Source organism: Fistularia commersonii, chromosome 18, assembly GCF_037954325.1.
Source record: "Fistularia commersonii isolate RoL2024-O1a breed Wild chromosome 18, RoL_Fcom_v1.0, whole genome shotgun sequence".
NCBI lineage: Eukaryota > Metazoa > Chordata > Actinopteri > Syngnathiformes > Fistulariidae > Fistularia > Fistularia commersonii.
The window spans coordinates 13,044,314-13,180,408 of record NC_141301.1 but is presented as its reverse complement, the minus strand read 5'-3'; the positions used below and the strand labels follow the sequence as shown (position 1 = coordinate 13,180,408).

General features: G+C 44.1%; 9 protein-coding genes and 1 long non-coding RNA gene across 12 annotated transcripts; 5 read left to right on the top strand and 5 right to left on the bottom strand.

The window, feature by feature from the left end:
• Positions 1-2,531: 2,531 nt before the first annotated feature.
• Positions 2,532-10,195, bottom strand: bmp16 (bone morphogenetic protein 16). Its single transcript, XM_086164682.1, has 3 exons — positions 9,935-10,195; positions 5,526-5,881; positions 2,532-5,082 (listed from the first exon to the last, which is right to left on the bottom strand). Exons 2-3 carry the CDS (start codon positions 5,872-5,874, stop codon positions 4,016-4,018), a joined length of 1,416 nt encoding a protein of 471 aa, XP_086020808.1. The 5' UTR covers positions 5,875-5,881; positions 9,935-10,195; the 3' UTR covers positions 2,532-4,015.
• Positions 10,196-37,230: 27,035 nt separating this feature from the next.
• gemin7 (gem (nuclear organelle) associated protein 7) lies at positions 37,231-39,270 on the bottom strand. The gene is made up of 2 exons (XM_086164647.1): positions 39,197-39,270; positions 37,231-38,317 (listed from the first exon to the last, which is right to left on the bottom strand). Exon 2 carries the CDS (start codon positions 38,303-38,305, stop codon positions 37,919-37,921), a length of 387 nt encoding a protein of 128 aa, XP_086020773.1. The 5' UTR covers positions 38,306-38,317; positions 39,197-39,270; the 3' UTR covers positions 37,231-37,918.
• Positions 39,271-40,385: 1,115 nt separating this feature from the next.
• kcnk20 (potassium channel, subfamily K, member 20) lies at positions 40,386-42,464 on the top strand. Its single transcript, XM_086164996.1, has 2 exons — positions 40,386-40,728; positions 41,638-42,464. Exons 1-2 carry the CDS (start codon positions 40,386-40,388, stop codon positions 42,462-42,464), a joined length of 1,170 nt encoding a protein of 389 aa, XP_086021122.1.
• A 3,721-nt stretch (positions 42,465-46,185) lies between these two features.
• Positions 46,186-55,168, top strand: calm3a (calmodulin 3a (phosphorylase kinase, delta)). Its single transcript, XM_086164681.1, has 6 exons — positions 46,186-46,365; positions 49,975-50,005; positions 51,209-51,352; positions 51,971-52,077; positions 53,048-53,183; positions 53,392-55,168. The coding sequence occupies exons 1-6, from the start codon at positions 46,363-46,365 to the stop codon at positions 53,418-53,420; spliced, it is 450 nt and encodes a 149-aa protein (XP_086020807.1). The 5' UTR covers positions 46,186-46,362; the 3' UTR covers positions 53,421-55,168.
• Positions 55,169-60,911: 5,743 nt separating this feature from the next.
• Positions 60,912-83,539, top strand: ptgir (prostaglandin I2 receptor). Of its 2 annotated transcripts, none has more exons than XM_086164768.1 (3): positions 60,912-61,187; positions 66,641-67,677; positions 82,214-83,539. In XM_086164768.1, exons 2-3 carry the CDS (start codon positions 66,835-66,837, stop codon positions 82,499-82,501), a joined length of 1,131 nt encoding a protein of 376 aa, XP_086020894.1. In that variant the 5' UTR covers positions 60,912-61,187; positions 66,641-66,834; the 3' UTR covers positions 82,502-83,539. The 2 variants fall into 2 exon arrangements, with proteins under 2 accessions (XP_086020894.1, XP_086020893.1); XM_086164767.1 differs by lacking the exon at positions 60,912-61,187 and adding an exon at positions 65,560-65,698.
• Positions 83,540-84,756: 1,217 nt separating this feature from the next.
• On the bottom strand, positions 84,757-89,657 carry LOC147224446 (amino acid transporter heavy chain SLC3A2). 2 transcript variants are annotated; one of them, XM_086164765.1, is made up of 10 exons: positions 89,469-89,657; positions 87,924-88,302; positions 87,248-87,400; positions 87,071-87,165; positions 86,911-86,988; positions 86,782-86,837; positions 86,513-86,705; positions 86,298-86,405; positions 86,151-86,204; positions 84,757-86,033 (listed from the first exon to the last, which is right to left on the bottom strand). In XM_086164765.1, exons 2-10 carry the CDS (start codon positions 88,291-88,293, stop codon positions 85,644-85,646), a joined length of 1,497 nt encoding a protein of 498 aa, XP_086020891.1. In that variant the 5' UTR covers positions 88,294-88,302; positions 89,469-89,657; the 3' UTR covers positions 84,757-85,643. The 2 variants fall into 2 exon arrangements, with proteins under 2 accessions (XP_086020891.1, XP_086020892.1); XM_086164766.1 differs by lacking the exon at positions 89,469-89,657 and adding an exon at positions 88,400-88,450.
• A 980-nt stretch (positions 89,658-90,637) lies between these two features.
• ppm1na (protein phosphatase, Mg2+/Mn2+ dependent, 1Na (putative)) lies at positions 90,638-96,561 on the bottom strand. The gene is made up of 6 exons (XM_086164827.1): positions 96,019-96,561; positions 94,233-94,804; positions 92,883-93,000; positions 92,687-92,801; positions 91,746-91,809; positions 90,638-91,394 (listed from the first exon to the last, which is right to left on the bottom strand). Exons 1-6 carry the CDS (start codon positions 96,422-96,424, stop codon positions 91,362-91,364), a joined length of 1,308 nt encoding a protein of 435 aa, XP_086020953.1. The 5' UTR covers positions 96,425-96,561; the 3' UTR covers positions 90,638-91,361.
• Positions 96,562-97,047: 486 nt separating this feature from the next.
• Positions 97,048-99,711, bottom strand: LOC147224444 (uncharacterized). The gene is made up of 2 exons (XR_015107453.1): positions 97,390-99,711; positions 97,048-97,235 (listed from the first exon to the last, which is right to left on the bottom strand). It is a non-coding gene; the product is annotated as an uncharacterized LOC147224444 (long non-coding RNA).
• Positions 99,712-100,013: 302 nt separating this feature from the next.
• rtn2a (reticulon 2a) lies at positions 100,014-116,363 on the top strand. Its single transcript, XM_086164995.1, has 11 exons — positions 100,014-100,059; positions 100,801-100,854; positions 101,283-101,855; positions 103,504-103,726; positions 105,440-105,633; positions 109,046-109,253; positions 111,031-111,169; positions 113,494-113,563; positions 113,646-113,692; positions 113,773-113,831; positions 115,607-116,363. The coding sequence occupies exons 1-11, from the start codon at positions 100,029-100,031 to the stop codon at positions 115,680-115,682; spliced, it is 1,674 nt and encodes a 557-aa protein (XP_086021121.1). The 5' UTR covers positions 100,014-100,028; the 3' UTR covers positions 115,683-116,363.
• Positions 116,364-118,827: 2,464 nt separating this feature from the next.
• rhoub (ras homolog family member Ub) lies at positions 118,828-126,686 on the top strand. The gene is made up of 3 exons (XM_086164897.1): positions 118,828-119,168; positions 120,709-120,767; positions 124,710-126,686. Exons 1-3 carry the CDS (start codon positions 118,967-118,969, stop codon positions 125,163-125,165), a joined length of 717 nt encoding a protein of 238 aa, XP_086021023.1. The 5' UTR covers positions 118,828-118,966; the 3' UTR covers positions 125,166-126,686.
• The last annotated feature ends 9,409 nt before the right edge of the window (positions 126,687-136,095 follow it).

Sequence of the window (136,095 nt, the reverse complement as noted above, 5' to 3'; positions counted from 1 at the left end):
CCTGTCAATCACAAAGCCACATTTTGATAGATATAGCCTCCTGCATGTTTCTGGAGCGCTGCTGGAAACCAGAGAACTCAGAGGAAACCCAAGCAGACACGAGGGAGAACATGGCGGAACTGAACCTACGACCCTTTTCGCTGTGAGCCGGAAGCTGGAAATCGCCCGAAAAACGGAAAAATCGTGCATGGCTGATATTTTACAAACTACTAACCACATCCCGGGTTATCAATAATCTCCCCGCCTCTCTCCTCACCTGCTAGCAATTCTTCTAACCTGCTTCTAATCACGGGCTTTGAGCCGGAATGAGGAGAAAATGCTCTGAAAATGAAGAACTGAGGGCCAGAAGAACAGGTGAGTGATAGAAAGCCTCAGATGAAAGCAGGGGAGGAGGCGCTCCGAAGGATGGGAGGAATGGATGAGACAGGAAAGAGAGAACAAAAGATGAGCGGAGGTCACGGAGGGCGGAGGTTATCAGTCAGGCACTAAGTGAACCGAGATGTGTGACGGCCCAGGAGATGAAATGTACTGGCAGCAACCCAGGACCTTTTCTGCAAAGCGGTGTGGAGCAGAAGAGCAGATACCATCTGTGAACATGATATCATATGTCACATCCTGCAGGAGAATCTCTGTATTGTCTCTTGGTTTCACCCGGCGCGTCTGTCGTCACAAACGTCATGGATCACACTCTTTCACATGCGGTTTGATTTTTTTTTTTTTTTCACCCGCCAGGAAATAACATTAAAAGGCTCTTTTGACATTTTTTTTTTTTTTTTTGGTATTATTGCTGGAATTATTACCTGCTTGCATTATGATTTTCATCGTGGCCAAAAATGGAAGAAACAATAAAAACATACAGTGCGGGGGTCTCGTGGCCCTCGGAACAATAATTGTGGGCTCCTGCCTGATATCAAATCTTTGTGTTTGCGTGTTTTTTCTCTCATGCATCTGGTGGTTTTATACAAAAAAAAAAAAAAAAAAATATGGGCAAGGAAAAAATAAAAAAGTAACTTTGCAATGTACTTTTTTTGCTTCAAAATTTGAAAACAAAATGATTTTTTGATGGAAAAAAAAAACGTCTAGTGACATTGTTAAAATTATTTTTTCTTTTCTTATTTCTATAAAAAAACAAACAATAGCAAAAAAAAAAAATGGGCAAAATTAAAAAGATTGATTTAATAACCAGACTTGTAAACATCATAAAAAAAAATGCTACCAATTTTCTTATAAATTTTCCCACAGTGACAGTATTTTCTCTTTTAACTCAACACTTATTTTGGGGTGTAATTTCATCCATTTTTTTTTCTTAATATTAATTTGTCATGTATTTTGTAGAGGAAGAAAAATTACATATAAAGATTTTTATAATCTACCTGTTTACCTCCTTTACACTAAAACAAAGGAAACATTTTGGACTTACTTAGGTAATGATTTTACCGGTCCGGCCCTCTCGACATCAAATTAGGCCCCTGATATGGTGGATGGTAAAAAAGGTCTAACATTGTGATGATGATTATTATTGTGCTGTTATTGTGCTGGACGGGCGTCACGGCGGCGCAGTTGGTTGGATTCCACCCGGTGTGGAATCTCCACGTTCTCCCCGTGTCTGCGTGGGGTTCCTCCAGGTTCCTCCCACGGCCCAAAATCATGCTGGGGATTCACTGGAGACCCCAAATTCTCCCGACAAATGAACAAAATGTATGTCATTTGTCTCTTAGTGATGTGCAAATGTGACTGTTTGCATGTCTGTGCATGACTTACGTCTCTCTCACACACACACACACACAAACACACACTGCGCCCCTGGCTGCAGGGTAAGCCGTGCAGGTAATAAATGAATGGATTGATGAATTCATCATTCATCAATTTTTAACCTTTTTTGCGATCACAGAATTAATTAAGTTCGGGCTTCCCGTTGGATTCATTTATTTTTGTAATTACCGCAGACAGTTCAAAGTGTGTCTGTGTCGACCTCTAACCTGCACTCAGCTTTTAGTTGATTACCTTGTCCGCAGCGAGAGTGTAAAAGATGGAAAGATCTTTAATTCTGCGTGACGGCCGTGGAGTGGACCGAAGCTCCGCCGCCGAGACGCTCCGCTCCTCGTTCCTCCGGCGACGCGGGTAAAGACGCGGCCACCCGGTCCCAAACCCCTAAAATGCCACAGAATGAAGAGGCCGGTTGGTTTGACATTTGCGACTTTACCTCCATTTCTTCTATTTATGTCTTCTCGTGTTACCGCGAATGCGGCAGAAGACAAAACTCACCGTATTCTTCACAAGGGTGGGGAGCGAGATCCTCTGCTTCCCTGGTATTTACAATGGGGATACCAGCGCTGGGACGCCGCAGCGGTGTTGGATGTACATCCCTAGCAACAGCATACACACATCAACTCCGAGGCTATCGGCTTGTTTGATATTGCAACACATGACAATAAGTCCACTGGCCTTGAAGAGAGCGGACGCTGAATCACCGCCGACGAGAGAAAAAAACCAAAACGGTTGATGTAAAAGAAAAAGTCACGCAGCGGCTGTGCTGTTTGCTCTGTTTATTAGAGGCACATCCTCAAACATTTCACAAGCTGTTGCCTAAATGTTTCCATTTGGAGAGAAAAATGCAACATTGAAAAACAAGAAGCGCAGCAGGAAAACACGTAAGCCCCTGTTTGAAAGGCACTAAAGTCCCAGTCTTAATATCCCTCCTCTCGACACATGCAGACACAACTAGCAGAGACACTTGTTGTCGCGCACGTCAGCAGCTACAACGCGCGGAGCTTTCGGTCGACTTGTTAGTTGAGCCTGGCGACACCTACGCGGAAACGTCTGCGATGGTTAAGTTGGCATTTAGCTATACGGACTGCTCATTCGATACACTTAAACATTTGTACAGATGTAAAGCTATAGCTTACTTCATGTTAGAGGCGGGATTTCATTTCGCTTAATGTCCCCTCGAGTGCAGGTATCTTAAATATTTCCAAGATTAAATACACTATATTGTTGCTATTTAAATACATAATGTGTCTTTTTAAGTTAGAATCACGAGTCAGTGGAATTATGCATAATCACAAGACGCTGGGATTTTTCGTTACGTCCGCAAAAGAAATGTACAAAAAGTCTCTTTTTAAATAATATCGACACGGTCAACCACATTCAAATAATAGCAGAATAATTCCTCAGCATTATTGTTGTGGTTTTTTTTTTTTTTTAAATAGCTTGTGATGTAAGGGTGCTTGTCAGGGACAGTCCGTCATTATAATAACAAAGGCAAACCCAGAGAAAACGTGAAATAGCCGCGACCTTTCGACACCGCGATTTTAAAAGGGCGGGGGAGGATAAATCTAATCTAGATTTTTTTAAATGCTTTTTAAAAGTTAAGTTAATTCGAGGAAAAAGTCGCGATTTCAAAACAAAAACATCATCTGCAGAGTTGGCCGTTTCCGAGCGGTCGTCATCATGCCGCTATCGCCGAATGCAGTGTGAAGAATCTCTGGTGATTTCATGTTTTTCCTGTCAGATCAGTTCGTCTTGGCCATCCTTTAAAAAAAAAAAAAAAAAAAAAAAACAACGAAAAAAACAAAACAGTTGCGGCCGAACCTTTAGCTAGTTTTCTGCGGGTGCTGCCGTGACAACGCGGCCCCCGCAGAGTTCGGTGCCATTGTCGTATTGCAAATGCTATCCGCCACGCGGATCGATTTTTCACTTTTTACGCTAAAGCACCGGCTTCTCGAGAAGGAACGAGAGGCCTGCGTCTTTCTCGCACCGGACCCTTCGCTTTGCCTGATAATGAAGCTCCAGCCACGGTCTCCGCCCCCCCCCCCCCCCCTTCTTGTCCTCTTCCCTCTCGACCCGTCGTTCTTCCGCCGCTACCTTCGTTCCCGTCGCTCTGAAAGTCTGTTTACGGTTAGCGGTCTCCTGCCTTCTCTTTCTACCATCTGCCTTTCATATGACCGTCTATCTCCTGTTTTCCAGATGATTCTCCTTCCATCCGACTTTCTCGCGATCTCCGCTCTCCGGCGCGCTACTGGCAGCCGCAGCCCTCCACCACCATGTCCTGGTAATTCTTGAGCACCACTCGGTCTTGAGGGTCCAGGTAGAGCAGGGCGATGGGGCTGAGGGAGGTCGGGACGCAGCAGGCCCGGGGCACGGCTCCGTTCACAGAGTTCACCAGAGTTTGCACCATGGCGTGGCTGGAGGAGTTCATGTGGTCGGCCAGGGGGAATCGACACTCTCCCAGGCAAAAGTAAGCGTCGTAGCCGCTGGGCGCGATGATCCACTTGTGCCATCCCACGTCGTTGAAATCTACGTACAGGGGGTGACGGCGGCACCTGCTACGGGAGAGGCGCTTCAGCTTCGCGGCCCGGCCGCCGTTTCTCTTCACCCTCCCGCCTTCGCTCCAACGGACCCCGCCTTTATAACCTTCCCGGCCCGGCGCCGCGTATCCCGTATTTTTGGCCCCGGCCCATTTTTGGTCCCTATAACGCCCCTTGCCGCTGCTGGTCCTGGCCCTCTCCTTCGTCCCTTTCCTCCCCCTCATCCTCTGGCCGCCCGGCGGGTTCCTCCTGCCATGTTTGACCAAAGGCTCCCCGCGCCCGTCGTGACTGTAAGTCACCAAGAGCGGCCTCTCCTGAGCCCAGCTGTGCTCATCCTGCCCGACGGACCTGCAAACCCTCAGGTGTCCCGCCTTGCGTCCCGCTCCCCCGTCCTCGCCCGGGTCGGAGAACGGCCGTCGGTCTTTGGGCCAGGCGGTGCCGTTCTCCAGTCTGACCTCCAGGAGGAAGCCCAGGCGGCCGGCTCCGGCCAGGGCCCGATGCAGGAGGTCCGCGCTCAAACTGAAGGCTTCCCATAGGTTGGCCGCTTTCTGACCGTCGGGGCCGGCGTCGAATAGTCTCGTCTCCAGCAGGGCGGGCTCGGGGTCCTCGCGGTGTTCGGACAGGTACAGGTTTAGCCGGTGGAGCCCGCGGGCCGGGGAGGCCCTGGCGCTGCGGAGGAGCCGGAGCTCGGCGGAGACGACCCGCTCATCTTCTGGGATGGAGGAGATATTGAAAGAGATGTGGACCCGCTTCCGGTCCTGTGTCGCGAGGGGCTCTGAGAGGACGAGGAACGAAATCGTTAAAAAAAGCAAATCAGAATCAAATCACGCTATCAACCTTCAAAACGCCGAAGGGGTCTTTTTGGAGGCGAATTCGCTGAAATGGACGCTACGGTTTTATTTGGTCGACATTCAAGCGATAGATCCTTGTTTGGATCGCCCGCGCTGACTCCTAAAGCGCGAAGAGATTGCGTCGGTGACGTGATCACTCAGCCGAAATTCCGCTTATCTTATTAACTGTTTGCATGGTTGCACGACGAGTGACGACCGACATCTGCCTCTGTGCTACAGTGAAGACTTCTGCATCAACAATGGCTGATAAGAGCAAATCTCCAAACAGCCTCCTCGGGAGTAGACGTCGTCTAAAGGTCTTTTCTTACTCTCGGTCCGTCCGTCCCGATGCTAAGCGGGGAAAGGAAGAGTCATTCGATGTGCTTACCGGAGTGGTGGAAGCTGCGTACGGTGTTGGCCTGTTGGATATGGTGGCTGGGGAAGCTGAAGGAAGGATCCTCCAGGAGATGGTACTGCTGCTGGTGAAAGCGGTAAAGATCCAAGAGGTATCGGGGGACCGGAACTCCGGGCTCGGGGTCGGGCTGCGACCGCAGGCCCAGCCGGCTCAGGAGGAGACTCTGGATGGTCTGAGCCAGGCCGGGATCCAGAGGCGCCGAGAGGGAAGCGGCGGGGGACGCCCTACCGCGGATGACCTCGCCGGAGACTCCTCCCTGGCGACCGGACGAGGCTTGAGGTAGCAGCAGGACCATGAGGAGCAGGAGGTTAGCAGGGAGCATGGTGGACCTGAGGAGGGAGAGCGGCGGAGGAAAGGAAGAGATCAATCTACACGTGGAGGGGCCAACATTTTTTTTTTTTTCCCATGAAATAGACGCCAAATGTTGCTTGAGAAATACGACAAAGAGACAGCGCCAGCAGGAGGACTCCAGAAAAGCCGTCTGCTGTTCCGCAGGCGCACACACATCTCCGAAACATCTCAACCACTAACCGACCCGCACGTTCATATACATCGGAACGGCTGAAAAAAAACATCTTTTTTCGTTTATAAAAGACCGAACGTCTCCTCTCACACTGAGGCGCCGGTTATTAAACCGTTTCTTATTGTAATGCTTGTTGTAATGTAATGTAACGCGAGGAAGGCGGCGCTGTGAACGGAAGACGCAAACCATTAACCCGATTCTTCGGATGGCACGTGTTTGACGCTGTACGCTCAAACATTTAACGTCCCGCTGTCTTTAACCGTCTCGACCTGAACGAGCCAAAAAGCCAGAAATACGTTTCGCCTCTCAGAAATCGTGTCGTTGCCTTCGCAAACCACTGAGATCAGACCTCCTCTTGCGATTGTGCGTTTTCTTTTTTTCGACACGATAAACTTCTCTCAGACGTGCGTCGGATACATCCGACCGTAAACAAATGATTTTACGCACGAGTCTTACTTGTCTAACTCGTGTACACGCGACTCAATGTGTAAAATTGAGAGGGATATTCCACGGGGGGAGCGCTTAGCATGTCTTCTGGAAGCAAGGATAAAGTTCACTTTATCACAAAAATCAAAAATCGTACAAGCTGTGTTGTTCTTCTGAGAGTCCGGCCTCCTCCGAGACGGAAATCGACGTCTTCTCTCCCGCGCCGCGCGGGAACGTGACCGAGGTCAAGGGTCACGAAATTACACCCGCGACCCGGCTAACGCCCCGTACCTCTGTAATTCAGCTGTTAATAACCGAGCCGGTAATTAGACCCCGGCCAAGTAATGGCCCCGCCGACCCCGCGAGGTGTAAAAAGGTCACGGTAAAGGTGTTGAAAGCAGTCGATCAGAGGCGGCGGGGCGAAGACGACGCTCCTCCTCGGTTCGGCTTCTGTCATTTCCCCCTCTTTTTGTTTATTTCAAAAAGAAACTTGTTTCTCGATCTCTCAAAGCACTCAACCCAACACGGCGCTACTTATCTCTTTTTCCCGTCCGAGCCCGCGATATCTCTCCTTCTCTATCTCTTTATCTCACCTCTGGAAGACACAGAGAATCAATTAAGGCCTTCACACGGAGATAACCGCCGAGTTTACGGCCCGGCGAACACATAATGACGCTGTAATGACCGCTAATCTCACCGACGCAAGAGGAAAAGGTGAGATTGAGGGTACAGGTGTGACGTTATCTACGGACGCTTTAATACATCGGTGTGATTGTGCGGATTGCGGTTCAAAGTGTAGGCCTGGGAAAATAAGTCACCTCCGAGCGTGGGATCGTCGCTAGCTATCCATTAAACCCGCGCGGCCCCACCCAGGGCTGTTTCACCTGAGGCGATGAAGCAGAGGACAATTACAGCTCAGACACCCTGATGGACCTCTCCCATATATTGTGGAGGCTTGTAAAGCAGATTAAGCACAACGTCGCCTCTCTCCTGTACTTTCCTCGCTTACAAAACCACCCGGGCGACTCCAAGGTTCAAGTGTTCACACAACAGGGCGTGTACGGCGCTTGTGCAAGTCAGAAATAACGCCGGCGAACGGCGAGGGCCCGGTGGGTCCCGCCATAAAAATCCGTGTGTGTTGTGACCGGTTAGGTGTATTTTAATCCAGGTTTCTTTCCTGAAAAATCGCCGTTTTACACGAACCCCCTATTTGGGAGGCTTGTTGAGATGAGGTTAACGTTCCCGCGCAGGTGGAACGACGGGTCGCCGTCCGGCGGTTCCTTCTCGTACCTTGTCTCCGCGTGCGCGAGCGAGGACGCGCCGGAGATTTATCGGACGTGACCCGACCTCCCGGGCGGACGGCGCGGCGACCCCGGCGCGAGGCGGACGAGCGCGGTCGCCAGCCGGCCCCGTGTCTTTCTGACCTCGCTGATTAAAAACCTCCGACCGCAGACGTGCGTCTCCGACGCCGGCGCTTTTCTCTCCGCCTTTCTTTAGACCTGTTTATTTCAAACCCGGCCGAATTTCCTTTTCCTTCCTCTGTGGATTCCTTGAACTTTGTCCTTTTTGCGCTTTACGGTTAATAATGTTTCTCCGTGTAATCTCGCCGCGGGTTCTGCTTTCTGACGTCGTGTTTTTGTTCCTCTCTGGACGGCCGGCTCAGAAGCCTATCTCCCATTAATGTTGCTCTTTTCCCCCCCCGACCCTTAAATGAATGGTGTTTTTGCGGAAGAGCGCGGCGGACCGAGGGCCGAAGTGTCACTGCGGCCAGCTGATTTATCCACCGCTGCTGTCTTCATGTTACGCCTGGTCCCTCAACTTTCCCTTCCTGTTGTTCTTCCCGTGTTTCTTTTCCAAAATTCCTCCTCGCTCCCTGATTTCTCAACCCCCCTCTCTCTCTCTTTTTTTTTCTCTGCTGCCTCTTTGGAGGATATGATATGTGCTAGACATGCCACGGAGTTCGGGATTTTCTAACGGCGGCCCGGAGAGCCCGTCGCGATGTACGGTGCGCTCGACTCTGAGGATACATCTGTGTCCACCACGTCTCCTTTTCCACACTGACCTTTACTCTCATCTACACACAAGAATGCGTGCGTTGGACCGCAGCTTTGACTGGAAGGTCACAACTGCGCCGTGTCCTCTAGGATCGGCTCATTCGGGCAGGTGATTAGCGAATGTCAACGTTATCCATTATCCTTTTTTAGACGGCCCACGTAGGCTCACTGCGGTTCTATCCGATTAGTTGATGATGCAGGTGTCATAGAGAAGAAGAAAGTTGGTTTAAAAGCAGAGAAAAGCGAAATGTAAAGACCCCGGTCCGTTCCGGATACATTGGAACTCGTGTGTGTGTGTGTGTGTGTTTGCGTGAAATATACCGCTCCAAAAAAAAAAAAATCAAGGAAACACTTCAGAGTCAATCACACTTTTGTCGTATCAAACTGTCCGCTTAGGAAGCGACAAGGATTCATTTTGACTTGTTTTAAGGACGTCGTATTAAAGTCGGATCGGCCTGGAGTGTGTTTTTACACTTTCATTTGGAGTGTGACTCCGAATCCAGACCCCTATGGGTTCGTACATTTGATTTCCATTGATCATTTTGGCGCGATTTTGTTGTCAGCACATTCAACGATGTAAAAACAAAGTATTTAACAAGAATATTTCATTCATTCAGATCTAGGATGTGTTATTTTAGTGATCCCTTTATTTTTTTGAGCGATATATATATATATGAACACACACCTGCCTGTGCGCTCAAACCCCCATCACGCCCGCCGCCCGTCAGCCTCCGCAACACCGCTTCACCCTGCAGCGCCGACTATCACATCCAAGCACAACTTTTCAGATTTTTGTTGTTTTTTTTTTGTTGTTTTTTTTCCATTTTCAACAGCAGGCTCGGTTTTCGTAACGCCTTTATCCCTTCATTTTCACTCTTACTCACACTCGCGGGTCTGGGATGCGGCGCGGAGGCCCCCGCTGAGGCACGGCGGCGCAGCAGCATCAGTGGAAACACTGAAACATCTATCCAGTGACGACTGAAAAAGTCAGAGGCTCCACATGTTGCGCGTCTGACAGCCGAACCGATGTGAAATACAGAACAAAAACACACCTCTGCTTTTCACATTAGCGCCGCCGAGCGCGAACACTGAGGCCCGATTCATACTGCGTCCGCGTTGCGGCGGCGGCGGCGGTGGTGAATTACGTGATGCTCTTTGAACTCATAATGGGCATATTATTCTGGGAGAAGTTGCTTACCGGACAAGATTTTGATTGAGCAACACTGTGTGCCTGCAGTGTATGCATGTGGATGAGTGTGTGTGTGTGTGTTTTCCCCAGAGTGACTAATGGTTTCAGCAGCGCAGTTCCTGTGGCCTGTAGCTTGACAGACGTCTGTGCATGTGTGTGTGTGTGTGTGAGAGAGGGATGTTGTACTCACGTCCAGGTGTGGTGGGATGTATGCAGAGTCCATGGTTTATCCTTGAGCTCCAGTGTTACGATCCCCCGGCTCTCGCTCTCACTTCTTAGGACAGATTGGACAGAGCGGATATTTATCTCTTTCTCTCTGACACTGTCCTCTTTCTTTTCACCTCTGCTAAGGCAGCCATCGCCTATCTGTCAAACGTCTCCCATGTAAATGCACTGTGGGTAATGCTTTCCTCATGTTTGTGCCTGACTTGTTTTTTTTTTTTTTCTTTTTATCCCCTCTCCGCTCCCTCGTTTCTCATCCTGTTGTTGTCAGTGTCAGATAAGCAAACTTAAAAAAAAAAAAAAAAAAAAAAAAGGAAAAAAAAAAAAAGAAAGAAAAAGAACATCCACCGGTTTCGCCTCTTCCTATCTGACCCCCGCTAAGTAGGCGACTCCCTCTCACCGTCGCCTGCATTTGTTTCAAACACACCGGTGCCACCGGGCAAGGAAGCTGCGAAAGGAAAACAAGTTTTATCTGTCTGCCTGTGTGAGCTGCTGGCAACAACTCCCTCTTGTTCTCAACCTTCTTACTATGTCCCTCTCCTGTCCTTTCCACTCACTTACTCCCTTTTGTATCTCCTCCCCTTTTCCTCTCTCTCTCTCTCTCTCTCTCTCTCTCTCTCTCTCTCACCCTTGGTAACACACACATCCAAACTCACTCTTTTGTTGCCTCCCTGTGTGCTATTCAACTGGTAGAGACCCAGTTCGACTCTAATTGACTTTCCCCGCCATTAAGATCCAAAGTGATATCACTCGGCCATTGTTGCGTCTGTCACACACACACACACACACACACTCATCAAATTAAACTTGAGTTCACAAAGAATCAGAGCCAAACATGAGCATATGTAATGACAGCCACACACACTCGTATGTAATTCAAGCGTGTTCCAGGCGGAGCCGTCGTCGATAGAATTACAATCCCGATTATTTCGTCCCTTCCAACAAACTCACCTGCCGCTTTCGGTTGGCGCCATTTTACCTCGGCCAACGCGCCGGCGGACGAGCCCGCCTTCATTTTAAATACACGGCTCCCCGACACGGAATAAGAGCAAACAGATTGGGTTACGGCACAAAAGTATGAATGGATGACTCATAACTGCTGTCATGAAGTCACCACGGTTTAGTTTAGTGATTGGATGGAAGTGGACGTGGAGGGATGAAGAAAAAAAAAGAAAAAGAAAAAAGCAGCCTGTACTTCCCCGCTATGGACGGAAGGCAAGGTGCATCCGTCCTTCCGGCGCGGTCCAATTTGTATTCATAGGGTGGACCCATGAGCAAACGTCTCTTTAGGATGCATGGTCTCACATATTAGATCTCATCTGGAGAATCACTCGCCTCGCCACCTCCCTCTGCGCCTCCTCGCCGTCCCCTCCGCTCGCTCGCTCGCTCGCTCGCTCGCTCGCTCCTCCCGGACGCTCCTGTGCAAACACACCAAAACTCATCCGCAGACCTCATTCATCCCCAAGCGGAGCGATTGTCCCGGCGCAAAGCCACTTTACACACAAACCCAGCCTCGTTATCGTCGCTTGATTTTATTTTTTTTAAAACGGCTCCTTTATTTTTTGGTTTGATTTCAGACTGAGAGGATTTCATCAGATATTGGGGGGCGTTTGCGAATTGAAAGAGACGTAATGTGAAGCACCGAAGTTTGTAAATACTAACGTTCGGACGTCTTGCCCTTCGATCCCGATGAGAATCCCGTCTCCCGGGCTAACCCTTGACCTTTGACCTCCTCATGATGCCGCTATTGTTGTATTGTTTACTGCTTTTTAAGTTTTTTTTTGCGTCTGTTTTTCAACCGGAGAGCTGCTATCTCTAGATTTCGTTGCGCTCTGTGGAATGACGATAAATGAATCCTTGAATGAAGGTGAAAACACCCTTGTAATCTGTTGACGGGACTCTCCATATTTCACGTCTAATTTGTGTCACCGGTCCATTCATGACGTTTCTAATGTAGTTTCGTGCTCGATTTTGAATCCTTCAATAGAAAACACAAGATTTTTTTTTTTTTAATTTCATTCATTTCACGTTATTGAATGACAGAGCTGAAGTCTTCTTTGGTCGTTACGCTTCACGTTTTTATCTCCACCGCTTCCTGTTTTATTTCAAAGTTGTTTTTTCTTTTAATATATTTTCCCGCTCCACCCCTCCCTCTTCTCAGACGTGTCGCGTGACTGGTGATGGTTTGACGCGGTATTCTTCCCCGAGCCTTTGTAGTAATAAAGAGACACATCTTAGATGTCAGGACTTGCAGAGCTGTCAATGAAAACATTGGGTGGCGTTTCTCCTGCACGTGCATGGCATGCAATACACCTGCGTTACATAAAATAAAAACAACCCATGTTCTCCAGACGCAGGCCCGAGGAGACAGTAAATCAATTATGATTTGTTTTCTAGCTCATTTCCTGACAGGCCTTGGCAAACGGGGTGAGCAGGAATCACCTGTATGTGTGTGTGTGTGTGTGTTGTGAGATGACTTTTAAGACCCAATTAGAATTTTAGCATGATACAGAAACAATGTCTAACAGCCCTAACTGTCCCAGATAAGTAGAAATAACAATAAAAGCCGTGAGTCTGGATGGATCTGCGGGTTTCACTGTCGTGCGTTCGCCTCTCGGGTCGTGTAAAAACCCCTGCGCGTAGAAAACCTGGCACACGGAGGCGGCGAAAAGAGGATGTGCGTTTGCCGCCGCAGATTCAAGGGTTTCTTATGGAGCGTCGAATCGCATCACCAGGGCGTCTGCGGCTGGATCGCCATAACAGGCCGAAAGGAATAATTCAAATGGCGAGTGGGCTTCTAGCGACAGCTGCCTGAATCCCAACAACCTGGGTCACTAGGTTTATTGTCAGTAGTTATAAAGAAATTTTGGTTTCTTATTTGGTCCCATCGGTCACGACGGATTCATGCTTCGCTGCCGGCTTTGAATGAACCCGCCGACGTTTGAATTTTTGTGGGTTTTAAGGAACGAAAACATTTACGGGGACGGTAATTGACGGAAATGTGCCGAAAATCAGAAACGCCAGTGTTCCTATTTGCATCTTAAATGGCATCGAAGCCATGACTTTTCGGAGGAAAAAGGGAGAACGGGCGTGAGAGTCGCCTCTCGAGTTAACGGCGTTTTTTTTTTCCTCCGATGAACGTTTGAGCTCGGCTCCGTGAGGGCCGTTTGCGCGTGAACTTGTGCGTCCTCATCGTCCCCGTGAAAAGGTCGATTTGTTACATGGCAAATGTGGAAAACTGAAGCGTCGACGTGACAATCGCCGATTCTTGGCTTCGGAAGAAGCGGGAAGCGTCTTCTGTCCTGCCGCCGAGCTCATGGAATACCAATATTCTCGTACAGATCGGTGGGATTTTAAACGTCGACGTCACTTCGAGGGTTTTGACGGTGCGATTCCTTCCCGTGGAAACATGTCAGCGACACGTGGAAGCAGTTCTTGGAGCTCTTCTCCGTGCCCCGCTGGACTCGCGGAGTGGACCTTTAAGGAGTTGAGCACAGTTGAGCTACGGCTTCACTAACTTCCAAATGAGAGGCAATTCCAACCTCCAGGTTTCCCATCCTCTGGAAAAGCCGTCTGCTCCCTGTCCCACTGACTTCCGACGGGGGTGGAGAGAAACCTTTCAAGTAATACCTCACCGCCCTCTTAACAAGCCATCCATCCGTCCTGCATCCCGGAGTCACCACCTCCATACGGCTCCATCCCTCCATGGACACCGAGAATATTTGGACCTCAGGATGTCTTCCCCCCTTGAACCGCCCGAGTCTTTCCATTCCTCTCTCGGCAAAAAAGTCGCGGATAATGACTTACTCAGTCATCCAGTGGAGGTGAGAAGGACGGCGGTAAACCAGAATAGAAAAAGGACACTCGGGCAGGTTGGAAACTGCTAAACACACATCCAAGTGTGTGTGTGTGTTTATGCGTGAGGCAAATATGTCCAAGGTGATAGTACGGGAATTTATGAGCTTCTTTATCAGTTCGGATTATGAGCAACAATCCAAACGATCTGAACTCAGATACGCCCTGAAGCGGTGTGTGTTGTGTTCACACACACAATGCAGACGCTTCAAAATAACCCCTTTTAGTTAAACGCCTGAGGATCATGTCAGTCAGTGTCAACAAGACCGACCATCGCGTGGATTATCTTGCATTAGGGAAAGTTTGGGGTGAAAAAAATAAGAACTAAAAAAAAAAAAAAAAAAAAAAAGGGAAATAAAAATAAGAAAAAAAATAAAAGGTGAAAAGCAAAATAAAAAAAAGAATAGAATGTATGAATAAAAAAAATAAAAACAAAAACAAAATCAAAATTAGAATTAAAAATAAAATCTTTGATTTCTCTTGTGCTTTTTGGCCACTGAACAATGCTTCACAGTGTAACAGAAATAAACAGATTAGATAAAATAAAATAGAATAAAATGGAAAGTGGAAAAGCCATTGTGAACAGGCAGGTTGTGATTGGTGTTTTAAACGCGTGAGATTCCGGCAGGGAATCCCGGAGGTCGAGGGGGCGATGGGGGTCGGAGCAGATCGGAGATGTCGGGGCAGAAGGTTATAGAGGGCTTTGTAGGTGAGAAAGAGGAGGAGCTGTTGGAGGATGGGGGTTTGAGGTGCTTTCTGGGGGTGAGTTTTGTTTTTTTGGGTCTGCAGAGCGAAGGTGACTACTGTTACAGTCGCAGCGTGTGGAGGTCGTGAAGCTGTGAATGAGAGTTTGATGGCTCAGGAGAGGGAGTTGCAAAGAAAGAAGTCCTGTGGATGCTACTCAACGTCCACTAATGCATTCATTTTATTTCAGTTTCTTGTCGAGATGAGCGGAGAGCGCTTTAGCATTTGAGCCGTCACATTTGCGGATCTTTGCAGCGACAGAAAAGCGTCAGTGAAGATGACGGCGAGGCCGCGATGGACGGAGATCCGGGATGAGCGCGAAAGGAACGCCGACCGTCCGCTTTCCAACCTTTAGTGCAACAGTTTTTGGCCCGGTTGCTCAGCCTTGGATGGCCGGTGCTTGAAAATCTGCCAGACAAGCCTTTCCCTCCCGCGTGCACAAAGTGCAAACGACTGTTGCGTGAATTCAAAAATCTCACTGTGCATTTGGTTCCATAATTTCATTCTATTTTCCTGAATGCTGTGGCTTTAAATCACTGACCAATAACCTTGTTTCCTTATCATAACTTGTCATTTTTTTTGGACTTTCTCAGACTTTTTCTTCAACATTCACACCAAACGGGTGTTCGACTGTCGGTGTGGGCGCCAACGAAAGAGCCGTCCAAAAGATGGATTCTGAAATGAGCTGTTCTCTGTGTTTTTTTCTCTCGGGAATGGATTTTGAGCTTTTTCTGGATTTCCTCGCCCACGCCTCGCAGGCTTCATTGGCTTCGGTTACAGACGTCAACCACGCTGCACGCTCTGGATTTTTGCCTCGGCCTCGTTTGAGCTGTTTGCCAATCCTGCTTGTTACTTCGGTACCATCATCACCTGCCGGAACGCAGTTTTTGACTGCGCCATGAAGTCACGCCGTACGATCGACATGATGAAAAGCGCCGTTTACGCGGCTTATTGAAACAAGCGAGCTCGATTCATTTGTATTCCTCACAAATCTAATTCGCCGCGGACGAAAGCGGGGTGAGTCATGAGAGAAAAGCGGCGCGACCACAACAAAAATAAGCAAAGATTGATGCCGAAGCGCGGAACGGAGCGGGCGCCTCGCAGACCGACAAAGCGGGCGGAGGCGCCGGCGTCGTTCCCGTGACCGGAGTACAAAGAGGCGGCATCTTTCAAAAGTAAAACCCGACTTCGACGTGACTTTAGGAACGGGATTCGGGTTTGTCCGTCACAGACGCATCACCGGCGCCGCGAGCAGGAATGGCAGGATTTACCATCCGGGCGCCATAAATCAAGCGAGCCGGCTTGAACGCGCCATCTGTTTGTGTACTCAGCTGTGTGAAATTGTGTCACTACAACTGTAAAAGTTAATGTTTCACAGTTTCCCATCAACTATTTCATTGCTTCTAAGTAACCTGTATTTACATGCACTTTAGACTGGCAGTTCCTATTTCCTTTCTTCCTGGTACCCCTATGTAGTATTAAATTAAAAGAAAACATTTCTATCTTCATTCCTCTTCTGACTCATGGAAAGAAAAAAAAAAAGATCTTCGTAAACAGGAAACACGACGTTCTGAGCCATTTAATAGGAAAAACAGATATTTTAGTCATTTAAGTGGTAATGGAAGCCATTTGATTTTCTTTTTCTTCTTGTTTTTTCCCCCCGTCGGGACAACGCTGATATGGATAATATTTGTCTTGGGAAAGGCCGATCCAGACATCGAAAGCCCACGGCTGTTTTGCCGCTAAATGGAACTCGCTGATTATTATCCCGCCACTAATAATGACCAGACAAGTTAGCTCCTTTCAGACGAGGGGGAGCGAGAGAGAGAGAGAGAGAGAGAGAGAGAGAGAGAGAGAGAGAGAGAGATAACCCCGCTGAAACAAAGGCCTCGGGAAAACAAACACATCACGCCGTCGCTGCCAAACACAAGTACTGAAATTTGGAGGGCGGAATTCTGACGCCGCGACGAGGAGAGGCGTTTGAGACGTTTGTTTTCTTTTACCTCGATGCCTTCGGCCGGGTCAGACGACGCGGCGAGGTTTTTCGGGAGGCAGTGACACTGCAGAAAAACGCGGGGGGATGATTTGCGACGGAGCCGAGAAGGACGAGTAGATGTCAGAAAGCGAGGGAGCGGCGGGGGAAGGGAGACAAAGGCAAAATTTTATTACAGCTCCTGATGAAGGAATCCATTTGACGGGAGCAGACACACACCCTGCACGAATGTAAACAGCGAGTAGGGGGGAGGTTTACGCGCACACACACACACACACACACGCACACACACACAAACACAGTGCCAGCTTGTACACACAGGGAATGATGGTTTTTATTCACCGGCGAGGAATTCCAAAGTGAGTTTTTGTAATGATAAGATTTCGTTCCTTCATCCTGAGGTCAGTGTTTATGGACGGCGAGGTTTGGGAGAGTATATACAGTATATGTATACGTGTGTGTGTGTGTGTTTATGTGCATGAACACACACGTTCATTTACCGACTCCACTCCCGCCATTGATCCAGTTTCAGTAAAAAAAAATTGATACAAAATATGCATTTAGTCAAGCATGAATGGATTATTCATGTATTCATGCATTTATTCTGAGCCAAATATAGAGAAAAAACATTAATTCTCTCACTCACACACCTGTCGGATGAACCTCCTGCATGTTCTCGGACTGTGGGAGGAAAATAACATGGAGACTCAACACAGAAAAACAACGGTTGGAATTGAACCATGGACACAAACCACTGCAAATGTTGCTCTTTTTTTTTCGGGATTACAAATAGTAGACAGGTATGACCTTGCAGATAATTATATATTTTAATACTAAGGGGGTTGCTTTGCAACCTGAGGCTCTGATTTTTCCACATTTTCTCCTTTTTTTTTCCTAAATTTTCTACTTTTTTTTAATTCTATTTACTTTTTCCTAAATGTTCTACTTTTCTTTTATTCTATTTACTTCTTTTTGCTTTAGTAACAATTTAGTTAAGTTTTTTTTTCAACAATTTCCTTCAAGATAAATAAAGTTATTCTTATTCTTATGAACACGTGTACTAAACAACCCTTGGTCCGTCCATCATATCAATATTACGCTCTTGAAAACATGAAAATGGAGGATAAACGCTGCAAAAAAAAACCCAAAACGGATGTTTCAATTGAGCAGACGGGTGGAAGTCTCCTTCCACCGCCCCGCCACTGATATGTTCACAGATAAAGGCAAGGTCCTTCAAGAGGCAACCACACTGCCTGTGTATGTTTGCATCTGTGCGTGTGTGAGTGTGTGTGTGTGTGTGTGTGTGTGTGTGTAGCAGAGAGCGACCGATAAGCTGGTGTGCATTTATTATCTCGCCCAAGGACGGGGATGAAGTCTTCTTTCATTCACAGAGCTGCTGGAACTCACCAGACACACAATTTTATCCACCCATCCACACACACAAACACACACACACACACACACACAAATAGAAACAGAGAGATGCTCCTGGACTATAAACCCTCCAAGTAGAACTGAATCATCTCCCGCCCTTGTAAACTCAATTCAAACACCATCCCATTACCCCTGAGCCGCACCGCGACGAAAACTCAAGTTTAATTTTTGGTGGGTGTGTATCTTGTTACACTTAACAAGATGAATCACATCAAACAAATGTGACGGTTAAAGTGTTTTCAAGAGGATATTAGTTTTTTTTTTTGTTTCAAGGGTCGTAAACTGTTGTCGCAGCGGTTCCTTTTTGACTCCGCTTGCAGGTTAACGACCAATCATATTCTGTTGATGTGATGCGGTTTCCGGTCTGTCAGCGTGCCGAGTATCGGCACACAGACTGTGGCTGCGACGGCGGGGATTTCAGATTTAGCTGATGGTGCTGATATAAAATGCGGCGTTATATTAAATGTTCATTCATTCATTATCTGTACGGTTCTCCCTCTGGGTCGTGGGGGAGCTTTCATTGGACAAGAGGCAGGGTTTTCCCCGGACCGGCGCCTGTCAGTCAAAGGTCTTCAACAAAATTATTTCCAAATCAGGGTCTGTTAAAGTGAAGAGAATATAGTTGTATAGGCAATTGGATATGTCAGTAAAAAGAAACAATTTTAAGGCCCATGCACGGAAAAATGTTACACAAATGAATATTTTATGGATCTAATTTGCACTCGTTTCCTGCAGATCCACTGACCCGGTAATGCAGTTTGGTTCAGTGTGTGTTATCCTTAAACAAGAAGTGACTTAAATCACCAGATATTCATTTATTTTTCATCCATACTGCTTATCCTGCAGTCGGTAACTTATTTTTACTCTTTTTCTAATTCTTATTCTTGATCTGATTTGCTGGAGCCTATCTGATTCATCTTGACGATATACATTTTAGTTGTGAATTTTAATAATAATACATTTCTAATGCTGCTGATTACAACAAGAACAATTACTATTATTATTTTATATAATATATTAACATTATTATTATTATCATTGTTATTATTATTATTATTGTTTTCATATTATTATTGTTGTCATTATTGTTATTATTCTTGTATTATCATTACTATTGTTGTCATTATTATTATCGGTATTATCGGATTAACATTATTATTGTTCTCATTATTATTATTATTGGATTAACATTATTATTATTGTCATTATTGTTATTATTGGATTAACTTTATTATTGTTTTCATTATTATTATTATTATTATTGGATTAACATTATTATTGTTGTCATTATTGTTATAATTGGATTAACTTTATTATTATTTTCAATGTTATTATTATTATTGCATTAACATTATTATTGTTGTCATTATTGTTATCATTGGATTAACTTTATTATTGTTGTCATTATTATTATTATTATTATTATTATTGGATTAACATTATTATTGTTGTCATTATTGTTATTATTGGATTAACTTTATTATTGTTTTCAATGTTATTATTATTATTGCATTAACATTATTATTGTTGTCATTATTGTTATCATTGGATTAACTTTATTATTGTTGTCATTATTGTTATAATTATCAGTGGGGGATGGAGCCCCTGGCTGTCATTGGGCGAGAGGCAGGGTTCATCCTTTACAGGTTGTCAATCAATCAAAGGTCCTCATGTCGAACAACCGTTCACCCCGTCATTCATACATCCAAGAGTTTTCAGACTGTCTTTGGGAACCCGTGGACCTCAAGGAAAACCATGCAGACAAAGGAAGAATGTGGAGACTCCAACCGGGGACCTTCTTGCAGCGAGGCAGAACCGACGTGTCAACCGACGTGCCGCTCAACCGCCCTGAAAATCGAATACGGACCAACGTCGGCTTCCGAATGCCCCTGATCACCGACAAACCGGACGTTTTCCATCAAATTTTGAATCATGCTGCAAACACGCTCCGGTCCATGACACACAAATAAAGACACACACGGGCTTCCGTGTTGTGTTCACCGTTTATGATCCTTTTCTACTGATGAAGTTATGGTGCTCAAAGAAATTAAAAGTGGTGTTAGGAAGAATTACTTCGATCTGAAGGAGGAAATAAAATCTCACTATGAGAGCGGATTTCTTGTTCGTCTCTCCAAGCACTACGACATGGCCAAGTCAACCATCTGTACTCTGGTTCAAACTGTTTTTGTGCATTTCTCAGAAAGTTAGCCCTCATGGCTCATAAAAAAGTTAAAAGTGCCTGTGCTAGGGGGTATAAGAAGTTAAGAATTAGCCGATCTGAAGAAGGAAATAAAAGCTAGATGTGAGAACGTGTTCCTGTTACTGATCACGACAACCGTCTGCACAATCCTGAAGAACAAAGATGCGCTAAAGACGGCTGATGTGGCTAAACTGGTGAAAATATTAACAAAGCAAAGGTTTCAGGTCTTAGGAGAAGGGGAAAAGTTATTGTTAGTTTGGAAAAAAGATGGAAAATATGCAAGAAGGCTTCACTTTTGCTGATTTCGTGAAGGAAATGCAAAATAGAAGTGCTGGCAAGAACAGACCGAACACCAGAAACACATTACTAATTAAGATCATCTGTAATTCCTTTCTGTATTTTTGCCCCAAATAAAACCATAATAAAGTTTCAAAAGAGTGCAGAATGTTTTCGGGGCTGGAGAACAAATCAGTCGGATTTACCTCGATTCGGTTCGCAAACATTTCGTTTCGCGAAATGGACTCAAATAACGAATTAAATCCGTAAGCCAGGGTCCTACTGTATACGTTTCAAAATCGCACCGCTATAAATGTTTGCTAATGTCAGTTTTCACACATGTTCCTCCGTCAGACGCATTAAGTTACGATTTAATAGAATAAAATGTCCCAAGTAAAATGTCCCTGGCGGTTGGACGTCCTCCCACTTGCCAACAATCTGCTAACATCTCTGTCTCCGTATTAAAACGTCAAAGGGGCGAGCTGGACGAACACAGGCCGTGTTGTGTGTCGCAAACACGGAACGAGCGTCCAAGTACTTGGTTTGTGTAAAAGTGGCGTGACCTGCCGAGTGTTTACAAATGATGTCAGTGGAGCAGAGCGGCCATTAAGGAAAACACTGGATTAGGGCACCGTATTTATAATTTCGGAGCTATATTCTCCTCGGAAAAAACACGTGAAAACCAAAGCGTGGCGTCTGCCAAAGGTCGTATCATTTCCAGCTGTCAAAATACAATCTCGGTTGAAATAAAGGAGGGCGACCGCAGAATCACCAGTTTAAGTGACATTTAGCGTTGGCGTATGTTCGGAAAAGGTTGACGAGTTGATTAATACGTGATTAACAATAGTAACAAACACAATACATTTCATCCAAAATATTTCTCAACACTCAACAACTGGAGTTTTTCAAGCCCCCCGACACAATGAGAGCACAGAAATGGTCTTATGTCAAATGTTAAACACACTGGGAAATGAAATTGCGGACTGTGAAATACTAGAGGACGTCTTTTATGGAGATTTTATAGGGGAAAACACATCAGAATATTTGAATATGAATAAAAAATGACTTTTATGTGGACTGCAAATGGATTTTGTAGAAATATAATGATGGAAAAGGCACCCAGACGTCTTATTTCTTAAAATAATAATAATATTATTTTACAAATGCAGGGTGAGATCTCAGTCCGCTGCTCGAAATGTCACCAGTCAGATTTAATTCTACTGAACTATGTGATGAAACAATTTCCAAATCAGGGTCTGTTAAAGTGAAAAGAATATAGTCGTACAGGCAATTGGATATGTCAGTAAAAAAAAAACATTTTAAGGCCCATGCAGGCAGAAATAATGTTACACAAATAAATTCTTTATGGATCTAATTTGCACTCGTTTCCTGCAGATCCACAGGCATGGTAATACGTTTTGGTTCAGTCTGTGCTATCCTTAAAAAAAAAAGTGACTTAAACCACCAGAGATATTTATCCATTTATTATCTACACTCCTTATCCTGCGGTCGGGGTCTTTTACTTATACTTATTCTTACTCTTTTTCTAATTCTTATTCTTGATCTTATTTGCTGAAGCCTATCCGAGTTACCCATACGATATACATTTTAGTTGGGAATTTCAGTGCATTATTATTAGATTCAAGATTCAAAGCATTTATTATCACATGCAAGAAGTAGAAACATGTTTCCCTGTCCAGTGAAATTCCTACTTTGCTGTACATTTGGAGATGTATTGATAAGAAATAATGATAGCAAACATTATATATACAAACAGTGTTGGCGGTGCAATAAGTTATTTGAGTGCATTATTTATAATTACTGTTGTCAATAATAATAATGATAATCACAAAAAAAATAAATAATTTTATTAGCATATTTTTATATTGACATTAAAATTATGATGATGATTATTATTATTATTATTATTACTTTTGTTGTTTTCACTGGGGTGCAGACCTGCCCTATAATAACAACAACAACAACAACAACAACAACAACAACAACATATATAAAATAATAATAATAACAATAACAATAATAATAGTAATCACAGCAAAATAATAACAATAATAATAATTTTATTGCCATCATTTTTATATTAACATTAAAATGATTATGATTATGATTACTATTATTGTTGTTTTCAGCGGGGAGTGGACCTTGCCAGGTTGTCAGTCGATCACAGGGTCACATCTAGAGACACACAACCATTCACTCTCATTTACATCTGGGAGATTTCTCCTCTCTCTGGAGAACCTGGAGGAGACCCAGGTGGAGACGGGGAAGCAGGGAGACTCCACTCAGAGAGGCCCCCTTGTCAGAACCTAACTAAGGATTTCTTGCTGTGTTCTTGAAAAATGACAGCAATCCGTGACCCTTAACCACAAGCTGCAGCTAAATCCTGTGTACGCTGTAATTTAGGTTTAAAAACAGCTCTAGGACTACCTTTGGCTCCCCGGGTGTGCTGAGCAGCTTTTTCCAGAGCTCCTCTCCCGGCTGATACAACGTCCAGACTTTAAAGTCTGGACGGCCAGGTGCCAGCTTTTGGTCTCTGCCGACACTCATGCAGCTTTGAAAGTCTCCGAAAATTAGAATACTGTGATAAAGTTGCGATAAAGGCTTGCAATATTTCCAGTTGATGAATCCAGAATGCGTGACATTTTTGTTTTTCCAATTGCATTACAGATGATAAAGAACTTTATCACGATATTCTAATTTTCTGAGTCCTGTATATTCTCTCGCTCTTTGATTGTCATGAATCGAGAGAAAATCTTCAATGTTCCTCTCGGCATCACGTCCGCAAATCTGCCGGGGACGTCCCAGAGAGCGCGGTGCACGTCGAGTCTTACTGTAAACCTGACACAGCAGGGTTATAAACTACCGCCTCGTACCAATGTGTCGTCATACGTGGCCGAACGCTGATTATTTACCGCGGGGAATGTGTTTGCAGAACGCTTACGAATTTGGGTTATATTCAGACGTGTGTGTGTGTGTGTGGTCAGTAATAACAGGAAGCCGGGCCTCCGTGTTGAAACGACCCGGACTTGCTGATTGGTCATTTGAAATAAATAAAGAGACGGGTGGACCCCGCTGTACGCCCCCTCCAACCATAAGTTTCAGAGTTCTAAGACTAAACACGAGGAAGTCTGAAGGCTGCGTGCCTTCAACCCCGACAGGAACACCTGCAGCTCTGCCCTGCCAAACAGTTTACAGCGGGATAAGCACTGAGACGGTATTAAAAAAAAAAAAGATGATTTTAAAAGAAAAGAGACGGTTTTGAAATCAGTAGGAAAGATGGAACCTTCATCGGCCAACATCGGAGTAAGACGACGCCGGGACGCTCGGCGAACAGCTGATACTAGGCTGTACGTGTATTTGGACAACTCCCTCTTTAAAAGTAAATAAATAGGCCCGGTGGTGAACAGATGGAGCGGTGATGAGGGTCAGAGAAGGAAATGCAGAACCTCCCAATGTTCCTTCTACAGCGACGTCGACCCGTTCTGCGATCCACTGGCAGCTCGAGGGAAAACTTCCTATAACTGTGTCTGAGCTCCAAGATACGCCAGACTTGATGGTGTTTGCAATGTTAAACTGATTTTCACCTATAATGCTGAAGAAGACGTGAAGCTGTCATTCCACGCGATCTCATAGGTGCTCTTCTGGATGGAGACCCGGTGACGGTTGAGGCCATTTTAGTTCCTCGTCGAACACTTCCAGAAACCAAGATGGATTTATGCTCTCCTGTTGTTAGGTCCAGCATATCTGAGCGAAACGATAAGACCTTACGCTCACGGCAGAGAGCTGCGTTCCTCTAATACAAACCTACTAGCAGTACCTTTTGCTCGCTCCAAGCGATCTCAGGCAAAACTGTTCTCAGTTCTACTGCCTCAGTGGTGGAACAAACTTCCGGAAGCAACAAGACTAGCATCATCTATCTCAAGAAACAGGTAAAAAATTTTCTCTTTCAGGACTTTTTACTGCGCTGATGCCCCAGATCAGGTTAGGCACCAAGTTAGGCTATGCAGTGTGTGTGTGTACGTTTGTGTATGTCTTTGTCAAAAAAAAACAAACAAAAAAACCTCACTGACCCAAGCTTACTGTTCTGTATATTTCCTGTGCATCGTGTATTTGCAAGTGTACTTGCAGTCCCTATGTCCTCTATTGTAAGTCGCTTTGGATAAAAGCGTCTGCCAAATGCAATGTAATGTAATGTAATGTTTGGAGCAAATCCTGACTTCTCCATTGGGAGACAAGCCTCATGGGTCCAGGTAATGTTTTCCAGGTGAATTGTAGCCCGAGCATCTCGTCCGTGGCTGACAGGAGCCTATCTACTCCCAGGTCTGACACTGTGGAAAGTGTTTTTTTTTGTAATGTTACAGTGGCTGTTCCATCATCTTGAACCGGTCTGGCTGTTTTTCTCTGACCTTTGGCATCAGCAAGGCATTTTTCATCCACAGACCTGCCACTTTCTTCACCTCCAACCCCAAGAATATCCAACGTATTTTTCCCTACATGTAGGTTAACGTTAATCTTTCTCTTTTCCTTTGGGCTGCTCCCCTCAGGGTCACCACAGCCAATCATCTGCCTCCATCTCACACTCTCCTCTGCCTCCTCTTCTCTCACACCGACTAACTTCATGTCCTTTTTCCCTCCGTCCATAAATCTCTCCTCTCTGGTCTTCCTCCAGGCCTCAGTTCCGACCTCAGCATCCTTCTACCCTGATCTTCACCGTCTCTCCTCAGTCCAAACCATCTCGCTATTCTGGATTCTTTCAGGGTTCTGACACATATTTGCAAATAATCTCTAATTATTTGCAGTTTGTGCGCTATGTACAAAAATGCAAAGCGCACCTGGTTACACTTTGTGCCTGCATCTGGTCTGCACGCACTTTTATTTATGAACATATTTGCATTCATTGTCCTTTATTGCCTAACACCCCCGACCGCCTCTACAAACACAAACACATATGCATCGCTCACAAAAATTACCGGCCGACAAACCAAAGCGGAGCCGCACAGCACACGCAACGAAACGCAAGGGTCACGGCCCCAGACGTCCCCCGAGCACGCTCTGATCCCCGCTCCCTCTCCCTAAACAGCAGCAGGTGCTTTTATTTTCCCCTCTATTTGACAGTTTTCATAATTCTGCCTGATGTAAGGCTTTCCATGAGAAAACAATTTAGCAATTCAGAGATTAGCATTTAGCATCGACGCAATCGGGACGGTGTTTTGTCCGGCGTTGATGACTTTGTACCCGTGGGGTGAACCCGAGGGAGGCCGGGGGCTTAAATTTGGGATGCCTTCTGGGAGGTTAAAATGCCCCTCGAACAGCTGGAACACCTGCTCATATTTCTCTCAGACAGTTTGATAACACACACACACACACACACACACATACACAGAGTTCTTCCCTCATACATAAAGTAAAAAAAAGCTGGCTCACAACTCATGATATGGCAGCATGGACCAGCTGCGTCTGGTGTGTGTGTTACATGATTTACCATTCATTTTGTTTTATGTGAACAGTGTTTTTGTGCTCTGCTGTAGAAGTGCATGCCTGTTGTGTGTCTCCCATGAAGAGCTCACTGCATATGTGCTTGTGTTATTTATATATCTGCTCGCTGTCTCAGATGTGTCGGCTCCAGATGTGCTTGGGTCAGAGAAGGACCTTCCTGGTCCGGAGATGTTCGGCTGTAGCTTGCCGTGTCACGCCATACAGGGCCAGACCCTCACTTAAACCCAGAAATAGATCTTTAGAGCACGTGAGGATTACAAATGGGCAGATAACGAGTCAAAAATCGGACTTTTCGAGGGGTTCATTTAGCGGCTCTGTGAATTTCAGCGCCGATTTGGACCAAAATGAATGAAAACCAGTAGGATTTAGTTTCTTGCTGTTACTATCTTTGGCAGGATGTGACCGTCTATCCAGTCTGGACAGCTGTGTCCGCTGATATCTCCAGCAAGGAGCACCGGAGCGAGCCTAAGGACAGAGATCTGGCACTTTTACAACAGGAAAAGGGCACTCAAGTCTTACATTCTTAGGGAAGGGAGTGAGAGAAAGATTGAAACAGAAACAGATAGAGGTATCGGAATGTGGGAGTTTGGTTTTCGCGGTATGGATTCGGCATCGCCGTCCCCGCGGAAGGAGAGAGGAGACGAGTACGTGATGCACTCGCTCTCCGGTGTCATCGTCTCGTCAGAGTCCCGCTCGCGGATAACATCAGCAAATAAGAGGTAAACATTCTGTTGGACGGAGGGTTAGCAGACGGCTCGCACCGCTCACGTACACAAACACACACCCGGCGTACCAATGCTGCACTTGCCTGACTATATATTTATCTTGATGGAAAAATATCTTTAGACCTCCTGAGTGATACAACTTTCTCGACCTGGGACGGACCAGAGCTCAAGCCAGGCACTTGATGATCGCATTTTTTCTTAAACTCCTCCGTGTGACAGTATTTTTTGCCCGACGATGAGTTGATTTTTCATCGGGTGATGCGCCAGAAGGTCACTCGAAGCCCCCCCCCCCAAAAAAAACGCTCAAAACAGCAACATGAAGGACGGCGCAGCGTTGACGCGCTCCATCAATGAGCCACCGTGAAGGAGGAATGTCAACACTATGTTCAAGATTAATCATCGATTCAAGGGCTTGTGTGGGACGGAGTGAGATTTCTTTTTCTCCTTCTTCTGGAATAACCAGCGGGACTTTTAAGCTTTTAATCACTATTTCGTTAAATAAACATGCTTGTGTTCTCCGCTGATCTTCTCATCACCATCATCAGGAGGAAGCGCTTGAGGGATCTACGCCCATGTTCACCCACGTTCTGTCACTCTGATCTGGGAGAAGCCTCCTGAGCTTAGACCGCTTAAATTCAATTTCATTCATCCTCCACTATTAACCAGGGTTGCTATTGACTTTATTAGTCTTATTTACGTTCGATGCCAGACGTGATCTGTGAATTTTACATCCAAGCGATAACATCCACCGCATTTATGGCATTTTTTTTTTTTTTTTTTTTTTACAATAGCATTAACAGCTCGCGCCAAAACTGCAAGTTTAACGTCTGATATATAGGATGCATTTAATAAGACTGTAACATTGGCAGAATGGCGCAACAAGACCAAACGAGCCTTTACTACCCCAACCCCCCCCCTTCTCGTTTTGTTCTCGTTCTGATTTTCTTTATTTTTCCCTTCGTGAGTCAGAGTGATGTGACAGTAGAGAGCAGACAATGTCGGGTTACCCTGGTAATATGGCAAGGAGGACGGAAGTATCCTGGGCGGGCGGCGTCCCTCCTCGCGGCGCGGTGCAACCCCCCCTGATGATTCACCAGCCTGCGTGATAAAGGTTGCCGACCCCAATTTGAGTAAGACAGGAGGAGGAGGAGTTCTCGGAGAAGGCTGATGAGGAAGAAGGATAATAAGGAGGAGGGGGGCGTGATGCCTACGTCAGTGGCACTTCCTAATAGGTAGATGTCCTTGTCCCTGACACGAGTAAATCATCATGTCTCGTCGGGAGGAGGAATAAAAGACCGAGAGGAGGAGAAGAATGGCGAGATGACTTCGACGTAGATTGGGATTTCTATCTGGGAGAAGCGAGGCTTGGACGTCGGTGTGCGGCGGTTGAAATTCTACGTTGATGATGGGAAAAACAGAAACCGACACGATCGGACGGCGTCCTCCCAGACCGCTAGCGGAGCGGTCTGAGTAAGGGAAATGTTATCCGAAAAGATGGGATGGGAAAAAAAAAAAAAAGATGGTGATGGATAAAAGTGGACCGCAAGTGGTCGAAGAGGAGGGCGGGAGCCGGGGTCAAACTTAGAAATAAAAGTTCGATGTGGGAGAAGCCGTACCGTCGGAAATACCCCGAATGAATAAGACGAATCAAACGCCACAGACACAAAGACGATGCGGTTAAAGGAAGCACTACGACATGTTTTCCCACGCAACATGACCCCGTGTGAGAGTGGGCACGCAGCAGACGGCCAACAGGGCCTGTGGCTACAACCGCTCTCCAAATACCACACCAATACTTCCTATTCCCGCGTCTAAATAAAGGTTCGTCGCAGTGAAATGGAAACCGCTTCGGTGGCAACATCTGGCCGATCTGCTATTCCAATCACGTCCGAGAGGTGAAGGAGTGATTTAGTGTTGAAAGCTACAAAATGGGAAGTGGGCTTTTTTTTATTGAGACTGATTTAACAGCGGACATGAGATGAATTGAGATGAAATTATAGCCGTCCGTCTGCAGAAGTCAGTCAGTTTCAGTGGCGGGAGAGACAATCTGAAGAGTTGAGGTCCAAACTCAAAGTGGAAAAGGTCGAGTGTGTGTTGTACTTGCCAAAGTCTATATGCAGTGGACCTCGCCTACTTTCGCGGTTCGGCTTTTGCGCTCTCGCGACTTTAGATTTTTTTTTCCAGTAGATTCTCGCTATTTATCGGTCTTTAGCGTTTTTTGCAGAATTTGAATTTTTTTTGGTGATGAAATAGCCATAAACTAGCCCAGGAGTGTCAAACTCACTTCTAATCGCGGGCCACATACGGCCTGGGTAGACGTCAAGTGGGCCGAACCATAAAAATAATAGCATACTCAGAAATAAATAACCAAAATATCATGTCTGTCCTCTGTTTTGGTGTAAAGAAGTACAAGGACATATAATTAAAAAAATTAAATCCTTGCCTTTTATGCATTTTTTTACTTTTAAATTATCCTGGGGGCCTGATCGGACCTCCTTGCGGGCCGGTTCCGGCCCACGGGCCGTATGTTTGACACCCCTGATCTAGCCTAAGAAAAAAAAAAAAAAAAAAAGTTGAAAAATACAGTAAAATTAAACTAAAATTCATTTTATAAAACATCTCCTTTACCGGCACGCATTCTTGGAGGAGATGGCTTCTTCGACACGACTCATGACGACATCAATAGACTGCCATTAGAATCCGTTGACAGACGAGGACGTCACCGAGATGATAACGTCTGCCAGCGAGGAAGAAGAAGAGGAGCGACAAGAAGAGGAAGAAATCCAAGAGAATCGGTCTCACACTCGAAAGACTTGCAGCGATGACAAACGCCGCAAAAGCCCAAAAGATTGGGACGAGGATATGGTTCGGTCGGTCCACTTTTGTAACTTGATCGACGTGTCCATGGCAGATAATAAAACCATTTTCAACCTGAACACAAAGCAGAGGCAACCGCTAAATAACAATGTTTCCGAAAAAAAAAAAAAAAAAACGGCAGTCAAGTATGAGGTTCGTAAAAGGTCGATTGAGATCCATTGAGGGTTAAAGTATCTGTAAACAACATCAAAATGACCACGAAATTCACTTTTTGCGGAGAGAACATAACTCCCACGATAAGTGAGGGTACACTGGATTATTTATCTCCACATGCATGTTTGCAGATGGTCTGTAGAGCGAGCAGAGAGCAGGTGAAGGAACATCTAGAGAACTTTTGGAGTGGGGTTTAGCAGTGGCGAGTGAGGCTACAGGGGGTGGAGATGACGAAGATGGAGGATTTTAAGAAGAAGCATGCGCAGGCAGGTCGGGACGAGTGGAGAAAAGTGTCAGGGGTGATAAAAGAGTATCAGGCAGGATGAAAGGAAAAGGTGACGGAGGTGAAGAGCAGCCACGGGGTCTGATTAGAGGGTCGGAGGAGAAGAAACGAGGCAGCAGAGGTGAAGATGTGGAGGCTCTTCTTTGGGAATGAGGAGGACGGAGGCGATCAGAGGGACAGCAGATGGTAAACCTGCTGGAGATCAAGTCAGAGATGGTTCGGACGTATTCTGAGGAGGGATGGTGAAGATCTGGGTAGGATGATGTTGGGGTTGGAGGTCTGAGAGGAGCTTTATGGACGGAGGGGAAGACGGAAGCAGATGATTGGCGGTGACGACCCCTGAAGAAGCAGCTCAGGGGAAAAGATGATTTACCTCCATGTGTGAGTATGACACGGAAATCTCAAATCAATGAGTCCGTTGAGGTTACTTTCCCTGGAGCTCCTTTCCTGAGCAATCTCAGATGATCGAAACGACGAGACCGAGGACAAAGCTCTCGATTCCCAGGTTAGACACGAGTCAAACACTGAGATGCCACTGGAGATCGACCGGAATTGATAATTATTTACCGTATGAGAGGTTTTGCGTGGTCATTTTAAGTCTAAAACAGGGTTACTAGAGGAAATCATTACCAACGGGATGCTTATTAGTCGGGGGGGAAAGCATTCAAATGGAGTATAAAAAGGATAAAAAAAAAAAAAAAAATGATTTAATCCACTGGGGAAAGAAGAATCGAAAATGTTTTTCAAAGTCCCGGCACTGTGGTGAAGGTTTGGATCAGCGGAGCCACCGTGAATTATTCACTGCGGACGGTGAGCGCTGGAAAACCCCGATGTTTAGATACCGTCGTGTGGAGGACCGGCCGGCGTTACGAGCCTTTGCGCCCGCCGGTCATTTAGACAACATCTTAAAAAAAGATCGGCACAGGGCTCGTTCTCACCGCCAAACGGGAGTAAACGGTTTCATCGGCGAAGGATTGACGGGGTCGAACATCTGTGTGTCCTCGGAATCACAGACACTAACTAGCATCATCTTCCTGTGTTTACCCCCGTGGGAGAGGGAGTGGACGGTGATTGAGTCCACAGACGTATAGATAACGGAAGATAACTTTAATCTCGCTCTAATTAGCACTTCCTATCTCCTCCCTCCTCCTCGTATGTCTTCCTGTCTAGACTCGTGCATATGCGTCTCTCAATTACGATCGCACAAATCAGGCTCCCGTGTCCGTTCGCCGCAGAAATTTACAACGGCGTCGCGGGGCTTCGCGGGACGACGGGTCGTAACTGCTCGGTTTTCCCAGGGATGCCATTAAGGACCGTAAAATTGTCAGCCCCACGCTGCTTCGTCCACCGCGCCGATAAAATGAGATGTTTTATACTCAAATATGGGGGCTGTTTATGCGCCGGGCCGGGCCGCCGCTGATTCGGGTCCAGCTGGCACGCTCCCCGTCTTTATCTCCCTGGCCACTTGAGTCAGGAAGCGCGGCTGCCACACAGCGCCTGGCCCTCACAATCACTGGACCACCTCCAACTTTCCCCCAATGGCCACTCAAACAAACCTGGGGACTGACTGTGACTCAGCCATTCCTATTGTGTCTGCCTGTCTGGTGGCCTTGAAAAGACCTCAAGAACACTTATCGCCACGTAGTTGTACTGTACTGAAGAATATTCTGATATTCGATGTGACGGGAAAAAAAAAAAAAAAAAAAAAACACGCGATGTTTAGAGGCATGTCAACCGGTCTATTTGATAGAAGACCAAAAAGATCTCCAAGGCCGATTGTTACGTCAACCATCGGTGGATCCTGCTGACCTAGATTGTGCTACGCCTCCATCTGGCCCACACACAGACACTAGGCTTTTGGTTTTTTTTTTTTTTTTCCCCCAATTCTCAGAGGTGGCCACAAATGATACCCTCGGTCTCCAGCGAGTGTGAGGGAAATGACAGAGAGGTGGTTCACATGTGTAAACACCTGGCCGTCCGGATTGACGACTCCCTCGCTTTCAATCCACGCGGAGAGAAACTTGTGAAGAAGCCGAGGCTAAAAATCGGGTTTTTCCCTCCAGAAATAAGTCGTGTTTCTCTTGGCTTGTCGCTGCAACTTCTTTGTCCCTGTGGGATGATGGAGATCTACTGTATGTGAATGCCTTCAAATGGTCCAAAGTGTTTAACACGATTGCAATTCATGTCATTTGTGGCTCGCTCTGCCATCCTGAAAGATCAGTCGTCGGTTCCGCGGCTAATCACGAACAAACCGGGCCCGAACAGGGTTTTTTCACTTATTTTCGATCGACCTCCAAACAAGCCTCACAAAATATCTCCCGGGCTTCAACGCATTTCGTCATTGTGTTCTCCTGTGCTTTTTTTTTTCCAGTTAGTAAGCCCTCATTATGGCTCCCAAAGAAGTCAAAAGTCTTAGTGATAGCAGTGTTAGGAAGAATTAGTGGATCTGAAGAAGGAAAAGCCACATGTAAGAGCGGTGTTGGTGTTACTGATCTCGCCAATCATTGCAACATGGCTGAGACAACCATCTGTACAATCCTAAAGAATAAAGATTTGCTAAAGACGGCTCAAGTGAGGAAAGGGGTGATTATGTTAAGAAAAGGTCTCAAGTCTTAGAATAGGTGGAAAAGTGATAGTTTGGATTAATGAACGGCAGCTTGCTGGAGATAGCGTTGGCAAGGGTCTCATACGCCAGAAGGCCAGGACCACAGTAATAATCAAGGCTATCTTTAATTCCTTTCTGTATTTTTGCCCAAAATAAACCCAGAAAAAAAAAAACTTTCAAAAGAGCGCAGTATGTTTTTGGGGTTGGAGAACGAATGAATGGGATTTGCGCCGATTTCATTGGGAAACACTGATTTAATTTGCAAACATTTCGCTTCACGGACAGAGTGAAAGAATGCCGAGGTTCTACTGTACTTCCATATCTAAGCCAGATATCATTCATTGTTTTCAGTTCTGTGAGCCCACACTGATTTGGCCAAAAGGGTTTTTGTCATTGAGCGTTTTCAAATCGTCCGGGCTCGGCTGATAGTGCGGGACGTCAAAAGCGTCATTTTGAGAAAGTGTTTTTCGTACGTGTTGCGACCTGTCTAGGCCAGGAGCCCCTCGAAAAAGAGGTTATTGATATCCATGGGATATTTTCTTCTTCTGCTTAATATAAAGTTAAATAAAAATACAAACTGAAACCTATAACAGGCTTTCGGTTGATACAAAGGCTATCTGCGAAGAAGGTATCTGGCGCTTAAAGGTGGTTATTTACCACTAAAACTACTGAAAAGACTTATTCATGCTGCTGCAAACTGTTAGCGGTCACATGACGGGAATGCAAAGTTGCTCGTACGCTTCTTGGATGGGAGGCCTTGTTTAAAGTACAGAACAACGTGTGATATTCAATCTCTATTCTTTCCAGCTCCAAGGGGCGGCAGAATAGTAATAAGAACGCCGAGACTAATTGGAACATGCTTTTAGTGTGTGTGACTTTGAGCCGAGATTCAAAGCATCACCTCAGCCGCTTTTAAATGCTCATTTATTAAAACCATCCCGGGGAAAAAGTTTTACAATTTGTTGTTTCGATCCAAGCGTTCACTGAAAATGGCAGCGAACGCTCGGAGGTGTTTAACGGCCAATGCACGGAATAATTTACAGACTAATCTTCGGCTTCAAACCCGGCGACCTTGACGGAGATTCAAGCTGTGGTGAAATATCATGGCGCAGGTTGTTGTTTTTTTCCGCACGCGAGCGCGAATAATCACGCACACGTGCAGATGCAAACACATGTGCACGGCTTTGCATAGGAGATTGAAATTCCCCTTGATAAAAACTAATATAAAGAGTGTCAAATGTTTTTTTTTTGGCCCCTTGGCTCCACATCCCACCATTTGACTCGTGTTCAGGAAACCATGCCAGCTCTCCTCTGAGACGACTCAGAGCCTCATCAGTGTCGCCTCTGGAGTTTATAGATGAGCGACAGTTTATGATAATATCTGAAAGATCCGCGGGAATTAGTCTTATTACAGGAATCATCTCCACTGTTATGGCTGCGATGAAATAAACTAAAAATACATTATCATGAGGTAATTTCCAAAGTATTCCAGCTCGGCTGGCAGAGGCCGCGGTCAAAGGATGATGAAGTGGTTTTCTAAGTTATCAGACACTCGGCAGGAAGTAAGAGATGGTCACAAACAGGAAGGAGTGGAATGTGCGTCCTGTTGGCCGGCGGTGTGTACAAGGCAGATTCCATGTATCATGATTGCCACACTGTACGCTGTACACACATACCAACGTGCACGCACACACACAGAAATCAGGGAGAAGCAGACGTCAGGAAAGACAAACAATTTGTGTAGATAACATTGAAACCGTGTCCCCTGCGCTCTGGAACTCATTGGAGAGCTCAGGTTCTTCCAACAAGCTGGTTTTTCAAAGATTTCCACACGATATTAGTTAATGACAGAAGTGTCACGAGACTCAAGACGCAACATTCAAAATTACTCTGCACTTTTTCTGCAGCTGCCATTGCTTTTGTTCTGACCCAAAAACGGATTCCAACACAGTAGTTCAGCGGCTGTCGAGGAGTGACGGCGGGCTCAGCGGCCGATTGCGGCTGGTTTTGATGAATATGAAACAAAACACGCAATAACACACGTGCAGATTGTATTCAATTCCAGTACCGCAGGCGCAGGGTCTTGCAGAAAGAGTCAAAACGACAACTGAAATGAAAAATTGACAGATATTTGCAACTTTGTGTTGAAAACAGAAGAAGACACAAATAAGGGACAGGTTGGTAAACATTTGCTATCTTACATTAATACACCGGTACTTCCTGGTCAACCCATCTCTTTGCAGGTTTGTGCTCCTGCTTCTCATGTGGGGCCAGATATGACTCAGCCTGCTCCAGTGTGGATCAAGTGTTGGGGCTGTTTGCATCACAAAATATCATCTCGAAAATCTGGGGGGCCAATTGAGTCCCGATCTGAGGTTTAAATCCCGTTCCTGCACGACGTGGGGTGGGACGCAGCGATACAAGAGCAGAGGCAGCCGATGACGACTCTCTGTGTTTGTTTGTTTGCATTTGAGCTCAGCTTTTATCTCACATTTTCAGTAGCAAGCGTCTCCCGGGAGCAGCCATCATGAAATAGCTCATAATACATCTGTACCTTGAACTGCTGCAGATCTCAGAGCCCTCGCTCTACCATAAAGAACCTGCTGCTTTCTTTCCCTCCACCCAAGGCCAGCAGAAACAGAGCAGAAAGATATGCTACTCTTCATTCATTCTCTTTATAGCTTATTCTACAGCTGATCACAAGGCCAGGTATAGAGACATCCAGTATTCACCCTCTCATTAACATATCTGGGCAATTTAGGGTCTCCAGTGAACCGCCTGCATATGTTTGGACTGTGGAAAGAAACTGGAGAACCCGGAGGAAACCCACGCTGACACAGGGAGAACATGGAGAGCCCACGCAGCACGGCCCGCTGTCGGAATCCAACCAGGGACCTTCTTGCTGAAAGGCGGAAGAGCAAACCGCCGCGCCCCCTGAATTCCATCCAAGATGAAATGTCTAAATGAAAAACACTTCGAGCAAACATTACGATACCAATGACAGGGAAGATATAAATTGCAACAGCAATCCCAATAATGATAATAATGTCAATAAGGAGGAGGGAAAAGAGAGAAATGTGCCAGGCAAAGATGTACTTCTTTAAGAGACTGATATGCCGGGGTTTCTCTGCACCAAACGTGTTCCTGCTCACTGGTCTCGACACAAAGAAATAGAAACATTCATGCCCCTGCTACAAATGACGCCGCCCGATAACGCCTTTTCATCTGAAGCTCAGAACCTCGACTCAGCAGACACACACAATTATGTTTTGCAGGAGTTTTGTGGAGCGGATATAAACACTGATCAGAGGTGAGAACTGACAGAGTCGTATGCTGCTGGTCAAAGAACGAGCATGTCTAAATAAAATTAACATTGCTTGCCCTTGAGGACTTCCTGATTGAATCACACAGGCTTGATGACGTCACTTTAAGTCATATTTGGGATTGGGGGGAGCGGAGCGGAGGGAGAGGATGAGTCACTCCCTCATTGATGACTGTCTCCACTGAGTGGTAAGATAATTCAGGTAGAAAAAGAGGCCCGGGCCGAGCACGGACGCCTAATGGCACTCAAATAAAATGACTTATTGGGAACTCGCAAAATACGCCTTTTAAGAAGATTAAATAGTATTGATGCCCCCCCCCCCTTTCCCTCCATGTCAGGCCGCTGCTAAACAACGATGAATCCTGTGCCTCCGAATCACATTTATGGATTTGAATAACTTTTATCTTTGCTCTCATAAGATGGGGATTTAGTGTTGATTGTATTGGCAGCAGGACAAGATTTTTAAAGGCTTTCTAGTTGTGACTGAAAAAGAGATATACTAACTCATACATCTCACCTACTTTTGGCTGGAATAACTAGATCGTTACCCAAAGAGCTTCCCAGTTCCAAGAAATAACTGAGAGGCTTAGATTTTTTTTTTCTTAATATAAAAAAACTACTGAAAGGTCTAAAAAAGGTGATGCTGAGAATGCACAGCATCGCATAAACGTTATGAACTCTAGATGATAGAAATCATGACTTTATACACTTTAATGAAAATATAGATTAACACCCCTCTGCAGCAAATCCCCAGGAAAAAGTAATAGACATGGATTTTTAAAAAGATAGTGTTTTCTTTTGAAAAATTGAATCAATTTTGAAAGAATTTCTCATGCAGGAGAAAAAATCTGTCCTGTGGAATGAAATTACAATATTATGATGATGATGGTGCATCTTTGCCATAATTTACTGTAAATGCTTGCGTGTAGCTTCCAATGTAAAAAAAATGCATTGAATGCTTTTCATAAATTAGCCTCCTAGCTTGGCAAGGGAGGTCATTGGTGAAAGTAATCTTGAAGGGTAGTTATCTGGTTCTCAGTGACAAAGGTTTGTGGACAAGACTCTCTCGGATCAAGGTTTGTACTCATGTCTTCCTGGCTGGCATCATTCGATAGTTGTTCAACAAGAGATGTAGAAATTAACCGACTAAGAACTAATGGATAAACAAAACTTTTAATTGGAGCTTATCTGGAAGCAAGCGCCCATATTCTTGTTGTTTTAGTTTCTTGGAATTGCGCGGCCACTTGCAACATTTATTGTGATTCTCCACCCCCCCCCCCCCCCAAAAAAAAGCACGACTAGTCGAGGGAATCATTAGTCTGAACTTTACAACCAAACTTAACAAAAGTACTCAAATGTCAATCTTTTTCAAAGAGAAGGCAAAGCAGACACAGAAGTACTTAATTCAGAATAATATGTGTCTCATTTGTATGTGTTTTGAATTAAACAAGGACAAGCATCTATAATAACTGTAAGAACAGATTTCCATATTGATAGTCTATTGAACGCACCAGGGAACATACAAGAAATAGACCATCATGAGAGGTTTTCCAGCCTGAATGCTACAATTACCTCTCTAAAGTGAAATCCTCATCTTGATCAACTTTCCAGTGAGTGTGATTTCTTTTTGTGACATTTTGAAAATCAATTTTTTTTAAATCCAGGATAAAGTGTGAACATTATACGGTCTTTGAGGTTCTCAATACAAATCACCAAAACCCAAGTGCAGACAACAAACAGTGCGGGGGAATCAAAGCTTACAGCTCCGTCTTGTGGTTGTAAAGGGTAGCTGCAAGTTGCTAATGGGCTAACTGGATGGGAGTCACAAAACCCTAACAGGAGCCCAATAAGATGAACTGAAAATACAGTATAAACTGCAAAAATCAGTGACGAGGGGGGAAAAAACCCAAAGGTGAGACTCTTCACTGTGTCTTTATCAAACGTCTTAATTCTATGAGAAAAAAAGGTTCATAAATCAAACTTATAAGAAATCACATCTTGACATCTGATCAGCGCTTCTTTTTGGACGCCAATGGGCGTGTGCAAGTCCGACACCTGAAAGTTCAGCACGTCGATGTCAGATGCTCCAAATGTGGCCTCTACATTCACCTTCTCATACATGTGAAACTGAACCTTCTTGTTGGTCATGGAGAGGAGGCACCGGAGGAAACGCTCTCTGAGAAGAGATCGCGCCTGCTGCTCCTGCTGCAGCTGCTCAGGATCTAGCTCGGTCGCAGGAGACGAGGCGATGGAGGTCCGACAGAGAGCAATGAAGCGCGGTGATTTGGGGTCAAATCCACGGCTGTTGGGTTCAGGTCCTTTCGGCAGACGAAGCACTGACACCGGTGTGGCCATTTTAATCTACAACTGTAGGAACAGAAACAGGCACCTTTTTTAAAAGTCACAGGATTTGGTGTGTATTCAAAGAACTTACATTTGTGATAAACTAAAAACAATCGATGTGTTAAAATGTACTGTTTTGACTTCTTGAGGGGAAGCGGAAAATAAATAAATTCATTAAAAACTAAAAACAAACAAAATCACAACACATCTACTTGATTTTTCATTGCATCCAGCCTATTTAAGTTAATTAATTTTAGTCTTGTCATTGCTATTTTCACTCAATTTAATTTGTCATTAGGTTTTGGCCTGTCTATTTTTCACCCTCACTTTTCCGTTATGTTGTCCACTCTCAACCCTGATGGTGTTGCTGTTCACCCTGCTGTAAATTTATCCGTGGATGTCTTTGCTATTTTCTGTCCTCTAACTTTCTCTATTTATATTTATATTTGATGTCATAACCGTTACACTGCTGTGACAAAGGAATTTCCCCTGTTGGAATTAATACATTTCATCTTAGACGCTAAGAGCATTTCGGTGGCTTACTTTCCAGAAAGGTGGCATTTACGATAAACTCAAACAACAGTGACTAAACTCACTGACACTGTAGGTAATATTATGCGTTTGGGAAGGATAAAGTGAAAATATAACCTTACTAGAGCTATCTGATAACAAATAAACATAGATAAATCTTCCTTCGACCAACAAAGGGGAGAAAACGTAATCATCGACGTTGGGTAAGTTAAAGTTAGCTAAGTTTACTTCGAGTGTGCTGCCGCTGACTGTCGTTTGTGCTAAGCTAATGTACGCCGAACAAAATGTGCCACTTTTTTCCCGTCATATAACTTTCAATATTGCAGTTTATAGGCGAAACAGTCCTCACAAGGTTAAAAAATCGACACTTACTGGTTTTGTACTGATGGCAGCCTCTTGACAGCACAGTGTTAGCATGTTAGTGCAGCACCTGTTCTTCCTTGAATTTATTGATTAATGCTAACTAACATAAAATCCCACTACTGCCCTCTAGTGGTGGGATGACCTAGCTCACTGGTTGCTGTAGGAATATAATATAATATAATATAATATAATATAATATAATGCAGGGAAAATGGTTTCTTATCCTTAGCAAGTAGAGGTTTGAAAAAAAAATATGATTCCCTTGTAAAAATGGCGCAATGATAACATGTTTGTCAACACGTATCTGGTAAGCATCTGGTAAAATGTCATGCGAGAATAAGTTATTTGTATCTAGACTAAATTATTTTTATTTTTGGAGCACTTTCGTAGTGCATTTTTTTTTCAGACTTCTATTCATTCAACTTTTTTGATCCAGCACCCATCCCTAACTGAGCAGCAGATATGTGTGTTTTTTTTTCTTTGTCTAACTTTATCACAAGTAGACAAAGAGGTAACTTTTGATCTGTTTACTTTCATATTAAGGTCAGTTTATCAGAAAAACAATTAAGTCTAGGGTCATGATAGGGTCAACAATTTCCTTCGGGATAAATAAAGTTGTTCTTACTCTTATTCTTATGATCTTAGTGCACAATTCCAAATCGAATAATTTTTGGTGACGTCGATAATGCACACAACAATAAATGTATTTTATATTGTTACTTTGACTCTTCTGTGTTATCCAACAATCACAAGTAATCAGAATCCAGTTGTAAAAATATACATGAGTAAAGAGCAATTCCAGTGCAATATATGCACAGGCTGAGGATATGTTATCTGTTTTATGTCTGTGTATCCACGTTAGCTAAAAAAGACCAAGAGTGAGCCCATATGTTTGTGGCTCATAAAAAGAGAGTAAAGACTGATTATTGAGCTGGTGATAAGCAATTGCCTGCACAGATCATTAAAGTCAGTGTTAAAGCTACTGGAGAATCAGAAGCCACTGTAACCCACTCACATTTGGTTGGAGTAAGTAGTTTCAGTCCAAATACTTGTGGAAATATACATTTTTGCAGGAGAACGAAAAAAGGCTCGCCACAAATTTTACAGTTAATAATATGTTGTGTCCTTTACATGGGATTTCAACTGACTAAATCGTTTTACGGCAAAGAGAAGAAGGTCAGTCTTCAAACTTCTTCCAATGTCAGTGAGGAGAGATTTCTCGTGCGGCTGCCCGTCTCGATGCCCCGGCACAGACACGGCTCGATTCTGTCTTCTCAGTGTGCTGATTGCTCTTTACATGTTGGCCGGTGCTGCTGTTTTTTCATCCTTGGAGAGATCGGCGGAACTAAAAGCCCACCAGCTTTGGGAGAGGAGGTTGAGAGAATTCAGACACGCACATAATATTAGTTTTGAAGACATTAAATCTTTGCTGCGCCACTACGAGGAGGCCAGAACTGCAGGCATCAGGACTGAGGGAGGGAGAGCCCTTTGGGACATCCCGGGAGCTTTCTACTTTGTGGGAACGGTACTGTCTACCATCGGTGAGTCAATAAAAAACAGCTTGACGACAACAACAATGATCATCGGGGGCTTGTGATTAAAAATGTGATCTGTATTCACTTTCCTGCACAGTATCGCTGAAAAAATGACAGGCGCTTTCTTTGAGTCCTTGAACCCATTTGATAAAGTATTAGGTTATTTGATGTAATTTACCTGCTTTCAAGACTGAAAGCAAATGGTCATTTCCAAGTTTAGCTTCGTTTTTTTTTTTTTACTGTCCGAACAACGTAAAATCATCGGCAAATATTAGCCGGTCTGACTGTGAAAGAAAAGGGCAGGTTTTTATCAAGTGCTTCGCATGAATAGATGCAAACAGGATTCCTTCATTAATTAATTGATGATGTTTCCGATATGCACGGCTTAACTGATCATGTAAACACGGGCAGACGTATATATATGAGGCCTGTTTTGATTTGCGGATGATTCTTAAATCTTCAGCAGCCCATCAACCTTTCACTCGCATCCAAAGAGGACAAACAAATGTCCGACATAAAAAAATCAAGCCGACTTTATCTCTGAGAATCAATTTGCGGCGGTTCCATTCTCCCCGCTACCTTAAGATAACCTGTGTCACCATGGAAACTGAGTGGCAAAAGGCAACAAGCCCAGATCAATTTCCTTTTACGGCAACATCCGTATTTACTGACAGCGATCATTTAACAGCGTATGTAACGACACATTACACATTTGTGACATCTGACAATTTATTTCACTTATGAGGCTCCCACTTCTGTATTTCTGCACTAATATGAGTTATTTCCTTCTTCAAAACTCTGCAAAACCCATCTGCTGTGGATGTGCTGAGCGCTTACGGCTCTTACAAGAAGTGATGATTTTATGATGGGGCCTGTAATCGCAAACGGGGCCTCCACCTAATGTGTTTCTTATAGGATTTGGAGTGACAGCGCCATCCACCATGACGGGGAAGGTCTTGCTCGTTTTCTACGGTTTACTCGGCTGCTCTGCCACCATACTCTTCTTCAATCTTTTCCTGGAGAGAGTCATAACACTGCTGAACGTCCTGATATCCTGCTGCCAGAGAAGCGGAAGGCGGCAACACGGCAGACTGGAGGGCAGCGGCGGTGAAGGTGATGGAAAAAAAGAATCCAAGCCATCCGTATATCACGTTGCACTCGTTCTTTTTGTCGCTGTCCTCGCAGTTGCATGTGGGGCTGCTTTTCTGTATTCAGCCATGGAGGACTGGACGTACTTGGAGTCTCTGTACTTCTGCTTTGTGGCTTTCAGCACAGTGGGCTTCGGAGACATGGTGAGCGGCCAGAGAAAGCACCATGAGGAGGCCCGAGCATACCAGGTGGCCAACTGCCTCCTGATACTCTTTGGAGTTTGCTGCGCTTACTCCCTCTTTAATGCCATTTCTGTGATAATCAAACTGGGATTGAACTCCCTAATAGGAATGCTGGTCGCGGTAAAGAGAAATATGTGCCGCTGCAAGCTGAAACGGAAGCCTCTGTTCGAATCCTGTTCCTCCGAATCGGAGGCCCCTGTATGCCATTGTGAAACGCAGCACGTGCAAGCAGTTTCTGGTTCCTCCCCCACCATGCACTGGCGATCCAGTGTGCCAAACACGATCGATAAATGCCGTTGCGAGGAGGCCAATGTGGAGATAGTGTGCCACAGGAACTCATACAGAGGGCTCGCTGCCATCCCTGATGACAATGAGGAGAATCCAGTTAACGGCAGACCTCTGCCTCTCTGAATAAATATTTCAAAAGTAGTTGATGATCAATAATTTGCAGGCTTGTATGATTTGACTCGTTTGTTTTCTTTCACCAGCCTTGGTGTGCATGTCAGAAAGCGTATTGAATTTCAATAGCTTTCGTCGACACGTGGGGATTTTTCACGCCGAAGGGTTTTCCTGTTATGCACCAGTGTTGCAATGCTGAGCCACAAAAGCAGGCCATGTTTGGTCACCGGCATCTGTCTGAACTATCAGAGCTCACCGTGATAATGCAAAGAGCGATGTAAGTTCACTAATTCTATATACCGTGCATACATCTATGTGCATCCAATACACACATACAGTATGTTTACATATTGTATTGTTTTAAATGCATTGTGTGTGTATGTGTGTGTGTGTGTGTGTGTGAGAGAGAGAGAGTGAGGTATGCATACTGTGAAGCATTTATATTTATATATATGTATTATATAAATGAAATAAATGATGAAAATCGCCCACTTTTGCAAGTTTTTGAAAAGATTGATACAGTCCCACTGACAAACAAACACACAGGAGTGGAATTTGCTTCTTGCCACTGAAGGGTATCACGAGTTTCTGGTACTTTTATTTGGGATTTTGCAAATTGAATCATTTTGGACTGGTTTAATGGCTGTCTGCCTCCGAATGGTTGAATTTAACGTCTGCATCTGTTTACTTCCCATTGTTTATTGGTATATTCTCGTGCTCAAGGCGACGCTTCAGCCCATCTCCCCATTCAGTCGTTCAGCATGACAATTATAGGTTTACTGTCAAAACAGTTAAACTAAAATCATAATTTGGATATTATTTGGTTCTTGACTCTCTTTAATACAAGTTTTACAGATATCAGACATTTCTCTTTGCCAGTCAATTCAAAGATTACGTATCATTGCTGCCTCTCTTCAGATCTGGTGAGTTTTATCAGAGTGAAAATTATTTTTATAAGCTGTTATTCACACATCAACTCACAAGACAGCCATCACGGGTTTCACTGTAAAATACCGAACCGGATTGTAAGCACAGAGCCACTCGAGTCTCGCAAATCAGTTTACGTTGTGGCCTCCAGCCAATTTAAACCTTGCTGTCAGTCATTAGGTGATTCTTGGTCTGCCAAATGATCAAGTAATGGATGAAATGCACCTTAAATATCAGTCATGCAAGTAATCAATGACACCTTAACAACTGCTTTAGTTTATTTATCACCTTGACATTTCAGATTTAATGGCACTTATTCCTTTAAGTTGCATTTTACCTAATGAATTAGAGCTTGAACTCTGGTGAGGTTGACGTCTTGCATTCTTGCACGTGGATTAACACTGCGAGAACAAACGTGGATTCACTGAGCTTATTCTGATCAGCTGTTTCTTAACCCAAATACGCATAAGAGGTTATATCACCATTTAACCCTAATGTCAGGTGGAGTTCCCCTGGTGCAGAAAAAAGAGCAATTTCTCCCAGTGGTGGTCAGCAAAGGGTTCATGCGTGAAGACGGAGCAATCGACTCACCCTTTACTCTGTTTGTTGTGTTTTCGCACAAGTAGAACTGAACATTTAAGCGGTCACTGAGTAATAAACATACAATAGGAGAAGTGAGCGCACTCAACAGCAATGGAAAGCCCAGTGAATGGGAAAAGTTATGAGACAGGAGGTCCTTGATTATTCGCGGAAGGAGATGGGCCATAAATCGATAGTGACATTTGAACAATGTGAATTTATGAACCTGGTAACTGGAGAAACTGGGTTATAATTTGCAGTAAAGAAAAGTAATTCAAATTCTGCCTCTGATACATGTAGAGCTGCCAGTGTGACTATGCTGCTCACTTGCAGGTTTTCTTTAACAAAGCCAGCGTTCTCGCTCCAATTATCCTCTCCCTGACGGAGAAACCATGTTCGGCTCCCTCCTGCATTCAGTCTATATCAGAGGCTGTGTAGCCTACAACTGTTTTGCTGCTTGAAGGGATAGCACAGCTCAGTTGGAAGCGTGGCCCCCCAGTAATTGGAGAACTCTGGCATACACTGTGTCGAAGTGTCCTTGAGCAATATACTGATCCCGATGAGCTGGTTGTCATCTTGCATGACAGCTTCAGCTATCAGAACGGGTCAATAGTTCACTGAGGTAAAGTGATTTGAGTACGGCTGAGGTAGAAAAGCACTATATAAATAGAGACCATTAAAAGGGAGCTGTTTTAATGTTACACTCGTATGGTTGCTTATGAATCTTAATCAAGGACAATTTACAATTCAGAATAAATTATCCGCACGTCCTTCTTGCATTCCATCCGAGAAAAGATAAGATGTTGATCCGTGACTGTTTCTGCCTTCTTATAAATGCTCAAATTAAATATTTCATTTGCATTGTCACCTTGACTTCTTACGAACAAACAGCAGCACTGAATTTATTCTTCCGAACACATGAATAGACTTGTTCTTTGTTTACCTTGTTCCTGTGTGAAAATAGGTATCATTTTTACAAGAACCTCTACAAGTGATAAAACCCAGGGGAAATCTATATCATTAAGTGGATGTTGCATATACAGGCTTGCCCACAAGCACTATCATTTGCGCAGCGTGATGCTGTTAAACCAGAGACTGCCTTGTATTTATTCAGTCAATCGGCTGGATATAGCATGACGCGGATAAGCTACCGATCCATACTTAGAGCCCAGCACAGCCGGCGTGCAGACACCGTGAAGACGTGAGCTCCAGCTTGGGCTGCAAGGAAGTCCAGACCTTAAACAAGTAAAACACGATTATCGACCAAAGTGTCTGATGCAGGGGGTCTACGCCCACGGGAGCATCGGCTCAGAGCGAATGCTTGCTTTTCAAAGACCTTTCTTCAAGAAAATTGATTCCGCAAATGGTTGTAAAGAAGCATAACTATTCAGTGAAATAAACTGATATCTTGCGATACATTTTACAACCTTAACACTCACATTTCCCGGCCGGCCTATTTTTCAGAACAACATTGTGTCCCGTAGATCTTTACAAAAAGCAAAATCATGTCAAGGACCAGGAAAAAAATAAAAACCCATCGAGAATAGAAATCAGTGTGTAATATTTAGAAGGGGAAAAAATAGAAAAATAAGAAACCATAAAGCACGTGATAACTGAATGCACGAAACCAGAAGAAAACAAATAGTGAGAATCGCATCTGTACAATAGGAAGCCGTAGCTGGACCACCATAAAACATTTTTATTTCCACAGAAAACGTTTATTTAATTGTAAAAAAAAAGCTAAGTTAGCAGGTCTTCTTTTATTATTATTCAGCTGTGCACGACTGATCATCTGGCTTGCATTACATTTATGTGTGCAAAAGGGAAAAGGAATTTTGCAGACAAATAATGAAGGTTTATGAACGAAGGTTATATTTTATTTCCCTTTTAAATACTGTTCAAGGAAGGTGAGTTTGAACATCGTTGGATGAACGACTTAATAAAACTGTCTGCGTTAATCCTCCATATATCTATGCTCGAGACGGTGTGGTGAGGACTGTGTATCCTTCCGCGCTTCATTGTTATAGTGCACCAACATATCCGCTGTGTTATTCACCTGTTTATGAATTCCCAAGTCAAAGCAGGTTACGGTGTTTTACTTGTAAAACAATGTGATCTATTTCAATGACAATAATGCCACATGTATAACGGTAACAATGCGTCGAGACTGCATGGAGGTCAAAATATGTACCGGCGGATGGATACAGTTGTCAAAATGGGGCATGACTGCGCGGCGTCACTGGGTTGGGGTTTCCGGGCAACTACTGCAACACCGGCTCACCGTCTCAGCAGAGTCCACCCGTGCAGATTCAGCAACTCTAGTAGAAATTCAAAGATTCAGCCGAACGGACAGTTGGCCAAGTCGTTTGATATCTACACAGGAGCTTGAGAAGTTACCAGAACAATGGTGAGTATACGCCGACGTTTACGTTAGCCAAGTTATCGGAAGGCTAGCTTGTTAACGGCTGTGCCGTTTTTTTTTTTCCAAATTAACTATACGGTCTTAAAATGTATGCAGTGAGTGACAGTTTTTGCAGGAAATGTCAACCAGTAATCTCCAACCCTTCCTTCGCCGTTTTGTTAAAACGCCAAACTCGCAAGTCCAGATAAGGGAGTCAAGCGAAAATCGCTAAAAATACCGAAAAACTCTTAACGCCGGACTCCCTGTCATCAGCCAACTCACTATTAGTCAATGGGTTTTGACTGGGGCTAACAGCTAACGGCTAATGGCTTGAAACTATATCTGTGTTTAACAACCGTCATTTGCTTGAACGTCGTCTTTGCAAAGAAACTGTTAGGCGTCGTAGAGTTACAGCAGCAATTGTGTCGATTTACTGCAGCGATGGCGCCGAGAATAACTGTACGCATCCTGGTTAGAATATTCCCACGTTTTGGGGTTTTCTGTTGTTTTTTTTTTTTTTCTTTTTACATTGGTGCCCCGTGCAGGGTTCTCAGCGGGTTAGCTGTAGCTGAGTGGGCGTGGTGGCGAACGGGGTTCTGCCGTGTAAAAATAGATCATCCTGGGTTATCTTGAAACCCATCTCGCTAATCTTGCAAGACACATGTAAGAATATGTCGGCCTCACTATATGCCATTTAGATATCCCGCATAACAAGTTGCTTGCAGGGTGTTTTGAAGTAGTGTGACATGCGCAACAAGCCCCCCTTTTCACCCCCAAAAAAGACAAAAAAATAAATGAATAGATAATGTGACAGCTTCAACTTGCGGTTACATAAGTATACTATCTTTACCCACAGGTAACAATCTGATGGTCCGATGATGATTTGTAACTGTGCAGGGGGCTATGGCGGTGATGCTGCAGCATTTTGGTCGACGTGCTTTAAATGCACACTATAACCGCTTTCGTTACGTATTGCACCATAACGTTGAACTGCATTCTGCTCCTGCTGAATGATCCTCTTTGCCACCCCTCCTCCCGCGCCTCCCATCCCCCCGCATTGAACCAAACCATGCTTGGTGCATTAGGCTGTCAGCATCCGCAGTGCACCCTTCAAAATGGGAACTAACTGTATCAAAATCCCAAATTAATCCCTGCCTCCGTGTCTCATATTCACTGTTGCTCTTCTCTGTGGAAGGACCACATGGCCCGATAGATTCTCATCTGCTAAGTGAGGAAACATGGACCTCACAAGGCAGCTGCTAGTTAGAATGGATGGGCTTTTAATCGGCCACAGTTGTGGTTGTTTCTTGTTTATACTAAATAATTTATATCATTGTTTGTTTGCTGTTCTCCAGCAATTTAACCAGATGCTATGAACAACAGCTCTGTACATGCTGTAAATATCAACTGGTTTGTGCTCCAGTGCAACCGCTTGCTTCAACGCCACAGAATTGGTTTGCAGTGGACAAACAGATACTCTGCAGTCTGTCTTGCACCCTTCTTTTTTATCCCTCCACCCTCCACCCCCAACCACCACCATGACTCAGTGAAATTGACTCGTAGAACACATGGCATTGCCACCTTCTCTGGCTACAGAGATGTTTACTTTTATCCTTTTCATTACAGTAAGTCAAGGGACTATAAACAAAATTCTTCACCTGTGGTCCAAGATCATATGCAAACCCATTTATGATATATTTCACATGTGTGATCTTGAGCTGCTACTTTCTGGAAACTAGGCAGTGTTCTTTGGCCTTAAGACAGCTTTATCATTTTCACCACCTTGCTAACTTCCAGTAGTGTATTTCAGAAGGTACGGTAGACAGAATGTTTGGTTTTATACAACAATTATGTTCTTATTATCCCAGATCAATCCATTTATTTCCCAGTCTCTTCTTAATCATATTTTGATAATGTGAAGTAGATAATGTATCAAGCAACAGTTGGCACAGAGGTGATAAGATCAGGTACTGAGCATATCATCTGTTCAATTAAATAAAGAGGTGGCTACTTGTCGTGATATTCAGTGTGCTACATTGGCGACCCTGTTCATGTCTCGCTAATTATAGCAGGCATGTATATTTCGGGCTGTGGAGTATTTATACTCGTCCCTCATCACACTTTCTCAGCTTTAAGTGGCCATGTTGACTGACTTAGAAAGGCCTGTTAAGACCTCACCACGATTGCAGCGACATGTCGTGTGAAGTTTCAAACATTAATTGGGCGGGTAAATGCCGGAGGTTAACTTATTAAAATATTTTGATTGGGTTAATTTAGGGGGAAAACACTTGATGGCCAGCAGCAGAGTAGGATTGCATGGGCACCCCATAGTTCTTATGTCAGCTAAATGTGACCCTCTTTTTTTTTATCAAAGGTCGCTTCATTTATTGTATTTGACAGTATCTTTCACAGTTAATATTCACCAAAATAAATTGTCAAGAAGAGTTGTAATGCGTTGCCTGAAAAAAAACCTGACTGGATCTTGTGACTCATTCAGTAAACTTTGTGTGGGATTGAAGCAGATTGGACTATGTCTGAGCATGATGGCTTCTGATCAATATCAAAGTTACAAAGTTATTTAAAACTTTCATCCAAATTTATTGGCAGTTATTAAGAATAGTTATTTTTTTTATTTTATGTTTTACTGGAGCTCTGCAATTTATCTTTTTCTTTTCCTTTGATTTGATTTTTTTTTTTTTTTGTCTCTTGTCCCGATTGAAGCCAGAATTTTTCTCAACAGTGGACAGAAATGCTTTCTTTGTAAGAATAAGCTGCTCTGGTCTATTTTTTGTCTTTGTGCTTTGGGTAAGTCGGCTGGGTTAGAGATATCTTGACTCTGTGCCGCATGGTAGGCTTTTAAGAGGATAGTTCTGAGAATGTATCACCTCAAAAAATGACACGATAAAGATGAAATTGCCCACAGCTTTCCAAGTTTCATTTTGTATACGTGTTATAGTAATTGCTATTGCAGAAATGGTCAAACCCAACAAATTCTGTGTTTGGGAACAGGTGAAATGAAACACAACACGCTGAGTAGCAAAACTGTCAAAAATGTATTGATAGAAATCAAAAGCACATATTCTCATTGTGAATAAAAGGCATAGTTAGTATTTTGACATCTGACTGACATAAAATGAGACAATATTTTATCGATCCCCGTGTTCTCATAGGAGAGCTAATCTGCCCATGAGATTACTGTGGTCTAACATCCTGCTATACCAGATATTGTTATGTTTAAGATAGGATTAAGGTTGAGGTGTTAGGTTGACATTGGACATGAAATTAAAACATCGGTGTTAATTAACTTTTACTCTTTTTGTGAAATTTGGAATTGGCAACTTAATAGTCCAACTTGTAAACAGCTCAAGAGTTAATGTTGGCTGTCATCAATATCTACATCTTATGTGTGGCATTAGACCAGCTAGCATTGACTTCCCAGCCTGCATACAATCAATCATCAGTGCCAGAACATAAAATTTATCCCGTATTTGACATAAAAAAATATTGATCCGGGAGGCTCCATCCCTCCCGCGCTCTCTCTAAGCCTCCCTCTCTCTAACGCTGTATATGATTTATCTCATGTAATTATTTTTTCCATTTTGCTTTTGCCAACAGGCAGATCAGCTGACTGAGGAGCAGATTGCAGGTGAGTCAGTCCATAGATTAGCAACTTAGAGCACAATCACACCTGAGATAGAGGTGACTGAAAGATGAAAGAACCCTTGGTTGTGGGAGCATAGGAGTCTTAGGTTTTCAGTCTCCACATTATGCCACCATGTACTTAATTAAATTTACATGATTTCCTCGGGCCTTAATCAGACCCTGATGATGCAGCTAGAATGGAAAACTAGCAGGGCTTTTGAGTCAAGGGTTTGGTAACCATGTGTGCACGATTCCAGGATTCATTGCAGATCCGCAGTGATACTCATCTGCTGAGGAGCTTGCCATAAATCCACTTGGTTGTTCCCTCAAGCTGTGCTATATCATAAATGAGGGGTCATCAGTCCGGCATGTTTTTATTCTGGGCAATGAATTATTCATCTGCACACAATGCTTAAGGTTGAGTGTTTTTTTTTTTTTCCCCAAGCTTTGGAAAAAAAAGGGGTCATTAGTCTGTGTCAATAGTATTCTCTCCATTCAGATAAATAACGCATTTTAACCAGTTAAAGAGAAAATTCTGAAAATAAGTACATATATCTCATGTTAGTAATTCCTTTAAAATCTCATGAATTATTAAAGAATTGTTTCACCCAGACAAAGACTTGAGTTCCTTTTTTTTGTCTACTCTTAACTCTTATCGAGACGATTCACAATTAAATAGCTCTTTACTTAAGCCTATATCAATATTAAATATTTGAGTCTATGTCAGTATTGTTGATATTGATCTTATTTATTCTTTTAATTTGCAAATTGCACAGTTGGACATATTCCGTGGTCCTTTTTTGATGCTCCTCACAAATTGTATACATTAACTTTTTTTACGCACATGACTTTATTTCTTTGAACAGCAGTTCTGTCCCCAAATTGAATATAAAGTAACTTGGAACCCCCTCACTGTTCATCGGTCCATGGAAACGATTCAGTTTTTATAAAATGGGAGAAATGCTAACGGTGTTCACAGTCTTAAAAAGGCGATATACCCATGATTCTTCACAGACAGGGACAAGTTTTTAACATACAAAGAATCCTCCACGAGATTGTTACTAACACAGTTTTGGTGGAATTCAGGAAGAATGTCAAAATGTTTTAGTTCCCTTATTCTCAATATTTTCATTAAAAGTGCGCATTGAAAGGGATTAATTCAAACAAATTTTGACTAATCTTGTAAATTGCTTAAAACATTTTACAGAGTTCAAGGAGGCGTTCTCGTTGTTTGACAAGGATGGCGATGGAACGATCACCACCAAAGAGCTGGGCACCGTGATGCGCTCTCTGGGACAGAACCCCACCGAAGCAGAGCTGCAGGACATGATCAATGAGGTGGATGCTGACGGTGAGAACGTGTTGTCACTGTATATGCTGAAAGTACCTGTGGTATTTAATTTGCCACTACCTGTACAAAGTTATGCAGTCACTTCTGCTATGCTATCTTTTTGCCTTTAAGATGCTAATATGTTTCCGTTTCTCTTGACTGTTTCAGATGGAATATTTTTTACAATATTTGATGAATATTGCCACTGTAGTGGATACTACTGTTTTAATTGTGTGCATTATTTTGAAAGGTGCTTGTCATACTCTGTGATTCTCATATTTGTTAATTGAGCGAACTAAAACTTATGCGTCAAGTTAAAATATTTCTGTCAATATCCGAAACTAGTCGTTAATGGATGAAAATAATCGATGGTTTGAATTGGATTTGAATCTATAGATTGATTAGATTTACAGCAGAAGCTTGCTTGCCATTTGTTAGAAATTGCATTCTAATGCCATTTATCTTTCGATCGGTTGTTAAACAGTACTACTACATACCCTAACCCTGATATCGTCACTTACAACTGCATCTGTTTTGATAGTTAGCGATACTCTCATTCTCAGTTTCCCATCAAGTAATTTTGATTAAAAAGAAAACCAAACAAAACCTAATGGCATACTTGTCTTTCTGACTCTTTAGGTAATGGTACGATTGATTTTCCTGAGTTCCTCACCATGATGGCCAGGAAGATGAAAGATACAGACAGTGAGGAGGAGATCAGAGAAGCTTTCAGAGTCTTTGACAAGGTGCGGGTTAATAACAAGAGTCAAACAAATAAAAGGACCACCAAAGAGCATCTTGGGTGTCTCCAGGACACGAGGACAGAAGAGATAAAATGAGGAATTTTGTATGACTCGGCTGTAGTTGCCAGTGTCTGTCAGTTAGGGTACAGCGCGGGATGGATATCAGATTACTACACTAGATAGGCCAGGAAATATTGCATCCCAAGAGTTTGGATGTGACCGGACGGACAGCTGACATTTAATGAGACCATGTTACTAACAGTTTTTAGTTGTCAATGTGATAAAGTTTACAATTTTTGTCCTAATCTGGACAAAACCCGCATAGAACTATGCATTGACAAAAAGGCATGCTTTTACACTGATTATATCAAAAAAATTCAGTACACTTGAGACGATTCAAGGCAGCAGTACAATGCTCAAAGTGCTCAAATCTGAAAATACAGCGTCCCTGTAAATCACTGAGTCCCTCATCATGGACACTCACCGGTTTGACAATATATATTTGTACGCTTTCCACAGACCATAGTCAATAAAATGCTGCCATGTCCGTGTATATCGATGACCCTGTAGGTAAAAGCATACGGTCAAACAATTAAGCAACACTTAGCGATGTTTTTCCTCCCAAAGCCTGCATAATCAACTGTGTTATCACTTGGCAAAAGTCAGCGCGGATGCAGCGAAGCTGATAATTAATGGAAAAGTCTTGGCAACATAATCTGTTGCCGGGATGCAGAGTTGTTCACACTGTGAAGCCACTGGCCATGGATCACACAGGGGCTGATCTCAGTAGTGGATTGTACACGAGCACCAACGTCTTTGTAGCAGAGGCTAAAGGCAAGGCTGTCGTAGCTCATCACGGTCGCTCGTAACAGTGTCTGGGTGCCGCGGGGCATTTGACACGTTTGACAGGTTGCGGTCAAAAACGAGCCGGTTAACAAATACATCGACCATAGATTCTCTGTTCTGTCTTCAGGATGGCAACGGCTACATCAGCGCAGCAGAGCTACGGCACGTCATGACCAACTTAGGGGAGAAGCTCACCGATGAAGAGGTGGATGAAATGATTCGTGAGGCTGACATCGACGGCGACGGTCAGGTCAATTATGAGGGTGAGTTATTCATTCATCTGCGGATCCCCTCCCCTTTGTGGTAAAAATCTGGAAATGGGGGGCAGATGTGAAAACAGCGGTCCATTCAACCAGAAGCACGCGATAATCTCGAGGTTTTGTTCTCTTGTTTTCACAATCCGCACATACATGCTCCTCCGGTCAGCTAAAGGGCCGACAGCCCCCGATTACCACTCTTCTCTTCCTGCAGAGTTTGTCCAGATGATGACCGCCAAGTGAAGAGAGAAGTGGAATTCTCTTGATGTTCCTCGTCCTCGTAGGATCACCATCTTAAAGAACAAAAAAGGATAAAAAATCCCCACCCCAATATCTGTAGAATTTGCAATCTCTGCTTCAATACATCCAACTACTTCTAAGGTATCTGTTAAGCATACACCAACAGAATAATCCCTGAAGAAGTTAATGGACCAAGCTTTAATAGGGCCAAAGGCCTATACTTCCGACCAAGATTCTGCTGAGTCACCCAGCTCATGATTAATTTAGAGGAAAAAAAAGCAGCTCCGAAACGTCAAGGGTAGAGGAGCCACCGTGTGTATAGAGCAGTTGGCTATTTAACTATTTCCAAGATGCTTCAACAAAGAAGAAAAAAAACGCCTCTTCTGCACCAGTGGTCAATCTGTAAACACCAATTAGATCACTCTTCCTGCATGCGCCCTCTCTGTCTCAACAAGGTGGTTCTGATCCAATCAGGAATTGCAAACAGGTTGTGTGCACAGTGGGGTATATACAATAATATATAGCTATATCTATATTTATATGTGTGTATGTGTGTGTGTGTATATATATATATATATATACACACACATATATACATATATATATATACACACATACACACATATAATATAGATATTTATATGTAAATTATGTGTCACTATTGATTATTTCAAGGGCGAGTAGTTGCGATCTGTGGTGTTCATTGGTGCTTGGTTGCGAATGAGCATCCTTATACCCTGAAGAGTGTGAGGAAGGAGGAGAGACTGAGCGACGCGGAGGGTTTTTCTTCTCCTACGGGACGAGACGCCGGTTCGAGTGGTGGGCTTTACATGGCATGGAACACTGGAGACAAGTGTGATTTAACGCTTCTGGGTGAGTATTATGAAGCCACACTTAAAAGGACTGGAGATGATACATTTCAGTTCAGTCACCAGATGTCCTGATGTTACAATATTGATGTAATGGCTTTATAAACGTGTTATCAAATATTAATGTATTGATAACAAACTTTGGTCACAAAATATATCTCTATATATTGGTGTGTCGTAAAGTTTGCATTGCCTATTGTTGTAGTAAATGACCTGTGACATGTTTTCTCTTTGGTTTTTAAATGTGCCATAATACTCTTAAACGCCTCAACCTTCCTGCAAGACTCGTAGTTCATTAGATGATAATAATTCTACGTGATTGATAACATATTAGCTATGTGGATATATTACAAAAGGTTTTGTTCTAAAAGAAGAAAAATAAACCAAACTTCACTGTTGCTGCTGCTATAACAACTCGTGAACCCCCCACTCCCCACCCAACCCTCCCCCATCTTTCATACTTGATGTCTGATCTTCAATTTGTAGTCCAGTGCTTCAAACTTTGATCTGCTTGCTGTTTTACTGAACCGAATACTTATACTGTATATTCACAAATACTACATGTGTTTGAGGTTCTATATTTCATTTGGGTTGTCGGAGAGGAGATTTCTGGCGGGGCATAGCTAGGGATGCGGTGAGTTCCGCTTTACAGAGTCGGGGTTTTGAAGATAACTAAATGTACGGAGCAAAGTTAGGTGAGATATGAGAGTCTTCAATGAGCCAAACATAATGATACTGTTTAAGGCATTTGTAATCAGCTACTTTTGATTCAGATATTGGGAAGTAAGTGATAATTGACTGTTAACTACTGATGGTGTCTCAAAAAATGTAAAGATGTGATATATTTTCCATAAATCAATAAACTGAATGAGCTTTACTTCACCTGTGTTTTCACGTCATGTGTTTTCTGCAAGAACTCTCAATTTTTACACCCTGAAAGTAGCCGCACAGCAAAAGTATTTTGACCACAGAAATTAAAAATAATCGTTCGGCTGAAAAGCTGAACAAGTCCAGCAGTTGCTTTTTTGAAAATCGAAATAAAATCTAACAATGAATCATTCCGGTTCAATTACGGTGAGCTGGTGCTATTCAAACTAAGATAAAATTGGGAAATGTCATGGGAGATAATAATGAAAACCACAAAAAAAAATATCTCTGAGGTAAACCCAGGGTTTCAGCCACTGCTGATGTGTAAACACGGAAAACCCGGGCTTTGTGACCATTCAATTCAACATCAGTTCAGAGTCTTTATCAATATAATATTTGAAACCATAAGTTGAAGAGAAACAGTCCAAAAATCCCATTTTAATGTTCTGTAAATATCTTGTGTAGCTTTGGTTGAATTCTTTTAAGAAATTATTTCTTTATAATGCAACTATGTTTTAACGAAGGCACAGTGGCGAGGCCCCCGGTTCAACCCGTGTCTGCGTGGGTTTCCTCCGGGTTCTCCGGTTTCCTCCCACAGTCCAAAAACATGCAGGAGGTTCATTGGATCCTCTAAATTTCCCAGACGTGTAAACGGTCCTAAGTATCTATATGACATGACAGCTGGGACCTGTGACCCTGAGTGCAGGGTAAGCGGCGTATATAATGCATAAATGAATATTTCTGAGTTATAATTATTTCTTGTATAGTTCAGAGAGAGAAGGAGCAACCTGGTTCAACAGGAAGCACACTTGTGTCTTTCGTTTTGGAGCCAGAGACGGTTAAAAATGGCATCTGAGTAAACAAAATTAGAATCCGCTCTATCCTTTCCCTGCCGGTGTGGCTGCCTGTGCCAGAAAGAAAGGCTCATCCTGTCCGGGAGCTGCAGGCCCAGATTGGGTCGGGGTGAGTCACCCCTGCCCTTCACTGGAGAAACTGTCCCAGACACAGATTATATTTAGTGGCTCATGGGATTGTTACAGGAACTTGGAGTAATCCAGGTCAGCCCGGGTCACAACCTCTCACCCAAACGCTCCGATACGCCACCGCCTCCCGACCGACACAGGCCAATGAGGACGGGTGTTATCTGGAGCAGGCAGATGTGGTTGGCCGTGCGTTCACATGCTTTGCGCGTTTGCACCCAGACGGTTAAGTGGATCCCACGAGCGAATCAGAAAGCAGGGCACGCGCTCAGCGGGTCCAATCCCAACCACCGCATCGCAAGCAGGTGCCATTATACTGCAATGTTCGTGCTTTGGTAGTAATCTAAACTCTGCGGAGAGAATGTACTACTTTGGCAGTCATACCCGGAAAGTAAATAATTCAGGAAAAGCGCCAGGACCGCAGGCCTGCTGCAGCAGCCCGCGTTCGTGCCACGTCTTCAACACTAGGTGGTGTAATTCAATAAGATTTGGAGTGATTCGTTTGAAATGAATCACTGCAATTCAGCTTGTTGAGTCAATGTGCTCTTAAAAGTTAATATAAAGCTGCGCTGCAGGAATAGGCATGTGTGCACGCACACACAAAGTCTGTTGTTATTGATCCGCTTGCATGGATGCAGCCCTTTTATTACCTATTATACTGTACAAAATTGGGTACTGGGGGCAGTTAATGTCTAGTTGGCTCCACCTCTCCTCCCAGCCGTCCTCCATCTGCAGAATTATCTGTAACCTTATAAGTGGACCACACCAAAACTAAACTGCTTCCCGATCAGCGGGCTCTTTGCACTCCCCGCTCCCTCCCTCGTGTTCACTCCACCAGCTAAGACGTTGCACGGTTTGCAGGAAATAAGTGAGACACAGAAAAAGCTGTGGAAAGCCTGTGTTGATAATCAAAATAAATGAGAAAAAAAATCAAATTTGCTGGTTAAAAAAAATCCCCCGAACGCCAAATTGTACCGATGCAGACGTGCAGAAATATTGGTGACTAATTGTTAACGTCTTCCAGAAAACGATCTCACGCTCTTATTTCGGCAGTTTATTTGTTCTATTTGTTGTTTGTTCAAATGCTCCGACCAAAAGTGGTTTGCACCACTTTCAGTTAGCATCGTCATTATAAATATGTGTGTTAATTAGAGGTTTCTGATACACAGATGGATTTAATTCTCTCAACAAATGTCGACAATGAATTTCCAATCATGTCATCTAATTGGTTTGTTCGATTGGGTTTTATTAGTCACTGTACGGCGGTCTAGTGGCTTACTGAATACAAGAGCTTAAGCAAGAACAAGGTCCACTGCACAACACATCTGCTGTGTTATGATGTTCACAGCTTGCTTCTGACAGCAATGAAAAATGTATCTCAGAGTTGAAAGAGCTCCGTGTCACCAGACCACAATATTGTGGTTGTGTAATGTGCAGAAAATGCCTGTGTGAGTCATCGGGGATAAATGCTCTGCTTGGATCAATTACAGGATCTTTAGTGGGACGCTCCAAGAAAAGAGCATTAGTGTTGAGGAAAAATAAAAATTCCGACCTGAGAATGCATTATTCTCAGTGCATCAAGTGAATAGATTGAGATGGAACTTCCCTGCCAGGAATCATTAATGACTTCATTCGTTCATTCATTATCCATACCGCTTTTGCTGCGCTCAACGTCGCAGTGCTGAAGCTGATCCCAGCTGTTATTGGGCTGCTAATGGATCACACAGCCACATGTAGAGACATACAACCATTCACCGTCCGATTCCCGTCATATTTGAATCCCTGAATCCCCCCATTCTTGAATCCTTGAATCCTCGAATCTCTACATTTTTGAATCTCTGAATCACCGAATAGCTTAATAACTAAATCTTTGAATCTTTGAATCTTTGAATCTTTGAATCTTTGAATCTTTGAATCTTTGAATCTTTGAATCCCTGAGTCATTGAATCTTTGAACCACCGAATCACTGAATCATTGAATCATTTAATCATTGAAACCTTGAATCCTCGAATCCCTGAATCTTTGAATCTTCGAATCACTGAATTTTTGAATCACCGAATCACTGAATCATTGAATCTTCAAATCCCTGAATCACCGAATCACCGAATCATTGAATCATTGAATCATTGAATCATTGAATCACTTCATCACTTAATCACTGAATAATTGAATCCTTGAATCCTCGAATCTTGTATCTTTGAATCCCTGATTCACCGAATCCCTTAATCACTGAATTTTTGAATAATTGAATCATTGAACCATTAAATCCTTGTATCTTTGAATCACTGCGCTGTTTGCTTGTGACTTAAGGACCACGCCTTGCCACTAGAAAGTTTTGAATCCTGAAAGTGGAGATCTCAAACGACTAATAAGAAAAGGGATGTTGGCTGCATTGTGGTCACAAAAGGTGACGCCAGGCACAGGCGGTAAAACTTAGACTAAAAAAATTGTACTAATCAGCCATTTATTTTTTTGATTTTCCTGTTCGAGGCGTTTTCAGAAACCAGAAACCGGGGAACTTCCCTCTTTCCAAGGAATTGCAACGGATTTAGATGCTGGTGTGATCAGACTTAAGAGAAAAGAGAAGTTCACCAGAGAGGGTTATTAGGAACTGCCAACCTTTTCAACCAGCGCGGTTTAAAATTTCAGTTTGGGCAACTGCTGTTTGTTTCTGTGGGACCGAAGCCACCCGTACTTCACTTTCGGTCCAGGTGACTGGTTTCAGGGTCCACATCACAATGGGTTGTCGGTCATTTATACGTGTCGAAAGATTTTCCCTTAAATGTTCTTTGTCTTTTTTAAAATTGATTTTGAACTCATTTTTTTGCCGTTGCATTTTTGGACCACTAACTTCGTCATAAGTGAAACCAGACACACACTAATGACTCTGATTTGTTCTGATTAACAGAATGTCGAATGGACCCTTTGGATCCTCTGTGACGTCTTTTCCTCATTTCTTTGCTTATTTTGACATCTAGAAATTTCATCGGAACAGGCTTTGATTTTTCTTGACGCAGCCGCAGCTCCACATGGAGTTCTCAAACAAAGCAGGTTCAAGGTCGATGCATGGAAAGCACACTCATCCAAAATTGGCCTTCAAAGGGCAGGGACAGAAATCCAAAAACGAATCCATTGTCCGAATCACAAGGAAAATGCTTCGATGACAACATTTCATTTCCGGTCAAATTGGGAAACCCGAGGAACGCTGATAACGGTCGGCGCTGTGTTTTTTCCGGGCGGCTCTGGAGAATTGGCGGTTTGATTATCGACTCCTCCTGTCCGCATGAGTGGGTGAATGCTGTCTTCTTCTTTTTCTTCTTCTGCTTTTGGCTTTTCCACAGCGAGTCAACTTTCTCCATCCAACCCTATTCTCTGTATCCTCCTCTCTCACACCGACTACCTTCATATCCTCTCTCACTACGTCCATAAATCTTCTCTTTGGTCTTCCTCGAGACCTCTTGCCTGGCAGCTCCAAATCCAGCATCCGTCTACCAATATATTGCCTATCCCTCCTCTGTGCATGACCCAACCATCTCAGTCTGGCTTCTCTGACCTTCTCTCCAAAAGATCTAACATGTGCTGTTCCTCTGATAGACTCATTCCTGATCCTCTCCATCCTGGTCACTCCCAAAGAGAACCTCAACATCTTCATCTCTGCAACCTCTCGTTCTGCCTCCTGTCTTTTGGTCATTGTAACAGTTTCTAGTCCAAACATCATCGCTGGTCTCACCACTGTCTTGTACACCTTTCCTTTTATTCTGGCCGATAGTCTTCTATCACATAGCACCCCTGACACTTTTCTCCACCCATTCCAACCTGCTTGGACCCGTCTCTTCACCTCTTTTCCACACTCTCTGTTGCTCTGGACTGAGTGGGTGAATGCCGTCCGAAATCAAAATCCAAAATATACTGCTCAAAAAAATAAAGGGAACACTTGAACAACACAATGTAACTCCAAGTCAATCCCACTTGTGTGAAATCATAGTGTCCACTCAGGAAGCAACACAGATTCATTTTGACTTGTTTTAAGGACATTACATCAAAGTTGGATCAGCCTGGAGTTTGTTTTTACACTTTAATTTTGAGTGTGATTCCTAATCAGACCTCCATGGGTTGATACAATTGATTTCCATGGATCATTTTTGTGTGATTTTGTTGTCAGCACATTCAACTGTGTAAAGAGCAAAGTATTTCATAAGAATATTTCATTCATATAGATCTAGGATGTGTTTTTTGAGTGTTCCCTTTATTTTTTTGAGCAGTATAGTTTGTTGATCCCAGAGGAAATTGGGCGATCCAAGATGCTCCATGCATAGAACAATTAATATCCAGTCTAAGGCGCAAGGTGTGAAAGCACTTTATAGGTGGAGACCATTTACTACATTACATTACATTACATTACATTGCATTTGGCAGACGCTTTTATCCAAAGCGACTTACAATAGAATGGATTCAACAATAGAATGGATACTATATCTGAAACACGTGCACGCTTAGAGGCCCTTACTCTTTCGGCGCATTAGAAACAAAACAAACAGGTCGGTAATGCTGGGAATGTAAAACATCAACGACGCCGATCAGTCGAGTATCTCAACTGCAAGGAGTTCTCTGTGTCGAATCTCGAGTCGGCCATTGTTGTTACGGCCGACCCGGCCGCGCACGGCGATCGACCGCACCCCTAGCGTGCACGTGAGGGTTGCGTGTTCCTTCACCTCTGATTGGTCATCAGGTTCAGGTGAGCGTAAGCAGGTCGTTGGGAGCAGGCGTGCAGAGGGAACGGCAAAGTCAGCTTGATGAGGACCGAGGAGAAAAAAAACGAGACGTTGGGCCGAGAAATGAGCGCCGGTCGAATTTGGCGTCGTCTTTTCGCCGCTTTCGGAGGTGGACATCGTTTGTCAGGAGATCCTGAAAATCCATTAGGGGTGAAATTATATCAAACAAATTACAGCGAGGCAGACCTCGCTCATTAAATCTGTGAGATGCGCCTGTGCACCATCAACGAATCTGCCGGTGTGTCGCCGAATGTTCATCAAGAAAAACATCAAATTGAAAAGGTAAGTAAATAGGTTATTTTATATTAATTTGTTGTTTTTTTTCCATGAGAAGCTATATTTCTCTTGGAATTGATTGGAGTTGATTTGCAGCCGCTCCCTGGTTGTCGGAAAAAAAAATGCTGTTTTTAAACCGAAGTGTGACGAAGGGGAATGCATGTCAGGATCGACGGGGAAACAAAATCCTCGCAACAGAATCCAATAATGACAACTTCCCCGTCAGACGGGCAAACAGCGCCGGAGTCAAAGCAAAGCAAAGACTGTTTGCTTCTTTGGAAATCTCGACCAATTCTGGATTGTTCTTTCTCTGCCTTTTGTTTGTGTTTTTTTATCCCCGAGACCTTCAATCGGTGCTCTGCAGATCCCGAGGGATTATCAATGTTCGTGTGCCTGATTTTCGCTCAAGCTTTCGGACAGAAACTTGCATCCAATCGGCCGTGTCTTAAAACCAATCTCGTGTTAACGTTTTCGACGTGTTTCAGATGTCCATAATTTGATGTAATGATGCGGTAAAAATGTTTGTCTACGACAAACGATCGATCTGAAAAATCCCAATGAGCTAAATCGAGATGAGCTCAACGTAAGAGGCCTTCAAGACACGACGGAGTTTGCAGGTTCTCCATCGGGGTACGAATGAGGAAACGAACGGTTGCGTGCATCTATTTGTGATTGGCTGATAGACGGGCGGTCGTCTGGTGCCATTAATACGTTAAAACTTTATCAAATCTCTCCTCCAAATTCTCTCCTCAAAGACACCTCTCATCCAAGAGGCTCATTTATGGGTTAAAACAGCTTCAGGGGATGATCGGGAAATCGCAGTCGTGAAACACGGTCAGTTCCACGAACACACCGATAGTTTAGACAAACGGAAATGGTGACAAATAGTGTTATTTAAAGAATCTTTACAAACTCAAAACAATCTTGGACTGTCGGCAAAGAAATGCGAATCGTCTTTCCTGAGCTCACAGGTGCGGCCAGAATGTGTTGGAAATGGATTTGTGGGCGGAGGAAAAGAAGACAGGAAGAGAAGTTGAAGATTAGATCGAGGGAGGTGATTGGCTGTGGCGACCGCTTGTATTTATCTTCGTTTCCAAGACAACAAACAACTCATACTCCTTTTTTTTTTAATCGCCAGACACTCAGTTCCTATGTGAAACAACGACCAACGATTTGCCCCTGAAATGGCGGCGTGCAGACGTGTTGAACCCCACAAGCAGCTACGGATGAAAAGATTTTTTTGAAATCTCCCATGTTTTCTCCGTCATTTGAACGTTTTATCATCTCACTCTTGCTTTTTTCTCGTGTATCTTTGAATCAAGATTTAAAAAGAAAAAGAAAAATCCAGGCGACGTCCCTTTCGAAGGGAGTCTTTCCCCGCGAACAGCTCGAATTGTCTCGCTCTGAAAAGGGAATCCAAAGCCAAAGTTGGCGGCTTCTATTGTCATCAACAACGATAAACAGTTTATGTGTATTGATAAGCCGCTGTAAATTTACCAAGTGTTGTATTGTTGGTGTCTGGACCCGATGTGTTCACACACCAACCAGTCTCGCCATTCAGGAAAATGTGAGCGGGCTTGTCTGTGATAATGCGTCATCCTTACGAACCCGAAGGACGCCTTCAGGGGGTTTGAAGGAGTTAAAAATCATCCTTTCTTTTCATTTTAAGGTGGATTATGGGTAAGAAGCAGGGGTGGTAACAGAAAAACCCAAACCCCGTCACGTGGGACCGGTCTTCTGGGGTTCTCTCAGCACCGTTTAATCCCTTTTTGGATTGAACAGCTCATTTTGGGGAAAAGCTCCGGCGATGACGGAGCCGCCCTGGCGTCACAACAACCGTCCCGAGAAGGCCGACTCCTCCGAGACACTGCTGTTTAGTCACTAAAAAAAAAAAAAACAACCTTGAATCTGATGTTTCATTTTTACCCAGCGAACGCATCGCTCGATGGTTTTAGTATTTTCTCATTGTCCATTTCCTGTTTCGGTACAAAATCAGTTTTCCTGTCTGTCTATTGTTTTGGTTTCTTTGTTTGTGGTCGACTCTCTTTGGGTTCATTGATCTTCCTGACTAAGTATCGGCACTAATGTAGTTTCCCCGTCAGTTACTGTGGTCTCCTGAAGCCCCACCGTTCCCCTCTTGACGTCAAATTGTACGTCCTACCTTTTTTCTTTGTGAGAATAATAGAATTGTGTATCGCTTTACTCTCAATCGGTCTTTGTTTGCGTCCGACACGAGGTTGTGTTCGTGTCTTGTTATATGAGCTGTATATTTTTTGCTTTTTTAATCCTTTTTATTCGCCTTTAAATGTGCATTTTGCATTTTCCTTACCAAGCATTTTGCCGTAAATTAAATTAACTTTTTAAACGTACTTTAGTTATTACCTTCATTGTTACAATGAGATAAGTATTGAACGTGTGATATTGATTTTTTTTTTTTTTTTTTGTTAGACATAATTGACCCGTGCCAAGAAATGAACACACAGTTTGACACGAGTCGTCGCTTGTATGCAACGTGATCGCACACCATCTAGACCGAAAGGGCAAAATCCATGGTGGAGATATTTCGACATCTGGCGTTGAGTTACGTCCGCATCCCGAGGGCTATTGGTATTTTTCTTTTGAAAGCGAGGCTGTTGATTGGATCAGATGTGTGAAGTCGGATTGGTTGAAGTTGTTTGCGGCGATTGACACGACCGCGTTCTTCGGTCGGGGGCCTTTCGGTCCACGTCGACACGTGTTCACGACTTCTAGAACACCGTAAATAATGGGAGAGCTTTTACAACGTGAGCTGCTCCATCATTTGTTTTTTTTAAGGGCCGTCTTGGTGTTCTCACACCGTGATATCGCACTTCTCCCTCCTGTTTAAACACCGCCTTGTAACGAGCTTATTAAATATACGGCACGCTATAAAAATGTTAAAGCTTCTCGGAACATAAAGCGTTCAGTAGCACGACTTCTGCAGAGACCAAACAAAATAACAATGTTGTCGGTGCAAAAAAACAGACCCGTACTCAGTATTACATGTAATTTATTTTGCTTTCTGTGCCGGTGTGGTATGAAATGATATCAAACATTATAATTATATCAAAGTGTGGTAGCTGGAGAAGGGCTTGTGGTTTTAGGCTTGTATATGAATATATTTGTTGTGTTCATGTGTGCGCATGTAGCTGTTTTTCCTTCTTAGCGGTTTCAACAGCAGGAAATAATGTAAACATGTCCTTAATCCACCCATGCAAATGCTGATTTATTTATTCATGCAATGCTTTGCACTCTTGCCTCCCGGCACGAAGGCTGCTGGCAAAGAAAAAGAAACAGAGAGTTACTTAGAGACCCTAAATTGAATAGTTGTGATTGACAGGTGACCGTCCGCCACTTGGCTCCGCCTCCAGCGAGAGGTCATCGCTAAAAACGATGAGTGAATGAATTTCTCGTCCGTATTTCGATTTCCTTCTTTGCGTTTGCTGCTCCGAGCTTTCTGGAGCGATCCAGGCTGCACAAAATAAAACTTGACATTAAAAGTGAGAAATAAAGCCGTTGTCATGGCGCCGGTGCCTCCGGACCAGATCTGGGCATTTGACAGGCCGAGGGGCCACATCCGACCTGTTTTGCTTTTTTATCCGGCCCGCGTAACAATTTTCTTTGAGTACTTGAAATGTTTTCAATCAAAGAGAGATTAGAAATTTAATTTTGTATGGATGATTACATTTATATGATTATTAGTGATTTAAAGTTGAAATAAAATGCCAAAAAAATTCAATATTTTTGCATATTATTAAATTAAGAATAAGAACAGCTTTATTTATCCCGAGGAAATTGTTGTGCCAGAGTTTCAAGTAAAACATAACAATAATAAATAATAGTAGGAAATTGTATAAACAGTAAAAAAAAAAGGGGAGGGGAGAATAAGAAATACAAATAAAAATATAAAGTGTCAAAGCCAAGGCTATAAAGTGTTTTAAGGTCTTAAGTGCAAAGATTTGATTTGAAATGATCATTTATTTGATTAATTATTACTAAATATTTTTGAAAATTGCAATTTTTATTTCGTTTATTTTACATGATACATAGTTCATGAAAAATTTAATAAGAAATGTGGCCCGTCGGTCAAAATAATTGGACATCCCTGCATTAGACCTTCAAGGTTGCACCTCAGGCGTGAAGATCTAGAGCTGCGTCAACCCACCGTGCTGCGATTTCAGAACCGCAGGTTTTCCCCTATTTTCTGGAGAATGACAGCCTTTATATGTGTGTGTGTGTGTGTGTGTGTGTGTGTTGTTTCCTCTTTCCACATCTGTGTGTGTGTGTGGGGGCGGGGCTGCAAGACCATGCAGATAAAGGAGGAGGAGGAACCCGAGTCCCTCCGACGGACCTCCTCTGTCCTCTTAGTCTGCGTGGAAAGTGGAGGAGAGTGAAGTTCTAGAAGGTTGGAGGTGCTGTGTTGCTCAGTGAAAGTTCTGCGACGTTCATCTTTTTTATTTCGTGGGCAGCCACAAGATTGATGTTAAAGATACAAAAAGGTAAATATTGACTTGACAATCCATTTAGTACATTTGAAGTGGCAGGGGAAATGGGAGTCTAAATGAAGGGAATGTTGTTTTAATCATTTGAATGAACAAATGGGTGTCTTGATGAATTGAATTCTCATATACTTTTAAAAAAAAACAAATGTGTATGTGAGGCTCGGGCAGAATGTATCTTTGTTGAAAATAATTTGAATTAACAGTGGAAATAGATGTCTTGATAATGGGGTTATTTAAGGACTTCTATATATTTTCCCTTTAAAAATATATACATGAGGCTCAGGAAAAATGTGAGTATCTTTGAGAGTCTTAAAAATAATTTGAATTAACAAGAAAAATGAGTGTCTTGATAAATTATTGGAGGAATTTTATATATTTTCCCTTTAAAAAGGAAATCTATTTATATGAAGCTCAGGCAGAATGTGAGTATCTTTGTGCATTTTGAAAATAATTTGAATTAACAAGGGAAAAACGGGTGTGTTTTTTAAATTGATTTTTTTTTTATATATTAACCTTTTAAAAAAAACAAATGTGTACATGAAGCTCAGGCAGAATGTAAGTATCTTAGTGCATTTTGAAAATAATTGGAATTAACAAGGGAAAAATGAGTGTCTTTATTAAATGGAATTTTTATATATTAACCTTTTAAAAAAAACAAACGTGTACATGAAGCTTAGTGCGTCATAGATAATTTGAATTAACAAGGGAAATGGGTGTCTGGCTAAAGGGATTTTTTCAAGGAATTTTATATTTTTTCTTACAATAAAATTAAAAATATACACATATATATGTATATATTTTTGCGGCTCAGGTAAAATGCCGTTGTGCATTTTAAAAATAATTTGGGGGAGTTTGAAGCGTCTGACTGCATTTTACGATCTTGAAATTGAAAGTTCCTCCACCTGACCGGGGCAACATTTCTTCTCGCCCTGCTGGCAGATTTCCCGCCTGCATGACGGGGCAGACGGCGGCCTTTTCATGTTCCCCGTGACGTCATGGCGCCCGCCGCGTCTCTTCGCCCTCCGCATAGCCAAGCGCTGACTCTGAAAATTTCCCGGCGGGTTCCCCCGGCGCCAGAACCCTCCCCTTCCGCCCGTCCGTGAGCGTCTCCGCGCCATCTGACGGCCGCGAAGATGCACGACCCGGCGGCGGGCGAGATATGTCACAACATCACCTGCAACGATACCCTCACCGTGAAGGACGACGGCAAGCCGGCGATCAGCATCATCATGTTCCTGGCCGGCGTGGTGGGAAACATCCTGGCGCTTTTCATCCTGAGGGTTCACCAGAGAGAGCATCCCTCCAGGTCCTCGGTCTTCTGCATCCTGGTGACGGGCCTGGCCCTGACGGACCTGCTGGGCACCTGCCTCCTCAGCCCGCCCGTCTTCATCAGCTACGCCCGCAACATGTCGCTGATAGCGCTGGGGGACAAGGTCCTGTGCGACCTTTTCGGCTTCACCATGAGTTTCTTCGGCCTGGCGCCCACGCTCATCCTGTGCGCCATGGCGGTGGAGCGCTGCCTGGCCATCAGCCACCCCTTCTTCTACTCCGTGCACATCCGCAACAGCTTTGCCAAGCTTGCGCTCTTTTTTATTTATCTCTTCTCCTTCGCCTTCTGCCTGCTGCCGTACGGCGGCTACGGCAAATTCAGACAGTTCTGCCCCGGGACCTGGTGCTTCATCGACATGGACGCCAGCGGGGACGCCGACGCCGACTTGGTCCTGGCCTTCTCCCTGTCCTACTCCACGCTCATGGCGCTGCTGATTTTGGCCGTCTTGGTGTGCAACGGCTCGGTGATCGTCACGCTGTGCCAGATGCACCGAAACCACCTGATTCGCCGCGGCTCCGTCGGTTCGACGGGGAGGAGGAGGAGGTTCAGCCCGGCCTGGTTCGGACACGGGGAAGAGGAGCTGGACCACTTGGTGTTGCTCGCGCTCATCACCGTCATCTTCGTGGTCTGCTCCCTGCCGCTCACGGTGAGGTCGCATTTGTTTTTCTCCCTGTTTGTGTGTGTGTGTGTGTGTGTGTGTGTGTGTGTGTGTGAAACCTGTTCCCGGGATGCCGGTCTCGTATTACTTTTTAAACAAACATGACAAAGCAAAGATATCCAGACAAAAGGAGGAGGGGGGGGCGGAGGTAATGGCCGAAACCGATGTCATTCAGGAAATGCTTGTCGATCCACAAATGCCGCCTGAGGTAATACTGCGTTTTATTCGTGTACGGGCACGAACGCGCTAACCGTCATCCCTTACCGCTGAGCCGTGGGGGGAAAAACAGCGATGATGTTTAAACGCGGAACCAAATACGGTGAAAACTTTGCAAATCGAAGCGATCGGCGGCTCGTGTTTCAGGAAGCGTATCCGCACTCGCGAGATGATCCGCCGCTTTTGTCTTGGAAACCGTCGCGCTGTTTGTGATGGCGTGCGTTTGCCTGCAAGTCTGCAAACCGTCTCCTCCGTCAGAGAGGTGATCTCGTGGGCGGAGGCCCCCGAACCGCCGAGGCGGTTTTGTTTTCTTTGCACTGAACACGCTTTCGTAAATCGGCGTGCCGGCCCCGGAGACCCGAAGGCACCGGTCCAGCTCCGCTTGATCCTGGTTCTAGAAAGCCGAGCGAAGCTGAGCATTCCTAAGGAGGGAAACCGTGGCGTCCGCTGTGGCGGCGGGGATTGTGACGTACGCATCGCAGACCTTTGCGCGGTGGCGTTCTGGCGCTCTCACTTCCTGGAAACGGTAACAAAGTTCTCCTCAACGCCCACTCACGACCCGCGAACTGAGAGCTGCTGTTTCCCATCGCAGCGCGTGCGCCGTGAGGATGGGTTCGATATCCTCTCTTCTTTGTGCAAAATACATATTTGCCTTTTTGAAAAGTGATCCGCACATTCTGTCCTCTTTGAATGAAATGGTTTGCTTATTTAGTAATTCAATAGAGATTAGTCTTTTACTACATGGCTGACGCGCAGCCTTGCTTGCTCAGGTATCCACGCATCCATGTGTTTGTGATTAACGTCCGTGAGACGCCGGTGATGAAACGTTTGAGTAACCCTGCAGACTCAACAGCCGAGTCACAATGAAAACCCTTGTTTGTTTTTTTTTTTTTTCCTCCTCAAAGGAAAGAGAAAAGCAGATGTTAAAGCGCGAGCTCGGGTTTTCTGACCAATAAACCGGTGAATTAAACCACCTATGAAAGTGAGGGAACACAAAGCGCACGTTGCATCCCGCTGATAATGTTAAACGGATTTAATTCTCTGCCGGGATTCGGTCATAATTATAGTTTCTTTTAATTAAAAAAAAAAAAACTTTCAGTGGGGAAAAAAAAAAAAAAAATCTCCTCACTTTGCTGATTTGGCGGGCCAGCATACATTTGTTTAGCCACTGTTTTGTGCAAAGCAGTGCTAAAAAAATTAAGTGGTATAGAAAAAAAAAACAAAATATGGGCCAATTTCTCATAAGACCTGCTATTTTTCCCCTCTTACTTTATTCGTAGGAGTGCTTTATGACCGCTACTGGTCCGTGGGTCATTTGGTACCGGGCCGCACAAAAAGAATAAATAACCTACATTATTTATTCTATTATTTATCCTCTTTATTTATTAATTTTATTTCATTATTTATTTATTTATTATTTACCTGGACAATGTTTTTTTTTTTTTTTTTTTAAATGACCGCATTCTTTCCGTTACATCTGCCTTTGACTCGCTCCTGACGCGTGTCAAGATGCCCGTCTCGGTCACGTGACGCGTTAATGCTAATATTAAACCCGCAAACTTGCAAAATGAGTAAAAACCTGCTTAAAATAGGAATTTATCGCGGCAGACGATTCCCACGCAAAGAGCTCGCTCTGCTTGATATGCGGCGATCAGCTCTCCAATACGGCAATGAAGCCTTTAAAACTTCTTCCCCACTTGGAGACCAAGCATCTTGAGAGGAAAAAAGCGTGAATATTTATATCTTAATATGTATTTATCTGCCGCACCTTAAAGGCCGGTGTGTTGCATTATCGTCAGGTCCGCGGTGCAAAACAGGCGCTTTATATAATCCTCCCAGGCTCGTCAAACCAAATCTTCCGATCTTCAGTGTGATCTATCACCTCTCACGCTGTCGTGAACCATTAGTTTAAGATTGTACACACAGTGTGCGCTACCAGTTGACAGCAGGAGAAGATAAGAAACGACCGACCAATAGAATCCGATGTCCTGAATGTTATCACTGCAGGTGCTGTGTGAAATACTGCATGACGACTATTGACATTTTCTCATGCGTAGAAAACCCAGGCGTGGCTCAACCGACGTTTTAAAAGCCACTACAGAAATCCATTCTATGCCTGTGAGGCCGGACTCTGCGCCTTCTCGTGCAAAGTCAACAAACCCGGTCCCGGCGTCTTGCTTGCACCCGTTTACCTTTCTCCTTATATTTTACGCCGCATCAGAAAACGTTTTATTTTGATTGATTTATCTCTCTATCACGTAGATGTGCATGAAAACACGAGCGCTCTCCGTGATCGTTGTTTTAAGATGGACGAGTACTGAAGAGTTGTTGCAGAAAATAACGAGTAGACGAATCTAAATAAGTTTGATGCCGTCGACATCCATGAATGATTATTACAAATCGGTATTTTCCTCTGGCTTGAAGAGGGTATGTCGTTTGCTAAAGTTGCTGCGGTTGGTCATTATTACTTTATTAACGGCTCCAGACGTTTTCTGCAGGCGACATTTCCAGACTGATAACAGCATCTCCTTTGCATTCCCGCGGGAACTACCTACATTTTACAAATCAATACCAAAATCAATACCTTTTTCCAGTTTTGACATCTTCAGGCTGGTAAAACAACCGGGTAATTATATGGAGAAGATCTGGATCACTGGTAGCTTCCACAACTCAACCTACTGTGTCTTTTATTTTTATTTTTTGTATTTTTTTTTTGTCGACGGGCAAATATGGACATAGACGAGGGATAGAGAACCAAAATAGCTTTGAGCGATTACGGAAAACATTACATTACATTGCATTTGGCAGACGCTTTTATCCAAAGCGACTTACAATAGAGGACATAGGGACTGCAAATACACTTGCAAATACACGATGCACAGGAAATATACAGAACAGTAAGCTTGGGTTGGTGAGTTTTTTTTTTTTGACAAAGACATACGCAAACGTACACACACACTGCAAACAATTGTAAGGAATGCAGCTTCAATTCGATTATTCTTGCAAAGTTCAAGTAAAGGCCTCCCCCGAAAACAAGTGATTCCACAGACCGTTTCGTCAGCCAAGCCAAGTCTCTTTTTCATATCTTAAAAAAAAAAACAATTCGCATTTAATTCTACTAAATAACTCCGTCCCAATGTACCGTTCAATAAATCTAATGTTTTAATGGTCGGCTGTTGATCGAGCGGGGAGTGTATTTCCGGACGCACGTGTGCATTTTACCGAAAGCCGTGACCGATTCCTATTTTCCGGGACGTCAGAGGCGTATTTCATTCTTGCTCCTCAATGTTTACGGAAGCAACTGACAACCCTTTTGATTTTGAATACAATTTTTTTCAATTAAAGAAAAAAAAAAGATGTTTTATGAGTGTTTTGTTGCGCCGGGAGAGGAAGCGGTTTGTCCGTGTTTTCGCTGACGGTAATTGCATCTTGAGTCAATTATCTGCCTATTTTCACTCCGTCCGTCGCATCCCTGTTTTCATTCTTTTCAATCTCTTTCTTAGACAGTTTTTCAAAATATGATACCGCCGCCCTCAAAACATCTTTAGTCTTGTTATTGCCGAAACCATAATATGCAGGAAGCGATCCCATATGCAACCTTGCAGCGTTAGCTTTGCGGAGAGCTGCAGCCTCCGTCCCTTCCCAGCATTGCTTTTCAAACTAATTAGGTTTCCTCTGCAACGTGTGAGGACTTTTTTATGTGGGCGTCGAGCCGCCGCGCCTCCCTGATCCCGAGGAGGGACATGACGGGTTTTTTTTTTTTTTTTTTTTTTGCTTGTACATTGCAAAACCAAAACACTGAACTTGTGCATCCATGCTGAGGTCAACAGGAAGGAATCACTTAGATCAGCGCTCGGACGCTACATAGTTTCCGCGGTGACGTCACGGAAGCGCTTCTTCGGTCACTCTTTCTGTGCTTCGTCCTGAAATAGAAGACGCTAATCCCGCTTCGTTCCACTCGGCGATCGACGGAAGAATGTAATCTATGCGCAAAAGTGTTTAATCAGCACAGAAATAGCCGTGAAGCTCACGTCTCACACACTGAGTGTTGTGTGTAAACACAAAAATCTGATCTTTAACCGCAGAGGACAAACTGCGGGTTGATTAAATCAAAAAAACATTACGAATGAAATGTCGTGATTTGGTTCTGTTTCTCATAAAATGTTTGGAAAAGTGAATTGAACCCCGGCCTTCGACAGATCTGTTAAAATACATCGCTAATGAAAAGAGTTTGTGATTATCGAATCCGAGTTTCTCAGCTCAGTATCGATGATTGACGACTGTCATCAGCCGCTACTGTTCAGGAGGTGATTGCTGATTATCAGCGAGAGGCCGATGGGAGGGGTGATTAAAATTCTTCCCTCGCCCCCTTTTCCCCCGGCGGTATCCATCTTTTCAGCTTATCACCTCGACCAAATAATAAAATTGTACTGCGCGTGGAAATCCGTATCAGCTGCGGGTCTAGATTGTCTCCCGGAGACGCCAGGAGCTGCCGATACGTCTTCCAGGATCAATAACTCCACCGATGTTCATTGGGTCCGGTGACGTAATTGGACTAGAGATATTTTTAGGAATAGGGTTTTCCCCCACAAACATGTTCAGGATCCATCCGACGGGCCGCCGAGGAAAGATTACCCCGATTATCTCACGTTTTTTGGCTCTGTTTAACCAGGTTCACACACACAAGGTCGAGTCCTGGGTTTTAAAAATGTACCGTTTCGTTGCGTAAGACCATAATTTCCACCTCTCCGCGGCGTGGTGTCACAAACGGTGAATGAATAAAAGGAGGAAATTCAGACGTGACACAAACTCTCTGGCTCATAGAATTACAACTTTCCCCCAAACACATGGTGAGCACATAAAAACCCCCTCGGAGCCAATAGAGACCAACATGTCAGCCATGTGTTGTTTTGCACGGAGACTTGGACGGACCGTGAACTTGAACGCCCGCCGTGAAATTAACCCGCTTTGGCGGCGCGTTCAAGATTATAAGATTAGTAGATGACGGTTGAAATCTGTAAACTATTTTCGGGGAGGGAGGGAGGGAGAGGGGGGTCGCTTTTATGTCACGACTCACAAATGTTTTGCATGACGGCTGCGTGCGTGCGAAAGTTGTTTCGTCTTTGTTTCATATCTAGAAATTCCTAATTCTGGCTTGTGAGAACATTAAACGCCCATCTTTGGAAAGGTGTGAGCGGGTGGATGTCGATGACATGCGTAGTTGAAGGAATCAGGGACTTAATTGCAACCAGACGGTTTCAAGAGAACATTAGGTCGTGTTTATCAGCCAACGCGATCAAAAACACACAAGATGGAAGAAATGAATCTCTCAGCCATCAAGTGTTCCCAACATGTCCTCCAAAGAAATGTTAATATTGTTTTGTAAATAAAACAACTCAGCAACCATTTGGCAATTATGTAATGCTAACATTTTCACACATTTATTCAGATAAAACACCCAATCACAAGAGGTTATACCTCACTGGAATATATTTAAATATGTATTTCATGTTGTCTCGCTCCTGGTTTTAAATCCGTTTTTAATTTTAGTTGCACAGGCACGTCTCCGACGGCATTTTGTTGCAATTCATTCCGACGGGCTGTAATAAGAAGTCAGAGGAAGGATTCCCTGGCGAGAGACGCCCAACATACAGCAGATGGATGCTTTAATAACCGTACCAGAGGAAAATAATCTTTCTGTCTTGAACTGTGCCTCTATATAATACATGATGAATTAATATTTAAAAATGAATTTTAAAAAAGTATTATTGAAATTACAAAATTAAACCCTAAAAATATTGTTGAGTTAAAAGAGAAAGTCTTGTCACAGTGGGAAAATTTGCCAGTGGAATTTATTTGAAAATTAACTGGTAGGATGTATAAGAGAAGGGGGTATAATGTTTACAAGGCTAATCTGGTTATTAAATCAATTTTTGTTTTAATTTTGATTTTTTTTTTTTGCCATCATTTTTGGTTTTTTTATAGAAATAAGAAAAGATCATTTTAATAATGTCACGAGCAAAAAAACATTTTGTTTTTCAAATTTTGAAGCAAAAAAGACATTGCAAAGTTACTTTTTCATTTTTTCCTTGCCTGTTTTTTTTTTTTTTTTTGTAACCCACCGTATAAAACCCCCCCTGTGAGAAAAGATGCGCGGGCCGCACTAACACAAAGATTTGATTTAAGGCAGGGGGCCACAAAATATTGCTCCGAGGGCCGCGAGTCTGAGACCCCAGCTTTAAATCATCTGTGGGTTGTGGTCTGAATACCTCAGGGAGCCACAGCCTCCACAGCCAAACATTGAATATCCAAACCGAGCGCTTGATCCCTGTCGTTCCCCGCCGGCGGCGGCGCCGTGGTTATCGCTTCGGAACACGAAGGACTCTGGTTCGATTCCGACGAAGGGATCTTTCTGTGTGGCGTTTGCACGTTTGCACAAAATCACGCAGCAGGTTAAGTTGCTCGTTTCTTCAAAACATATTCAAAGTAATCCTAAGCTAAAAGGTAAACATCAATATAATGCAATGTTTTCAGGTTCTTGACACGTCACTCCTGCGCCCTTTCATCCGTCCAGGGAGTGACCGGATTATATTCGTGTGTCAACATTCTTGCTGTTGCATGCCAACCTTTTTGCATGATTTACCGTATTTACAAACCACACTTCCTTGTTTTGAAACCCCCCGGCTCCCTCCAGTGCACTGCCGTCACCCCGGAAGCTGATGCAGAGCGTGAAAACACACGCAACGCTTGTGGGGAAAAAGGTCATGAGAAATTCTCGATGTCGATTTGATAAATGAAGAACTCAGGGGAGCTGTCCTTCCCCTGAATCTTTGATCGATGTTGTTTATTAGTCTCCATATTACGGTCGGTTAATGCATCCTGTGTCTTCCCAGCAGACAGAAACAATAACACACACTTAAATATGTGTGCTAGTCAATAAAGCGTATACTGATATTGATAAAATAGCTTAATTTCCACCACGCCATCGATATGAGACGGGCTGCTTGATGAGAAATCCGACATCCGCCTGCACTGTTGTAACTCATGCCGTCTCCAACACATTTCCATTTGTTCCCTTATTGAGTCAGTTTCTCGCATCTCACATCCTCTCGATTGTTTTCTGTTTTGTGGGTTTTTAACCTGGTCGACACGGTGGTTGGCGCTTCCGCCTCACAGCATGAAGGGCCGTTCGATTCTCAATGGCGGGGAGGGTTTTTTTCATGTTTTCCGTGTCTGCGTGGGTTTCCGTCGGTTTCTCTAGTTTCCTCCCGCCGTCGAAAAAACAGGCGGGAGGTTCATTGGAAAAAACACCCGGACGTGTGAATGCGATCGACCGGTTCAGGTTGAACCCCAACCTCTCGCCCAAAAAGCGTCTGAGAAAGGCTCCGGCGTCCCCGCGCCCCTAACTGCGGGAAAAGCGGTAAATAAATCAATGATGGATGGGTGTTTAAGCTATTTTCCACGTGCTCACCTCTGTTTGTCATTTTCACATCATATCGCTTTCATACTCCGCTCTATTCGGTTTTTGAGCGTCTGTCGCAGCAGGTTTTTGAACGTAACTCTGCTGATAAAAGAAGATTTGTTTACCGGCAGGGCGTAATTGTCGAACACATCTGATTGGATGCTGCAATATTGAGTAACAAGGCCATGTTTGGTGACTATCGATATGCCCTTTATAACCAAGATAGTTCCCACATTTGTTGGTCTACTGCACATATCCTGCGTACAGGATGGCGTGGGAGGACTCAGTGTCTGCTCACTCTCGGGGAGTTCAACGCAGGGCCACATCTAGAGACCCACTGTGCAACCGTTGAATTTCTTCTTCACATTAAGGGACAATCCGGAGCCTTCGCTTGACCTAAAAAAATAATGCAAAGAGAACCGAGAACCGCACAATTCACATCTCGGCGTGTAAACACTAAATAGTGTTCCAGCTTAAGTGTGAACTTTCCTAAGAATACACCTTGGAATCACACAGAAGATCACGGGAGCATTAGCAGAATTCGAAGTCTACTGCATATTTTACTTGCGATAATCCGAAAACCAGTGCGATGACAATGACGAGTCGAGATCCTGAAAGCGTTCCAACAGAAACACAGTTATTTCTGACACGCAGATACCATAAGTCCGGTTCAGACAAGTGCTGGAAGACAATCACCAGCGCAACTTTGCGGCAAACATTTTCCAAAACTCCTCTGTGTGTTTCGTAAACCGGCCGAAGCACGCAGGAGCCGGGACACAACGCAGGGATGGAAAAAAGCAACAACCTCATCCCCGTCGCAGCCAGCCGCCTCTCTCTCTCTCTCTCGTTAAAAAATCCCCTCTCTGAAAGGCCTGCAACCTCACTGCTTCCGACTCTCGTCCTCTTAATGATTCTGTATTGAAGCAGGATCAGGAAGAGAGCGAGCGAAGGACTCCTCCAGGTCCCGAGATGGACAATAATAGGGCCGCGGAGTGTGGATATCCATTACACGATCTGTTTCCTGAAAGTCGCGGCGATCTTCGGCCCCCAGATAGCATCTGCTGTCAGACTGCGTCCGAGTACTTAGTCATTAAGCTAATATGAAGCTGAAATAGAACATCGAGATAAGCAAAGCGTCCCTACGGTGGCGCAGCGGTTAGCGCTTCGGCCTCACAGCACCGAGGACCCTGGTTTCCGACGAAGGGGGTTTTCTTTTTAGAGTTTGCTTGTTCTCCCCCCCCCCCCCCCCCCGGTTTTCTCCGGTTTCCGCTCACAGTCCAAAAAAATGCAGCGGGTTAATTGGAAAAATCTGGAAAATAGCCCCGATTGAGCGAATGAACGTCGTTTTGTTTGTATTCGTGGGCCTGTGATTGACTGGCGACGGGTCCAGGATCAGCGCAGACGATTGATGGATGGATGGATGGATAAGAGAAGCGGCTCCGGTGTCGAGTTACACAAAAAGACAACCTATCCATCCGGTTTTGTCGTTCTTTAGTCGGACAGATTTGGGATTTTATGCAGGGCAAAGCTATTTTAGCAATTGCTTTAGCATTTTTTTGGAAATGCTCTCATAGACAGAACAGAGGTAAAGAAACATTCATGAAAGGACAAATCAAGGACTGTTATTCTAACCGCACACATCTTTGCAGGGATGTGGAAGAGGAAATGATTTTATTATTTTTATTATAAATTTGACTGCTGCATTTAGCCCATCATGGATGAACCACGAGCAGAAGGCAGCTAAGGGGAGCAGTCGGGGTTCAGCGTCCCGCTCAACAACACTTAGACAGGCTAGGAGGAGCCGGGAATCCGACCGGGAATGTTCGTCTCCGAGGGCGACCGGCGTAACCCTCTCCGCTTCCATCACCCGCTCTCTCATTTCCGACCGAAGATGCATCGGTCGTCCCTGTGAGCAGGGGCCCTCGGGCCGGAGCAAATGGTTTCATCGATTGAAAACCGCAACTCATTTGCGCAGGCGTAGGAAAATTCATCCTATGCAGTCACTCGTGCCTCGAAGGAACACGTGAACGTACTTGTTCTCGGGGATATAAATGTTTCAGTGTAATCGCGGTATGCCTCTTCAAAGCCTCTCCGCATCGGCACTATTCTGTTGTTTACTGCGTCTGCGCTCGCCGGCGCGTCGGGCCCACGCATTAATACGCTACTGTTTAAGGAGCGCTTGACATCTCATCGGTTTGAGTCCCTCGGCCTCGCAGCGCCGGGAGCAGACAGCCGGTGATTTGTGTCCCCGTCCGGAGGCTTCGGGTCTGCCGCGAAGACCATAAGAGGCAGGGTGGCATGTCGGAACAGGAGCATTGGTCCAGGGTGGTAACGTGGGGAGAGAATATGAGGATGAATGTCTGTTTGAAATGTCTCTGGCTCCCTTTGGATGACGGTAAAGATCGCCCGCCTGCGGATCTCAAGAGAAATAAGTCACTTGGTTTGTTAGCGTGTTTTTGTTCCGCTAAGATTTATTGGCGTGAATTCAAGTGCCGTATCGTTTCCAGTGTGATTCTTGCTCGTGAGCCGACGCGGAAAACGGTCTCTGTATGTTTGTCAGGGTCAAGAGGTGTTCACGCAAACATCTATTTTCATCATTCTCATCATCGCTTCTGTGATATACCCTAGTGCGGCATGTGGCATTTAGTGTATTTAGTATTTACCGTAATTTCCGTGCTATAAGCCGCTACTTTTTTCACACTGCGGCCTAAACAAAGATGCGGCTTATTTATGGATTTTTTCGGGCCAAAGAGCTTCATGCCGCCAAAACTTCTGGCCTCGTCAAAATGAAATTACCGTGAAATTATGAGGCCTTCGATTCCGACACCGAAGAGCACTTTAATGGTTTTAGCGCGCGGGAGGAAGACCAAGATAGCGATCGGCTGGAGGAGGACAAAGTGGGGATGGAAAATGGATGGATATGGACTATTTCTTATTTATTTTTTATGTTTTTCATCAGCCGTGTTATAGGCACTGCTCGGAAAAAACATGTCCGGTATGTATTTGTGGATGTGTATGTATTTAATTAAAGTTAAAAAAAAAAATTCTGTGTAAATATCTGTGCAGACGGACATTGTGGCTTATTGCAGCCTATATATGTAAACATGTATTTATTTTGCTATTTTTAGCCGGTGCGTCTTTTACATTCACGTGCACTCAATAGTCGGGAAACTTTGGTAGTGTCAGTGGGATTAAAAAGTGTTCATAACTGTAAATGTGTGTGTGTGTGTGTGTGTATGTGAATGCTCTGGACTTATGTAATACAGCATGTATAAATAATAAAACCCCGAGTACAGGATAAGCGGTAGATAATGGATGGATGGATGTTGCTTTATTTATATTATTTTATATAAATAAGACACTGCAGGATGAGCAGTAGATGATGGATGGATGGATGTTGCTTTATTTTATATTACATTTTTATATAATTATTAGCGCCCATGTGGCGGTTTGTATTCCCGGCTCCTCCTGATGATCTGGTTGCATCCAAGTTGAGCTGGAAAAACGAAAAAATACACACATCTGCTGCCCAGTTAGGGATGGATCAAAAAAAAAGGCGACTAAATAGAGGTTTGAGAAAAAATCTGCACACCAAAAATGCTCTTAAAATAAAGATAATTATTTTACATATTGTACAAAAAACATATATACATATCTGGTGAAGATCTGAAGAGAAGCCTATGTTTGCTCGAAACATCATGTGAAAATACGTTTTTTAAGTACTATATGTAAAATGAATGATCCTGCGGATGTGGATGTTTTTCAAACTTCTATTTATCCAAGTTGAGACCATCAACCAGTATTTTACAAGCAATACATCCATGCAAGTTCAACCGCTGCGATTGATTTTAATGAATTATTAGGTCGTAAGATACCATGTGGTGATAATTTCCTCCCTCAATCACTGTTTGTTGTTGCTTTCAAATAAGTAAAAAAAAAAACAACGGCGTTTCTTACGACATGGGTTGTGAAAGTGGCCAAACGTCACACCACTTGAAGAAAAAGAACATCAACTTCCCTCAGTTACAAACAAACATCTGGTCATCATTTCTTTCCACTTGTTCTCCGACGTCATTCGACACACCAGAACGGACGATCGCGATTTGGGGGGTTTCACCTTTCAACTATCTTTTGGGCGTGGGTGAAGATGTGTGTGAATTAAGTTAATGAGTTTGGAAAAGCACATAGTGAGGCGGGTGTCTGGTGGTCTGGTCGCACCCGGATCTGGACTCGCTCCTCGTGCACGGCCACCTCACCCCCGCCTCCGTCTCCGGCTCATTCATTGTCATTCCAGGCCTTAGCAACGGGGGAAACATTTACCCCGATGAACCACAACACTCAATCTGCACGGGCCATTAATTCGGTCGGTGTTTGTTTGTTGAGTATCTGATGAAGGAAATGGGGGAAATGTTGAAAGAGAAGAACAGCGAGGTGACAAAGCGGCTTCCTGGCTCAGCTGCTGCTTCGGCCCTTATTGAGGATGACGAAGCGGCCGCCGCGTTCGAGCCTGGCTGCAGTTTGTCATATCTTACGGGTCAAAGCAGGAAACGCTGCGGTGCCGTTCTCCAAAACCGCAAACCGTACATCCGAAGACACTCACAAACATCCGAGGCATTCATTGGATTACAGTCAGATAACGCAAGCAATACGATTGAGTAAAAACCGACAACTTCTCCTTTCAACTCTTCCCTTCAGGGGTTGCTGCAGTGAATCAACGTTCACCGTTTAACCCTATTCTTTGCGTCCTCCTCTCTCACACCTACTAACTAAAAAAAAAAAAAATCTCACCCGCTAACTGTAAATTATAATAATTTATCTGTATATATGTTCATAACTGTGCAAGACTACATAACAGCTACATGTACAATATTTTTACATACTCTTGTGCACTCCTTGTCTTTCACTTATTAAGACACTCTATAGTTTATTTGAATTTCTTACTCTCACTTTTTTTTTTAAACTGTTTTTTTATACAATTTTCTACTATTATTTATAATTGTTATATTTTTCTTGTAACTGGCACAACAATTTCCTTTGGGATAAATAAAGTTGTTCTTATTCTGAACTTCATATCCTCTCTCACGACGGCCATAAATCTTCTCTTCCTCTAGACCAGCGGTCGGGAACCTATGGCTCGCGAGCCATATATGGCTCTTCCGGTAACGGCATATGGCTCCCAGACAATTTTGAGTTAAAAAAATAAATCAGTTTGGAATTGACTGTGGTATTTCTTCATAATACTGTGTCGTTTTAAAGTAAACAACAATTGGTTTTGAAGATAAATTTCACGGGTCGCCCGTCGCTCGGGTCGGGAACCATTGGCTTCCGAGCACGTCTGGGTCATTTTAAAGGTGATGAAATTAATTTTTTATCAGATAGACGACTAGTTTACCGTGCATTCCAGGCTGCGTGGACGGAGGAATTTGCATTTGGATCTGCGGTACGTCTAATATGCAATGATGAAATTGGATCGATGAAACGGTCAAATATAAAGCGGCACTTCGAAACAAATCCATGCAGCGCCAGAGGTTGCATTAAAAGTAAGACATCTTTAATTTACTAGATGTTAAAAATACTATATGGCTCTCAATGAAATATATTTGGAAATATTTGGCTTTTATGGCTCTCCCAGTCAAAAGGGTTCCTGCGCCCTGCTCTGGACCTCCAAATCCAGCATCTGTTTACCAATATATTCACAATCCCTTCTCTATGCATGACCCAACCATCTCAGTCTGGCTTCTCTGACCTTCTCTCCAAAACATCTAACATCTGCTGTTCCTCTGTTAGACTCATTCCTGATCGTATCCATCCAGGTAACTCCCAAAGAGTACCTTATTATCTTCATCTCTGCGACACTGACGCTGAACTAATAAGCATCAATCTGGTTTTAAGACCGAAACGGCAAAAGAGCGGCTAATATCTTCACCCGTGAGAGCGGCTTCCATGATGGATCGCGGCTTCGCCTGTTCGTTTTGACGTAAAATATATTGGATGGGGATTTTGAGGCATCGACAAGACAGGGCTTTTTATGGAGGCGTATGATTTCAAAATTGTTCTCTAGATACAGAAATGGTGCCCCGGAGAGGACGGAGGCAGTACGGATGTTGAGATGAACTGCTCACTCCGGATTTTTTCTTTAATGACTGTGGGTTTGCAAAGGTGGGCTGTGTTTGTGAACAGGAATAGACTTGACTCGGCCCCAAATTTCCTGGTATGTTGGACCCAGAAACGTCCAAGTGATTGATGAGCCCTCGCTTACAATCAAACAGCAGCGTATCTTTCTGTAAATCACGACCGCGGGACTGAAAAAGCGCCAGATACCATCATTGTGGTATGACAGAAACAAGGTTTTTATTTTCCCGTCTGTTATAACTGTAAACTACTTCGCGCATAATCCTTCATTTTTTTTTTTTTTCCATTTGATAGGAAAAAATCTGGGTTATCACAACACCGTGCAAACCTTATCGCGTTAATCTGCTCCTGGGACGTGTTGACTGTCAACACTAACCCAGTCAAAACGAATGAACGCGTGCAGCAAAGCACGAGGCTGATAAATAAGGGAAAGTGCTCAAAATACCCAAGATGCTGGCTGAGATAAGGAGTTATGGAATCATGCAAACAATCACCTGACCCTTCCTGAGCGCTTAGATTTCAGCCTTCATCCCCTTTTTTAAAATAATGATAAACACGTGGAGCTGTTACAGATTTGCACAAACAGGCTTTGGCTTTTCATCGTCTTCATTCTTGAACCGATGCCTCATAAATCCCCACAACTCCCACTGACTTGCGTTTTATGAATTATAAGTTGAAAGCAATAATTTAACCCCGACTCTCTTGTTTTGTCAGATCGCCGGCTTCGTCAACGCCGTCCACCCGTTTTGCAGCGACAACAAGAATCTGACGGCCTTCCGCTTCTACGCCCTCAACCCCATCGTGGATCCCTGGATCTTCATCATCTGCCGCAATTCGGTGTTTCGCCATCTGTGCTCCGTGTTGAGCTGCTGCTTCAACGGCGGCGCCGTGAGGACCAACGCGCGCCGCTCGCTGCCGGTACCTCTAGACGGCCACGCGCAGCGTAACCCGCCAGACGTGACGGCGGCTCCACAGGACATGTACTCCAGTTGTCCTCGGTGACCCGCCGGGAACTTCCAACCACAACAGAGATGGACTGAGTAGGCCTGGGAATCCACGTCTGATGACAAACCCACATCCACTCAAAAGTTCCGGCTCCTGAGTCCCGTGACCTAACGGTTGGAAAAGTGGTTACATTAAGTGCCGGACTTTCATTGACTCAAGTATCGTGAAACAGAACAGGAGCAAAGCAACAAGCGACGCCTCAAACACTGAGAGACAACATGCATTCCAAACATACACAGACTCTGGTAAATATATATATACATGTGGACGGACGAGATGTTTCGCTTTCAAAATCATCAGGATCTTTCTCTGCTCGTCGAGATCCTTTTGGCAACGAAGGCATGTAACTCCGCGTCGAACCCGAAAGTGAAATAGGTTTTAATATGTCGGTATTTAATAGCCAGTCAAAACTCATCCACTCACGTCGCTTATGTTATGTATTTCTAGTCATTGTTAAATTAAAATGCCCACATTTTAAATGGGATCGAAATAGTTTACACTGCTTTAGTCTTAATTGCTACTATCTATTGCAGTGAACTGCTTTGCACAATTTTTTCACTGTAATAAATAACACTTAAACTGCAGGGAAAACATATTGTTCTGAAGTTGCTTTCTACATAAAGTGTAATACATAATGAAGGGACATGTTAATTTCTGTAGATCATGATATAATGCATTGTTACAAGTTCTTGTGGGCTAATTTCATAGACAAGAGTTGCATCATATTAGACTATTATGATTCATAATATAACAAACAAGGCTGAACACATCATGGCACCAGAACAGAGATTTAGCAATTAAAACTTGATTCAGACATGATTGCATCCAAGATTTGATGCGAGTCCAGCGCGAAGCTATCAAATCTGGATAAACAAAACATTTGGAAACACTGTCTGTGGGCCTGCAGGCGGTGAGCCGTGAGGTTGCAGAAGGAAATACGACTTTATAAGAAGTCACCGAATTAGAAATCGAAATGTTTCTCGGAAAGTGGCCTGTCTGCGTCTATCTCGTTTCCAGCCCTCTCTCCTCTCCAGCCCCAACTCCATGCAAAAAGAGCATTATCTGAAGAGGAATTATCTACTATCCGCTTGTCTTGCACTTTTGGTGGAGGGGGATCTGGAGCCCTCTGGACCGACCGCCTGTCAATCACATCAGGCCATTCAGTCTCTTATTCACATGCCTGGTCAGTTTAGGATCTTCAGTTAACCTATTGCGTGTTTTTGACCTCGGGGTCAGGCACTGGGAGAACGTGCAAACACCGCACAGGAGGCCGTCGGTCGGAATCGAACCGGGGACCTTGTTTCTGAGAGGCAGAAACACTCGGTTTGATATTTATTTACATCTTTCATTTTAAGTACAAGGAAACAGACTGTGACTGACAGACTGATATAACCAGAGGAGTGGTTTGAGTGCTGGATGTCGTGTTCCAGTCGGGGTTCAGATCTGGGTTGAAGTAAAACCTGTTGCATGTTTTTTCAGCGATATGTACGAGGAAATGTATACCGTCCCCGGACGGCTTGGAAAATGACAAGTTTGGCATGTGACACGGGTATGGATATATTTGAGTTGCACTTTTAAGCGAATGTAGGGTATTTTCTACGAGGGATAATAACGGCACGCTCCTACTTTTAGCGAAGCCAGAAAACTAGCACTTTCACTGAACGGGTAGTCCTTTAAGGCACATTGAAACCCTGCATCTTTAGCGATATCACGTTAAGACAATAAGGTACGACTACTCTGAATCAGTTCTGGCACTCAGTCAGATTTAAAAAATGCTGCTCTTCACCGCGTTGATTTTGCAGCTCTTCTCGTCCACACACTCAATTCCATCGTCCAAATCTCTGCTGCTGCAACGGCGCTACGTAGCATCCTCCGCTACTGTTACTGTGATCCAGTGGTGTAATCGTATCTCTCACTGTACTTTGGTGTCGTGTTCTGAATGTAATGCGTTGACGTGGACCGCAGAGGCAGTTTTCATCTGATGGTTGGAGTGGGAGTGGGTGTGGTTCTAGTTCTTTGATTGCATCACACATTCACTTTATATTTGTTGTTGACGCTCATCTGTGCATGACTCAACTTTTGGTGAGACACCCTCATGCAGAATTCCCCGTGGGTATTTCAGCGGATTTAAAAATATGAAAAAAAAAAAAAAAAAACCGTTTGGAAAAGATGGTACGTTTTATGGCATGGTTTTCTTCTCATGAAATAAAATGACATGGAAAAACAAAACATGCATTTTGGTTTTCCCGAAGAGAAATTCTTTACAAACGTGGGGATTTTCCACCAAATTCGAGGTACGATCTGCTTCAGTTCTGACAGTCTCGGAACCCGGACAAAGACAGAGCAGTGTGATAAACAGGGACAAAAGGGATCAAGTGAAAGAGCTGGTTGTTTAGAAACCTAATAGGTTCCAGAGAGTGGGGTCTTAAACTTCTCGAGACAATATATCAATCTTCCCCAGACTCTCACTAATGCCTCTGAAACAGCGGCATGGATGAGCAGCCTTTCTGAGCTCAGTAATGACTCCCAAAGGTAAGATATCCATGTTCCTGCACGTTAAACCAAAGCAGACTCCGGGCACATGTGCAACTTCCCTAAGCTTTGACAAACAAGTGCTCCTGGTTTTGATCAAACTTTTCTTGGATTCATTGTTTGTGGCTGTCTAATGAGTAGAAAAGCCATTTTCACCTTTTTCTATACGCTAAGAGGACCTTTAAAGGGCAAGGTCTTAAATCGAAGGCAAAATAGTTTCCAGCTGCAGTATGGGCTGGAATAAGTGGAGATGGTTATATTGGATGACAAAAATATCCTAGTAAATTTTAATGTAGGACGTTAAGGAATGCTTTTTCATCAGACGAGAATTTGATTTTCATTAAAAGCACATTGGTTTGTCTTTTAAAACTCCAGAAGTATCCGGGTGGTGCAGCGACACCACCTTGTGGCTCATTTGTGCAATAGTTCCACACAAGCCTGGATGGGGGGGGGGACAACCACCACAAAAAAGGCCATCATTTAATTTTCATTAAACTCCTGAGCAAATGAACTTGAATATACAAAAATACATGTCACAGTTTTTCCCACTTTTAGAGGAAGAATTCAATGGATACTACATTAACTGGACATAGCTGCTGCAGAGGCGCTAGGAGAAGCTACGCATCTCAAACAGTTTGATGACAACGGCCTCATGCGGCCGCAGTGCAAGGGATAGGATGGATGTCGAGCCCAGGCGGTCCATTTCCGTGCTGGACACAAACACTCCTGCCTCCGGCAGGCCGGGGGCCCAGCCAGGGTCCAGGACGCAGGTCTCTGGGCTTGTATTTAGCAGAACAAGGAAGTGGACACAGCCCCATGAGCGCAGGAAGGCAAGGACTGGATGAGGAGAAGGGTCAGGAAGCGAGGCGTTGGTGCTGGAGCTGACGTTGAAGGCGAGGAAGTTGAAGGTGCCGTAGAGAAGAGCTTCTTCTCTGGCTTTGGAGTGACTGAGAGATATGAAAAGGTCTATGGTTGAACGCTTCAGCTTATCTTTGTCCTGAAGGGGAGATGGTAGAAGAGGGCTATTACTCAACAGACACACCCCGACAAACAAATGCACTCCTAAAATATGTGTTGGAACATTTTTAATGTGAGTGTTGCGTTTGTAACTTACTGTGGTGGATGCTGATTGACCTCCGGGTACCAAGGCTCCATGTTGAGAAATATTCTGAATGGGTAAGAAAAAAAATTCATTTTAAATGAACATTCCTAAAGGTTTATAAGATTGTCTTTTTTTTTTTTTTTTAAACTTGGACTCCACCTGTCTGCGGACAATCTGTTGGTCATACTGGATGACTGGTGACCCCGGCAGTGTCATCAGCAGCACCAGCAGTAACTTCTTCCATTCATTAGATGCCTCATCTCCAACCTGTCCAAACACAAAACCTCCATATCGTATCATGAAATCCTACCGGGTATTTGGGTTAAAAAATCCCCAAATCTATGGAATTAAATTGAAAAAAAAAACCAACATACTCTCCAGCTGGGCCACACATCCTCGCTGTCTTGCAGGCGTGTCTGTATGTGAGTCGACATTTCCTGGGCGGTGAGGAGGTGAGGGGGAGCAGGCAGGATGGAACCCATGACCATATCCACCAGAGTGATGTTGATTTGGCTGGAATTGGCTAGAGGAGACAGAACCTCTGCTGTCTGTTTGACAATAACGATCCTAAAACAAAAAAAAAACATTGTTCTGTAAATTGAATTGACTGAGAAATCTAAATTTTCCGTATGTGGTAGGATACCTCTCCTCATCTGGACTGCTGAACTCCTTGAAAAGACGCTTCCACGCCAGCAGGGTCTGAAAGACATATACAGTAAGATTATGGTAATTCTACTTGTGGAAATAAAGAAAAAAAAAAAAAGCATTTTACCTTTTCTGAATATGTCACATCTGTGTCACAAATTGCAAATCCTGCAACACCCCGCTCCAACCAGAACTGAATTGCATGCTGTGAAAATACAAAATGTATTCTTAGAAGATCAAGCATTGCTGAATACTTGGAAGTGAGGTTGTGCAGAGTTAACGCTCACCAGTGCCAAGGTTTCTGATAACACCTCTGCGTTTCCTTCCTCGTCGTGAGGTACTAACAGCTCCAATTCACAGAAATCCAACACTACTTTGAGACCTGAGGAATCCATGGGGAGCCCTTTTAGCGTTGATTCATTCACATTTTGTGGCTGCTCGATTGGACGGAGCCTTTTACCCACCTGCTTTGTTAGACTCCGTGATCAGATGCAGCGTCCCCAGACTTTCACCGCTCACGTTGACGTTTAAAGGAGAATTGTGTTTGTCAAAGAAGCCCTCCAGGATTAGGGCATCTATACCCAAGGACTTGAAGTAGGGGAGCTCCTCACACAGGCCTTGAAAAAAAGGGTGACATCACTTAACCAGTGAAACTAGACCAATTTAACAGAAAAGTCACAAGGAATACAAATAAATTTGAAAGATGATCCCATTTTGAAATGATTCTCATTTTCACAACACCAAATTTTGTAGGAGCTCTACTGGCTTAGCTTTTTCTCATGGTTTATTGATAAACCTCTACAAAAGTAAGAGGCGCACACGGTAGGTTTGTCCACAGTGGCAATGCCATTGGTGTGTAGTTGTTTCATCCTCTTATTTGTTGCGTCTGTACCTACAACATGTCATATTTATTCTATCTTTTCATTCATTGTTGTTGCTGTCCTATTTATTGCCTTTATCAAATGATTATCAATTGTCTAACTGTCCTCTTGCCTTGTGCTGATGTGCTGCTCAAATTTCCCCAGCGGTGATCAATATAACATTATCGGATTCCAAAATGCTGCAAATCGTGTGCTTGAAAAGATGCATGTGTGGAAAATTTCAACGGAGTGACCGTACAAAGGGTATGAAGGGTCTCACCGTCGATGACCTCTGACCCCCCGGGTCGACCCCCCGGGGTCAGCTGATAGAACAGCGACCTCTGCCACCACTTCAGTGACGTCACTACCGGTTTGGGGCTCTTCACGATGATGGCGACTGCGACGGCGAGCATGGAGACCCAGGCGAGCCAGAAGAGCAGCACCAGGTAGCAGCGAAGCCTCCTCCAGCCCGGACCCCCGGCTCTCAGCTCCAGCTCGTCCTTGCTCATGGGCCGCCAACGTCCCCGCGGCGGATCCGCGTCGTCCGCCGGGACAAGCAGCGGCGCCGCCTCGGACGCACCCTCGCTGCCGGAGAGCCCGGGGCCCGCTACGCTGCCGTAACCGGCGTCCCCGCCGGCGTTCAGGGGCATGGTGCGCGGCTGTGGGGCGGCGACACACACACACAATTAACCAAGATAAAAAAATAAATCAATATTCGAGGTGTATCGACAGCCGCCGTACTGTGCTGTTTATTACCGCGCTGACGACTTCTCCCGATACCGGAAAACCGACGCCATGTTCCGCAGGTGTTTTAATTAGAGCGCGCGACCGTCACGTCACAAATCAGCTGAGTAAGCTGGTCTCTGATTGGTCTATCTCGTAGTGGCTGATCGCGAGCTACCAAAACAATCCTGTGCAGTCCACGCACGGGGGAGACCCAGCTATCATAATTGCTACTAGTTCATCAAAAACACATTTTATTTGAAAAACGGTTGCCTCATAGCAAGAAGGTTCCGGTTCTATTCCCGAAAGGACCACATACAGGAGGTATTGGTGACCCTTCTTTGACCAAATGCGTGATGATTGATTGTATGCCCATATGATGTATGAATGTGAGAGTGAATTGTTCCCAGTCTTTTTGTTGCTGCAGGGATAGGCTCCAGCACCCCCTCAACCCCAGGTGCACGCTAAGCCTTACAGATAATGAATGCTAAAAAATAATCTTCCTTCTCTTGTCCCATAAGGAAATAAAAAACCCCGATCTGATCTACTCTTTGTTGTAACACAAGTTGCTCCTCAAGGTTATGTGCATGGAATATAAATGGAATTGATTTTTAGTTCTAATAGCAATTGATTGGTATGATTATTTCAGATCCTCTTGAAAAACACCCTGAGGGTGACATTGCTGCAAAATCACACTTTGAAATGTTGTTGATGTCTGTTGAAGTATATCTTAAATTCCAGGTAATGTGGAGGGAGGAGTGGTATTAAGAAAAAAAAAAGTCATCCAGGACACATGGTCTCTAACTTCATTTTCATTCTTTTGAAATAAATTTTTCTTGTGTATTCTCTGAATAGATGCTGGCAACAAATATTTCAAAGACAGTCTTTTTGGATAAAATAAAATCCCAATAAATATAGTCGAGGGCAATGTGAGCCCTTAGAGATTCAAAATTAAGCCTTTTCAGTGCATCTCGATGTGGACTGTTCATCGCAGCTCGCAGTCTGCCGGTATCAACTCCCATGCAACTAGCAGACTTAACACAGAAGTGCTTTTAAACCCAAGACAAAAAACTCAAGGAACTCATCTAAGAGCTTTACTCACATTTGGCGTTATTGTCTTTGCAGGGCCCTCTTCTCACTGGTCGACTTTGCCTCAGAGTGATCTTGGCCGAGCCACTGTGTCCTGGGTTGTATATTTAAGTGATTGGACTGGTCAGGAGTTCGAGGGTGAGAAGTTCAGTTCAACCAATGAAAACGCTGCTGAGTCAATTAATACAGAGGTGCTGATGCTCACCACACCCTCACGACATTCTGAAAGACACATGACTCCCAAATGAAGCCTGTTTATGTTCCCCATTTAACATTGACTCGATCTCATTTGTTTATTTATTTATTTATCGGGTTAAACCTGTGGTAAAAAGTCGTGACAGACGTCTGGTGGGCTAAAGGTAATGTACTTCAGCCTTGGCATTGAAATTACTCGTTGGTTCTACTTGAATTCTTGGACAAAGGTTGGATTTGAAACCCCTTATGGCGTTAGACGTGTTTATTCCTCTGTTAAAAATTTTTATATTCCAAGTTCAAGCTGCCTGTTTCAAACTGGTTATTCAGATGTTAAAGTGTGTGTTTGTCCATCAAATGTTTTCCTTTGTTAAAACTCAGCTCTTGCTATTCCAAGTCACTTCTCCTCTGCAAAAGAAACCCTTATCCCAGTGAGACTACGTACTTAAGAAGTGCAGCATACAAGTTGAAAAAACATCAAGAAACGTTTTAATTTCGAAGCCAGTTATGAAATCTGATCGCAACATAACATGAATAGAAACTTTATGATATAGTTAATTTAAAGTAGTTTATGTATTAAAAAGTAAGCAATCGATTTATTCTATTGGTAAGCGTGTGGTAAAGTAATGAATTGATAATTATTTGTTTGTCAGATGAATTGATAAATATTAAAATATTTTATATATATATATATATTATAAGCAGAGCTCTTTCTGTTATTTAAACTTTTGGAAAAACATTATACAGATGCACATACATAAATACATCCATCTATATATATTTTTTTAATTGTATTTTTTTGTGTGGGGGGGGGGCAATAGAAATTATCTTTGTTGCCTTTGGTATTGTGATTCTTTAATATGGATAAAACCCTTAATTGAAAAATAACATAATAAACATTAATTTGTAACTTAATGAAAATTAATAAATAAACTAAAATCAATCCAAAACAAATAACTGATTGAGTAAAAAAAAAACCACCCCAAGATGCTAGCTTGATGTTATTTAATTGTTCCTTTTAACAGTTTGCAGCCTATCAATATGCAACATCTTGAACAATAGAACCTACGTTGTCAGAGCCCACAGTCACATAGCTCATCACACAGCCCTTCAACATGACATAGCCCCATTTAATGAGGCCCCTGTGCTAATTCTTGGGAAAGTAGCATCCTCATAACCCCGGCCTGGGCCTCCAACTCAGCCCCGTCCCTCTCTTCAGCCCTATCGCACATTCTTCGTCCTTTTCCTGTCGCAGGCTTGTGTTCTTTCAAGAGCCGTCGCTTTACAAATCACCCTCGGCTCCATAACAGTCTTGTGCAAACTAATAATTTACTTGTGAGACACCGAGAGATTCCATCATGAGACTGATCCTCGCGGCTCACGTGCGGAGAACAGAAATAAAACCGCATTTTGTTTTGTATGTCATCTTGGTAGAGGGGAGGCAGAATTACTTCTCCTACATCCCTGCGGTGGAAATTAGCTGCCTTACACAAAACCTACAACATGCGGTTTATGCAGGTGTGAGATTTGGTAATTTTGCCAGCCGTTCTCAAGATCCGATAGAAGAACAGCAGCAGTTAGGAAATGATTCGTTTACATTAATAACCTTGTTTGCTGTCTCTCAGTCAGAATATATTACAGAATGTCAGGGATGTCATTGAAGGAGGTGAATGCGGAGACAGGCCGTGTCGCAGATGACTCTGTTTCCATCATTTTAATTTGAATCCTCCTCAGACCCTCCAATGTCCTGAAATAAAAAAAAGAACAAACAATAACATCTATGTTTCCACCACGGAGATGGCGCCAGATGTCATGACTTGTGTTTTGATTATTTAATGAAAAGCTGTTCTTGTAAACAACTCCTCTTGTCTCGAATGATTTTTGATAACAGAAAATGTATTCATTTATTTATTTCTGGACGCTGGTTGTGAATTGAATTTTCTTTAATTAAAAAAAACAACCACTATTTAACAGTTTTTTTTCTGAAGAAGTGATTCGGTCACAATTAATGTCCAACCTCAATTTACAGTTCAGGTCTTCATATTTGTTGTGTTGAACTAAAAGTAGATGAAGGTAGCACGTAGCCGCTGTGCCTCACCATCGGTTCCTGAGTCCTGAGAGACGTGATATGCTTCTGATACGCAGAGATGATGCAGTCTCGCCTGCAAACAGAAGTGGTTGACCCAACATTAGTGAAGATGATAATAATAATAACTTTATTTATACAGCACTTTGCATCAAAGTTTTGTAAAAACAAGACAAAATAAATTCTAACTAAAATTCATGATATTATTCATTGTCTATTAAGCCTATCCTATAGCCTATCTTGTCACTGTAAAAACAATTTTGAAGTTGATCAGTTATCAAAATGTAAGTCTTCAGATATTTACAATTTTCTATATTATCAAAGTTGTTGGAAATAATAATCATCACCATCATTGTTTACTATGATGATGATTATTATGAATATATTTATTTGTTGTTAGCATTGTTTATTGTATGGTTATTTGTAATTATTATTATTATTAATATGTGTCTCAACCACACAGATGTGGAGAACAGCTTTTTGCACTAAACTGTGCAGAAAACTGCTGCTACTCTGTATTGAAATTCAAATTACATATATTGATACATTTCAGGTTTTATGCTGTTAAATCTCTCATTCTTTCACCTCAGTACCAGTAAATTGTATCTCTATGCACTTTATACTTTATAGATTAATCTTCATTGTTTGTTTATTGTGCACGTTACTGTTAATGTGCACTTTATTATTATTATTTTGCTTATTTTATGTCACTACGGGAAAGTCAGATTCTTCCGTATGTCTTGTACATAATGGAGAAATGGACAACATGCATAGTATGACAATTTAATTGATGATGTCAATAATAATTATCATCATAATATTAATTGTACTATTTTATATGATAGTAAGACTACTACTAATTATTATAATTTTTTTTATTAATATAAAAACAATTTATTATTATTATTATTATTATTAAGTGTCACAAGCACATGTTTATTGTTCCTCCTCACTTGCTGGTGATGCCTCCTCCTGGTGGAAGTCCAGGCATTTCCTCTGCCGTCAGGAATTTCATCACATACAGAAGATCAGGGTCCTCATCCTTGGACCTCATCATCTGGATGATTTCTGTTCAACAGATTACAACAGGAGATGAAATCATGCATAAGAGCAGAGCGCGTTTGCATGGGTTATTTGAGCGAGAATCACCTTCAACTTTGTTATCGATTCGCAGCTCCAGCTCTGCCTCCTTTTGCAGCGCCTCTTGTGACACCTGGGGGGCGCCAGGGAAGCAAAGGATGATGATGCTCATGTTATCCAGGCTTCCCTGTGGAGAGAGGCAGAAGATGAGAGATAAAATTCCACGTTGAAAGGAAAAGATGTGATCGAGTTCTATCAGGTTTGAGTACAAATAATGTTCTTATGCCAAGATATTCATGTATTTCCTGCAAAGCCATCCTTACCTCCAAATGCAGAGCTTAAATTTACTCAGTTTGCAGCGTGTCGACTTGTGCCCACTGGTTGTATGAGTTGTATGAGTTTCTCCACATTTCCCAAATAGCGTGATTTGGCGCGGAATGAGGTCACGAGTGCAAATGTCTAAAGTCAAAATCGCTATTTAATGCCGATTTGTTAAACACTGTTGTCTGGCTTTTAGACAAATTCAAACGTCATCCTCTTTTGTGAAACTGAGCCCTGATGCCATCACGGCGTTCGGATCAGCGTGTACCAGAACACGGTGTGTTTTAGCAGGCAGCGCAGGCTTTTAGGTTAAAATAAATAAGAGGGCCGTCTCGGCTGGGGCAAATCCCCTGAGCTGTGTACATAGAGGTCTAAGACCCAGCTCCCGTAAACACACTCACCTTCAGTCTTAATCCGAGCCATGTGTAACTCCTTTTTCTCCGTCTCCTATACGGTGCACTGTTGTACTAGGTTGCCTAAATAACCCTATTTATAGAATGAGCTAAAGGAACGTCAGTTACTAACAAGCATTAAGAAGAGCCACACGACAAATCTACTTACACAACACCATCAATGTAATTCCCTCCCAGCACGCCGTCTTTTTCCATGCTTTACCTTCTCCATTCATAAATCAACCCGCTGTGCAAGTTAACCATGCGCTATTATGTTGAGCCCTCCAAAAAATTAAACTATTAAAGTTTATGTACTTTCAGGAGCTCTGCTTGTCTCTATTTGAATGATATCATGTAGATCTGTCACCCACTGTAGCTACTTAGTATCATGGGAAGAAAAAAAAAAAAACAGCTGTTACATTAAGATGTTTGTGTTCACGCTGTCTATAAATGTGACTCGGCAATACTTGGTCAATGTTTGTTTTTTTCCCATAACGCCATATGAATGGAAACAAGACAGGGATATCACCCATGTCGACGATGTGTCGGCAGAAAACTGATTACTTAAAGTGTCATCAGACCCCGCCATCCCTTCCTTCCTGATCCAATTAAACCACTCCAGTTTTGGAAGATTAAATCTCGTCTTTTTATATGAGCGTTTTCCAATTTGGGTCGCCCCCGCTTGTGTAATTCGGCGGCTTCTGACCTTGTAGAGGCAGAGGTCGATGACTTGGGTGCAAATCTCCCTCAGGTCATCGCATACCAACAGACGGCTACGCACAAAGGCGCACAGGTCTTCATTGCCGATGGCGTCCCAGACGCCGTCGCACGCCAGGATGAGGAACTCGTCCTCGGGCGTCCTCTCCATCTCGTACACCTCGGGCTCCGGGGACACCAGCTGCTCGGTCTGCGGCCTCCAGTCCACCTCTTTGAAGTCAAAGTCCCCCAGCGCTCTGGAAACCGCCAGCGAGCCGTTGACTCGCTGCAGGGTCACCGAGCCGCCGGCGTTCTGGATCCGCTCCCTCTCTCTGGGGTTGAAAGGCTTGTGGTCTTCGGTGTAGAAGACCACCTGGCCGTTTCGGCAGAGCAGAGTGCGGGAGTCCCCACAGTTTATGAAGTAAATGTAGCGCGTGGAGATCAGCACGGCCGCCGCCGTGGAGCCGCTTCGGTCCCAGTTGTCTTCGCGGGCCAGCTTGTGCATGTGGCGGTCGATGTCCAGGAAACCCTCACGGATCCCCTCCTTCACCTGTTCGGGATCCTCGCTTCTCTTAACGCCGTCTGTCGGAAAGCGGCAGAGTGTTGATATGGGATGTGATTTTTGAAAAATTTGAACATTCAGTGTCCTTTCAACACTTCTGATCAGAGCATTAACGTGACAAATACGTCACAAGACAAATGACATTTTGAACAGGACCATACTTATCTTAACATAGCGACCCGCTCAACAAGTGTATGATAAATCATCATATAAATACTTGAACAGGGGTGGGCAATTATTTTGGCTGGCGGGCCACATTTCTTATTTGATTTTTATGCGCGGGCCAACTAGGTTTTATGTAAATCAAACAAAATGAAAATTGCAATTTAAATAATTACATTATTTGGCATTTTTTTCAACTTTAAAATCATTCATGATCATATAAAAATGTACTGATAATTTATATGTAATCATCCATACAAAATTCAACAAAAGAAAAAAATAAGGCGTTTATAAATTCAATATTAATTGAAAATATTCAAAGAAAATAGTTTGTCGGGCTGGGTAAAAAAGCAAAACAGGACGGATGTGGCCTGCGGGCTGTAAAATCACCAGGTGTGCACTAGAATGTGTTTTAGTCACATTATAGTACATCGCTATGGAAATATCATTCATTTTGTTGCATTTTGTTTGTTCCATTGCATGCTTTCAATATACACTGCTCAAAAAAATAAAGGGAACACTTAAAAAACACATCCTAGATCTAGATGAATGAAATATTCTTATGAAATGCTTTGCTCTTTACACAGTTGAATGTGCTGACAACAAAATCACACAAAAATGATCAATGGAAATCAATTGTATCAACCCATGGAGGTCTGGATTAGGAATCACACTCAAAATTAAAGTGTAAAAACACACTCCAGGCTGATCCAACTTTGATGTAATGTCCCTAAAACAAGTCAAAATGAATCTGTGTTGCTTCCTGAGTGGACACTATGATTTCACAGAAGTGTGATTGACTTGGAGTTACATTGTGTTGTTCAAGTGTTCCCTTTATTTTTTTGAGCGGTATATTTCCGTTTGCGCCATTCATAGTTACAACTAAATATTCCCTCTTGCCCGAAATTAGCCTCTCTGGCAGACTTTTGCATTTGAAAATCACTCCCTCTCTTATCGACCACGGCACCATGCTGAATCGTGTTTCTTAAACGAATAAGGAAAGATTGCCGTCGCGTTCACTCAATTCATCTCACGAGTGAATCCCTGTCATTCCTCATAAATGTTTCTTTACCTGTGGCCAGGATGTGATCCAGCAGGTGTCTGGAGCAGTACTGCGCCACGGTCGTGCCTGCGTGTCCATCAAACACAGCGAAGTATCCCCATTCTGTCAGCTCCCCCCTCAGCTGCGGCATGCAGGTGTGTGCGTCCTCCATCTGAGCCCTCCATCCCTGCATGTTGGCCACGGCGTAGTTGATCCCCGACTGTGAACCCCCCTCCGACACGTGTTTCTCCAAGATGGGCCGATCCAGGTACGGGCTCGGCATGGTGTCTTCTTCGTCGAAATTCTCCTCTTCCTCCGGTTCTCTTTCCCGAGGTCCCCCCTTGAAGAAGAAGGTGACCATCTTCTCTGTTTCTTTGACAAGCTGGCGGAGGAAGGAGGGAACCTCCACATTGCTGGCCCTCCTGGCCGTCCTCATAACTCCTCGAAGCCGGTGCTCGAGCTTCCTGCTGGACCTGCCCGCTGCCCGTCTCCTTCTGGTTCCCCTCCTCCGGCCCTGGGTTTTCCTCAGCAGGTCCAGGGCCACAGATGAGCAGTTTCTCTCCAGGCAGGTGAACACAGAGCTGTGTGTGAAATTCAGATAAACGACAAACGGAGCGGATTGCCCGGAAATACGAGAATCATCTTCGCAGCTCGAGTCCAACCTGCCGCGTCCTTTTTTATGTTGACAACAAGTCGCCTTCCTCTCGGCTTGTTTGTTTCTCTTTAACCATCCTACCCTCCTTTACCCCTCAAGTATTAGCCGTGAGCACCTATTGGTCGGTCTATTTCTGCTGATTGATCCTGCCGCTCTGCCCCACCTTCTTCTTGCGCCTCGCCGTCTATGTAACGCCACTGGATTATCACCTCTCTACAAAGATGACCAGTGTCATCACGCAAGCATGGATTACAGGCACAGCATTTTATACTCACAGAGAAAACCATAACGTATGTAGAAAGCGTGGATGTGAATTGAGAACAAGTCCTCCAACTGGAGTTTAATGATAAACGCTGTATCTGTAATCCAAAAATTCCAAGTGAGACACAAAACAAAGAAAAATTCGGTGTTTACTTTTATTGAAAGGCTTCGTCAATGAGAAACCAGGGAGAAGTTCGTGTGGAGTCTCCATGGTCTGCGTGGGGTTCCTCCAGATTCTCTGGTTTCTCCTCACAGTCCAAAAAAACAGGTTAATTGAAGACCCTAGATTGTCCAGCCGTTGGATTTTGTGGTCTGGATAATCCGGTGTTGCCTAAAAAGATGAGCGAAAATGGCAGAAATTATAAATTTGAATATTGCTTCGATAAAGAATATTGAACATTTTCACAAGAATACAGAACAAAATTAGCAACGTGGTGAAAGAGCAGGTAGAAATGAAAACTGTAAGGTAGTGAACGCAACCTCACCCAATGTCAGCTGGGATTGGATCCTCCAACCAGAAACCCAGAGTGCAAGATGAGCGGGTGATGATGAATGACCTTTCTGACCTTTAGATGATGACATAAGATGATGCGATTTCCTGTTCCCCCGTCACTGAGACCATAAAACTTGCCTAAATTGAAGATACTGTATATACAGTCATGCAGCCGCAACCAGTGGACTGCATGAATTCTCTTTTTCCAAAGCATGGAAAGGCTCTCCTGAGATTTTAGGTGATTTTTCAGATATTTTCACAAACAAAGCAAAGATCAGGTTATTATCAGAGTGTGTTTTCGTTCTGCAAGTTTCACATGTGACACAGGGGCAAAGACGCGGCCGGGATCCGGCAAAACCAGATGGCATTTTTCCGAGATCCAGCAGCTCGTAATGGATCATTTGTCACGTCCAGCGGAGCTCTGGCCCATATACGGCTTGGAACGACGGCTTTGACTCAGGCTGAGTGTGGCTACCTAAACCGAGCCACGGGTCCACCTTATATGGACCACATCTGGTCAGAGTCGAGCCAAGATTGAGGCTTCCTCTGGCGCACATGAATGACTACCTCCAGTCATTCATGGATCGTTGCGGTGGTCTGTATCCGTCACACGTGGCTCATGCCGAGACCCAAGTCCAGTGTATTTATGGCTATTTGGCTCGTAGCCGTCCGTGGCGTCATGGAGCTTAGGTCTAAAGGTGCCGGTATTTGAGGTGAACCGAGAGAATAATGCATGTTTATGAACCTAACCATAGAACACTGATCACATTGTGTGTATACATGATTTCATAAATCAAACAATCATCAAGTCTGCGCAAGTCGGGCATCCTAATCTCATTAAGCGTGGGTTATTTGGGTTGCCTGGCCGGGTTAACAAGGAAATACATGGAAGACTTATCCGTATATACAGGTTTGTATGTATATATTTACACAGGATTAGCTCAGGTCAGCTGAAGTGTGTCTCTATTACAGGTTGGCTGTGTTTCAGCCAACAGTCGGTTGGTCTAATGTGTGTTACCTACATTAGACGTCCCGGGCCAACGGGATCGGCGCCGTCGTTTGAAACACGACCTGACGGTGGTCGTAGACGGACCATTTTCATTTTACCACCTTGATCCAAAAACAGATTATACACTGATGAAAACTCCTAGCTTCAGGAGTTTGCAACAAACCAGTTGCTCCTGATTTTCTGCATAGCGCCCTGCTTGTGTGTGTGTGTGTGTGTGTGTGTGTGTGTGTGCATGTAAAGTATTTATGAAGGTGATGAAAGCGCTCTATAACTGGAAACCCGTTAATATGTTTTTTTTTCTTTCTTCATGAATCATGATCCCTACATTTTGCAGAAGCACAAAGCGAAGACGCACACTGCCCTCTACTGATCAGTGTCACAGTCGAAAAAGTATTAATACCATTCAGATGCTGAATTTCTGTGTATTTTTTGTGTTATGTGTAACATAAACCAACTGTTTTAGATGGTTTGGAGATAAGATCGGAGAAGCCGGATGAGACGAGAAGGTTCGGTCATGGATGCTGAGGTTGGAGGCCGAGTGAAAGATCAGAGAGAAGGTTTATGGATGCAAAGAGAGAGGACATGAAGTTAGTGGGTGTGAGAGAAGAGAATACAGAGAATAGGGTTAGATGTCGCTGTCTGAAGGGAAAAGCCCAAAGGAAAAGAAGAAGAAGAAACACAGCCGGCGTAACCAGATTCACCAGTGCAGGGAAACGTGAACATACACGGGAATGTAAACAGCATTAGCGACGTAAACAAGATGTGCAAGTTCACCTTGTGTGCAGCTCTGAGAGTGCAACTGAAAAAGTTCAGCTGCAGGTTGTTTGCAGAAAAGAAGAAGCAGCATAAAGGAACTACCCGTATCAAGATATACACTTTTAAACAATTATAATCCTCCTCGCAATAAGAAGCTTCCAGGTTCCTACACGGGGTTTGACATGTTCTCCCCTCATGTCTGCATGGAGCAAGTTGAATGAGGGCGTGTGAATAAGCGAGCGACGTATCTTTTTGCTGTCCTGTGATTGACTGGCGACCGCCTCTCGTCCAATGACGGCAGGGACAGGCTCCCTGAATGCAGGATAAGCGGGATAAATAGCAACAAAAGTAAAGTGCTGGTTGACCACGCGGCTCCAGTGGGGATCCGCTCTGCTCAGCCGGTCTTTCAAACTGCAGCTGCTCCTGTCATAAATTATTGATGCCCCCCGTTGTTCTCCTTTTTCTGCGATGCCCCTTTAAGATCCAAAGGCGCTACAGTTCGCCTTAAGTGGCGGCGAGGCCCGGAAAAAAAAAAAAAAAAAAAAAAAGGGGGGGGGTGCGCGACTTGCGCTCAGACTCCGCTGTGGCTCGCCGTAACACTGCAGCAGTCGTAATGACGGGAGAGGAGAGGAGCGGAGGAGGGAGTCGAGGGGAGGATGGCTGAGGCAGGGCGGGGCCGCCGAGTGACAGAGCAGGAGGCAGGGACCGGAGAGAGGAAGCCGCTCAGCTACGCCGAAAGGGAAGCACAGGCTGGAGGAAGAGGAGAGCGGGGGGGGGGATATTGTGTATCCACAGGACGTGAGCGCCGGCATCAGATGAGGGGGGGGCTTCCAGACGGGATGGGCTCAGCGATGCCTTGATGGAGCATGGGCCAGATTTTAGGATTCTCCCACTGCCGTGAGTCTCCTTCTGCTTTTTCTGCAATGAGATCAGCGTTTATTCTCCCTCCTGTGTGTTCCTGCTCAGCACCTTCTGCTGTGAGCATCACATCTGCTAGCGCATCCTCCACTCTCCATCCTCCCCCCCCCCCCTCCTCCCCTCCCCTCCCCTGCTCCTTACCTTTAACACACACTGGGCTGCATGGTAGTCTGTTTTGTTAGCTGACGTTTCTGCCGAAGCATCTGCCGCTGCTTCGAGCCCGGTTGTTCTCCTCACTCAAATTAAAGTGCTTTTCGATGCTTCGGGGATAATTTACCGCGCTCGTCGCTCGACCCGCTTTGATTCATTAGCTAATGTCACTCTGACCTGATGTAGTAAAGGCCTTTGCTGGTGCCGGTTTTGCACCGGAAGGACGCACACTTTCAATTAACAAATGAATTTTCCTCGGGAACCAAAATGCACGTTTTATCGTTCATTTACGCGCGGTGGTACTTTTGGGTCATCAATAATTGTTGACATCGTCATATTTCAATGCAAATCTCATTTGACGGATTTAGGGGTCACGATAAAAAGAACTAAATGGTTTTATATCACGAATGAATCGGAATCGGGGTAAACGTGGGGTAAAATAACCTCCGGGTTGGTCATCATCAACCTGCTGTGAATTCAGAGATTTCATCTAGATCCCCCCTGGAGTTTTTTAAAAAGTGGCTTCGTCTCGACATCCGGGTCGGATTCTGACTTGTTGTCTCCTTCCAGAGGAATATGGCTCGGTGGCGTCCACTCCAGATTCAACGCCTCCCTGCACTGACGGTACGGAGTAAAACCATGACACGGAGAAATGTTGACTCTGAGACACTGACAGGACAAAGACAAAGGGCTGACAGTAAAACAATCCTCCCTCAAAGCTCCTCTTGGAGGAGCCATGAGGAGCCACAGGTGAACAGAGGACTTGTTTATCAAAGAGGCTTTCAACCTCAGACGTTCACGTCTTCCTTTTTCACACACACACACACACACACACACACTTCAAGGGACTTCCACATCACAACTGCTTTTATCCAAAGTAACATCACACTCTGTGCGTGACACTCAGATAACATCCGTTTGTAGAAGAAGAACCTGCTAAATGTTTGATTTTGATCTCCGCTCCGGGGTTTGCATGCAGATCTTTTTGAAGTTCTCACAAAATATCTGAGAGTTTTTTTTTGTTTTGTTTTTTTCCCGCTTGTCCGCGCCAGGTGGAAATGAGGAATCCGAGATGTACGAGCTGCAGACGGCTCGGGAATGGTCCGAGGACGAGGACGGGGACGGCGAGCCGGACGACGACGAGGGACTGGCTTCGTCCCCCTCCGTGTGGGGCACGCCGCGGCAGAACTCCTTCGAGCTGACTTTCTCCTACATCGCCATCGCCGAGGCGGAGGCCGTGGGAGCCTCCCGGGGTCAGAGGCGCAGAGGAGCCCCGAGGGGAGGTCGCGGCCACCTCGTGCACACGGACACGCTGGAAACGCTGTCGGACTTCCCCGACTCAGAATGGGATCCCCAAGGTTATCTCAGTCAGGAGGAGGAGGAGTCGTCAGAGAGGGAGGTGGAGAGGACGGCCCCCGAGGAGGAGGAGGGTCAGGTGGAACTCTACGCACAATCTGAGACCATCGCGACCCGGCCGCCTCCGCGAAGTCTGCAACCGGAAACTCAGGAGGGAGAGGCGGGGATCCAAAGAGAGGAGAGCGGTCCGAGCCAGGCTGCCGGGCCGCCGTCTCCATCGTCGCTCCAGGGTGAGAGCCGGAGGGCCGACGGGGAGCGTACGGACACGGGTGGGTCCGCAGTGCGACACAAAATGTGCGGCGGCGGTCGCAGAGAGGGAACTACAACCAGAAGAAAGATCCTTAAAGATCAGGAAGATAATACTCTAGGGTTAAAAATAACAAAAAAAAAACATGGAGTCAAATAGTTTCAGGTGTTCAAACAGCAGGGCTGTTCGACTTTGTATGGACTTTAAATACTTAAGTCCATCTTAATACTTTTAAGCATTTTCACAATTTCAGTTTTAACATTATCCTACTCTTTCATTGCTTATTCGCTTTTTCTCCTAATGTTTTTTTTTGTTTGCTTCAGAGTAAGCCTTTTAATATAGAACTATGGGGTAGGGATTTAGCATTGAGGTCAAAAGTAGAACTCTGTGGGAGAAATGTTTGGAGGGAACGAACCTTTGGAGATCTAAGAAGCTCGTCTTAAATTGGATTGATCCCCTTCGGTTTTATGTTCATAATGATCCGGCTCAGCGGTAATAATAAACCCAGAACGGCTGTCCGCAGTCCACGGACATGAAACCGTAGCCTCCGGGTCCGTGGAGACGTGACAACAATGGAGACGGGGATTGGAATGAACATCTTTTTACAAAGGTACTCGCCGTGCTTGGACTGAATGTAGGTCACAAAAAGGCTAAATCACGCTGCTCGTGTCTCATGATATATTTAAAAAGCATCAATCGCCGTATATGATGCAGCGACGTTGCACCGTAGTTAGCGTCTCCGCCTCACAGCAAGAAGGTTCCTGAGTTTCCATGTTCTCCCCAACAGTCCAAAAGCAGAAACATGCATGAGCTTCATTGGAGACTCTAAAATGTCCAGACATGTGAATCAGACTGGATGGTTGTATATCTCTATGTGACATTTGAAGGGCTTCGCGTCTCTATATGCGGCCCCTGGGATTTCGCCCAACAACAGCTGGGATAAGATCCAGCCCGGGCGCAGGATAAGCGTCGTAGAAGACGAATGAGTGAATAATAGCCGTATCGGAGGAGAAGTGTTTATTCTATATTTTGGTAAATTGTATACGTGGTTGGAAAATTGAGTATTGATTTGCAGGGCGATGCTTTTTTTTTTTTTGTTGTCGCGTCCTGCAAAAGCACCGGTTAGATTACGTAACCCGGCCTCCAAAGCCGCTCCCACAGGCAGCCTTGATGAGATGTGACGCACAGACTTATGTTTGAAGAATCATCGTGACAAGCAAGCGGCGGCAAAAAAAAATTCACGCCGCCCCAAGGAGAAACAGGAGGAATTATGTTGTGTTACTCCGCGGAAATAAAATGTTATTTAAGTGTTCAACTTGTCTTGAGTTCTCGGCGTTGCCGCCGCTGAATAGTCGGCATAAAATCCTCAATGGCATGTAAAGGGACGGTGATAGAAAGACAGAAAGCAGTCCAGTTCTGGCGCTGTGTATTTTTCCTCAAACGTTGACTTGACCTTTTTCACGTCGGTGCTTAAAGACAAACAGTCGATGAGAATTTTGTCAAACGGGGGTGAACTATTTGAAATATAGGGGGTATATGTGATTTCCTACCGAAGAATAAGGAGAAGGAGTTCATGAAAATGGCGGCGTTTGTCGTTATCCCCAGAAAAATTGATCGTGTCGATGATGTCATCATGATAGTGACATCGCCTTCTGTTTTCCCACCAACAGCGTCACCGGCATCCGAGTCTGACTCTCCTGTCGCCGGGGAAACCGCCCCGGTCAAGCTTCTCACGGCGGTGCCACCCGGAAGCCCCTCGTCGGCGGCGGAGGCGGCGGCGGCCGGCTTAAACTCTCAGGAACAGCTCGTCGGCGAGCAGTGGTTCTCGCCCGTTCGCCTCCCGGAGGACCTCCGAGCGTGCATCCACAGCGCAGGTAGTGAGCTGAAATCCGTGTTTCCTGGGAGCCAAGCTTTCATGCAACTTAATATTCATTAATTCATCCATTATCTATAATGTCTTTCTATCCCGGCCGTGATTTGGCGAGAGGCAGGGCTCACCCGAGGTCAGGGGTCGGCGACCGGCGACTCCCTGCGGCTTTTGAAAATAATCAACAATTATTCAATTAAAATGCTTTTTATTTTAGTTCGTTTTTAAAATCCACCGATCCATCCATCTTCCGCCGCTTATCCCGCACTCAGGGTTGCAGGGTCATTTTTTAAAATGTAATTTTAAATTTGAAAATTATGGCAATCTTGTAACATCTAAATATAATGTGTTAAAATATTTTTGTCGCTCTTAATAAGCGACTGCACGTGCCAGTAAAAGACGACAGGACGCAGAGAAAGGACAGCATTTTTGGTTTGCAGCCGGTGGATAATTTTAAGTTTTTCATAAATACAAGAAGCATTCAAAACCCAACGTTTTTTTGAGTTCAAAATGTTTTGTTGCATGCAGAAATAAAATGTTGTTATTTCTGCAACTGTTCATTGCTTTAAAAAAAAAAAAAAAAAACACAAATATTGTTTATACATTGCATGAAGGTAAAAAAAAAAAAAAAAAAAAAAAGTTAATTCATTTTAAATTTCAAAAGACTTGTGTGGCTCCTGCTGCTTTCTTTACGGTGGGAAAACGGGTTCCAAATGGGACCGTCTTGTTTTGGGGCAGAAGCGTTAAATCCCTGTTAAATTAGAAAAAGAAATCCTCCGCTGGGACAAACATCCACCCCTGCCTGCCCCGACTGCCCCGTCTGCTCATCGTGTCTCCATAGTAACGCTCTCCCTCGGCTTCATGAACGATTGGCTCGTCGCTCGGAAAGCGTGGCGGGTATTGGATGACTTTTTTTGGAGACGTGCGCCATCGCACACGATGTCACGGGGTAACGGCGTCCGAAAGAACGAGGCGCAGGCTCGGGGCGGTTTTAATTCGTCGGGCCCGTCGAAGGATCTGAGTCGGTTTTTAAAAATGAAAATAAACAAAGCAGGAGCGTGAGATAACATCCCGCCTTTGCGCTCGAGAGCACTTTATGTGAAGTGTCTCCAAAAAGAGTGGGTCCTATTTTAGAGAATGTGTGTGTGTGTGTGTGTGTGTGTGTGTGTGTGTGTAGGGGGGTGCAGTCAACCCACTGACTGTTGATGAATGTGTGGTCAAGGTGGTGACAGAGTTTAGGGTGTCCTGAATAAATAGCACGCTTAAATCAATTGGAGCATCGTGTTCCTGCCGCTTTTATTACCGCCTTTTTTTCCGCTGCGTGTCAAACCCCCCCCCCGTGATATTTAACTTCCAAAACTATCAGAAAATGAATTTTCTATATTTAACATCATGTAAAGAGGTATTTTCTGATTTAAGTTTGAATCAAAATCACTCCCTAGCTTGGTGCAATTCATTCCAATTTACAAAGATCACTTTTAAAATAATCGCTTATTTTCCAGCGGCAACCAGTCGAGCAGTTCTTGTCCCTTCGGATGAGTAGATCTACGAATCGCTCGTCTATTTCAGGAGGTTTGGCTCCTGAAGTTGTGGCATAACAGAGCAATAATGGCCGCTCTTGTTTCCGACGCCGGTTGAACATGAACCCCGGCGCTCGAAGGAAGTCCGGTTTTATGAGCTGCGGCGTGAAGGAAAGCGCGTCGGCGATCCCCAGTGTGTGTGTGTGTGGATTATTTCAGCGCGTGTAAACTTCTGAGGAGTCTCCGATTTGGGGTGGGCGGCGCTTTGGACGTGATTATTTTGGGCGGTCAGACCTTTGGAGTGCTGAGTGAGCAGGGGTTTGCCAAAAACAGCTCAGAGGGGCGAAGGGAGCGCAGTGGGACAGAGGGTGTGGGGGCAGACACCGAAGCAACAGCCAAAATGGCCAGCAAAGGTAAGAAATTGAATGACTTCTCGTACGGACGAGCAACGGACGCATGAGATCTCCCATTTCATAAATCGGATAAATCTGGATTCGATTCCTTTTTTCGGTTTCGTGCCTTTTCGAGCTTCGGGGTGAATTCAGGCAAATTCAAGATGCGGCTCCGCACGATTTCTGGGGCGGATGATTGAAGCGCTGAAGTCGAGATGAGGTCACCGCCGTGTTTGCCAGACGGTTAATTGACTTGCCGTATGTGGACTGCGCTCGGATGAATTATGATGGGCTCGGTGGAGGTCTCGTGTTACGCTCGGTGGGCGTCCTGATGTTCGCGGCAGGTTCGCAGTATCAGGTAGTTCATCAGGTGATTATTGCGTCCTCGTTGGTGGCAGCGGTCACCCGGGCTTTAGTTGTGCAGCATTAACCGCATTCCATCACTACAAATCTGGCATGGATGCAAGTAGAAATCTCTTGGTGTGAACTTTCCACTTATAAACCGAGCAAAAAGTAAATTATAGCAGGAATTTTGGCTGCTTTCCTCCACTGTTTTCCATCTCACTACTTATTTCTTGTTTTTTCTGCCACCTGCCGGCCACTTGAAAATATACAAATTCTGCATCCCTCTTTTTTTGTTTTTTTTTCGTCCACGTCTCCCATCCAGCAATTTGAAATCGAGGAGCTTAGCGGGTTCCAGTGTGAGGGATCGGCGTACAAAGGCCAACAGACATAGTATCAGAGGCCTTGCAAGCCTCCAGGGAGCTCATCGGGCCAAAACTATTTTGACTCCCCGGTATAGACTTTCCCGTTGTAAAGCCCTCCACTGGCCGAGCACACTAACCTTCCCCTTATTTTCGTAGTTTTGAGATTAATTTTAGAATATTATCAGACAAAATGGATCCAATTTAATTTAATTTAGTTTTATTTTATTTTATTTTATTTTATTTTATTTTATTTTATTTTATTTTATTTTATTTTATCCAATTTTTTTCATCTTATTTAATTCTTTAATTAATTTAATTCTCATCTAATTTAATTTAATTTCATTTTTATCCTAAACATTTATTACATTGCATTTGGGCCTTCCTAGAGCAGGTCTTCATTGATATCTAAAAATAAACCCTCTCACTGTCAGCACACTGGAATCACAGGGGCTTCTTCTTCTTCTTTTAGCGAAATGCTCATTGAGCGACAAACACGAACCATCACAGCTGTTTGGCAGATGAGCAGCACCGCTATATGATAACAAAAAAGTGAACCTACAAACTTGGAAAGTTCATTTTAGTGCAGCATGGTTCAGTAGACCCCCCCCCCCCCCCCTCCACGTTGCTGGGTGACAGAACGAGGAACCAACACAGCAGAGAAAAGAGGCTGACGTCTCCTAGCAGGTGCTATGAAAGGCTACATTTAAATTCCCTTCAACCGCTTGTTTCCCTCTGTCATTCGAGGGCTAAATATAGCCCCGTGGAAGCTGGCGTGTCCTCATAGCTGCTGGAAATCCCTCACCACCTCTTGTCTCCCCTCTACCACGTCTCTGCACCCCCCAATATATGTCAGTATTGCTGCATCTCCCTGCCACTCTTCCTTTAATACAAAATGAATAGGGTTTAGTCAGCCAAGTGTTGGGGTGACCGCCGCTGCAGAGTGACCTCTGCTAGTGTCCTCGTCTCAAACTTTGGCTCGTAATTCAGATGCGAAGTCTTGAGTTTAGTACATCCGGAAGTGCCGCATTTGTGTTTCTGCAAAATATAAATTGATTACTATTGGTTTTCTGGTCCTTGTTGAGGACGGAACTGCGGTGGGCCCTCCTCATCCAAGGCCAGGGTCCGGGTCTCCTATCCAATGGAGGTTGAGACCTATTGTCGCATACCGTATTTTTCGCACTATAAGGCGCGCTTAAAATCCCTAAATATTCTCAAAAATTGTGCCTGCTGTCTAATCCGGTGCACCTTATTTATGAATTCTTGTTGTGCTTACAAACCTCCAACCAATTCTATGTGGTACACTGCGCTCAAAAATCCGTCCAAATGTTTTAAGCCAACTTCGTTAAGCGACGAAGGCGCTCCGCTTGATTGATTGTCGGACACAGGGACGTTTTATGAAAGTGGGTCCCCGGTTGGATATGGGTTGCGATGTCAGACAACGTTGGATAACTAATTATGTAGTGCCGGAAATACAACTATGGTCCAATCTCTTTAGGTTTCCACTATCGCTGGCAACCATAAATCAATCAGAACGGCGCGTAGTGCGCTTATCTCCGCCGCTTTTTGTAACACCGGTACGTCCTGTGCTTTGACATAATATTACTGTCCATTTGTGTGCATGAGGATGCCATAAAATGGCACCTGTGAAGTGACATGCTTACCAAGCGGATTCAGACTCAAGGCTACCCGACACGCAGTAGATCGATAGAACAGCCGTGAAAGAATTCCACATTAATGAATCAATGGTACGGAAGTGGAGGAAGCAAATAGATGAACTGCACCAAGTCAAGGACACCAAACAGCGTTTCCGAGGGAACAAAGAGAGTTAGAGGACAAAATTGAACGAAGGGTTATTGAACGACCGAATGAGTTGAATCAAGTTGGACTAAACTGACTGTTTCGCTTTACATACCGTATATTTTATCACTTGTAACACGGTGCGCCTTATGTATGAAAATAGACCCGTTCATTGATCCCGTAAAAGGTCAGAACAGCGGGATCGCTGCCCATCTTTCGCCGTGAGCTGAAAACATACCTCTTCACCAAGTACTACCCCACTAATCGCAAAAAAAACGAAGAAATGAATATATGTATATGGTTTTGAGATGGCTATTTGGTAGAGTGGTCACTTCTGACTTCCGACTACTGGTACTTCCGATCTTCGGTGACTGAATTGCACTTTTTGTGAGTCGCTTTGGATAAAAACGTCTCCCAAATGACTGTAATGTAATGTAAAAAAAATGTAAATTTATATTGCGCCTTATCATGAGGCGCGCCTTATAGTCCGCAATATACGGTATCCGGGTAGCGGAGACTGTATCTGCTTGTCTTCCAGCAGGACTCCCATTTTTTTGGTTATATTGAGCTTTTACAGAAAAAGTGAGCAATCCATGCATTGAGAAGTAGAGTCGTACTCACGTGAGGGATGTTGCACATAAGGAAAGGAATGTAGAACGGTACCCATCTTCGAGACCGGTGTAAGAAGGTACCTATCTCCAAGCCCATTGCAGGATTTTGGGAGGATTTGATGGAGGCGGGAGCATCAATGGGAGTGTGTCTGACTCAGAGTGACTCTGAGTGTCTCATCGCCCGCCTTGTTTTTAAAAACCTCGAACCGTTGGCGTTTCTGCTACTTCCACCACCGTTCCCAACGCATCTCGTCCGGAGTTTCAATCTTTACGTAACCCAAACCCCCTCCTGTCGACCCACCCCCTGTTTTTTTTCAGTGATGGACCTGATCTACTGGAAGGACACGGAGCGAACGGGCATGGTTCTAACAGGGTTAGTGGTGAGCCTGCTGTGTCTGTTCCAGCTCAGCATCATCACTGTGCTCTCCACCGCCTCGCTGGCTGTGGTTTGCTTCACCATGTCCGTGCGCATCTACTACAAAGTCCTTCACATCCTCAACTGGGGCGACGGAGAACACCCCTTCAAGTAATGTCACTTTTCATGTCTTTTTTTTCGACGAGCATGTGTCGATCTTTACGTTCAGGATCGATTTACACGAGTACAAAATAAGATCAGAGAAGGTTCTTGATCCTGCGGTAGGGAAAATTCAAGTGAATGAATGTCAATATTTACAAGACCCATGACGGCACTATTTACTAAATAATATAATAATGATATCATAATAAAATGATTGTAGAATTTCAAAAATATTGTACAAAATCGTCCATCTGAGGAATTTAATATGATTTATCTCAAATAAATGATTAAAGTTTCCCTCCCTAACAAGCGTCACAACATTTTAGCTGAATTATGCTTTTAATGTTTTAGCAATGTGCATTGTCATTCAGCAAGAAAGTTACCTTTAATACATCAATTTCACAAAATCAGAATTAAACGACTTATTTCAGCTCGGGATTCAATTTTAAGTAATAATGAATGGCTAGGAAAATTATTTCTCTTATCTTATCTTACCTTACCTTCAGCTTATTCCACTTTAAGACGCTCTTGCGGGAAAAGCATCTCTAAGGCCCTTTACATGATGGACTCGCTGTGCTTGAAACAGATTAACACATTGTGAGTTCATGATGAGCCGCATAAAAGAAGAGAAAAACGTTGGAAATCCAGTATTTAGAGGAGTGCAGAGGGTTTTTTTTTTTCTTTCTATTTATGATGACGATGCAGAGGTTGTGGACAGAGGAGGGATGGGGAAGATCTGGATAGAAGGATGCTGAGCTCGAGAGAGAGAGGAGGATGCAGGGGAGAAGCTCAGACGGAGGCCAATGATTAGCCGAAGTGTCTTTATCACATAAACAGAATCATCGGAACGACCGAGCTGAAATTTAGGTGTGAGATTTCGCTCGAAATGTATCCAAGCATAAACCAAGCAAAGTCTCAGGAGGCCAAGAGTTTGATTTCTCGCTTTTAATCGTGACCGACCTGCACGCTGCCCCTTCACGCCACTGTCGATCGAGCAAATCACAACAGCATGTTTTGTGTTTGGAGAATGACGCCCTGTTTTTTTTACTCAATTTTTATCTAGTTTTTCTCTACATCCATGTGACAGGTACATATGTAACACATATAACAAGATGACATGATCATAACAGAAATATCAGGGGTGAGAAAAAAAGGTGGGGGTGAAAAAATTATTAAAAAAAAAAAATCCACTCCGTAGAAAAGGATTTAATGTTTATATCCGGTACCAGTCCAAAACTCTTTGAGTCTAATCTTATTGTATTACTAAATACATGGCAGGTACCTATTGTTTAGTAAAGATTGGCTTCTGAAGTCTTAATGAATATATGGTAAATGTCCCATCCATATACACTGCTCAAAAAAAATAAAGTGAATGTGCTGACAACAAAATGATCAATGGAAATCAAATGTATGAACCCATGGAGGTCTGGATTTGGGGTCACACTCCAAATGAAAGTGTAAAAACACACAACAGGCTGATCCAACGTTGATTTAATGTCCTTAAAACAAGTCAAACTGAATCAGTGTCGCTTCCTAAGTGGACAGTTTGATTGACTTGGAGTTAAATTGTGTTGTTTCATTGTTTCCATGAGTTTTTTTATCCCATGGATTTTAATCCTGCTGTGAGCGATATCAGATCGATGCCCTTTTTGACCTCCGACCTTCAAATGAAGGGAAAACGTTCGGTCCCGAAAACCCCCAAAATATTCAAGTCATTTTTAACGGGTATGTTTTGAGATAAAACAAGATAGATAATAAATAATAATATGATTCTTCTGCCTCTCAGGTCCTACCTGGACCTGGACATCGGTCTAAGCGGAGAGCACGCCGACCTCTACATGCAGAGAGCCATCGTGATGACTCTGTCGGCCGTGGACGGCCTGAAGAGACTCATTTTTGTCGGAAGCCTCTTCAGTTCCCTCAAGGTCTGCTCGACATGTTTGTATGTGTGTGTGTGTGTGTGTGTGTGTGTGCGTCCCATCTCAGCTTAATGAGCCGTCCTCAAGGATTCGCGTCCGTCGTGTCCGGGGTCTTCCTCGCTGTCATAACTCCGCCATCAGTCTCGTCCTGCTCTGGTTTTCCCCCGTCGCCAGTCGTCCGCCGCGCTTCTTCATCAAATCTCCCCGCGTCATTGGAAATGACGGCGTCGATTCGCTAACCGCCCGTCTCATTATGCTCGCCGCTTAAAAAAAAAAAAAAGGGCAGCGTCACCGACAGCGACTGTCAGGCCCGGTGACACATTTATGGTTATCACGGAGAGGAAAGCGCATTTTAAACAGCCGATAAATAAATCTGGATCGGTCCTTACACAGCGAACGGAGTGTGTCGCCCACCTGTCATCCGTGCTAATTCTCTCGGGAGAGCAAAACATAATAACTGTATTTTTCAAGCGGGGGAAGTGATTTTAAAATGACGCGGCTGCCTGTTGCTTCGACGGCGCGACGCAAAGCTATCATTAGACAATAGTTAGCGCCTTCTCCTTGCAGCAAGAAGGCGCTCCCACAGTCAAAAAACATGCAGGATGTTCATTGGCACTTTAAATTTCCCAGCTGTGTGAATGGTTGTGTGTCTTAATACGACGTCAGAATAAGCGAGTGATAAATTTCGAGTGTGAGCGTGGATGGTTGGATGTCTCTGAATGACGTGAATGAGCGGCTGAATGGTTTCATGTGTCCCCGTGTCCAGGGTGAACCCTGAATCCTCTCGTCCCCAGTGACAGCTGAGATAGGCTCAGCGCCCCCGCCACCCGGAGTGCTGGATAAGCGCTGCAGATAATAAATGAATGATTTGCATTCCTTTATCCTGTGGCTACAATGGCTTGCTTAAGGCATTTCTTTTTTTTAAAAAAATTGCAAAGAAAATGTAATATACCATGCACAAAAAATAACCCTAAAATAACACATCCGAGATCTGAATGAATGAATTTTAAATACTTTGTTCTTTACATAATTGAATTTGAACAAAATCACACAAAAATAATCAATGGAAATGAAATTTTTAACCCCGGGGTGGGAAAACTTTTTGGCTCAGGGGCCGCATTGACTTTTAAAATTTGGCAGATACGATACATATAAAAAAAAAAAAACTAAATAAAAAAAAAGCATTCATTAACAGTACATATCAGACTTTGACATTTGCTTTGAAAATAAAACTAGCTTGGTTTTGAAGGCTCTGACGTTTGCTTGCATTTCATGCACAAACCAGTTTTTCCCTTTTAGCTTCACGTCCAGTTCATTCATGTGTCAGTTTGTCCAAAGTAAAGGCTAAATCACAAAGCCAATCTGTGACATTCAGCTCAGGAAAATTCTCAAGTAGCTCCAAAAATGAAATAATCTCCTGTTTGAGCTCCCACATTCATTGACCCAATCATTCAATCATTCACATCAAATATGAATTCTGTATTGATCTTTGGCGGGCCGGATTAAAAAGGCCAACGGGCCGAATTTGGCCCGCGAGCCGTAGTTTTCCCACCCCTGTATTAACCCATGAAGGTCTGGATCTCAAAATGAAAGTGTAAAAACACACGACAGGCCGATCCAACTCTGATATAATGTCCTTAAAACAAGTCAAAATAAATCAGTGTTGCTTCCTGCACGGACAGTTTGATTTCACAGAAGTCTAATTGTGATTCAAGTGTTCCCTTTATTTTTTTGAGCAGTATATCTTTCAAATCGGATAACACAGGCTCGTGTCGAACCTTTTAAATATTGTTTTGATGAAGAATATGGAAGAATTCCTCTGATTTCCACAAGAAATCAGAACAAAATCACCGATACGGTGAAGTAGAAGCGAGAAATTACAAGGGAAGCGGTAGTTTTCCTCCATCCGTAAGATAATCACAGCCATCCGTTGACTATGGAGAGACGTCCGTGACGGCTCGAACACGACCGCCGTAAATGGTGAGTCAGAATGAGTCTAATGATCCCCTTAATCCCGGGACCTCCCGGCCTCAACCCTGACCCCCCCGGTATGTGACATGACACACAGGGCCTTCGTGCGGAGATGCCACGGCGCAAGACGGGCTCCCTTTCCGTCCGAGACGGTGTCCCATATCGGCCCGACACTTGACCCACTTCACACTCGCCGCGAGAGCGACATAAAAGGGGGGGAAGACCACCGAATGGATTTTCAAGTGCCGATTATTTTCTGACCCCGATTCCAGTACAGTAGCAATAAGAGGGTGTAATGTTAGTCCTATAAAAGGGCTCCTTAAAGTCAACCATCTCACCGTTGTTTCCTTGTATCCTAGTTTCTGCTGTTGATGTACCTCGTGACCTTCCTTGGCGACCTGTGCAACGGCCTTACTCTGCTCATCATCGGTACGCCGCCGACCCTGGGATTTATTACACTTAATGAATGCCGCATCCGTGACCCCGAATGTCCCTCTTTTTCCATCTCCAGGTGTGATCGCTCTCTTTTCTTTGCCACTTTTCTACAGCCGATACCAGGTAACGCCCTCTTTACGCCCCCCCCCAACACAATCGGTGTTTAGTCACGCTCACGTTCGTCATTTGCAACTGGTTTTCAGGAGCAAGTGGACGGATTCTTCGCAAAAATCCAGGCCCACGTGGACAACGTCAAGGACATGTGAGTATGGCGCCACCGTCTGGTGCAAACAGACGAGTCCTGTCCGGTCGCTACACGTGAAATGAGACAGTTGCCTGATCAAGTCCGCTATTGCAAAAAAGAGGTGTCACTTTGGCGTCGTGGTTCCCCTCAAAAGGTCTAATATTACAGTTACAGTATAAATGTAATCAAATGTAACGTAAAATAAATATACCTACCGTAATTTCCGTGACGATAAGCCTCGACTTTTTTCACGTAAACAACGATGCGGCTAATATATGGACTTTTTTGGGGGGGGGCTAAGGAACTTCACGCCGCTAAAACGTTTATCCTCGTCACATTGGATCGATGAAATGACCGGGAAATTCTGAGTCCGTTTAACTCCGACACCGAAGAAGACGACTTTGACGGTTTTAGTCCGCAGGAGGAAGTCTGAGATAGCAATTGGCTAGCTGGTGCGGCTAAAATTGAGGTGCGCTCAATCGTCCGGAAATTGCGGTCCTCCTTACTGTTAAATTTATTACTCATTGAAATCCAAAATGTATTCTTGTCTCTCTTGAAACAGCCTTCCATCTGCTTTAACTTTTCTCTTCCTGGACATTTGGGGATCATTTGTATTTCTCAATTCTACTTGTTTTAAAATGGCATAGATGTGGACACACTGCGATCTGATAGCGGGATGCCGTCACTTGGCGGCAAACGTGATCGGCATGAATTGTGGGAAATGTAGTTTATGAGCAATGCACGCGTTCGACTTCTTTATTTTAAGACAATCGGACCTTTTAAGACGTTCTCATTGGCCAGATAAAATGACGTGACGGGCCACATTTGGCCCGCGGGCCTTGAGTTTGACACATGTGAAGTAGAGCAGTGATCTCCAACCCCCGGGTCGCGGATCCGTGGATCAATCGGTACTGGACCCCCCAAGAAATAATCAATCATTTCCGTTGGATTTATCATCTGAGTCTGAACAAAATCTTTTATATTGAAAAATGATCGGAATCTCTCGGTTACATCTCGTAACCTACGAGGTAGCAAAGTGAGTAAAAATCAGACGTTGGACGGAAAGTTTCTTTTCGAAGGGGAAAAGATCTAGTAAAGAGCCTACAACTCCCAAGAAAAAAAAAAGATTTTAACAGACAATACCAGGAGTTCTAGGCAATGGAGGCCTTCATTATACTCATGTTATGTTGTTGGCGCAATGTTGCGAGGAAGCTGCTAATAAAGTTGCATACGAATACACAGTGGATTCACGTTTGTTATCATAGTCGCAATATAAACAATCTAGGTGTACCCCTCGCGGTCCGCGGTTAAATTATCAAATGTTGTCCGTCAACAGAACATCACAAAAATCGTGTTGTATGGGGACGTTAGCTCCGACGGGGGGGGTGGGGGGTGGGTGGGTGGGGGGGGGGGGGGGGGGGGGGGGGGGGGAGGGTGTTCCGGGTGTGGAACAAACATGAAGCAAACGCAATTTATCTCCCTGATTTAATTTATGAATTTAATTTAATTTATATTAATTTAATTTATCTTTAATTTAATTTATATTAATTTAATTTATCTTTAATTTATCAATTTATCTCCCTGATTTAAGATTCTGCAGGGAATCTTCATTTTTGTAGTTACTGCTAACAGCTAAGACAATTTATATTTCATTATATTTCTTATTCTTCCTCCTTTCCACTATTATCTATTACTGTTATGTTTTTACTTGAAACTCTGGCACAATAATTTCCTTCGGGATTAATAAAGTTGTTCTCATTTCATCTCATTTTCGCCTTCTGCTGTATCTCCAGCCTCCAAAGACTCGCCCGGGGTGGCGGCCCTGCTCCCGACACGACCCCCGGCGGCGCCAAACCCAAGACCCAATAAGCACTCATGGACAGGAACTAAAGGAGAAGTCGCACGGACTGTCACTCGGATGTCTTACAGAAAGGGGCGCCGGGGATGTCAACGCGTGAAGATGACCAGGAGTCTACTTTCTCCAGTGACTGTATCTAAATTATCGGTTTGGAGGTCGGGCCTAGGAGGTCGATTCTAAAGGTGAAATCAAGGTGTACAAATCCTGGAAGAGACTATGATGTTCCCGCCGCCGGGGGGGGGGAACCATTCTACCACATGTGACTATCTTTGGGAAACGTACAATGTTTTTAATGTCTAAAAAAAACAAAATCTCCCACTCCGCGTTAGGCGAAAGCCGACCGAGGTAATCGGTTCCCGGACGGAGCGGCGCGTCGTCCGAGACAAAGAAAACGATTTGTTAATTTATGGTAAAAGGGCAAAAAAAAAAAAAAAATAAAACAGGTCATCTTTATTCAAGGCAGCATATAACTGACGATTAGGATGCATGAGTTTATGTGACGACACATGTACATCTCTGAATGCATATTCATTCTCACAACTGTTTACCCATGTGTGTGTCCGTGTGTGTGTGTTGTGTGCGCGGAAGTGTGAGACCAGTGTGTGACCAGCGCGCGCAAATCCTGACGTACATATTTGTGAAAAACGAAAAAACACTTACCAACAAGCGATTAAAGTCACGTTTCTTCTTTATTTTCCGAACTTTCCGTTTCCTCTCGCTCACACGTTCATTCAAGTGAAGAGATCCTTTTCAAAAACATGCAAAAGCCTTTTTTTTTTTTTTTTTTTTTTGGTCTAAATTCTGGTATTTATACATACCGATAAAGTCAAATGAGAATGTCAAACATCGAATGTTGTTTTCCATTTAATTCCCCATCGATTTTGGGAACGGCTATCGTTTGTTTTTGCCAAAGGACCCGACTGTCTGTGTTACCTCACATCAGTTCATCCCTCTGCCGTCATTCATGAATTTAAAGAGTAATAATTTGACGCTGGGTGGACGGAAAGGAAGACGGCTTTCAATGAGTGAGATGTGGTAAAACGTGATTTTATTAACACGACGGAATCTTTCCCGCTGCTGGAGCGCCGGGGGTGCTTATTATCTCTTGGGTTTATCCCTGGGAGGGCGGATGATACAGACAGATTCCAAATAGACCTCCAGATGTCTCGCCTGAAAGAAAACCCGTGAAGAAATGTGGGAGTGAAACACAGCAGGTGCCTTTTTAACAACCCGATGAAGCGGATTTACTGCTCTCCTCCTCTTCCTCCCCATAACAGACCATGTCACTCGACCAGTTGCCTTCCCCAGACCGGGGTTCGTACACAATCGTTGCTTTTGTGATGACGTGTCAAGGTAACAAGGTGATTCAGGACACCCAGCAGAAACTCCACATTTCACTTTTCCACGTTGACTTTTAAGTGTGCACTAAAATCTGCCACCTCCTGAGCCTTATTAGTGCATTATTCTCTCATCCCCCTGCAGCAAAAGTCTGTTGCGTGGTGAAGGACGTGATCCACGGGACCTAAACACACCCTTTGCTGGCAGTTCTCCGCTCTTCCGTCATGCGGAGGTGTACCACCGTGCTTTTATTTGATTTTCTATTACAAACATCTCAATAAAAATTACAGATAACAATGCAATCACACACACACTTACACACATTCGGAGCCTCCGGACTCGCGCGTCTCCCTGTTAGACTTTGGTAAAGCCGCCGTCAGTCTGGATAAACACAAACTTTTGAGCTGCCTTGCCGAGTCTTGACCCTGATATATTTTATGCTGTGAGGAGAACATGAATTCCCACCAGGGAAGTAGGTTTTGAGCTCCTTTAGAATCAGTCATTGCCGACGTAATAATTGTATGATGAGCTTTTATTTTTTAATCTTGAAAAATAAATACAACAAAAGCTGGCCGTACGGTGATTTATTCCAAAAGAGCTCATGTTTTCATTGAGGCTTTTTATGATTTTCTGGCCAAATGTCCCACGATGGGCTAGAGTTTGATAGTACAATTCTTGATATCTGCAGGAATCTTCAGCCTGTCACTTTGAATCCTCAGCGACAGTTTGAGTAGAGTTGTGCCCTGGCCATAGGTTCCACCACGATATCAACAATTACTGAAATTTCCCTACTGTGGGATGATTAAAAGAAAATTCCGTAGTCTATTATAATACGAAAAATTGACTATTTGACTCCATGAATGAATTGCTACATATTTTGACAAACCCCGAATGATAATAATTAACATAATCATCCTCTGGAACCCACGGATATTTTATAACTTCTCCATACTTTTAATAATGATAAAACTAGATACCTTTGGAAATAAGTCTATTAAAAATGTTCAGGTCAGCTATTTTGAAACTAATTACTTTTCAGATGGTGATTTTACATAAATGTATCTTTTTTAGTGTTATATACTTTTAAATGTAGGAACTAATTATAACTCCCCCCCCCCCAAAAAAAAAGATAAACTTACAGATGATAATATATAATATGGTGTAGTAATGTTAATGGTGACAATATATCAAATAAAGTACCAAAATTCTGGGTGGGTGATAAGAAACATAGTAATAATAATAATGATAATAATAATAATAATAATAATAATAATAATAAATGAGGAAATAGAGAATATAAATCAAATACAATTCAGCAATACTAATCGACTATTTGACAATATTATTTGACTATTTGATAATGACAAGATTTGCCACCAGGGGGCGACAACACATAGCAAGTTCAACAATTCTTGGTATCAGGATCAAGCGGATCAACAAAAGTAATAATAATGATAATAATAGCAATTATTATTATTCTGGGAGGTCCTACATCTCCAGATGTAACCTGGTTTATGTTTCATTTTGTTTTATATCTTGTTGTTGAATAAGGTCAGTAGTACTAAAAAATTGAAATAGCATGAGTGACACATCTCGGGACTTTCAGAGAAAAATTGCATTATTTGTGTAACAGATGTAGCAATTAAATAAATTTAAAAAAAAAAAGTTTTTAAATTGTTATTGAACTCCCGCCAGGATTAAGGAGGTAAATAAATGGATTTTCATTTGAGACCGTGGCCGTTGGGATTGGACCAATCACAGCGGAGATGAGGGAGTTAAGCCCCGCCCCCCGCCCCGTAAACCCGGAGCTCCGGCCGCCGACCGCGTTGGTTGAAGAGCGGCCGCGGGTCTGACAGCACGCCGGGGATCGCGGGGGGGGGTTTGCGGGACGAGCTCTTTCCACGCGTGGATCTTGGAAGCGTGTAGCCCGGCGCTCCGCGGACGTGGGCCCTCCGCAATGGATTACGGGCGGACCGCGGCCCCTCCGGTGCCGCCGCACAAACCGCCGCCGCCGTGCCGCGCCGGGCTGCCCCAGGAGCGGCTGCTCAAGTGCGTCCTACTCGGAGACGGCGCGGTGGGGAAAACCAGCCTGGTGGTCAGTTACACCACCAACGGCTACCCCACAAAATACGTCCCGACGGCTTTCGACGACTTCTCGGGTGAGCGGACTTTTTCCCAGTCACTTTCAGACTTTCTAACCTGCAGAAATGCAACCAGAACATCTCCAACTTTCAGGATCCTGGAGACCCGCGTTGCCGGTTCATGGGTTTCCATTGAAGTAACCCCCTTGTGTTCGGGATTAGATCAGATAAACCGGGTTTAAGTCTGGATTTTCAGTTTTACTGGCATGCACCAAACCTCTGGAGACTAGTTTCAATTAAAAAAAAAAAAAAACTTTCCACCTGTACCACTGACTCACTTAGCTCCAGCAGGCTGTCCCTTAGCCTCACACAGGATGGGTCCCACCAAACCGTAATGTTTGTTTTCCTTATTATCTGTCATCCATCTGCATCCGATGCGCAGGAGTCATTCCCTCCCTCCCCAGGTTGCCAGGTTTCCATTTGGAGCGGCGCCGCTTTTTCCACGCCGCTTTTTGTTTACCTAGACACAGAGGCCGGGCGCCGCAAAGGTCGCCGTGACCTTTTCCTCACACTTTCCGCCGTGTTTGTCCCCGGAGCGTCCCGCTTACCGCCTTAAACCTCAAGCTCTTTCCGCGCGACGAAACGAATGATCTTGACTCCGAGAGCTCGCCCTTCTGAGTTTTGGGTTCAGCGGTTTTGGGTTGCACTGCTCCGCCTATTGTTGTCAGCCTTGACCCCCAACCCCCCCCCTCCGGGACCCTCGGCTCTTTTACTGGAACGGCCACATCTGTTGCAGGGACTCTGAGGCCGAGATTGTCTTTCGACCGGCCTGACAGAGAGTGATTGTGCACTGGGGTGGCGGCGGCGGCGACTGGCCCTCGGCGCTGATGTCATCTCCGTGCCTGGAAAAAGAGCGTCCTCTCCAAAAGCTGAGTTTGAGGCGTTACGCAACGGCACAGGTGGCAAAGACGGAGGCGATAAGGGGCGGTTTGGTCCGGCGGAGAGCCGAGGAGAAAGAATCAAAGAACTATCATATGTCAGGGATTAGGAAACGGTTACACAATGGCAGCCCGCGCACTTTCTTTACCTCCCCCTCCCTTTTTCTTTTAGCCCTGCGCTGCATAAAGTGCCTGTCCCGCCGTTTGAATTGTTCCAGAAAGCTCTTTTGATCAGGTGGTACGACCGGCCTCGCACTCCAGGCGCACTGTAAACGTTTCCGTGTGTTCGCTCGTCAGAAAAGATTAAACGTCTCTATGGTGAAACACGCCGTGCCGTGACTCATCCACTTTTTCCAATCAGGGAAATGAGGCCCGTTGGAACGGAGCGGCGGCATAAACAAAATCTGCTTTCTTTTTGGAGCCCGTTCTTAAGACGGCCCCGCTGCGGCCTCCTGTCAAAACACCAGCGAGCGGGGTTATGGTCTCGACGGCAACCGGCAGGGTGGGTGGGCGACGCGGAGCACAGCGGGAGGGCTTTGTGTTTTCAACTGGCAAGCCTTTGTTTATACCAGGGAATATCCTGGTGTGTGTGTGTAAACCGCCAAAGTGTCAGCTGGATGTTTTTTAATGGCGTCGACGGCTGTGACTCACCCCTACCTGTGTGTTTCTGTTCCCCACAGCTGTGGTTCAGGTGGATGGAAGCCCCGTGAGGCTGCAGTTGTGCGACACCGCCGGACAGGTGAGTCGCACACACGATAAAAATAATAAAATAACAAAAAAAATAACTATATAAATATATGTGTACATGTATATTAAGATAAGATAAACTGTATCGATCCCCACGGGGGACATTCCTTTGTCCCAGCAGCCTAACAGTTATATAAAAAAATAAAAGAGTAAAATAAATATGAGTATAAATATGCATACAGGGACAGAAGATAGCAAGACATCCACGAATAAAAAGACAGCAGCAGCAACAACAGCCATCCATCCATCCATGTAATCTCGTATAAAGCATTTTGTTACTGCAAGGTGTGGAAGTGCTTTATAAGTTATCAGATAGATATAGATTCGAGAGCAATACCATCATTTATGGACTATTGAGCGCACATGAATAGAAGCCGCACCGGCTTAAAGTAACTAAATAGATATATGTGTACATATGGCTGTCCATTGCTGGACTATTGAATACACCTGAATATAAGCCGCACCTGAAAAAAGCTGCACTGGCTAAAAGTAGCAAAATGAATATATATGTACAGTACATATATAATCCAGCCATCCATGTCATCTTGTGTAAAGCATTTTGTAACCGCAAGGTGTGAAAGTGGTTTATAAGTTACCAGATAGATATAGATTGATATAGTGACTGTCATCTCCGGACTATTGAATACACCTGAATATAAGCCGCACCTGATTATAAGCCGCACAGGCTAAAAGTAGCAAAATAAACATAGGTGTACATATATTGGCCGCCTTTGTCTATAATCCGCCGCTGTCCATGTTATAACGTGAGATATTTACACGGAGAGATGTTACACAGAATTTTTTTTTTAAACTTAATTTTTCGTGTGGAAAAAGATTAATAATAACACAAGGAGTCTATCCTTTCTATCTTGAGTGCTATCTTCGTCTTCCTCCTGCGCACTAAAACCATCAGCCGTCTTTTTTGGTTTCAGAATTGAACGGCCTCAGTCTCTCTTTCGTGACTTGTTCGGTAATTTAATCGGTCCGATGTGACGAGGCTAAATGTTTATGCGGCCTGAAGCTCGTTTGCCCAAAAAATACATAAATTAGCCGCATCATTGTTTAAGCCACAGTGTGGAAAAAAGCGTCTCACAGTCCGGAAATGACGGTAATCCGTCTGCATGTACTGGTGTTTGAAAGGAGGGGGTTAATAAGAACATCTAGCGATGGCTTTACCCAAAAATGAGAAGCTCACTTTGCAAACGTAGCATCAAATCTGGTTGGAAATGTCTGTCGCTCCATGAGTTCCACAACTTCCCGATGAAACATGCAAGAACAATTACATTTTGCGGCGATCTTGATTTCACCCGGCGTTTAACCGAACGTTTTAATGTTTCACCACCGTGTCTCGAATATCGGACAGATTCCGGCCAACTTCTGTGCACCCAAAGTCGGTTTCCAAAGTCGCGGTACCGAACTTTGAATATCTCCAATCTGCGCTTTTCCGTCTATGAACAAAAACCCACGGATTAACGTTCTCATCTGAGTCGTCGGCCAGTCGTGTCTTTTATTTTCGAAACTGCCTGAATTATTTGCTCCTCTGATGGAAATGAAGCAAATGAAAGGCGATAACTCCAATCGTAAGACGTATCTCTCGCTTTACTTGCCCAGAGTACAAGACGCTTTCTATTTTAATCTTTGGGGTTTGGCAAATAATGAAGACCAGCACTTGTGGTTCGTAGCTATGAGTCTCACATGAATAAACATAAACTGACACCAGGACGTTGGCACGTCCAAACCAGGAAGTGGCGAGGGAGACTCACTTCCATAGCATTAGCCCCGGGGTTTCACTCCTCCATGGATAATTCATGAGTAGACCCTGAAAGAATGCAACCTCTATGAGAATAAATATTATCTATGTCAGTTGTGAATTTTTGTTTTTTTTATCTTTGTATTTTTATTCATCTTAAAATTGCAGTTCGACCATATTCGCTACCTCGTCACATACTTGTAATTTGTCCGTTCGCTGGCCTTCACCCACCAGGAAAAAAAACACGCCATTGGAGTTTACGGTGGCTGGACGTCTGTAAATTGGCCCGGAAAAGAATCATTTTTTCAAAACGTCCAGGTCATTGAAAATAGGCGGCAGACCTGGAGTTTGACACTTTTAGCAGCTCGTTAATTTGAAATGAAAACTCCTTGACTCCAGAGTGACCCCATGCCTTTTTTTTTTCACTTCAAACACAGTCTAACTGTTTGGAGTTTTAACTTACATTATTAGTTCCCGACGCTCTGAAATCCTTTCACGATGCTTTGGCTGGCCGTCGGTCACCGTAAGCGCCTCACTTACAGGACTGTCTCAGAAAATTAGAATATTGTGATAAAGTTCTTTATCTTCAGTAATGCAATTGCAAAAACAAAAATGTCATACATTCTGGATTCATTACAAATCAACTGAAATATTGCAAGTCTTTTATTATTTTAATATTGCTGGTTATGGCTTACATCTTAAGAAAACTCCAAAATCCTATCTCAAAATATTAGAATATCATGAAAAAGTCATTTTTGTTTTTTCGATTGCATTACAGAAGATAAAGAATTCCATCACAAAATGCTAATTTTCGTAGAGACGGTTTTAAACCTGGTGTGTTTTCAACCGCCAGCCTGCCGATGTTTGGAAAAAACAATTTTGTGGAAATGTATCGCCCCGTCGCCCGGCAACATGGGAGGTGGAATTAAGCGGGTTCATTTTGGGGCGGCTCAGAGTCGGAGGGCCGCGGCGACTCCGTCGGTTTCTATTGTATCGGAAGTAAGCAAGATAATTACCAGCTCGTGATTAAACTGGCCGGGAGGTCCGGGAGGTTATGAAATGATGTTTTTAGTACTCTGGGGCATTGTGGCGATTATTTCATAATCAAGACGCCGTGCAAACCTGCAGTGGGTGCAGCTTGTTTGATATTTGTAAACCCCGTCATGGTACTGCCTGTTCTACACTAAGCCGCTAATGCGGGGAAAAGAAAACTTACAGCATATTGCAACCTGCCAAGCAATGCTACAAGTACACTTACATATTAGCGCACACACAGACACACACACACACACCTCCAGACATGCTTGGGCAAACATGGCTTGATAAAAGTCGGCAAACACCAATGCAGTTTCATAACGGGGAGTTTGTGCCAGCAATGGGTCAGGGCGTGCCAGAAGAGACGGGAGTGAGTGAATAAAAACGATGAGAACTGCCGCCGCCATGGCTGATAAACAAAGTTCCATCCGGAGATGTTGATCCAGACGTGACTTCTGTATGCGGAAGGCCTGGTATCCATCGTTTGAAGGAACTTTAAGAGTACACGTCTCCGGCTGAGTCGACCCGAGCGCCGTTTTGCTTTTTTGGATCGACTTTTTTTAACCAGAACCCACGAGATTTGACCGTTGACGGGCAGGCATTCAGAAACTTTTTTGCTTTATCTCCAAGATGCGGGAGGCCCCTGTAAATCAGAGGCAACAAACTTATTTTAAGAGGTTTACCGGGGTTGGATGAGTGTATTTTCACAAAATCTAAACACCGTAGACGGTTTGTTATTGGAGAGATTATTGGCACGTATTTGACCGCGTCAACCAGTGAAGTAATTACCAAAAGTGTGTTTGAGATGAGAACAACTTTATTAATCTCGAAGGAAATTGTTGTGCCAGAGTTTCAAGTAAAAAACATAACAGTAATAGATAATAGTAGAAAGGAGGAAGAATAAGAAATACAATGAAATATGAATTGTCTTAACTGTTAGCAGTAACTACAAATGCTACTACAACAAACTACTACGGTTTGTTGGTGGTGGAGGAAGTGTGAAGAAATGATACATCACGCCGCATGCCGAATGCAACCCGCATGCTACGTCTTTGTGTTTCATTTCATAATCAAGCATTTGTTGGGAAAAAAAGGGGGAAAAAATGTGTGAAACGAGCCGCTCACTGTCTGTCTCTGTGTCCCCGTCAGGACGAGTTTGACAAACTTCGCCACTTCTGCTACAGTCGGACCGACGCCCTGCTGCTCTGCTTCAGCGTGGTCAGTCCGGCCTCTTTTCAAAATGTCTGGGAAAAGTGGGTTCCCGAAATCCGCCGGCGCTGCCCCCTCACGCCCGTCCTCCTCGTCGGCACGCAGTGTGACCTGCGGCAAGACGTCAAAGTGCTGATCGAGCTGGCGAGGCGGAAGGAGCGGCCGGTGGCGGAGGAAGACGCCCGGGCGCTGTCCGACAAAATGGGGGCGGTGACGTACATTGAATGCTCGGCGCTGACGCAAAAGAATCTGAAGGAGGTGTTCGACGCGGCCATCGCCGTGGGGTTGCGGCACTCCGACAGGAGGGCGCGGCGGGAGCGGAAGGTCCGCAGCACCGCCGACAAGATGAAGATGCTTTCCAAGTCTTGGTGGAAGAAATACGTCTGCGTCCAGTAGAGAGCCGGGAGGCGCCGGACTTCATTCGTTTGACGACGGAACTGGAAGCGCTGACCGGTTTCGGGGGACGGCGTCGGATTTAAGGACTCGTACGGAAAAGCCAAGGCGTGTCCGAAGTGACTGTGAATCACCAGGCGCGACGTTCCGACTTGCAGGGGTCGGAGGTTTCCCGTCATGGTATTTTTAACGCCTGGAGCACCAAGAACACGAGGTTGTTACCACTGTCCGCCCTCCCCTTCACGCCGGAGCCGGTTTTTACTGTTAATCCGACTGTGACCAGCATTCAACCAAAAATTATAGAGCTAATAAAAGTTTAATGGCACATGGACGGCACGTCATGTTGGACTTGTCCAGAGAAATGTGAGCTGAATTGCAGGGGAGGCCCCTGCGCACGATATTTACTTTAAAAGTGTCCTTTCTCCTGCTTCGGTACCCCGTCTTTCACAAAGTGTGTCATTTTCCTGCCGTACACTGTAATCCCGTCCTCTCACCTCTGATAGGTAGGCTTAATCTCACCGAAATCAAAAAAAAAAAAAAAAAAAAAAAGCATTTATACCGATTAGCTCGGGACTGTTAAAAAGAGAAAAAAAAGTATTTAACTTTCGTTGAAAATCCGATCTGTCCCCGTGAAGCGAAATCTGTGGCCGATGAGATTTTAGTATAAACCGTCTTTTGGATTATAATCAAATGTATGAGTGTAATTTTGACTGAGCACAGCTGGGGTTGAAAGGTAACTGTTCTTGGAGCTACTCCCGGTATTTACATCCCTTCACTCCTTTTTAGCCGCGCCCGAGTGCGGATACGGGGCCGGACCGCACAGTTGGAGGTCTTCGAGATCTTTATCCACGCATACGTACTGAAATAAACCAAGGAAAACAGCAACCGCCATGACCAAAACAAAGAAAGTAGGCCGTCCTCGTTTTCAGAACTTTACTGTTACAAAGTTGTGGCGATAAACTGGGTGGTGCCGCTGTAAATCGCACTTATCACACGCCATTAAAACACACCACTGAAGTGCTGCCATGCAATGGCCTTTGAACCAGAAACTTAGACCGACACGGCAACATTTTCCTCCTGAAATATCCCTTTCAAGAAGGGTGTCGAGCCGATGAACCCCACGCGCTTCAGACGGAAATCGCCGGTTCGGGATTTGCTCTCTTTAAAACCGATAATAGTTTGTTTTTTTTTTCCTAAGCCAGCACAGTGGAGCTCTCTCGTGAAAGTACAGGAAATGAGGTGAAATCGCCAAAGAAACCGATTCCGGGTTTTGCTTCTTATTTTTCAGAAGCCAATCATTCTGTGTGTTTGTTCCTTCCGGGCCAATAACTGATCAAAAACCAATACAGAGCAGATGTACGTCATTTATGTATGTTACATAGTACTCTTTTATGATGTTTGTAATGTCATCTGAACAAATCTGTGTGCATACGTGACTCAGTCGTGCCCAGCATGTAGATGGTACCGAACAGAGCGATTTGTTGAGCTGCATGGATGGAACAAAATAAAATGTGAAATATTTAACTTTGCCTCCTGCCCTCTCTTGCGTCCTCTGTCTCATCCTGTTTGGGGACAAAAAAAAAAAAGGATATCGTAAGACGGGAACGCGATGACTGTTGCATTTCAGGTCCTGAACGAGAAAAGAGGAGGCGATCTTGGAGCTTAGCTCTCCAGAAGAGGAACGATGGAGACAATTTTTCAGGCAGGCTTCAGTGTTTGGGACATTTTTGAGGAATGAGTGATGTTGCTGTCGTGTAGTTCTGCACTTGTTTGCTGTGTTTTAAACTGTTTTCCTCATTTCAAATGAAGTTGAACAGGATTTTCTGGGGGTTCCCCAGTACCGTTTGTAGTATTTCTACACATAAAGACAAGATACGATTGTGACCGAAAGAACCAGATTAGGGATACGAGCAGCCGAAATGAGTTCCCTTACAAGCTCTTCTGTAGAGATACACTATATGGCCAAAAGGATTCGCTCACCCATCCAAATAATGGGAATCAGGTGTTCCAATCACTTCCATGGCCACAGGTGTGCAAAATCAAGCACCTAGGCATGCAGACATTTTTTTTTTAACAAAGATTTGTGAAAGAATAGGTCGCTCTCAGTTCAGTTAATTCCAGCTTGGAACTGTGATAGGATGCCAGCTGTGCAAAAAATCTAGTCGAGAAATGTCCATGCGCCTAAATATTCCACATTCAACCGGCAGCTGTATTATAAGAGCATTGAAGCGTTTGGGAACGACAGTCGGCCACGAAGCGATAGGTAAACTGACGGAGCGGGGTCAGCGGATGTTGACGCGCAAAGTGCGAAGAGGTCGCCAACTTTCCGCATAGTCAATCGCGACAGACGCCCAAACTTCGTGTGGCCTGGAGTTTCACTGAAGAACAGGGCGCTGAGAGCTTCATAGAATGGGTTTCCGTGGCCGAGCAGCTGCATCCAAGCCACACATCACCGAGTGCGATGCAAAGCGTCCGACCCAGTGGTGTAAAACACGCCGCCGCCGGACTCTAGAGCAGAGGAGACGCGTTCTCTGGAGTGACGAGTTGCGCTTCTCCACCAATGTGATGGACAAGTCTGGGTTTCGCGATTGCCACGAGAACAGTACTTGTCCGACTACACTGTGCCAAGTGTGAAGTTCGGTGGAGGGGAGATTATGGTATGAGGTTGTTTTTCCAGGAGCTGGAGCCCTTTGAAAGCTTCGGCGTACCAAGACATTTTGGACAATTCAATTCTCCCAACTTTGTGGTAGCAGTTTGGAGCTGGCCCCTTCCTTTTCCAACATGACTGTGCACCAGTGCACAAAGCAAGGTCCATAAAGACATGGATGACAGAGTCCGGTGTGGGTGAACTTGACTGGCCTGCACAGAGTCCGGACCTCAACACGATTGAACACCTTAGAGCGGAGATTGCGAGCCGGGCCGTCTCGTCCAACATCAGTGTGTGACCTCACAAATGGGCTTCTGGGAGAACGGTCAAAAATTGCCATCAACACACTCCTGAACCTTGTGGACAGCCTTCCCTTCTAGCTGCAAAGGGTGGACCGACATCATATTGAACCCTATGGATTCGGAATGGGATGTCAATTCAGTTCAAATGCGAGTCCAGGCAGGCGAGCGAGTGCTTTTGGCCATATAGTGCAGGTAGAGAAGGTGGCCATCCAGGAGGGGCCGGGCAGCGCCGCTGCTCCTCCAGCATGAGGAGGAGCCAGACGGGGTTGCTCGGGCATCTGGTCAGGAGGTTTCTGGAGGATTTCCAAATATGTCCCGCCAGGCGGAGGCCCCGGAGAGGACCCCGGACAAGCTGGAGGGCCTGGGAGCGCCTCGAAATCCCCCCCCAGAAGAGCTGGATGAAGCGGCCGGGGAGAGGAAAGTCTTCACGTGATCCCACCCTGGATCAGCAGCGGGGTGGAGGAACGTGACGCTTCCACAGTTAGAGAGATTCAACCTTCAAAATCAAGGTAAGAATCATTGAATCTAATGGGGAAATAACTTTTGAATGTTCTATCCGCTACCTTGGATGTTGGGCTTTTCGATTTCGTTGGTATTTCGATCCTCGGCTCCTCCGGCCCGCATGTCTAAAGCCTTCATGAAAGCATTCTGAAACAATAGTTCTATAAATTGCACGGCCCATTTGTATTTCATGTCGGGTGAATATCTTCGCACGCTTTACGGGCTGAAATGATCTCGCTTTGCAGTTCGATAAGGTCAGCTGTTAATCTACTGCACTGCAAAGCAACGCGTCCTGTTTATTCTATAGTGAGAAGCGAATTGTAAATAAGTTAAAAATAGTTAAATTAAAACCTCCGGGATTTCGACGCATCAATTTTTGGGCACCGAGACCGGCAGCTATGTAGGATTTGATTATTATAATTGTCTGGAAATGTGTTTTCCATCTATTCATAGCTATATGTCTGCACCGCAGTATACAACAATGGGCACAGAGTGTCGGTCTGCCAGCCATCTCCTCCTTGTTTAGACACGCTAATGATCGGGTAAAGAGGAGTTTGTGTCGTCTGGCAGACGGCAGATTATGTTGTGGAGCCTCAGAGGGGGTGAGACTGGGGGAGAAGCGGTGCCAAGTGGGCTGACTATAAAAGTCAGGTCTGCTACTCGCCGCTATTTCTGAAAGAACCCCCAGTGTCGCATCTAACCAAGTGTATTCCTGCATGCCACTCCTTGTGTGTGTGTGTGTGTGTGTGTGTGTGTGTGTGTGTGTGTGTGTGTGTGCGCGCACAGATAGGGGTGTTGGTCAATGTGTTTGTTACCTCTAGAAGGCCGCAAAGATCCGTATTGGACCACATTTTGTTTGTCCAAATTATGCAGATGACTATTTGCCACCTCCGGGTTAAGTTTAGCTTTTGGGCAGCAATGAATGAGTGTGTGTGTCTGTGTGTGTGTGTGTGTGTGTGTGTGTGTGTGTGTGTGTGTGTGTGTGTGTGTGTTCGTGCACCAATAAAGGTATTGGTCATTGATTGGAGACCGCCAAGATCCATGTTGGGGGGCATTTTGTTAGTCCAAAAGTTGCACATGACCTTTTGCTACTTCCAGGTAGGTTTCGGTTTTGAGGCCCGTGTGTGTGCGTGTGTGTGTGTGTGTGTGTGTGTGTGTGTGTGTGTGTGTGTGTGTGTGTGTGTGTGTGTGTGTGTGTGTGTGTGTGTGTGTGTGTGTGTGTTTTTGTGTGCGGACAGATAGGGGTGTTGGTCAATGTGTTTGTTACCTCTAGAAGACCGCAAAGATCCGTATTGGACCACAGTTTGTTTGTCCAAATTATGCAAATGACTATTTGCCACCTCCGGGTTAAGTTTAGTTTTGAGGCAGCAATGAGTGTGTGTGTGTGTGTGTGTGTGTGTGTGTGTGTGTGTGTGTGTGTGTGTGTGTGTGTGTGTGTGTGTGTGTGTGTGTGTGTGTGTGTGTGTGTGTGTGTGTGTGTGTGTGTGTGTGTTCGTGCACCTATAAAGGTATTGGTCATTGATTGGAGACCGCCGATTGGAGATCCATGTTGGGGGGCATTTCGTTAGTCCAAAAGTTGCACATGACCTTTTGCTACTTCCAGGTAGGTTTAGGTTTTGAGGTCCTTGCAAGAGCGCATTAGTGTGTGTGTGTGTGTGTGTGTGAGTTGTTAGCTGACGATCGTAAATAAAACCAGTCGGAAAACAAAGCCTGATCTTTATCCTGCACAGCCGTGGCCAAACGTCTTTCCACACGGTGTAGACTTCTCTTCCTAGTCCAAACAACAAAACTGTCCTTTTGTGGGGAAATGAATAAATAATAAGCTCTCTAAAATACAAATAATGAATGATAAATAAGCATAATGGTAGGATCTTTATGGCCTGATATAAATGTAGACTTACGAAAGAGCCAACATCATCAAACCGCACGGCTGAAACGGCCCAAATGTTTTGGTTGATCTGACCGGGAGCCGCGGCGTGGCCGCAGGTTTGTGAAGGTGACCGCCGCGTTTGCTGGCGCTAACGCTTTGCCCTATATCGGTGTTTCCCGTACAATGGGGCTTTGCATTCGTGGATTATTTGTGAGGTCATGAGCCAGAATTCCTGAATCACAATCCGGCGCTTTCTGCTGCAGAAGCACACAAACACTCAGCGAAGTGGTTTGAATAATTCTACGGGCACAATGGCTTCAGATAACGTGATTCAGCACATAATTTCCTGGTGCGCCGCAACAATCGGCATCCCGATGTCAATTTCTGGCCATTTCATAATGTAGGGTAATAAATATGATTAACCAAGTTTTATCTCTGGATATTGTGGGCTAATGAATGCCTGGAGGAAGGAGCCGACTTTAAAAGAATAATAATAATAATAATAATAGTAGTCACAGGGTCGGTGAAGTTGTCCCTCCACTGAACCCGACATCTTATATAACTTCTGAGAATAATTGAGATAACAAATGAACCCTGACTCCACGTAAAAAAGCGACGACGTCATCCCTTTTGACGCCTTGAAGTTGGTGAGGGATGGTTTCCAGTCCCTTCACATAATTGCCTCCATAATGACTGCGAGTCACCCTGCTGGCCGGGATTACCAAAGCACATTAACTTCACCGGCCGGGACGGGATCCGGCCAGTAGACTGTGGTCCACTTTGTACATTGTCTTTAGGATTAACTGTTGCCCAAGCTGCTGTAATGCGATGCAATATGTCTGGGACCCTGATTAAAAAGCAGCCGCGCATTGACTTAACCTCATTTGAGTCGAGTTCTTTATTCTGACCATGTATGGCGTTCAAAGTTTGTTTAAAAACCCGAACTTCTCTGTCCCGTCCCTACTCATTTTTGGTATTTTCTCTCGACCTGTTCTTGTGTTCTATGCTAAAAATGAACATTCATTTCAAGAAATCAAAAAAGCCTGATTTTTTTTTTTATTTCATTTTTTTTTTATAAAAAATAAAATGTTGAGGGTCACGGTCCTTTTAGAGCAGGGTTGCCCAATTCGTCGATCGCAAAGGTAGTGTGGGTAAAACGTATGGTATTAGAAAAAATAGACGTCAGCCGATCATCCATCCTCACTATGAAATTTGTCACTTAATTGACGTAAAGGGCAGCTAATTTGATCTTTTCTGTGTCGCTACACTTGTGTGTACAACTGTGCTAAGTGCTGCAAAACTCTAGCAAGCTAGTGAGTGACCAAGTTTTTGTCCATTTTATTTCTTTTGAATTTAAGAAAGGGTATCAAAATGAGTTGGGGAGCTGGACCGAGTAAGAAGCCAAAAACTTACTCTTCCATAGGACTTTTTTTTTCTCCGCTGTACATTTACCTCATCTGCCAGTCTACCATCACTATATCCTCTTCTTTTCCTTTTCGGCCTTTCCTTCCTTTTCAGCCGTTTCCCTTCAGGGGTCGCCACAGCGAATCAACCTTTTCCATCTAACCCTATTCTTTGTATCCTTTCTCACACCAACGAACTTCATATCCTCTCTCACTACATCCATGAATCTTCACTTCGGTCTTCCTCAAGACCTCCAATTCCAGCATCCGTCTACAATATATTCACTATCCCTCCTGTGTACATGACCCAACCGTCTCAGTCTGGCTTCTCTGACCTTCTCTCCAAAACATCTAGCTGTCCCTCTGACAGACTCATTCCTGATCCTATCCATCCTGGTCACTCCCAAAGAGAACCTCAGCATCTTCATCTCCGCGACCTCCAGCTCTGCATCCTGTCTTTTCTTCAATCTGGCTGTCTCCAAACCATTCAGCATTGCTTGTCTCGCCACTGACTTGTACACCTTTCCTTTCATTCTGGCTGATATTTTCTATCTCATAGCACCCCTGACGCTTTTCTCCACCCATTCCAATCTGCTTGAATGCGTTTCTTTAGCCCTTTTTCCACTCTCCGTTGCGCTGGACTGTTGACCCTAAGTACTTGAAATCCTCCAACTTCTTGATCTCCACTCCGTGTAGCCTCACCGTTCCACCCGGGTTCCTCTCATTCACACACAGATATTCTTTCTTGCTGCGACTAACCTTCATTCCTCACCTTTCCACGGCATACATCAACCTCTTGAGATTTTCCTCTACCTGTTCTCTGCTCTCACTACAGATCACAATGTCATCTGCAAACATCATGGTCCATGGAGATTCCTGTCTAACCTCATCTGTCAGCCTGTCCATCACCACTGCAAACAAGAAGGGGCTCAATGCTGATCCCTGATAAAGTCCCATCTCCACCTGGAACTTCTCTGTCACACCTACTGCATACCTCACCACTGTCTCACAGCTAGCATACATGTCCTGCACCAGTCTAACATACTTCTCTGCCACTTCCTCATACCAGAGTTGCCTTCTCTGCATTTTTTCCTTTTCCTAGGTCTACATCTACCATCGCTATACCGAAGAAGGGAAATGTGGAGCGGCATTTTTGGACTGTTCATAAAAGCAATGACGATCATTTGGAAGTGTGCTTGAGGCTGGCTAGCAGTTGCTACTGTCCCGACTGTACATCCCTGGCTGATTCCATTCAATGCAAGTCGTTGTGCAATATTAATTATTATGCAAGGACACCAACATATATTGTACATATAAAGAATTCTCAATATATTAAAAAATAAATATGTATATTATTATTTTATTATTATTTATATTATTTACTATATTTTTTATAATAGGAAGATCAGCTGGACTTGGACATTTTAGAAGTAGCTTGCATGCTGAAAAAATGTGTGCACCCCCTTTTTCGAGCATAAAGGTTCCCAATGATAAAGGAACTGGAATTATTAGTGTATCGGGGTTGAATGGACCTGCGAGTATCCCTGTGCAGCTGCATGTGGCAGAATCCATCAAGGAAAACAAGTGACTTTGGCTCTGACCTACATGCAAAAGGGATGAGGATGTTCAGTTTTTATTTGTGCGTTTTCAATGTTGGTTTCCACAAACACATGTGACCTTGTACCTGATGATTGTGCAACTAGACCGTCAACTGGGTTATTGGGTTTCTGGACATTTATTTTGCACATTTTCAAGGGTTCAAGCAACTTTTAGTGTCATACAGGCACACCTTGCAGCATGTGGTACAAAATTTGCACCCAGGTTGGGCTCACACCATAAAATAGATAATTAATAGAATAGCAAAAAAAAAAAAAAACAAAAAAAAAACAAGAGCAAAATGTGTAAACAAGTAGGACGAACAATTTAGCAAGGCTGATTTTAGCCCTTTTGGCGCTAAATTTACCTGTGAAGCGAGGAGGTACTTTTGTATTGTTGTTGCACCTATGATATTGAAATATTGCGTCTTGATTGTTTACAGTGTCTATAGTGCAGGTCGACAAAGAGAGTGAGCGTGAGAGTGTGTGTGTGTGTGTGTGTGAGAGAGAGAGTAAGTCTCATAGCTTCCGGTAAGAAGCTGTTATTTTGCACACATCTTATAGATTTCAGTTAAAATAATGCAAGCTGTATTCAGAACTGGAAGTGTTTTTGCTTGCTTTGAGTCAACCCAGCGGTGGCAGGAGTGGCCTGTCTGGCATGCTACAGCATCGCGTTGTTCACAGGATTATGTTTTAATAAGCTTATATAAACACCCCCCGCAGCTCGGTCTCATTATGGGATGCTAATTGAGTCGCTCTGTCCCGGGGTCAGCCCGGCCTCTTTGAACAGCTCAGTGTTTTGCTTTAAAGGGGCCCATCTCCGCCTGCAGAACATCTGTCCTCCGGTCTGCTGAACATGTGTCTTTTCTCCAGGCAACCTGCTCGGATACCCGCATCTCTGCACTCCTACATTTGAGTGCTCTGTAAATCTCACCGTGCGTCATCTTGCGTAGCTTTGACGTCCGTTCTCATTTTTCGGGATGAAGGAGAGATTATTTATTGCGTCTCCAGAGGAAATTCGTCACATCTGTCTGCTGTTTGTCCATTTTTCCTGGGAATTTCAGATACCTATTTATTATTCATTACCTACCTATCGATCTATCTATCCATCCATCCATCTGTCCAATCTAGTGTACCCTTTACTAACTGCAATGTGTGGAAGTGCTTTATAAGTTACCAAATTGATATAGATACCATCATTTCCAGACTATTGAGCGCACCTGAATATAAGCCGCACCGATTAAAAATAGCTAAATAAATATATGTGTACATATGTAGGCCGCACTTGTCTGTAAGCCGTAGGTGTCCACGTTGTAACATGAGATATTTACACAGAAACATTTTTTTTTAACTCTTGATGAAATACATTAAGAGTAATGCTTTTTTCCCAACAGTGTCTGTAACACGAAAAAGATTAATAATGAATGAGGAAAAGTCCATCCATTTTCTATCCCCACCTTGTCCGACTCCAGCCGATCTCTATCTCAGTCTTCCTCCTGTGCACTAAAACCATTGAAATCGTCTCCTTCGGTGTCGGAATTGAACGGCCGCAGAATTTTGTTGCTACTTAATCGGTCTGATGTGACGAGGATAAACATCTTGGTGGCATGAAGCACTTTAGGCCCCAAAAATCCATAAATTAGCTGCAGTGCTCAAAGCATATGGAAAAAAGTAGTGGCTTAAAGTCCAGATACTACAGTATATTCATTCATTCATCATCTATGCCGCTTCTCCTCCACATATAAGACCTTACACCGTTCACTTTGCCACTTTTATTGTTTCAATTGTTTCTTTGAAATCTGCATTTTGTGTATATGTATACATTTGTAAGAATAAGAATAACAATAAGAACAACTTTATTTATCCCAAAGGAAATTTCTGTGCCAGAGTTACAAGAAAAATATAACAATGATAAATAATAGTAGAAAAATTGTATAAACAGTAAAAAATAAGAGAAAAAGCGGGATAAGATATACAAATAAACTATAAAGTGTTTTAAGTAACAAGTGAAAGCTATCAAGTGTTTTAAGTAACAAGTGAAAGATAAGGAGTGCACAAGAGTTTGAAAAAATATCTAACATGTAGCTGTTATGAAATATTGCACAGTTATTAACATATATACAGATGAATTATTACACAATTTACAGTCAGTGGGTGAGGTTTTTTTTTTTTTTTTTAAGGTTTTAAGATTTTAAGATTCCCTGCGGCTGAAGGGAGAGGAATTAAAAATTCTCATAGCCTCAGGTAGGAAAGAGTGTCCTTGAGTGTTGAATAAGGCACCTTAAGTAAAATATATATGGATATATCCATAGAAGGATCCATCAGAGTCAGAATTGCTTTATTCGCCAAGAAATTTTACAGCTACAAGGCCCGAACACTTCCCCCGAAACAACTGACACTTATTCTTCTTTTTCTGCACTTTACATCCAGCACTGCACGGCCAGCGCAGCGCTCATTTTAGAAATATAACAACCGCCATTTAAACTGCGCTCATCCTCACACCTGCACATTGGGAGTTGCACACCGGGCTGCGCTCAATGTTTTCCATGCACTGCCAACACTGCTCATATTTCTCATTTACTGTCAATACATATCCAAATGCACTGCAGACAGCA

Bases quoted from the DNA above. Each gene is read 5' to 3' on its own strand.
- kcnk20 (XM_086164996.1), top strand. From the start codon at position 40,386: ATGTCAGTGAGGAGAGATTTCTCGTGCGGCTGCCCGTCTCGATGCCCC. The intron at 40,729-41,637 runs GTGAGTCAATAA...TGTTTCTTATAG, and splicing joins AACGGTACTGTCTACCATCG to GATTTGGAGTGACAGCGCCA.
- ptgir (XM_086164768.1), top strand. From the start codon at position 66,835: ATGCACGACCCGGCGGCGGGCGAGATATGTCACAACATCACCTGCAAC. The intron at 67,678-82,213 runs GTGAGGTCGCAT...TTGTTTTGTCAG, and splicing joins TCTGCTCCCTGCCGCTCACG to ATCGCCGGCTTCGTCAACGC.
- rtn2a (XM_086164995.1), top strand. From the start codon at position 100,029: ATGGGCCAGATTTTAGGATTCTCCCACTGCC. The intron at 103,727-105,439 runs GTTTCCTGGGAG...GGATTATTTCAG, and splicing joins GGTAGTGAGCTGAAATCCGT to CGCGTGTAAACTTCTGAGGA. The intron at 113,693-113,772 runs GTAACGCCCTCT...ACTGGTTTTCAG, and splicing joins TTTTCTACAGCCGATACCAG to GAGCAAGTGGACGGATTCTT.
- calm3a (XM_086164681.1), top strand. The intron at 51,353-51,970 runs GTGAGAACGTGT...CTGACTCTTTAG, and splicing joins CAATGAGGTGGATGCTGACG to GTAATGGTACGATTGATTTT. The intron at 53,184-53,391 runs GTGAGTTATTCA...CTCTTCCTGCAG, and splicing joins CGGTCAGGTCAATTATGAGG to AGTTTGTCCAGATGATGACC.
- bmp16 (XM_086164682.1), bottom strand. From the start codon at position 5,874: ATGCTCCCTGCTAACCTCCTGCTCCTCATGGTCCTGCTGCTACCTCAA. The intron at 5,083-5,525 runs GTAAGCACATCG...TCGTCCTCTCAG, and splicing joins ACGCAGCTTCCACCACTCCG to AGCCCCTCGCGACACAGGAC.
- rhoub (XM_086164897.1), top strand. From the start codon at position 118,967: ATGGATTACGGGCGGACCGCGGCCCCTCCGGTGCCGCCGCACAAACCG. The intron at 119,169-120,708 runs GTGAGCGGACTT...TGTTCCCCACAG, and splicing joins GGCTTTCGACGACTTCTCGG to CTGTGGTTCAGGTGGATGGA. The intron at 120,768-124,709 runs GTGAGTCGCACA...TGTCCCCGTCAG, and splicing joins TGTGCGACACCGCCGGACAG to GACGAGTTTGACAAACTTCG.
- ppm1na (XM_086164827.1), bottom strand. From the start codon at position 96,424: ATGAGGACGGCCAGGAGGGCCAGCAATGTGGAGGTTCCCTCCTTCCTC. The intron at 94,805-96,018 runs GTAAAGAAACAT...GCTTTCCGACAG, and splicing joins GGATCACATCCTGGCCACAG to ACGGCGTTAAGAGAAGCGAG. The intron at 91,395-91,745 runs GTGAGGCACAGC...TTTTTATTTCAG, and splicing joins TCAGGACTCAGGAACCGATG to GACATTGGAGGGTCTGAGGA.
- LOC147224446 (XM_086164765.1), bottom strand. From the start codon at position 88,293: ATGCCCCTGAACGCCGGCGGGGACGCCGGTTACGGCAGCGTAGCGGGC. The intron at 86,989-87,070 runs GTGAGCGTTAAC...GTATTTTCACAG, and splicing joins TATCAGAAACCTTGGCACTG to CATGCAATTCAGTTCTGGTT. The intron at 86,406-86,512 runs GTATGTTGGTTT...GTGTTTGGACAG, and splicing joins ATGTGTGGCCCAGCTGGAGA to GTTGGAGATGAGGCATCTAA.
- gemin7 (XM_086164647.1), bottom strand. From the start codon at position 38,305: ATGGCCACACCGGTGTCAGTGCTTCGTCTGCCGAAAGGACCTGAACCC.